Source organism: Nilaparvata lugens, chromosome X, assembly GCF_014356525.2.
Source record: "Nilaparvata lugens isolate BPH chromosome X, ASM1435652v1, whole genome shotgun sequence".
Lineage (NCBI taxonomy): Eukaryota > Metazoa > Arthropoda > Insecta > Hemiptera > Delphacidae > Nilaparvata > Nilaparvata lugens.
The window spans coordinates 34,213,615-34,357,793 of NC_052518.1; the positions used below are offsets into that span (position 1 = coordinate 34,213,615).

Here is a 144,179-nt window from a genome sequence, read left to right on the forward strand (position 1 = left end):
ATTCCAACAATATTTCAAGTGTCAATCACAAGCCACTTATGTGGCTTCACTTAATTATGCTTAATATTATGTCAATTATCCTAAAAACACGGAATCTATGAATTCTCCAATATTCAAATATCGCGCAAAATTGTATTCAAGCATGCGCAATGAAACTGCTCAACTCAAAGAAAATACCAAGTTACCAACGACCAACGGTAGCCTCGCATTTTTAAAGCTGTGAGTGACATCGTGGATGTGATGTGATCATCTATTTTTGTTATCTCTATCCATTGAATGATTGAAAGGTAAGTTAAACATTTACAAATTATTTATTATATTATGTATCCATGTACATGATACATGAAATTCAGATTGTTACCCTTTATAGTTTTCTTTGATTGTGTTAGGCAAGCATAAAATTAACCTATGCTGAAAACGTTACCTTGTGGTATAGTCTCTATTATTTATTTAAAAAGTTGAAAAAATAAGTCGTATTATATTACCATCTTTTATAATATATCATCTCATTTGATATATTGAAAACATGAAGAACCTAATATTATAACCTATAAACTTGAGTGTTGATAGGAAATGACAATGGGTAATACCAATACGGCAAGGCAGAACATCCAAAAGGATCTCTCTGCCAATGAAAGCCATCTATGAATAAATAAATAAATTTAATAGGCCTATATTTCATTCTCAAAAATAGACTATGCTTTGATTAGTAGTCATCATCTACAAACTTTCAAGCTAAACTTTACTAAACCAGCCTAACTTGGGCTAAGTTACCATACCAAAAACCTGCCTAGTTGGTTGTTGGTTGTTTTCAAAGTGGGCACATATGTTACTGAATTCTTATTCAATTTCTGACAAGAAATTTCTAAAATTATAATGCAGTACACACTTTTATTGCTAATTAGAAAAGAATAACTAAAATCCATCTTGAGTTACTCACATCACTGAGTTTAGTACCCATACCTAATTCAAAGATCTGTGAATTCTTGATTTATAGACTAGGTTAGGTAGGCAGTTCAAAATGATACTCTAAAAACAGAAATTTATTTTAAACTAAAAAAAAGGTTTGAACTTTAGCTTAAACTTATACTGTGTAAACGGGCCTTAGTAATAGGCTATATCAGTGTTATTCTATGTTATTTGAAATTGATTTATTTTTCTTCACTAGAATCTTCAATGAGTTGACTTGTTCCCACAATCTTCCCCAACTTTTCTACACAGATCAAGTTCTTAGCATGAGTAGGTATATTTATTATACAGAGTGAGTCATATGTATGGGAGCCCTTCAATAAGTTGGAGAATGTTGTAGTTTTAGATATAAAAAGGGTGTTTACTGGAACCACATGGTTTTAAAAAAGCCACAAATTCTAAATTTTGATCAAAAACTTTATTTTTTACACAATGTGTTCTACAAACTTTGAGAAAATTACAAGTTTCATGTTTGTAGAACACATTGTGTGAAAAAATAAAGTTTTTGTTCAAAATTTGAAAATTTGTGGCTTTTTAAAACCATGCGGTTCCCAGTGAACACCCTTTTTTGTAAATTTCAGGATTTACAATGTTATTCTACCTTTTGACATATTTATAACTGAATCCCAACCCCTCGTAAGGGGATGACTTAGGGATTGTATACAATGCGCTAGCACGTGCATCCGTCACTTGCGCCGCCACTTCTCTGCGCAGAACAACATTGTCTTCTGTTTGATATGATGAGAACAAGCTGTGAGGCGGCTGATCTTTTAACGGTGCAAGTGGAAAGTCATTATGTAAATCATGTAAATTAACAGGATACAACAGGTCTGCTTCGATTATATAGCCAATGTCTGCTTCATCATCAATACTTGTAAAATCGCCTAAAACTGTAATTTCATCTTGTGATAAAAATCTAAAATTTGATTGTGGTAGTTTGTATGCAATCATTGAATGAGCGTATTAGCTTGTACAATCAAGATACAACAGAAAAGTAGATTCAATAGCTGGATTATAATTACAACCCATAAATTTATTGTTAGCGACTGCGTGATGGTGGGGGATGACTGACAAGCCGCCACATAAACCAGTTTCTATAAGCATAAAAATCAGCATTGCTGATTAATTCCAAGTGTACTTTTGACAAAAATAACATTCCATTCAACAAAAAATGTGGTAACAAAACAAAGTAAGAAATGTCAAGCTTGTAAATCGAAAAAATACATTCCTAAAATTTTGAAAAATATCTGCCAGCAAAAACAATTGGTGAGAAGGTAGAGATCAAGATAATCGCCTAACGTTTCAATGTCAAAATCGTGCCATATTTTTTGTGCATAGTTGTAATCGCTTACTTGTAATGCTGTATTATTAAGACTACTGTAAAATGCCTCAATTGGTGGTAGTTGCTGTTCATCAAATTTGTCTGCATCTGTTATATATTCATAGGGGTGGACACCCTTGCGTAATAACAATTGTTGTTGTTTTTTTTTCATTGAATATGCTACACATTACTTTTAAATTTGTTTCAATGTTTTCTCTACCACTTGCAAGATTGGCAACAAGTGTCTGTAGACTTGAGCACAAAAATTGATAGCTATCAAGAAATCTTACTTGATCTACTGTAATTGTGAGGAATTATTCCAATGAGTTTGCAATACAATGAATTTTTTCCTTTGGTCCTGCTAAAGCCTTTACAATGAAATGACTGTCATATCTGCGAAAATTATGAAAAAAAACAGTTTAAGAATGACGGTGCTTTTGCATGCAATATGATGAATAGTCATATGCGAATGATGTCTGCATCGAATATTGTTGTCTTCAAATTTATTGTTGCACAAAAAACAGTTTTTACTAGTGTTAAAATCTAATAATTGTTGTTCATTTAGTTCAATCATTGGCACTTCGTGTTGCATATCAAAAGAACAGTTTTGTACTATGGCTATGATTTCATCTAGAAATTTTTCAACAATTTTCTCACCAACACTTGTAGCTCTATAGACGCATGGACCGTAAAATATTTCACTGAATTCATCTAAAATAATAAATGAGTAACTGCAAGCAACATGTTTTTGTGTTTTCCTTGTAAAGCTATTTCTTATTTCAGTTCCAAGCAAATCACCATCATCCACATCATCCACATCATCATCATTATTTGTTGGTACAATAAAACTTTCAAAATCAGCAAATGCAATGTATTTATTTTTCAAAGTGTACAAATAATTGCTAAACTTCAAAATTTCACCCTGTTTAGGCAGTATTGTTTTTTGTATAGCAAATGTTGAGCACAAATCCATGTGCTTGTCTAAATTTGCTTTTCTGTCACAATTTGCTTGTCTATTAGTTGTGAATTTATTGAAACAAAATGGGCAAATAAACACTTGTCCATTATGTCATGACAAGTGATGGCTCAGTAGTCTCAGTAGTCATGACAAACCATTATACCTTTGACGCATGTTTATCAGAACATAGTGCCATTTTTTCGGTGTTGTATCATTTGACAAGAGTAAAAGATTTATTTTGTCTCCGTGTTGTCTATAAATTGAACAATGGTACAGGAAAAACTTATTCTTACTTGAATCATGGGCAATCATTGTGATTGATATGTTCACATTTTGTAATTCAAATTTTTTAATGTCATGCACTGTGGTAGGAAACTTTATACCGGTCAAATTTAGTCTGTTTTCAAATTGTTTAAGATAATTAACAGTCATACTGCTACATCTAAAATGAAAATAGCTAAGTATGCTCCATAGAAAACATTTGCTATTGTTTCTGTTTTGTACATTTATAATGGCTTTTTTTGCTTTTATAAGAGCAGGTGTTTCAATATATGTGCTATTTCCGCCAGTTAAAGGATTATAACAAATAATATTTAAATCAAGGGAAATAATTCTAACAACATTCCATCCACTACCGTATCTTATAAATTTGTCAAATGTCAATTCTATTTTTTCCACACCTCCAATAAACTGATCTTGCAACTCATCTAAATGTTCATCAACATTAACTAACGCAGACATAAAACTATAGAATGATGCATTTGTTGTAGTTTCAATAATTTCCTGTTGTTGTTGATTGTTATCAATGTTTTTTGTAATAATTTTACAATATACAAACTTTTCATGCATTTAATATTCACTTTCTTTATTTCACACTACAGAGAGACTGTATAATAACATTGTGGCCATTTGTTCTCTCAGCATTTTGATTGCTGGCTAGCTTTTTCAAATCCACCAAACTTTTACCATAATTTAGCCTTCTCAAACAAATGGCCAAATTGTGATTATAGTCTCTTTATTCTATACTAAATAAGCCTCTCTGTTACATTTAGTTCATGTTCTATGCAGCTAGTGCTTCTACTAAAACAAAACCAATTTTTACTTTCCTTGCCCTATTACCATAGGTAAGGGAAGTATTGCTATCCAAAAAAAATTAAGGTACCCCAATTTATGAATTTCTCTATACGTTTCAAGGTTCCCTGAGTCCAAAAAAGTGGTTTTGGGTATTGGTATTTGTGTATGAGTGTCTGTGTACACGATATCTCATCTCCCAATAATTAATGGAATCGACTAGGTTAGGTAGGCAGTTCAAAATGATACTCTAAAAACAGAAATTTATTTTAAACTAAAAAAAAGGTTTGAACTTTAGCTTAAACTTATACTGTGTAAACGGGCCTTAGTAATAGGCTATATCAGTGTTATTCTATGTTATTTGAAATTGATTTATTTTTCTTCACTAGAATCTTCAATGAGTTGACTTGTTCCCACAATCTTCCCCAACTTTTCTACACAGATCAAGTTCTTAGCATGAGTAGGTATATTTATTATACAGAGTGAGTCATATGTATGGGAGCCCATCAATAAGTTGGAGAATGTTGTAGTTTTAGATATAAAAAGGGTGTTTACTGGAACCGCATGGTTTTAAAAAAGCCACAAATTCTAAATTTTGATCAAAAACTTTATTTTTTACACAATGTGTTCTACAAACTTTAAGAAAATTACAAGTTTCATGTTTGTAGAACACATTGTGTGAAAAAATAAAGTTTTTGTTCAAAATTTGAAAATTTGTGGCTTTTTAAAACCATGCGGTTCCCAGTGAACACCCTTTTTTGTAAATTTCAGGATTTACAATGTTATTCTACCTTTTGACATATTTATAACTGAATCCCAACCCCTCGTAAGGGGATGACTTAGGGATTGTATCTCGAATATTTTAAATGTAAACACCCATTGTGTGATACATCATTTTAAAGACCTCTTTAAAACAAGAAAGATGACATCAATAAAAATGCTCTATGATACTTTCATACAAAATGAATAGAGTATAGAGTATAACTACTAAATGAGTACTACTAAATGATACTAAATGAGTATAGAGTATCCTGAAAGTTACAGTAATATCCACAATAGTCTCCAAGTTATTCAAGGGTTCCCAATACATATGACTCAAACTGTATATATATTCATATATAATATCCCATCTCAAACTCATCTTAATCACATCTCTACTAACTTCAATCCCACTGAATTCTTCTTCTGGAAAAATATATATAAATTACATGGCAGTTTTCAATTTAAATATTATTGTTTTTCACAGTGTGTTATAAATTTTTGTTTTCAGGTGCAGTGTGGAACATCAAGTCTACTTCCAGTGCCCCAAATGAAGAAATCCATATAATAATCCAAAATTGGTTTTGATTCTCCAAAGACCATGATGGAGGTCGAGAAAAACGGAGAAATGATCCAGCAACCAATCACATGTAACTAGGCCAAGTGCCAATAAGTAAATTTTTAGAGAATCTCAAACATCCATAATCTTTTTTGTAATAATTTTACAATATACAAACTTTTCATGCATTTAATATTCACTTTCTTTATTTCACACTACAGAGAGACTGTATAATAACATTGTGGCCATTTGTTCTCTCAGCATTTTGATTGCTGGCTAGCTTTTTCAAATCCACCAAACTTTTACCATAATTTAGCCTTCTCAAACAAATGGCCAAATTGTGATTATAGTCTCTTTATTCTATACTAAATAAGCCTCTCTGTTACATTTAGTTCATGTTCTATGCAGCTAGTGCTTCTACTAAAACAAAACCAATTTTTACTTTCCTTGCCCTATTACCATAGGTAAGGGAAGTATTGCTATCCAAAAAAATTAAGGTACCCCAATTTATGAATTTCTCTATACGTTTCAAGGTTCCCTGAGTCCAAAAAAGTGGTTTTGGGTATTGGTATGTGTGTATGAGTGTCTGTGTACACGATATCTCATCTCCCAATAATTAACGGAATGACTTGAAATTTGGAACTTAAGATCTTTACAATATAAGGATCCGACACAAACTATTTCTATCAAATTTAATTCAAGATGATGACTAAAATGGCAAAAATGTTGTCAAAAACAGGGTTTTAGCGATTTTCTCGTGAACGTCTCTAACGATTCTGATCAAACTTATACCTAAAATAGACATTGTTAAGCTCTATCAACAGCCACAAGACCCATATCTGTGAAAATTTCAGGAGTTCCGCCTCATCTATGCAAAGTTTGATTTCAGATTCTCAATTATCAGGCTTCAGATACAATTATTTAAACAAAAATTTTCAAGTGGAAAAGATTGAGCATAAAAATCTACAATTAATGTTCAGTAACATTTTCTCATAACATTGAAAATAAGCTCGAAATTCGAAAAAATTTGATTATTCACTTGCAAACTGTTGGCAACTGTTGATTCTATATCTATCATTCACTATGAAGAGATAGCAGACATCATGTGTCTCCAGCGTTATTGTCCTGTCACCAGCTGGCTCAGATCTTTGAATAGTAGACTTGAGATGCGCGTGAACACTACCGTCTGGTTATCATTTTTCATAACGGCAAGGAAAGTTGTGTGAGTGCGCCACACCAGATTTTTTGAAATGTCAATACTGTATCTATTGCAATTTTTATTGGTATTCCAATTACAGTCAACATTTTTGTTTGAATGTATACATAACTTTTGTATATTCAGTTTTTAAAATTAAAAAGTGGTTGGATGTAGTGTGATAAGCAGTTTATAAAAGTGTTTTAGTGTAACATGGTAATGAAAAAATATTTATTTCGTATTTCATCATTCAATATAATATATAATAGTTTTAAGTTCTGTTTCTTACAGACATAAAATATTTTTGAGATTTTAGCTATACAATGGCAGAGTATATTAAATTACGATGGTAATTTGGTTGTAACCATCTCAGTTTTTTAAACAACTTTCATCATAATAACTTTTGTGGATCAAAATTGAAGTAATATGGTTTTTATTGTGTTTTTATTTCACCTTACCAATGTACCGCATTGCACGGTAATATTTCTGTTACATGAAATCATATGTAAATAAATGGAAATATGATTTCGTATTTTCATCTCTTTCCAAATGATTTTAGAAATATCATGTAATTAATAAGGTACCGGTTAAAAAGTATGACTAATTCAACGTCTGTTGATAGTTGAAAATAATGGTTACCACGATGTTTTTTCAACTATTATTCAACGTTGAAAATAATGTGGAAACGACGGACATTTTTTTGTGTGTTTCAACGTTAAGGTATTATGTGTTTCTAACTTTATTTCAACGTTTCTGTGCTACCTGGGAAAGAATCAAATGCTTAACTAATGGTTGATTATAATGTTCATCAAAACGTTTATTGAAATGTTGACTGTAATGTTTATCAAAACGTTGATATAATGTTTATCAAAACGTTGATATAATGTTTATCAAAACGTTGATATAATGTTTATCGAAACGTTGATATAATGTTTATCAAAACGTTGATATAACGTTTATTGAAAGTTGACTATAATGTTTATCAAAATGTTGATATAACGTTTATTGAAATGTTGAATACAACATTTAAATAAATGTTTATTAAACGTAAAGGTCAGTACCAAACTAAAGGTTGAATAAACGTTTAGAAAACGTTATGGCCAACAACATACAACGTTGTCTAAACGTTTCAAATGTTTAAGAGATAACGTTTATTAAACGTTTTATAAACATCAGTGTGCTGTGTGGGCCTATGTAAGGGTATTTCTCATTGCTGTCATATTCTGTATTTTGTACAATACAACAAATTGTTACTATTTTCACTATAGTCTTTATTATGCTATGCTTATGAATTTTATGTTATGTTGTAGTAGTACTGTATTTAATGTTGTGCTGTGCAATATACATAAATTTTGTAAAGTGTTGAAGAGAATAAATTTGATTTGATTTGATTTTGATTTGAATTGATTCTAATGATTTTTGTCCAATTGTATCATTCTCCCTAATCATACTAGTTAACAATCTATGCTTATGAATAATTGATTCACCCAAACCTTTTATCCTGTCAATCACTTTACTAGACTGACGATGATGACGACGTTGTTGGTGTGCATGTTGTCGTCCTCGTCTATTTTGTTTGTATTTTTTTCTCTTCGATTTAATCCTACGCATATTGCTAGTAGAGTATAGCTCTTTCATCTACACTGACTCAACAACAAATGATGAGAATTGACACATGTTAGTTGGTACTGCTGCTGCTGCTATACAAGCTTGGATCAATATACTTACCAAGACAATTACAATATTTACCAGCATCAGTTTTACACTCAGTAGAAATTTGAATAGAACTATGATTTCCGCTTTGCCATACATCTGAACATAGATTTCTAAATGCAACGAATGTCATATCAGATCCAACAAAATCTCTAAACACTAATTTCAAATTATGCATATCCATTTTAAATATAATAAGCATATTTGCATTGTCTCTAATATGATGTTTTGAAATTGCACCATAGCTTTGAATCAAATACACACAATCTATGTTTTTGTGTCTGCCCATTGTGAAAAAGTTATGTATTTGTGACACATGTGTAACATTCAAATCATCAAATATTATCAGTGAATGATTGTCAACATCATTTGGTTGTGGTATACTTTCAATGTTGTCAGATTTATAATATTTCAGACACTTGAGTTTTGAAAAAACAATATCCAATAACTCATACTTTTCCTGATACAATGACTTACTGAACAAGTATAAGTTTTTGAATTTCAATCCATTCTTATCTAATATCAAATTCAGCAGTACATTTGTCTTTCCACAATTTAATGCACCGCAAATTAGAATTCTAGCTGAACTTGGTAAAAATTCTCCATGCTTTTTTCTATCTAGACAAGCTTTGCCTGCTTGTTTTGAATCCACAATAAGATTATCAAAGTTAACTATTGCTATTGATGCTGCTGCTTCTGCTGGCAGCACCACCGCCAACATAATAACTACTATTTTTATCAACTCTTGCTGCTGCGCTTGCTGCATACACATGCACATCTGCACAACAACTTTACTGGTTAGGTTACTGCTATGTACTACAACTGGTTTGTGAATGAAGAAAACATAGACACAATGATCAGATGTACACACAGCTTTTATTAACACAAGATAAAAATAATAATAATTGACAAGACAATATCTGTCACGCACCAGCTAATAATTATTACAACGAATTCCATCTACTTGCAAAAGAATACAAATATTGACAGTGTTTCAGCTAATAATTATTACAACGAATTTCATCTACTTGCAAAAGAATACAAATATTGACAGTATTTCAGATAATAATTATTACAACGAATTTCACACACATACACTAATCGAGATTTGCCTTTGACATACAATTGTCTAAAATATAAATGAATATGCTTTCTTTATCATCATCATCAGCTAAATTAAACTTTGTTGATTTAATCTGTGAGTAAAGTATGTTCAGTGACATAGAAAATTGAGCACAAATACAAGTATCAACCACATCATATCCGTTTTGATTTGCTTCTTTCAAGAATACATTGTTATGGGAGCATATACTTGAATGAAACTTATCATCATCATCATCATCATCAACACATTCACTTGCTTGTGTGTTTTTTTTTCAAATAAGTTCACTAAAAAGCATTTTTCGATATCAGCACGTGTTACACACATTGCTTCTAGTGTACACAATAGATCTATAATTCTTGTAATAACACAAGACGAATCGTTACCATTCAGAAAAAACACAACAGTGGCGCTGCCTCTGTCATTATGTTTCTATCATATCTGAAACAATATAATTGATGATTACTGCTAGTGTTTGCTATTCTTTTGCACGTAGTTTCTGTACAGATGGAGTAATAATATCTGTCTTATCTACCCAGCTTGGCTTATCAAAACCTAACCATTTAACAAAACATTTATTCTTAGATTTTCGTATTATTTGTTCAACCAAATATGTATTTTGTTCAGACAGTGATAATTTCGTTTTCATCAATTGTTCACTATAGAATCGTCCTTGTATGATTTCATTCTTAAGATCACATATTACATAGGTTGGCAGTTGTGTAGGATAAACAGTTGTGGTGACCAATTTAATCTAAAACTTCTATCAAGAACCTGATGAAACTTACTTATTCGCACTATGTCACCTAATGCAAACTTTGCAGATAAACTGTACATAATTGCTTTTTATTCTTCTTCTTCTTCAATTGTAACATGATCAACTGTTTTTCATGACATTGTCTAACACTGGCATTTTGTGTAACATGACATTGTGTGACATTGAAGTACAATGTCTGGCAGAATGTTCAACCATTTTTGTGTGCCACTAGCAGTTAGTCGTTTATACAAAATTGTTTTCAATGTTCTATTCAATCTTTCTACAAAAGCTGCCTTATGTTCACAAAATACACTATAATGATTAATGTGTAATCTATCAAATAGTTGTTTAACATCTTTATTGTAAGATTCACAACCTAAATCGCTTTGTACATTTTTTATACCTTTATTTAACTGTAATATTTGCGCTAATTTTTGTACAACTTCTTTTCCTGTTTTGGTTTTTAATGGTTTAGCAAAAGCATAACGTGAAAAACAATTAATAGCAATTGAAACATAACGATAACCATTGTTTGCTTCAGCAAATTCTGGCATCTCTATTGAATCAATTTGAATGAGGTCTTTTATTCCTTTTAGTATATAATTATGTCTGTTAAATCTCCTTCTTGCTGGCCGATGTAATTCTTGTGCAATTTTCTGTTGCAAATCTGTCATCATAAATTGGTTTCGTTTCTTCTCCTTCTTCTTCTACTACTGCACATCGCATGCATGCGTTTTTCTAGAGTTCAGTCTCAGCTCAACACCACCACCACCTGCCAACAGCAATCCTTTTTCTTCTTCTTCTTCTTATTCTTTGTCACACAACACTGACCACTTGTTGCTTGTGATAACCTCTTTCTCTACACACAACAGCAGCTGCTGCTTGTTCTCCCATGATTCTATACTCTCTCACTGCTTTAACTCTAGCCGCCGCCACCACCATCTTCTTCTTCTTCTCTTCTTCTTCTTCTTCTCTTCTTCTCTCTTCTATTGAATAATGACCCCACGCTTTTGTTTCAATTCCATTTGATTCAATATATCTCTTTGTATCAAATGGTGATAATGCAATTTTTGCACATCTTATCTGATAAATATCATGGGAATAACTACGTAATTGTGAAAAGCATTTGTGTTGTATTGATCTATCTGTCAGACATTCCATATACATATCATACCTCAGTTTATTATCTATAACCGTTATTGCTACACCCTTAGCTGTATGTTTACTCATTATTTTAGAAGAACTACTTGCTGAATCCTAACTACAACAACTACTACTACTATTTATGCTGCTGATGCTGCTGCTGCTGCTGCTCAGAATATATTCAAAACTGTAAAGTTTCGCGCGTAAACCCGAAAAAGCAGTTATTTGAAAATAAGGAACTTCATCTTTAAATGGACCAGGTAGACCACGATTCAATTGGCTATAACAACAATGAGTGGTGGGGTAAGCATTCATATCAAAATGTTGGAGATTTTGTTTGATAACTGCATAGATATCATCTGATTTGATATGATATAGCAACGAGTCTGTATCGCTCATGCATAATTCAACACAGCTTGGATCAAACATTTTCAAGAAAATGTTGTAGTGGAAATTGAACATTGTAAATTTACTCAAATCAAGAATAGAAAAACCAGCATAAATTGGACGATCTAATTTTATTTCTGTTTTACACATTTGTACACCAACAATGTCTTTGTCAAACACAATCTATTGTTTACAACTTGGTTTTGCAATCAATCTTTCTAATGTTTTCTGACAAGTAATTAGCTTAAAATCTATTCGTTTCCTAGAACTTTCAAGCATCTTGCCATACAGTGAATTACTTAAAAATTTAAAGAGCTGACGTTCAAATGAATTTTTAGCCTCCTTCCTAAGTTGTGCATTCAAATCAATAAACGGTTTAAGCCAGTATGACTGTTGAAAAGCGATTACTCTATGTACAGCAGTCAATTTCATGCCTAAGCTTAAATAAAGTTTCAAATTTCTATAGTCAAGAATATAACGATTATGATTATGAAGGGTTGCTAACAATCTCATTGATGCGCTAGCGCGTGCATCCGTCACTTGCGCCGCCACTTCTCTGCTCAGAACAACATTGTCTTCTGTTTGATATGATGAGAACAAGCTGTGAGGCGGCTGATCTTTTAACAGTGCAAGTGGAAAGTCATTATGTAAATCATGTAAATTAACAGGATACAACAGGTCTGCTTCGATTATATAGCCAATGTCTGCTTCATCATCAATACTTGTAAAATCGCCTAAAACTGTAATTTCATCTTGTGATAAAAATCTAAAATTTGATTGTGGTAGTTTGTATGCAATCATTGAATGAGCGTATTAGCTTGTACAATCAAGATACAACAGAAAAGTAGATTCAATAGCTGGATTATAATTACAACCCATAAATTTATTGTTAGCGACTGCGTGATGGTGGGGGATGACTGACAAGCCGCCACATAAACCAGTTTCTATAAGCATAAAAATCAGCATTGCTGATTAATTCCAAGTGTACTTTTGACAAAAATAACATTGCATTCAACAAAAAATGCGGTAACAAAACAAAGTAAGAAATGTCAAGCTTGTAAATCGAAAAAATACATTCCTAAAATTTTGAAAAATATCTGCCAGCAAAAACAATTGGTGAGAAGGTAGAGATCAAGATAATCGCCTAACGTTTCAATGTCAAGATCGTGCCATATTTTTTGTGCATGGTTGTAATCGCTTACTTGTAATGCTGTATTATTAAGACTACTGTAAAATGCCTCAATTGGTGGTAGTTGCTGTTCATCAAATTTGTCTGCATCTGTTATATATATTCATAGGGGTGGACACCCTTGCGTAATAACAATTGTTGTTGTTTTTTTTTCATTGAATATGCTACACATTACTTTTAAATTTGTTTCAATGTTTTCTCTACCACTTGCAAGATTGGCAACAAGTGTCTGTAGACTTGAGCACAAAAATTGATAGCTATCAAGAAATCTTACTTGATCTACTGTAATTGTGAGGAATTATTCCAATGAGTTTGCAATACAATGAATTTTTTCCTTTGGTCCTGCTAAAGCCTTTACAATGAAATGACTGTCATATCCGTGAAAATTATGAAAAAAAAAACAGTTTAAGAATGACGGTGCTTTTGCATGCGATATGATGCGAATAGTCGTATGCGAATGATGTCTGCATCGAATATTGTTGTCTTCAAATTCATTGTTGCACAAAAAACAGTTTTTACTTATGTTAAAATCTAATAATTGTTGTTCATTTAGTTCAATCATTGGCACTTCGTGTTGCATATCAAAAGAACAGTTTTGTACTATGGCTATGATTTCATCTAGAAATTTTTCAAAAATTTTCTCACCAACACTTGTAGCTCTATAGACGCATGGACCGTAAAATATTTCACTGAATTCATCTAAAATAATAAATGAGTAACTGCAAGCAACGTGTTTTTGTGTTTTCCTTGTAAAGCTATTTCTTATTTCAGTTCCAAGCAAATCACCATCATCCACATCATCCACATCATCATCATTATTTGTTGGTACAATAAAACTTTCAAAATCAGCAAATGCAATGTATTTATTTTTCAAAGTGTACAAATAATTGCTAAACTTCAAAATTTCACCCTGTTTAGGCAGTATTGTTTTTTGTATAGCAAATGTTGAGCACAAATCCATGTGCTTGTCTAAATTTGCTTTTCTGTCACAATTTGCTTGTCTATTAGTTGTGAATTTATCGAAACAAAATGGGCAAATAAACACTTGTCCATTATGTCATGACAAGTGATGGCTCAGTAGTCTCAGTAGTCATGACAAACCATTATACCTTTGACGCATGTTTATCAGAACATAGTGCCATTTTTTCGGTGTTGTATCATTTGACAAGAGTAAAAGATTTATTTTGTCTCCGTGTTGTCTATAAATTGAACAACGGTACGGGAAAAACTTATTCTTACTTGAATCATGGGCAATCATTGTGGTTGATATGTTCACATTTTGTAATTCAAATTTTTTAATGTCATGCACTGTGGTAGGAAACTTTATACCGATCAAATTTAGTCTGTTTTCAAATTGTTTAAGATAATTAACAGTCATACTGCTACGTCTGAAATGAAAATAGCTAAGTATGCTCCATAGAAAACATTTGCTATTGTTTCTGTTTTGTACATTTATAATGGCTTTTTTTGCTTTTATAAGAGCAGGTGTTTCAATATATGTGCTATTTCCGCCAGTTAAAGGATTATAACAAATAATATTTAAATCAAGGGAAATAATTCTAACAACATTCCATCCACTACCGTATCTTATAAATTTGTCAAGTGTCAATTCTATTTTTTCTACACCTCCAATAAACTGATCTTGCAACTCATCTAAATGTTCATCAACATTAACTAACGCAGACATAAAACTATAGAATGATGCATTTGTTGTAGTTTCAATAATTTCCTGTTGTTGTTGATTGTTATCAACATTTACTTTTTTCAATAAAACAGTTGTAACAAAATATCATTTAATATTTCCGTCAAAATGTTCACTTTCTTCAACAATTGGTTCAATTAGTTTGGGTTTCAAAATTTGCAGTAATGTTTGAACAGCATTGATAAATATTTTTCTAAATAAAAGACTATATCATATTGCGCTCGAATTTATGCTGGTTATTCTTTAATTGTATAATCCATTAATTACTTGAAGTAGTTGTTGTAGTAGTAGTAGTAGTGGTAATATTAAGAAATTTCTCACCGCTTGAAAGTGGTTTGTGGATTGATGTTTCCTTTATCATTGTCGCTGGCTTTGTCCTTTGCAGCAGTCACACTAGCACACGTGTTGTTGCACAAAATTGCAGGTGCATCTAGTCCCTGCTCACTAATACAACTGGTCAATGTTTTCTGCAACCACTCCCGCTCCTCAGATGGCATGAAGATTGATTGTCGACCTCTTCCGACAGCACAGTGTTTTTGGAACCAATGCCTCTGGTCTAGTACAAATCAACCATGAATCGGTTTTGGTGTAGGGCAAAAAAGTTTTGCTGATGGTGAAGTGCTGTCGGCTTCATAGTCCATTATCTCCTCCTCCTCCTCCACCACCACCTCCTCCTCCACCTCCTCCTTCTCCAGTCTGGAAACAACAAACATATAGAATGAATGTGTGTATGTGTGTGTGTGTGTGTGTGTGTGTGTGTTGTGTGTGTGTGTGTGTGTGTGTGTGTGTGGTGTGTGTGGTGTGTGTGTGTGTGTGTGTGTGTGTGTGTGTGTGTGTGTGTGTGTGTGTGTGTGTGTGTGTGTGTGTTGTGTGTGTGTGTGTGTGTGTGTGTGTGTGTGGTGTGTGTGTGTGTGTGTGTGTTGTGCCTGCACTTTTTTAAAGGATGATAAAGAAAACAATTTTGAATAAAATTTAGAATTTAGAAATAGGCAGACACATCTAGAAAAAAACCTGAGTCTACACCTAATTCATGCAGGTGAACGGGCTAGAGTCAAGAAAACTTCAATTAATCTTGCCATGCCTGATTTAATAGGTTTATACTATAGAATAACACTACAATTTGAAATAATTGAAAAATACAAACAGCTTCAATAAACATTGGCAACTAAAATCAAACAACAGAAACAACAATTCATGTTACTTTGGTGACATTCTTCATCTGATTCGGGGGCGCATTACTATCCCCGATTAGATAGCAATACGTCACAAAACCAAACAATATCAGTCATCAAATAACAAGTTCATTTCAACATGGAATTACTCAAGAAAGAAAAGCCCGTTGAACCCAAGTTTCGTCGATAGTAACCCATATAACCCATTTCATAATAATATTGAATCCCCACTTTTGATTGACATTCTCGAATGAACCTTTGTTTCACTACACTGCACTTTCGTTGGTCTGTACGTTGCTTTATCGTCGGGGTTACAGTACCTTGTTTTTGGCGGTGAGCTTTTACCGGTTGAATTTGGCTTGACGGCGACGTCCTCTTACATCCCTAGACCTGTCGTCTGAACGGGTGTCTTGAAGCGGTGTTACATAAAGTTGCGGAACCAAAGGGGTGGTAGTACAAGAAGTTGGTTTGGGGACACACATGAACCGCTTAGCGGTTATTTGAAGAAACAATTATTCGTACATGAAGAAGAAACACAATTAAACCTTTCAGGACATGGCACTACTAGAAAATTTAAACTTTAATAAAAATAAAACTAGCTCCTACATTAACTAAAAATGATATAAACTCATAAACTTGCCCAAAAAGGGCAAAACATAATGACTACATCTTTACTCTCGTAGTGCTCCTAGCAAAGTGTCCTCCGGAACGTAATCTGGTCTGTCGGCTGGGGAATCGCCCCACTACTGTATTTAGAAACAGGTCTCCTATTGGGCGAATGGAATCAATTTGACCAATCGTCGCGTGGCTTCTACAGCCTTTGGACCAAATAGTAACTGCAAAATCGGTAGTTTGTTATACTTTCAATGCTTGCTGTTTTCCAACTTATCGCATTTTATGTCGCGACAAGAAGGCTAAGTTTTAGAGATAATTCCATAATCTACATTCCTCGACGACTCGGAGCCACAATTTTTAAATATCTATCATGGGAAACTCGAAGTCATGGCCATTCATAATAGAGAGAGAAAATAATTTATTTCGCTAACTCACTTACAATAATGGCTCTAGTCTATTGCGTATTAAATTTACTATTATAACTTGGGAAAAGGCCTGAATTAAAAGGAGTGCTCGGCACAGTGTGTGTGTGTGTGTGTGTGTGTGTGTGTGTGTGTGTGTGTGTGTGTGTGTTGTGTGTGTGTGTGTGTGTGTGTGTGTGTGTGTGTGTGTGGTGGTGTGTGTGTGTGTGGTGTGTGTGTGTGTGTGTGGTGTGTGTGTGTGTGTGGTGTGTGTGTGTTGTGTGTGTGTGTGGTGTGTGTGTGTGTGTGTGTGTGTGTGTGGTGTGTGTGTGTGTGTGTGTGTGTGTGTGTGTGTGTGTTGTGTGTGTGTGTGTGTGTGTGGTGTGGTGTGTGTGTGTGTGCGTGTGTGTGTGTGTGTGTGTGTGTGTGTGTGTTGTGTGTGTGTGTGTGTGGTGTGTGTGTGTGGTGGTGTGTGTGTGTGGTGTGTGTGTGGTGTGTGTTGTGTGTGTGGTGTGGTGTGTGTGTGTGTGTGTGTGTGTGTGTGTAAATGTATACATTTGCAAATGTACTGAATAAACATTAAAACAGATAAAATTTAGTTTTACTCGCACAAATATTTACAGTTTAGAGCAAGGCATTATAATCGTTCTGCTCTTCACAATAGAACTCTATTTAAGCATGGCAATGTAATTGCTTGCTGCTGCTTTTTCACAAATATTTTCAGTTCGTAAATTGATTCCACAATCAATAATTAGATAAAATATTTCTCCATTATACTTACTTTAAGGTTGATGCTGCTGCTGCAGCTGCTGCTGCTGCTGCTGCTGTTTCTGGCAATTGCTGTGAATCCATTAGCACACACACAATGATTTTTGCAACATAAGCTGTTTTGCGGATTTGAAGTGTCAATATTAGAGACTCATTGATTCAATGGGAGATCCGTTTACAGGATGATACCTTAACCCATCATTTACCAAATAATTTTTTTTCGTTCAATTCAATTCATTTCAACAAAAACATATACTCAGGATCCATATTTACAGTATTTGTAGTAATTTTGATGAAAAAAAATGTCCACGTTGAGAAAAACGCCTGTCCTCAAATGAGGACAGTGGTAAGATGCATGGTGATATTCTATAGAATAAAATTCTATGATATTTTATGAATAGTTACCAGAATTCCACTAATAAATAAATAGTATACAATGAGGAGAATATTGGATAGAAGCAAATTATTACAATAATGTTCATAATATAATATATTTATTGGAATAAAACAGGTATGAAAAACAAACAGTGGAAATAATTATTTATCTGAAGTTGAGTTACAGTTAGTATATACTATACTTATACCTTTCTGTGGTATGGGTCAAAACATTCTACACATAATGTCACATTACATTTCCCACAGTAGGTCCTTGGTTCAGAAATGCAATTTGCCATCTGACATCGCCATTGATTTTGTCGCTTTTTATGGTATGTTCTTTTGAATCAAACCTTATTACTTCCAAAGGCTTTGCTACCTGGATTCTGGGTCGTCCAACATCTCCCAAAAGCTTGACTGCTTCAGAAAAGCAAGTGTGATGGCTCTCTTGAAGTCTAGGAGTGGCATTGGTATTTTCCCTTTCTTTTGACTGATAAGCTTACTGATCACCCAGCTATTGACAACCATCATGTCAAGAATATGTGTTCTATGGGCCAATACAATTTTTCCCCCTTATTTTTATTCTGCGCTCAGCAACAAGCCCCTCATGGAGGTCAACACCCCCCATTGACTTGTTATATAATTTTACCACATTGGGCTGAGGGACTTGTGCTCGTTTTTCAATTTCCTCATATAGCGATTTGTATTTCTGACTGGTTCATGTGAGTCATGATTGGTAGCTAAAGTGACAATACTATTTTCATTCCATCTTACAATGAAAATCTCGTTTCTCTTGTTGAAATAATAATCATAAGTTCCTCTTCCAGTCTTCTTTATCTTTTTTGGGGGAATTATAGGACAATTTTTCAGAATGATTTCTCACTTCAGAAAAAATCTCCATATTACCTGATACTTCAGAAACAGTAACTGGTCCTGTGAAATCATAATTTATATCTTCTTCATCTGTTACTGGTTCAACTGACTCTGGAGGTAACAGAAGCATCTTCGATTTCAACATCCTTGTTATCAAGAATCTCATGCTGAGCTGACTCTATTTCAGAAAGTTGTAGTCCCTTGAAGAAGTAAGCCATTATCACCGCCTGTAAGAAACAAATCAACAATACCTGTGAGTTTATGTTCTGTATATTAGTATGTCATATTCATTTATAAAAAATCAAACACAATAGAATGTGTGAATACTCATACCTCACTAAATGAGCCATAACATTGAACTTTTATAATAGAAATACCTTCCATTTACAACAACATTGAATGTTTGTTCTGAGTCTAGAAATCTTTTGATTTACAAGAGATAGTGGAAATATTCTGATGAAATGAAGCAAAAATGAATAAATAAGTTATTATTTTTATTATACAATGTGAATTTGTACTTACCAAATAGAAATGGAGTTCATTTGTATCAAAATACTGCAGATCAATATCAAAAATTTATTGCGTTGTAGAGTCTTCATAACCTATGAAGCAGGTTTATAGGTTAGAAATCTCAGGGATCAGGTTCACTGCCGTTCTTACCACTGTCCTCATTTGAGGACACCACATTTCACTCAGCTGTATATCAGCTGTATTTTATATTTCATCTGTGCAATGATATTTATAGTGGACTAACAAACATGGAGAATGAGTACATCGAAAATTTACATCAAAATAATCAAGAATAAGGAAAAAGGATGATAAATAGTGAAGCTATGTTCACATCAATAAATGAACAAATATTGCAAATAAGATAACAACAACATAACTCAATATTTAGTTGTAAAAAAAATTGGTAGTGAAGCTTATAGTATTATGCAACATGTAGCATAATTAGATAAGATGAATTTCTACTTGTCTTCCAACAAAAAAATAAGAAAGACACTGTCCTCAAATGAGGACAGTGGTAAATGATGGGTTAAAACAATTTTTCCTTGATTTTATTTGCTATTATCCATTTATCTATGTCCGATCTAAGCCTCTGGTTTATGTTTGTTTTTTCAAGAATATTTAAGGGATGTGGTTTATTAATTTATTGGAAATATAAGAAAACTGTCTCCTACACACATTCAAGTCCATTCTGACAAATTGGAAAATGTCTCACGTGGGGGGCAAGCCCAAAAGAGATTCTCGAGGTTCAAATAAATTTTTATTTTTTATAATATATAGTACCAAATTTTTTATGAAAAGTTGTCGAACTGTTAAAACCTTGAACTCCCTGAATAAATCTTTCGTTGGAAAATGTCTGGGTTTGCCTAGAATAGTTTTTAAAAGATGTTTTTGAATAATGAAAAGTTTTGTGAAATGCGCATTCAAAGCTCCCCCCCAAGCCCGTATGCCATATTGAAAAGCGGATTGAGCATACAAATAATAGATTAGTTTAGCTATTTTTATATTGCTCAGTTGTCTAATTTGGTGAAATTTGTAGATAAGGAATTTTAGTTTGGAACACATGTTATTAATTTGATTATCCCACCTTAAATGTGGATCCAACAAGATACCCAGGTACTTAACTTTTTTTTCTTTTTGAATTTTTTGACAAGAACAGCAGCTAAGAAGTCTATGGTCGTGACAGTTTAATCGATGGATTTTTATACTGTCTATTGTTCGTGGATGAGTAAGGGAATTGGGTGAAAATAACATGAAGACGCTTTTAGTTGTGTTGAGGGTTAATATGTGTTGATTAAGCCAAGAGAACGCCAATCTGAGTCCACTTTCCGCTACAATTTTTACATCATCCCATGAGTTTTCAGTGAAAGTTAGAGCAGTGTCATCTGCAAATGATATTATATCACAATTTCTTATATTTAATTTAAGGAGATCATTGATATAGATTAAGAACAAAATGGGAGATAGGACAGTACCTTGCGGCAGACCAAAATCAGTGAGTATTCCAATATTTATACAAACAATTTAATTTTCAAGATGTTCAATGTTTTTGAACGGGTGGTATTATAGTAAACTGTCTATCAAGGTACCTAGAATAGATAAGATACTGGCCACGCGTAGTTCTGTGAACAGTAGACCTCACGCAGTATTCTCATCCACAAGTACCTGATTGAAACTATAGACCTTATGGAAATATAGCAATTGTCTGGCTTCTCCACACATCTGTGTGGTGAAGTCACTTGTCAGCTGATTTATGATGAATAATTCTATAGTCCGATTTTCACTCTAATATTAGCGTATGAAGTAGGCTCCAATTCCTTTTTATATTATCCTCGAAATGCATAATTTCCAAAAACCTTGTATATACGTCGACGTGCAATTGAAAAAGGAACATACCTGTCAAATTTCATGAAAATCTATTACCGCGTTTCGCCGTAAATGCGTAACATATAAACATTTGAACATTTGAAAATTAAGAGAAATTGCTAACCGTCGACTTGAAACTTAGACCTCACTTCGCTCGGTCAATTAGTTAGATTTGGTCAAACTTCCGTTTGATCAAACTTCACTGATTCTTGAACAGATCGTAAGCTACTTAATTTTCCATACTATCCACCTCTCTCAATAATGATTAAGGTCAAGGATCCAGCGCTCTCGACGATAGAAAATCTTCATGAAAATTATAGGCGAGAAAGAAGGAGAGAGTTCCATGATGAGGAATATGAAAACGTAATTATGAGTATGATAAGTTCAATTGAATAACGGAATGACTATTGCTTAGGCAAAAATTGAGCAAATTCAAGTCAACATGAATCTATGTTACCGAATAACGCCAGTTCAATTGGATTTGAGTTTGATTATTATTATGTGAAAATGATTTATGTGTGATCACTTTTCAGTGCCAATATTGTGATTTGATTATTTCCCACTACATTGCAAGCTTCACGATTTTCATGGCCGTATATTACATGAGAAAATACAAAAGTAATCTCCTATTCCAATAACCAGCTGACTTTTAACATTATTAGTTTGTATTTTGACATTCAATAGACCCTTAGTTGTCTGTTGAATCATCTAATGGATCATCTTTTAGGTCTCTACATTAAAGCAATGTATTTATTATCACCTTGCAATTTACCCATTAGTGTGGCTTCATGGGGATGGATTGTACCATACAGTGACTGAAAGAAAGTTGGCTCCTGAATTAGGTAGAGCAAGTGGCTGTTGTCGAAATTCTTGTTCAATGGTTTCAGTCTTGCATGACATTGTTGATAAAGTTGTCGGTGGTTTTCAAAGCCCATCCAAGGAAACAAGATGATGTGATATGACGCTTCTGCCAAGTTGGAGTGTGGAGTAACTTGTTGCTTTGGTTCGGGAAACAATGTGCGTGAGTTCATCGAATACCTGTTGGAAAGATTCATGCTGCGAAGCGAGTTTGCTTTGAACAATGACACAACTCATACAAGTTTTTGTTGAGTTTCCTTTGCATTTCGATAGTTCATTATTATAGAAGTCATATTTACATTGTTCAATCATATTATTCAAGATGTTTCTATAATTTATATACTGCGATTTTAGAATGGAGTTGAAGGCTGTTTTTTAAGAGTTTGGTACATGAGATCACGTCTCCTTATTGAAATAATTAGTCCAGTTGTATCCAAGGCTTGAGAGTTTCAGTTTGTGGGGTACTAGTTTCACATAAGTTTCCTTTTTTATCTCTGTATTTAATCTGTTCATGAAGTAATCGATCGCGTCATCAATACTCGAGTCAACCAATGCATCCAAATCCGACCAATTACAATTTTTTAAATTCGTTATAAGATTATTATAGTGTAAAAATTCCTTGTTATCTGTTGTTTGTTGTGTCATTTTTACATTTTCATACAAGCCCAAATTCATGCAAGTTAAATAGTGATCAGTTACACTTGTTTTTATTACCGAGCCAATTGTTGCATCACTGGAAAAAGAACTATTTTTAAAGAAAAAGTGGTCTATACATGATTGGGAACTGTTTGACTCACGCGTGGGCTTGTTTATAAAAGATTTGAAACCATTTGAAGAAAGTAAATTAAAATTTTCGTTTCTTACGTTGGTGTTTCAGTTTAAATCAATGTTGATATCGCCAGTTATTATTATGTTCAGACTGTTTGTTTTGTTTAGGTAATCAATGCACTCATTCAAACTATTCAGAGAAATAGTTAGATTAGAAGAATGTGACCGATATATAGCGACAATAGTTAATCTGATATTTGATTTCTGTATGACATCAAGTATTAGAGAATTTGATTCCAATATATCATAGTTTATACATCAATTTTCAAGATATTTTTACTAAACACGCAAATTCCATCACATTTATTTAGTACCCGGAACGCTTTGAACCGAATAATCATTTAATTATAATTGAAAAGGTTATTATCAACAACCCAGGTTTCGCTCAGGACAATTATATCAAATTTTGTTTCACAGTTTTGTATTGTATATTGCCACTACTTGTCTTGAAACATAACATATTGATCGCAATTATAATATGCATATGCACAATAACTTTCTCACAGCTGTTACTTTGACAGATGTTGATTCCGTTACAGTTCTTTGCAACGAAATTTGCAAGGTGCAAACAACTTAGCTGTTATTTTTCCCCAAGCTGATAAAGCATCTGTACTGAATTATGCATACAACATATGCATCAAACAGATATACTTTTTTGTTATTCTTGCCTTCTATATTCATCAAGTGGATAATATATAATCGTGAAAATCTGCTACCCTTCTGTCAGTATCAGTTCAGCAGCAGCAGCACTTACAGCTATGAATTGCGAAACTTCAACCAACACTCCTGCACTGATCAACACCACCACTGAAATCAATGTAAGTTCCATACAATTACTTTCAAAAGTTTTGTTTGATAATGTTATTCTCATAAATCAAGCAAACTAATCAGTCTTCTTCTTCTTCTTCTTCTTCTTTTTTCTTCTTCTTCTTCTTCTTTCTTCTCTTCTTCTTTCTTCTTCTTCTTCTTTTCTCTTCTTCTTCTTTCTTCTTCTTCTTCTTCTTCTTCTTCTTCTTCTTCTTCTTCTTCTCTTCTTCTTCTTCTTCTTCTTCTTCTTTCTTCTTCTTCTTCGTCTTCTTCTTCTTCTTCTCTTCTTCTCTTCTTCTTCTTCTTCTTCTTCTTCTTCTTCTTTTCTTCTTCTTCTTCTTCTTCTTCTTCTTCTTCTTTCTTCTCTTCTTCTTTCTTCTTCTCTTCTTCTCTTCTTCTTCTTCTTCTTCTTCTTCTTCTTCTTCTTCTCTTCTTCTTTCTTCTTCTTTCTTCTTCTTCTTCTTCTCTTCTTCTTCTTCTTCTCTTCTTCTTCTCTTCTCTTCTTCTTCTTCTTCTTCTTCTTCTTCTCTTCTTCTTCTTCTTCTTCTTCTTCTTCTTCTCTTCTTCTTCTTCTTCTTCTTCTTCTTCTTTCTTCTCTTCTTCTTCTTCTTCTTCTCTTCTTCTTCTTCTTCTTCTTCTCTTCTTCTTCTTCTCTTCTTCTTCTTCTTCTTCTTCTTTCTTCTCTTCTTCTTCTTTCTTCTTCTTCTTCTTCTTCTTCTTCTCTTCTCTTCTTCTTCTTCTTTTCTTCTTCTTCTTCTTCTTCTTTCTTCTTCTTCTTCTTCGTCTTCTTCTTCTTCTCTTCTTCTTCTTCGTCTTCTTCTTCTTCTTCTTCTTCTTCTTCTTCTTCTTCTTCTTTCTTCTTCTTCTTCTCTTCTTCTTCTTCTTCTTCTTCTCTTACTCATTGTTCTTTTTTTACAAATTCACAATTTGGTGATGATTGTATATGTAGATCAAACAATTGGTATTGATTGATCAATATGTCTGCCCACATACGACATGCACTGTAAATAAGACCAAATCCATTCGAATTTGAAAAATCAATTCCATAGTAAAAACCGTCAGTTGCAAGCTGTTTGAAATTTTCTGGCAAACAATCTATTTTCATAAATGTATTTTTCACGTTCATATTGCACATCATAATCTGGTTTTTCTGAAAAGTTGATGTTGTTCTAATATTGACAACAAGAAAATTATTTATGAATCTGCATTTGGGCGACCATTTTTTGTGTTCAAAAATAGCATAATCAGTGTCTTCCCAATTTTCCAAAACTACATTGCAAAAAACACATTTTGTTTTATCGTGCACTTTTAAAAAATAGAAACCTGCTTCTGCTAGATGATTTGGTTTTGGATACTGGTGTGGCCATATCGTTTTATTACCATCAATAAATGAGTCAAGCCTATCTATTTCTTTAAAGTAATTTACCGCTTTTTTCTCGTCTGTATCATAATCATTGTATGAACAATGAATACAACACTTTCTTGCTTGCGGCAACATTTTTAGTCAGCAACTGAAAAAGAAAAATAATAAAATAATATTATTATCATGTGATTAATAACAGTTTTGTTTGTTTTCCAGTCTGATCTGGCACAAGGAGAATGGACCAAGTGCTGGAGCAAGTGCTGCACTCAATCACTTCGACAGCTTTGCCTGACCTATTTGATGATGATGATTCAATTTTACTGTATATCAGTGAGGATGCATTCAATCATCATCAACTAGGTCAGCCCATCCCATCATCATCATCATCATCAGACTTACTGGCAGCCACATCGTTCATCCCGCCCTCACCATGATTAGTGATGCTGCCAGTCTCCCCCCAGCCAGCATTCCCCACTGCCCGAGCATTGACAGCCCCAGCACGCCCAGGCCCAGTCCACCCAGCCCCACCCCATCCCCAATTGCCAGCATACCAACCAGCCCGAGTAGTGCTGCCTTCCCCCCGCTGCCACACCATCAACCAGCAGACACAGCTATCAACCATATGCACGTAGTTGCTGAATTTGCACAGCAGGAAGAGTTCAATTTCGCAACTTTAGATAGGTTGTGTAACCAACCCTATGTGTTCTCACACAATTGCGCTCAAAAATGTTTCAGAAACGCTAGAATATGCTGTTATAGTTGTGGGAATTGTGCGCTCCTATAATCAGGATTGCGTAATTATTAGAGTTGTAAATGTGGGTCAACGGGGGAATGAGGATGACAAAATTGAAACCTTCCTGTGGAACCTACATTTATAATATACACAATTAGTATGATATTACTTTTTACACTGTGTAGTAGTAGTAGTAGTAGTAGTAGTACATTGCACAGAGTTGAAAATGTGTTTTCAAACCAAACAGTAAAAGACAGCAGCAGCAGCAGCAGCAGCAGCAGTACTGGCAATTTAACCGCTTATAGAGCACATATATTATCTTATATAAGACTATGTGTTCAATCTAAAATGAATTATAAAACAACGAAATCATTTGATGATGGACTAGACAGGAGGTATGCTTATATGAATGATCAACGAAAGGTAATATTTGTTTTTTTAACAATTATACATCATTGAACAGTTGTATTAACATAAACCCATCGTCAGGTGATAGTATATCAAATTTTCTGCTAATAACAACATTACAACTTTGTAATATATTTGAGGTGGGTGGTGGTTAACTGAATTTCCTATTTAGTATTGATTCAACATTGCTATTGAAAGGATGGTAGCAAGAAAAAAATCAATGCATCGACATCGAGCATGACGGTGTTGTTTTATCAAAACTTGGTGGATTCGCCTCAACTGCCCTTAATAAAATAGTCAAAACTTACCAATTGAATTGCATATCCCCCCCCAACTATCGCTTTTGTGGGCCGGGCACAAAGTTAGATAAAAGATTAAAGAGGGGGGATAAAGGAATTAATTCATTGGATGAAGCATGTGAAGTGTATGATATAGGGTATGCACAGCATAGTGATAACAAGTCACGAGCAGAGGCCGATCGCCATTTAGCTGACACTGCATGGGCTGTTTTCAAAAATCCAAACACTGCTTCATTTGAAAAGGCAGCTGGATATCTAGTTACAAATTTGATTAAAGCAAAAGCTGCATTTGGTGGTGGTGGCCGCAGTGTCAAAGGACAATGGAAGAGAAAAACATTAGGTTAGAAAAATAATTCATCACTACAAGGGCAAAGAAGTGCACAAAAAGCAATCAAACAATTAAGTAAACACATATCTGGTCAAGGTTTTTATTTAAGACCATATTCACCCTTGAGTGGTGGTGGTGGTAGAATCATCCCAAGTCCAAGCAGACAAAAGATTGCAGGTGAGAGGAGGAGGAGGAGAAAAACTGCAACAAAGAAGAGGACAACAAAGCAGAAAACATGAAGATACAAGGACTGCTGTCAAATTATGATCTACAAGATTGGGCTGATATATTAGATATTGAATTATGTGGAATTTATATGATTGATACACTACCAAAAAGAATTAATTTCAGTGAAAAAGCAATTATAAACTTGGACTCGATTATGAACAGTGGAACACATTGGGTGGCTTATAAAAAACATGCACATAGAGTTAATTATTGTGATCCAATTGGTAATTTACAGCCACCTGTTCAAATAATAGACTATTTCAAACAACAGCCAAATGTGGAAATTTATTTCAATTATGATCAATTACAAAAGCTAAATAGTAATGTATGTGGTCATTTTTGTCTTTTATTTCTTGCAGATGTGTTATAAGTTTAGTCAGTTGTAGAAGTGTGTTGGAGAAGGTGGTGGTAGTAACACACACAATGGTTGTAATAACATTATCAAACAGTAGTAGCTGTTTAATTGAAGTACTACCCACTGTATTGGAGCTTGATACACACTATGAATATGAAATTGGTTTGATTAATTTATGGACATACAATAGTGTAGGCTACCAAATATAATCGAAAATGTCAACTCATCTTTTAAGTATGGTGATAAATTGGTTGATTTGGATACAGGCTCCTATGAAATTGATAGTATAATAAGTGAAATAAAGAGAAAATCAAATGTTGATAGTTCAAATCTCATTCTACAGGGGAATAATACGACAATGCTATGTGAATTAAAAGCGGATAAAGATGTTGATTTAACAATGAGCACTTCACTAGCTGATATACTTGGTTTTGATAGAGAAATTCTAGTAGCAAATAAATGGCATTATTCTAAACGTTTATTTTCCATTACAAATATAACATCATTCCAGGTTACTTGTAATATTGCATGCGGTAGTTATCGAAATGGAGAAGAGGTTCATAGAATTTTTGAATTTCTTCCAAAGGTTGCAACTGGTTTTCTAATAAATGAATCGCCAAATCCAATTATTCATTTCCTATTGAACACACATAGAATTCAATCTATTGTAATTCAAGTAGTTGATCAGAATGGTGAACAAGTTGATTTCCTCGGCGATAGTATAACAATAAGAGTTCACATTAGACGGAAGGAGTGAGAGAGAGGAAAGATGAATGCTAGGTGTGTTAGAACGATGTGTGTGTGTGTGTGTGTGTGTGTGTGTGTGTGTGTGTGTGTGTGTGTGTGTGTGTGTGTGTGTGTGTGTGTGTGTGTGTGTGTGTGTGTGTGTGTGTGTGTGTGCATTAGTTGTGTGTGAACAACACAAGCGAGAGAGAGAGAGGAGTGCTGTGAAAGAATGGGTTTTGTTATTTATAACCTGGCACCAGGTGCAAGTAGGTCTGCTAGTCATCAGCCGCTTAGTACTTATCAGTCTGTGAAACTGATAACACATAATCGAGAAAGGTTTTTGAAAAGCTTGGTTTTAAAGTAAATTGGAAATATGTCATCAACACATGCAGCCACAATTAGCGACATACTAAATGTTGAACAAGATATACACTATTATAAATTTGATTATCACACTCATGCTCCATATGGTAATTTGAAATTTCATAATAATGATGAGATTTGCTTATCAAAATCATCACATGATCATATTTCTTTAGTTGCAAAATCTTTTCTTATTGTTGAAGGAAACATTACATATGAAAAGCCAGGTAAAGAAAAAAAAAGACCCACTCGTTGATGCACAATATATGCTCAACTCAAATGCAGTAGCACATATGTTTGATGAGATACGTTTTGAATTGGCAGGTACAGTTGTTGCAAAGAGTCGGCTAGTGGGTATCACTTCATCTATAAAAGTATATTTAGTGAAAAAACAAATCGATAAAAATACATATGAGCTAGCAGGTTTCAATAAGGAAGGATTAACACTTAGTAATAATAGCTTTGCATTTTGTGTGCCATTAAAATTACTTCTACCATTTTTTGAGGATTTTCAACACGTGATTTTGAATATGAGACAAGAGCTTATACTATTGAGATTGGCAACAGATGTTAATTGTATTAAATCTTCTAATGCTACAACAATGTCATTGGAAATAACAAAACTGCTTTGGAAAGTACCTTATATTCATGTAGATGATCATTTAAGATTGAAATTTCTAAAAATTGTCGATCAGGATAGACCGTTGAAAATTGCGTTCAGAAAATGGGATATTCATGAATACCCGCAATTACCCAGATCAACTTCTACTGTTTGGACGATAAAGACGGCATCAAAGGATGACACACCACGATTTGTAATAATAGCATTTCAGACCCACAGGAAAAATGTAATGTCAAAGACAATGTCAAATTTTGATTTGTGCAAATTGCATGATGTTAAACTTTTCTTAAATAGTGGATATTTACCATATGATTGTGTAAATGGAAACAAACAAATTTTGTACAAAATGTTTTTAGATTTTGCTCCTAGCTATTATAATTTGGGAATTCATACCGAGCATGGTACAGATGTAGATTATAAAACTTTTACTGATAACTGTGCAATAGTTGTACTCAATTGTTCACATCAAGCTGATCATTTAACATTGTCAACAGACATTCGATTGGAAATGTACCAAATTTAACATCTGCATATTGTATTTTAATAAGTGACACATTAGTGGAATATAAACCATTAAGCACATTAGTTCGCTAAGATCAGTAATTTTGACGCAAGAGTGTGTTTTAAGAACAGATGAGGAGGATGAGGAGGAGGAGAAGGGGGGTATATATAAGTGCGTGTTTGAACAGTAATTACATCAGTTGCAATGAGTAGCTTAGATATTCCTCAACCGCCATCGTTGTCATCATTATTGTCAAAAGCAAAATTTGATGCATTTTGTACAAAGAATGTGTACTGGCGATGGGCAACAGAAGATGGATGAAGAAGGGAGCAGCAGCAGCAGCAGCAGCAGCAGCAATTCGACAGAATTTCGAGAAATTGGTATACAATGCGAAATGGATAAAGAAGAAGAAGAAGAAGTGGCGGCAGTGGCAGCGGAAAGAATGGAGAAGAATTGGCTCAAAGAGAAAACTGATTCTTCTTTTGCTGTAGTCGAGTTACATTTTTTCAAAAGTGATGATAACTTTATCATTATTAAAGAGGTAGCCATAATTGATCGCAATCTATGCCATATTGTTCTACACTTTAAATCACCATTTGCAAAAAAATTACTGAGTAGAAAAATGTATCGTGATGTCTGTTGGCTGGAACATAACTATCATAAAATTAGATGGGATCAAGGTGATTTGACTTATTCTGATGAACTGTTAGCATCATACTTGCAGAATTATTTCACAATCTATACAAAGGGAAGAGAGAAATCACAGTTTTTGATAAGGTTACACAACAATGTACAAACTATGCCAGAGAACTTTGAAAAACCAGACTATTCAATGTTCACAGATTCTTGGTATTTTAGTGTATGCAAAATTCATAACAAAACGAACAATGCTCGTTGTGCACTTTTTAGTGCATATCATTATTTTACAATCTTGTTGAGTAACAAGCAAACAGAGAGAAAGGAGAATAGTGCAGCAGCAGCAGCAGAAGCAAACAATTTGAGTTTGCAAAATTCCAATTATACATGTGAAAATAATAGAATGGAAAGTAAGAAGCATTGTAGTCTATACACAAAACAGCAAAGATGCAACTATGCACAACAAGGATTCTATTTTGATGGAAAAAACATTTTATATGTTTATTGTGGATTTGATTTGAATTCGCATAGAGCAAGAGTATGCAGTCTAGCCTGTAGTGAAGGTGGAGGGGGACAGCAGAAACAAATAAATTTCACTGGTCTTGTACCACTCATTTAGATGTGAAGCAGCAGCAGCTGCAGAGTATAATGAATCCTCAAACTTGGTCTCATGCACCAGAATGCTTGGAAATAAAACTACAAGAGTATATTGAATGGTATGAAATGTGTGAAAAAGCAATACATTCTGCGTAAGAAGGAAATAGTGGAAGTATTGCTAGACAATTGAAATCAATATTTTCAAATTTGGTGAATGTTAGTGATATCAGTGATTATTCAGCTTATTATAGACCATTTAGATTGAGTAACAATTTATAGACAAACTGTTAGAAATTGAAGAAGAAATAATGTTATTGTTACGTGAAACTGCAAGTGTGGAAGAAGAAGAAGAAGAAGAAGAAGAAGAAGAAGAAGAAGAAGAAGGGGAGCTAGTAGAAAGTGAGAGCGTAGAGGAAGGAATGTGTAAATGAATAGCAGGTGGAGCGGTGAACGTGGAAGGGGTGAGCAGCAGAGGGGAGGCAGGCAAAGCGGCAGCTGTTGGCTGAACACTCAGTCTTCAACCAACAACAGCTTAGTTCAGTCACACATGCGCGCACACAACGAGAATCATGGATTATCAACAGCGGAGTAACAGTGAAAATGATCGACATTTCAGTATGAAATCTTTCAAAAACGGAATATCCGACGGTCTCACTCAAAGATCTTGTGCATGATTCATGATACCATGTTGTACACGCTAGATTGGTGAGAACACAACAAGGACAACGTATCATCATGGGGTTATACAATCTTGACAGCAATGGTGACTATTATTGTGGAGTTTACTTACCTGAGAAGTTTCTAAGTGTTTTGAATGTGCAAACACTTGATGATTTCAACAAACAAAAACTCTATCTGAAGTGTATACAGTGAGAAGGTAAATCGCCTCTTGTTCTTTTAGAAGAAGAAAGGAATATATTAAAAAAAAATAAATAAAAAGAAACCCATTCCAATTTGTGCAATAGGCCTAATATTGATTAACACTTTGTAAAGAATAACTATAGTAGTATGTAGAATAGATTATCACTATATATGAGTAGCCCAGTTTCAAAACTCGTTATCTCCATTTTTTTCAATTTCGAGTTAAGACCGCCATTTTATTCTCTGGGTTCATATACAACTATTACCACTTTTTAAATGCTACAGAACACATCAAAAAGGTATCGAAATGGCCGTCAAAGTTTTGATACTGCTGCAAAACTCGTCATGTATACCCCACATACTGCTGAAAAGCCATCATAGTTACTAAACAAATACTGCAACAGAACTCGTTATGTCTCTATGGAGTAGAATGTATTGAATTCCTTACTGCTGCAAACCACATTATGTTTTTCAATATATTCAGTTGTAATAATCTTCTAATACAAATGCATATTTTGTATAGTTTCTATTATAATTTGACCACTATTGAATTTTCACACTTGAAGAGATTTAAGTTGACTTTAGACTTTATTTGGTGACTCATGAAATTTATCTGACAATCAATATTTTCATTTGCATCTCAATACAGACCTCTTATGTGCTTAGTCATGCAGCATTTATTATTCTGAAAACATATTCTTCTCGATCAATTGGTAGTGATATCTATCAGTAAAGTGTTGAATTAGAAAAAAAGATAGGTCAAATCAGTGTTTCAAAGATGAATTTATTTTTTGATAGTTTTTGATTGTCAATAGATGATCCAGGAAATATGTGATGTACATGAATTACGCAGATATCCATATTCTTTCCATCTTCCATTTTAGGATGAATATAAGCTAAGCTAAATTCAAAGGGTGAATGATAATTAAAAGCTAATAGAAAGGTGAAAGTAAATTCATGAGTTGAATAATTTTTTCCAGCATTTTCCAGTTTCTCAATGATAGGGGAGTGAAACTTATTTGTATAGCTCTTCTAAGGGTGGACACACACCAGTTAGTCAAGACAAGACTAGTCACGATTAGTCACAATACTTCACAAAGTTGTTTATGAAGCAACACACACCGATTAGTCATTGCAATTAGACATGTCTTCATAAGCAACTATGTGAAGTATTGTGACTTAACATATCTTGTCTTTTCTTGATCAACTGGTGTGTATCTAGCCTAAGGAATGATTATCTACAGCTGGTACCAATCAACTATGGTACACTAACTTCAACTCCAAACTACCGTTATAATTCCAGTACACAATAATTTACCACAGGGTGACGTGTTTATTATTCAGCTGGTAACTTTAGATGCCAAATCATATGATCTTGAATCATGATCATGTTTCCGTTCTTTGGTAGCCGCTTGGCCGAAAATTTCGAAAAAAAAGGTCTGTAAAATGGATTAATAAAAAAATTATTGGCCCCCCTATTAAAATTTTTGGTCAGAAACCATCCCCAATATTCACACAACATATACCCAACGTTTCATGCCGTTCTGTCAAGTAGTTTTCGAGTCTATAGGGAACAAACAAACAAAAAAACACACAAACAAACATTCATTTTATTTATAGATTGGTTTGATTCATTTTTATTATGCAACATTCTGGCTATGTGTGCTTGGTTACCGGTATGTTTTTTGTTAGTTGATAAACTTCTTTTTTATAGCTGAATATGCCTTTTTATCATCCCAGACAATAAAAAGGTCAGAACAAAATATAAAATTTGCAATTTCAGTTAAATTCATAGTGAAATAATAAGTGTTTCTCAATTTCAGAATTACTGGAACAAAACTCGTTATCTTTCATAAAGGTGCAAAACCCATCATAATGCTAATACTGCTGCAAAACCTGTTATGTGCACATGTTTTTCTTTAAATTACTGAGAAATTCCAAATCAATGATTTATGACCTGATACATCAATAAAAGTAATTTTTTGTACATTTTTTTAAAAATATTACCAAAGTGATGTTGCCTTGTATAATCTAACCACAGTTTTTTGCCCTTTGTCAAAAAAATGCTTGGTTGGAGTTAACGAGTTTTGAAACTGGACAACTTGTAATTTACAACCTATTATAGAAATTCAATTGAAGTTTTTCAATATGGGGATAGCACATTAAAAAAAGTGCCACCATTCCTTTTACAGCATAGTGTGAGGAAAATAACATCTTATATTCCGCCAAAAATATGAAATGTAATTTTTTCATTCTTCCTGTGGTGGAGGAAAAAAAGGAGACTGTGCCTAATGTTGTAGAATCGTCTAACTGTAGAAATTCGTACAAAGTTATCATTCAATATGGGAAAGAGCTAGTAGTAGTTGCGAGTTTTGGCACCAGTAGTTGAAATTGTGTGTTTTGCCACCAGTAGTTGAAATTGCAAGTTTTGCGGTTTAAAAATTTCTGAGATATCTGAGATTTAATATATCTGAGATATCTGAGATTTGAAATATCTGAGATTAAAAATATCTGAGATTTAAAATATCTGAGATATCTGGGATTTGAAATATATGAATGTTGGGAATTTTTTATACTAGCTGTTGGCAAGCCTGGCCCAAGCAGGTGTTAAAGGTGTGACAGGTGCACCTGCTGGTCGACAAAGAAGGGGGACAAAATAGCTGTGTGCCTTCTTATTGGTGGGGGGGCCTCTGCCTATTGGTGACAGGTGCACCTGCTGCTGGTCAACAAAGAGGGGGAACAAAATTGCCGTGCCTTCCTATTGGTGGGGCCTATTAGTGGGGGCAAAATGGCCGTGCCATCCTATTGGTGGGGCCTATTGGTGGGGACAAAATGGCCGGGGGTGCCTTCCTTTTGGTGGGAGGCAAAATGACTGACTTATGGGCAGGGGGGCCACCATTTTGCACCTCTCATTGATTGGGGGCTTTGGTGGGGGACAAAATGGCCGACACTAGGGCTGGAGGGGGGTGTGGTAGGGGAAATCTGTCATTTTGGACATGCCCACTGGCTTCCTATTGGTTGGGGGAGTGGCATTGATGGGGAGCAAAATCGCCGACACTATGGCTGGGTGGGTGAAGGGGGGTGTGGTGGGGGGAAATCTGCCATTTTGGACACACCCCCAACCAATAGGAAGCCAGGGGGCGTGGTCAAAATGGCCAACACCAGGGCTGGGGCGTGGAGGGGGGAAGGCACCTGAAACCCATGGCCTGAAACCCCGCTCATCGTCTCCTATTGGACTTGTGCAGAACTCTCAAATCTACAATACTTACAAATAAGGATATAATTATACCTTTCTGTAACAAGAGATGCTCATGTTCAGGTTTGAGATCATCAAATACTGAAAACAGATGTTTCAATCTCAATTCCATATCTGTACTAGCTATCAAGTTATGCACTGATACTTCCAAAAATTGATTCATAAATTTATATGAATATAGAAACTTAATTTTCCCACTGTCAACATCAAACATTTTTTGATCAGTTTCGACCTGAAAACTCTGACACCAGACCTGAGCCAGCCAGGTCACACATTATCATTATTATTATTATCTTTCAGAAGTGGTGGCAATGCAGGAAATTTCTTTTTTACATTTTCCGAGAGCTTTTAGAATAAAAATGCTGTCAAATCCACTGAAATTATGGAAGTAACAGCTAATCATATCGTCAGTTCAAGTATTTAAATTACACAAGACATGAGCAGCACACAAAAACTTTCCATTTTCATGTGCATGATGGCATACCTTTGTGTCTGTTTCAGTAAAAACATCATCACAAAGGCCACACTTAAAAGAGTTTTGAAATTTGCATTGCTGACAATCACTTAAATGTTCCATTGGAATTTCGAATTTTATATCCACACTCAATATATCCCCCAGTTCTGTTATTTCCTTGAGAAATTTATCCATGATCCTTTCATCTATATTACTCTATCTATAGAGGACTGGGCCATGTGCAATATCTCCATTCACATCAATAACTACAAAACAATACCCACACAGAATTCTACATGCCATTTTCTTAGTGTGACTGGTGAATATAGGTACTTCCCCGGATTTAGTACTATCTATATTCACCACAAATGTTTCCAAATCTGCGTAGATGGTATACTTTTTCTTCAAAGTCATGCCCAGTTCTTTAAATTTGGTTGACTTACCCTGTTTCGCATATGAAGTTCTCTGACACTTGAACTTTGAACAAAGCTCTTGATGTTTCATCAAATTTGCTTTTACATATCTGTTTATTGTCTTGTCTTATGTAAATCTGTGAAAATAGGAATTACAAACATGTACTTGTGCTTTAGTTTTTGAAAGATGAGAAAGAAGTCACGATGAACCATTCTTCCCATTCATGGTGTTGATTGAACAAAAATGTGTTTTTCCTGCATCACCTTCCAACATTAAAAGATTAATTTGGTATTTAGGCAGGCAAAATATGCTTGTATGATAGGGGAAAAACTTTTTGTTGTCGTATGCAATGACATGAATGGCAGTAGTAGGTTATTGCAGATACAGTCCTCCAATCACAGAGCAGTATTTTAATTAGGGGGCGGAGCCTAATCCCCCAAGGAGGCTCAAAACCCCGCCCAAATCCCCCCACGCTCCGTGTGGGAAAACTCCATTTTATAACCCCTCGCCAGGACCAGTTCTCCCACCGATATGAAAACCGCCATTTTAGTTCAAGTATTCATTTGAAAAAACAAATTTATGGGTGTACCAATTGTAGAATACCCCTCCAATCAATTCCCCATGCTTCGCGCGAGAAGACCCCTTGCCTAAACCTCCCACTAGAAGACCTCCATTTTTGTTCAAGTACTTATTTTAAAAAAATATGAAGACATATCACTTGCAAGATCCTCCTTCCAAACAAGCCCCCCTACCACCCCCTATACTGCCGACCCCCGCTGCCCTGCTACTTCTAGCAAGCAGAATACCAGTTATGTAATGTAAGCAGATTGATGGTTTTATTTCTTGCATTAGAAAAAGTGTATAGCAAAAAGTATGTAGTCTTACTCCTTATCTATAGAAGGAGCATGTATGGAATGTTGTTTTAACAATAAATGGAACTCTACGCTGATGTACTCTGGAATGTTGTTTTGGCATATATGTTGTTGATTATTGTTGATTCTCAATAGTCAGTCTTACTGTGAATATGAATATGAAAATAGTTGAAATTACTGAAGCTATAGTTGAATAAGAAATAGTGTAAGTATCAATGTATGATGTGAGACTTGTCAATAAATTCGAAGCTGAAAGCTATACAATATTCTAAACAGTTGTTTATACTATCAAGTCTAATGAATAAATGTGAAATCGGGTTACATACGATTGATTTTATTTTTATGTTATTGTAAATTTTTCCCATTTCTCTCATTTCTGGTTAGCTGATGAATAATGTAAATTTTCTTCCCAGCTCTATCCTTTTCTTTGTATTAGATGCAAAGCGAGGTGAGCACATTTGTGTCAATGATTTCAACTTCACGTTGAAAAGAGAAAAACAATATTGACTTCTTTGTTAGATGTACTGTACTTGAATGCAGTCTAATCATGTATATCATAAAAGACAGGAAATTTGGTACATGGGCTTAACTGCACTTACAAGTAATATCAACATATACACCTTCTAATTTAAGTACAAGGATGTGTTAGCCTTGCTATTTTCACCAAGGTAATGAAATACACCCCTTCCGATTCAGAATCATGGAAGACAATATCCCACCATCAGATTTCAGAGTGTAGAAGGAGAAAATTTTTGAAAATAAAGAAATAAGCATATTCCTCCCACGAAGATATTCAAGCTGGCTAAATAAAAAAAACTTAGATTTGTTCAATAAATCTAAATTAAAACTAAAAGCAAAACATCGACTAGTAAACAGATTAATAAAAGGGAAGGAGATATCAGTAATGGTTACTGACCTTACCTTAATAGACTTCTCCTGAACTCTTGAAAGGATATGTTAACAAAATTTCTTGATTCGGCTTAATATTTGTTTTGATATGACACATTATTTGTTTTCATATGAATGAGTACAGTTGAATTAAATAATACAAAAGGTAGTCACATCCAAATAAACAATATTGTATCAAAATTTCTTGATTCGGCTTAATGTTTGTGTTGATATGTCGCATTATTTTTGTTTTCATATGTTTGAGTACAATTGAATTCATTAACAGAAAAAAGGTAGTCATATATAAACAATTCTATAAAAATTTCTCGATTTGGCTTAATGTCTGTGTTGATATGACGTATCTGTTTTTATACAAAAATAATGTATCAAAATTTCTTAATTTGAAATAAAATGAGTTAAAATTCAATTTTATAGATTATTCACTTATCTTCAAATTAATGATAGAGTTGATTACTGCTACAGTCCTGCTAAAGATGTTATAGTGAAGATGATGATTATGATGATGATGATGATGATGTAACACTATTATATAGTAGTTGCTTCCTTCTTGAAGAATCACTAAGGAGTGAAGATTTTCCTGATCTGAACTTATATTTATACTTTTTTGTATTGAACAGTAAAAAGTCTGTTAGCAACATTTCACATACATGTTTGAACATGTATAAGAAGATGGTGACTGGTTATGCAACAATGCATATACTGAATAATGAATCAACACTTCACTTACATGTTCAAACATGTGTGTGAGATCAATAGTTAGTTCTTACTCTACTATATAGTAAAGACTGTATATTTATATTTATCAAACTCGCATTTATGCTCGTCTTAGTTGGAGCTTTGAGAAGTTCAGACATAAAATGTTATTACAAAATGGATCTGATTAGTGTGAAAATAATAGCATGACTAAAACCAAAATTTCGTATTCAATCAATTTATCAAAATTAATTTGTATTTTCACTGTAATGTTATATTGGTTTGCAATAATTATCCTATTATATGCAAATTATAATAAAGTCTGTAGATGTGGTGACTTGGCTTCATCAAGTTTCACAAATATACTCCAGTTCAATATATCGCTTCAAACAAATAATAGCAATGGAATGTTAGAGAGTGATAATATTGATTCAGATGAATTTTCTAAACACTTGTCAGATTATGGAAAAGACAAAGACTAGTCAAATCAAATCAAATCAAATCAAATAAGCTTTATTCCTCAAAAATATACATTACAGGAAATTAAACACACTTTACATAGATACAGGAATACCCCTACAAGACTATTCATCTGTGTGTAGGGGTGAGTTCTGGGTAGCCTGAAATATATCAGGCTGCTAAGTTAAATTAAGTAATAAATTAAATTGTGAGGAGAAAAAATAAATATTCGGTTTATAAATAATGAATGAGTTAGATAACTAACTACAAAGAAATTATATTTACTTAAAATATAAATAGAAGTAATTTGAAAAGTTAATGGAAACATTTAAAAGGAATGCTAGTAAAAAAAAAAAAAATAAATAAAGATAGATAAGGAAAAAAAAATAAAAAAATGATAGAACATGATAGAGCAGGGACAAGCGGAGCCTCAGGTAAGATTTTGGAATTGAAAAAAATATATATGAAGGGATTTGAATAAGAGAAATGGAAATATCTGGGTGAATTCCAAGCATCTTAGAGGATAATAGATTAATGCCAGTACATAGACCGAAGCAGGCTTTCAGACATTTCTGTGTCAAGGCGGTATAGCCACCCCTCCACCATACGCTTGAATGAGGGTACACTGCATACCTCCATACTGATTCTAATCTCAGCTGGCAGATTCCTGTACAGAAGTTGAGAAAGATAGAAAGGGGTTCTCAACTCCAGTCCATGAGCCACCCGTGGCATCGCGAATCCATGGTTGACTCTAAATCATGTGGGGTAGGTGTGAGGAATTTCGGGTAGAATGTTATATCTATTTTTCTTAGAAAGAGCAGTAGAGATTTTATGTAAAGTTGTCTAATATTAAAAACAGGAAATTCAGTAAATAATTCAATTGTTGGGTAGTGCTTTTCCTTTTTCAAAACTGTTTTAATTATTTGTCTTTGCGACACCGCAAGCGGCTCCAAGAGAGTAGCATGCAGACCCCCCAGACAAGAATGCCATACTGGATGATTGACTGGATGTAAGCGAAGTATACAGTCTTACAGTGCGCCTCACTCAAAACATGGCCTAGCTGGGAGAATGCATACAATAACCTTCTAAGTCTCTGCTTCACAAACTGGATATGCGGACCCCAACTCAAACCACTATCTACTATAATACCCAAGTACTTGTACTTAATCACTCTTTCTAGTTTTGAGCAATTACAGACAGTTGATGTTGGATCTCTGCACGAATGAAGTATTAAGTCTCTTGGCTCTGGATCTTGCTGGTTACGGGTTGTGATGGGCATGTATTTGGTCTTATCTATATTAACGGTTAAGGAGTTATGGTTGAACCAGCTCTTTATTCTGGCCAAATAAGAAGTAGCATTTTTGAATACATTGTCCCACTGTTTTCCTGATGATACTACAGCTGTATCATCAGCAAATAGAAAGATTTTACTATTAATGTCAAGCAATGGGAGATTGTTAATATAGATTAGGAAGAGAATTGGCCCAAGGGTACTTCCCTGCACAACGCCATAATCAACCTTTTCCAAACCACTTCCACTGTCATTGATCTGGACATATTGTGTCCTGTTCTGTAGGAAGCTCTTAAACCATTGTAGAGCAGTCTGATTGATCCCAACCATTTCAAGTTTGAACAATAGCTTCTCCCTATCAACAGAATCAAAGGCTTTAGCAAGATCAAGATAAGTTATCATTAATTTGCTTCTTATTTTTACTTTATCAGCTATATATTTTGATAGGTCGAATAAAGCATCAGAAGAGTTCTTAGATTTTTGGAAACCATACTGTGATGTGGATAGAATATTATTTTGGTCCAAGTACTGCATTAACTGGGTCTTTACACATTTTTCAAGAATCTTAGAAATAATAGGCAGAAGAGAAATGGGATGGTAGTTGGTGTAATCATTTTTTGAACCTGACTTATAGATGGGTATCACCTTTGAGATTTTGAGCATGTCCGGAAATTTACCTGTCTGAATACTTGAGTTAATTAGGTGAAGAATAGGATCAATTAGGGTATGAATATTGTCCTTGATTACTCTTGCTGGAATATGATCATGGCCTGGGGCGCTATTACCTCTCATGCTACCGATCACCTGCATGAGATCTTCTCATGTGACAAGTTGAAACTCGAACACAGAACCAACAGCATGATCGGAATCGTTTATTTCTGGCTTGCCAAGGGGAGTTAAAGTATCAGCCAAGCGCTTTCCCACAGAGGCAAAGAAGTCATTGAAATTATTGCTAACCTCGGTTGCAGTGATCTGAGCAGGAGCCCGACCATCCCGTGCGAACACATTGACAGGAAATGCATGCACCCTGGCAGGCCTCCCCGAGACCTCATTCACAGTTGACCAGAATTTCTTAGGATTATTTGAGACTTCAATTATTTTATTCTCATAGTAATTATATTTTGTTTGCTTAATAAGAGAGTGTAGCCTATTTCTGTATTGAATAAATTCATTTTTTAGAGTTGCATTAAAAGGTTGTCTATTTAATCTTTTTTTCAAGTTATCCCGGTGCCTGATTGATTGAACTAAACCCAAGCTAATCCAGGGCTTCAATTTACTATTTTTTGCTGTCACTTTAATTAGTTTTGTGTTCACTTCTATTGTTTTCTGGAGTGTATCTGTGAAGAGACGATTTGCCACACTCACGTCCCTTTCATCAAGGATAGAGCTCCAATTTTGTGAAGAAATATCATTATTAATACCATGCCAGTCAATCTTGGAAAAATATTCGTTGTTATTTTGTGAAGATATTTTTGTAGAATTTTTTGCTAGATTCATGCATATAGCATAGTGGTCAGTCACAGAGGTTTGGAATACAGTGGTTGAAACATCAAATGAGTGAGGAAGTTTAACAATGGTTGATGCAAGTTCCACTAACTGGCCTGTTAATTTTATCTATACAGGCCGTTAATCCTGCATCGTTCAGTACATCAATGTATTGCTCCTCTACAGATCCTGTAGCAACATTAAGAATGTCACAGTTAATATCCCCTGCTAGAATTTGAATTTTCCTATTGCTCCCTGATGTGGTTCTGAAATGGGTGTCAATAGCATTTAAAAATTGAAATATATTGGAGTTTGGACTTCTATAAACTGCAAGAAGTTCACAGGGAGACCCCTCCCAGTCGAATTCAATTGATAGACAGGTGGCCACACCACCCAGCTGAAGCTCCCTGCAAGACACTGAAAGCTCATTATTTATGTACACCACAACACCATCACATTGATTTAGACTTTTGTAGGATCTGAGGAGCCTATACCCCTCAATATCCAGCAGGTCACTATCGTCATTCAGCCATGCCTCGGTCAAAATAATACAGCCAAAACGATGCTTTAGACTCTCTAAAACTATTAAAAATTCATCTATGTTTTTTTTGTAACTTCTTATGTTCATGTGAATTACTGAGAAATCCGTCTTGTCCCTATTTCCGGGAGAAGTTAAAAAAGGAAATTATAAAGAAAAATCATTAATATCCGTGCACTCAGTGCACTCAATTGGTGAAGCATCAATTGGCTCCATCAGATCACTCATTGTTCTATACTGTAAATACAATGAGACAAGCCATGCCACCTGCCGGGCACAAAAGAATACAAGTACCATAAATAAATAAATGAATAATAAACAAAACTAAAACAAAAATTGGAAAAATACGTTTAGCGGGAAACAAATTCGTGCTTAATTCTAATTGATAAATATACCTAGTCACGATCATCTCAATGACTAGCCAAACTAGAAAATGAATTAGAAGCATGAATAATTGTATATAATATCATTTCCCTAATTATATTTAATTTTGCGATTGTGTGGACCATTTTCATCTTTGTGAAATAAGAAATTAGATTTTAATTATATCTATTAGTGGCCCATAAATGTTCACATTACTCTTACTATAAATCAAGAGAACAATGTTTTTTATGTGTTAGTTTATTCAATAAGTAAATTCTGTTTCATAATCATCCTGTCAATCATTAGTTGGTCTAAAAACGATGTTTGTGCATACAGTGGGAACTGAATATTCTGTTAAGAAAGAAGATACCGATAAGAAAAGACAATCTAGACTATTCAGTAATGTATAGACATGACACAGCCAATGATGTGTAATCTAATATTTGAATTATAGCCTATCTTTATGTAATCTAATTATATCTAAATAATCTATTTATATCTTAAGTACTAGCCTATCTTTATAATTATATAGTTTTGATTAGTGTAACAGTGACTGTCTAAGTGATAGTATGGTTAAAGTTGGATGTAAAGGAAAGGTTAGTTCACATAGTACAAGTCATATAAAGTCTAAAAAATTCAAAAAAAGTGGTATTGTTGGTAGCGGATTATTATCAAAACTCGGTAGTATAGCATCTAGTATAATTAATAAGGGGATCGATATTTTACCAATTGAAATTCATCGATTTTCATACCAGTATTGCGGCCCTGGCACAAAGTTGGAAAAGCCATTGAAAAGAGGTGATAAGGGTATAAATTCATTAGATAAAGCGTGTAAGGTACATGACATAGCCTACAGTCAGTTCAGCGATAACGAAACACGTGCAAAAGCTGATGCTATATTAGCTGATAGAGCTTGGGAAATTTTTAAAGATTCAAATACACCACTTCCTGAGAAAGCATTAAGTTATTTGGTAAATCTTGCAATGAAGACTAAGAAAGCTATTGATTCTGGTATTCATCATATACGTAGGAGAGGTAGAAAAAGAAAAGGTGAGAGTTATTCATTGAGAAAGCCATCTACCATGGAAAGCGATTTAATTCGTAAAGAGACTATTAAGCAACTCAAAACACATGTAAAAGGGAGAGGATATTATTCAAAGCCATATCCACAGTATTATGGAAGAGGTAGGTTATTAAACACAGCAAGAACACATATTCGATTTGGCACAATCGCACTAGTGGGAAAGAAAAATAAAAGGGGAAAAGTTAAAAGAATTAGTATTGGGAAAACACAAAAATGAATTATTTAAAGTTAGATAAAGCATTATCAAACTTTGATTTGCTAATTTCAGCTATTAAAATACCATTACGCGGTGTTTATATGTTGAACAAGCTACCAAATAGAATACTTACTAATGAAATGATAATAGTAAATTTGGATAGAGATAGCGGAGTTGGATCACATTGGGTAGCCTGTCATAAAATAGCAGATAATGTTCACTATTTTGATCCTATAGGGAATTTACAGCCTCCGAAAATGTTAGTAGATTACTGGTGTAAACAAAAGAATATTAATATCTATTATAATATTGATCAGGTACAATCATATACTTCAAATATATGTGGACATCTATGTCTCTTGTTTCTTTGTAATCAGTTATAAGTGTTGAATGCTGAGAGAAGGATCTATAAAATGGTTGTTATAACATTATCATCAAATACAAGTGAGCTTTATGAAACTTTACCAGAAGTACTTGAACTTTCAAGCGAGACTGAATGGGAGATAGGCTTAATAAATTTGTGGACCTTCAACTCAATACCTAATGTAGAGAAAGGAAAGAATTCTAGTTTCAAATTCGGTGATAATCTAGTGAAACTGGAAACAGGATCATATGAAAGTGATACAATTATAGAAGCATTAAAAGAAAAATTAAACATAAGTGATGAATCTAATGATTTAGAAATTATAGGTAATAATAATACATTAAAAACAGAAATATATTCGAGTAAAGCAATTGATTAAGGTCAGCAAGATTCTATTGCACCGATATTAGGTTTTGATAGAGAAATTTTAGTGCCAAATGTTTGGCATTACTCAAAAAATCAAGAATCAATATCAAATATTTCCTCAATTATAGTTTCATGTAATCTAGTTTATAGTACATATGCTAATGGAAAAGAAACACATAGTTTATATGAATTTCTACCAAAGGTACCACCAGGTTATCTGATCAATGAAACACCAAATCCAATAATTCATGTGAGCTTATGTACACATAAATTTCAAACCATTAGTGTAAAGATCACTGACCAGAACGATAGTTTATTAGATTTCAGAGGTGATAGAATAACAGTGAGATTACATATACGTAAAAAACAGTATTAACATGGGCTTTATTGTTCACAATTTGCAAGCATATTCTAAATATAGAAATGTAAATCAGACTGGATGGAAAGGACAAAGTATAAAACTAATTAAATGAGGTGTGCCTAAAAAGAGAAAGAAGTTAATGCATAGATACAATGGTGGAGATTTGATTAGTAAGAGTTCATACTCTGTGCCATTAACATAAAAAAACGCACACATTTTAGAGAGATTAGGATTCTGTGTTAATTATAATTTTGTCAATGGCGGCAATAAGTGAGATACTAGATGTAGAAAGCGATATACACTACTACAATGATATTACACATTTTGAGTATCATACACATGGACCATATGCAAATCAAAAACTTGAACGCTCAGATGAAGTGAGAATTCCTATAAATTCTATGGATCTTTATTGTCTTCCATGTTGTTTGTTTCTATTGATTGAAGGTCGAGTTGATTGTAGAAAGGATGTGAATGATGATAAGTCGGATGCTGTGACTGAGGTGTCAGCAACATATAAATTAATAAGTAACACAATTGGCTATTTGTTTGATGAAATCAGATATGAGCTTGCAGGTACATCTATAGCTAAATCAAGATTGGTTGGTATAACTTCTTCAATAAAAGCATTATTGTTGAAAAATTTATTTGATAAGAATATTTCTCATTTAGCAGGATTTGATCATGAAGGATATACATTAACTGATAATAAATTCAGCTTTTGTGTACCACTAAAACTAATTCTTCCTTTTTTCGAGGATTTCAAACATGTAATATTGAGTTTAAAACAAGAGCTTGTACTACTTAGATTATCATCAGATATAAATTGTATTGAATCAGCAGATGGTAAGAGAGTTTCAATAACTTTGACTAAGCTAGTATGGAAGATGCCGTATATTGAGCTAGAAAATCATAGAAGACTAAAATTCCTGAAAATACTTGATGCAGACAGACCATTAAAATTAGCTTTCAGGAAATGGGAGATTCATGAATACCCAGTTCTTCCTTTAACAAAGGAGCATAGTTGGACAATCAGAACAACCTCCTCAGCAGACATTCCAAAATACGTGATTTTAGCATTTCAAACAAATAGGAAATTAACAATGAAAGCTAATATGGCGAAATTTTATTTTTGTCATCTTTATAATTTTAAACTTTATTTGAACTCGCAGTATTATCCCTATGATCATTTCCTAGGTAGTAAGGTTTTGTTGTACAAATCATTTCTTGATTTTGCATTATTGTACTATAATTTACCGATAAATGCTGAATATGGAAATGCAGTTAATTTTGCTAAGTTTAAGGATGAAACACCGATTTTTGTAATAGATTGTTCACATCAATCAGATCACTTGAAGGTATCGGCTGATGTTAGAGTAGAAATTGAATTTGAAAAGCCAGTAACAAATTCGACAACAGCATATTGTATTCTTGTAAGTGATACATTAATGGAATATAAACCACTAACATTGCTCGTAAGAGAAGTGCAATAGGTTTCTAATAGTATGTGTAGGTTTGTCAACTTCACAACAGAGTGCGCATAAATCAGTAAATAAGTTTAAGTATGAAGGTTAGTAAGTAGTTGCTCATGAGACGTGGTGATACACACACCATTGATTCATCATCAACAGCATTATTCTTGAGGCTACTGCAGAAGATGGAAGAACTAGTTAAGATCAAGGAGGGAGAAGAGGGTGATATTTATGATAGACTTTCAGCTTACTATACCGGTACTAATAGTTCATTTAATGAGATGCATCATTCTAAACCAGTTTCTAAACAAGGACGACAAACATATTCTCGTGCTGTTCAGTGTAATTTAGATAGTGAAGACACTTCGCAAACGAAGACGGAAAGCAAATTGATTGAAGAAGATGAGGTGCTTAATAATGAAGCTGAGAAGGAGAATGCAGTATTGAAAGAAACAGGTGAGTCAGATATTTCAACTTTCTGTGTGGTTGAATTTCATGGATTTAAAAATTATTCGGATAATTCATTTATTCTAAAAGAATTTGCACTTATTGATACACGTCAAACATATGTTTTATATCATTTCAAACCACCATTTCCTAAATCAGAACTTCCATGGAAATCATATTGTGATGTATCTTGGCTGGAATTTTATCATCATAAGATAAAATGGGAAATGGGAGATACTGAATACTTGGATAATATTATCAAAAGTTGTCTACAAAACTATCAAAAAGTTTATACTAAGGGTAGAGGAAAGATGGAATTTTTAAAGAAATTTCATGCTAATGTAGAGATGATATCAGATAATTTTGAAAGACCAGATTACAAAAAATTTGAAAGTAGTTGGTGTAATGAGATTTGCAAAATACATAGATCGGTTGGGAATGGACGTTGTGCACTTTTCAGCGCAAATCATTTTCTTTCAGAGTTACTAATAAAGTCAGAAGTAATGTGTAAACAACATGTGGATTATATGTGTGAGAGTGAGAGGATGAGGTCTATGAAAAGTTGCCCTTTTTATAATAGTGAGAAAAAAGAAAGTATGCAAGACAGGGTTTTTTCTACAATGGTAGTAAAGTAATTTGTGTTTATTGTGGATACGAACTGTTTATGCATAGAGCTAGAATATGTAATCTTAATAGCGGTATAAATACAGTAAATTTTTCAGTCTTGGTTCCACTGGTATAAATAGAGCTGAAAATGGTAGGATGATTCAGTGTGCTATTAAACATCGGTCAGGATGAATCCGGCAAATTGATTAACAGCTGAAGATAATTTAGAAAGTAAACTTCGCAAACATTTCGATTGGTTTGATGTATGTGAAAATTCAATCAGTAAAGCTAAAAAAGGAAATCGAGATACAACGTTATTAGTGGAATTACTATCAGTTTTTATCAACAGTGAATATTAATGACATTAACGAGTATTTATGTTATTATAGACCGTTTAAATTAAATGTGAATAAACTATTTAAATTAGAAAATGCTGTATTAAATAATATTACATCATCTATAAACAATGATAAAGTTCATTGACTGCTTGCAAACATGTTTGTGCAGGTCTTCGTAGTGGAAGTAGTGGGGAAGAGTATTGTGGGAATGAAGTCAGTAACTTGAAATTGATATTCATTCTACATTCAACATCGTGCGTGTGTGAATGTGTTTTCAATCATGCAAGACACTCTATCTTTCGATTTGGCAAAGTTCAACCAATCATCATATGAAGATATTCCAATTGTTCAAATATATGATTTGAAATATCCTTTACAAAAAGCAAGATTAGCACGAATAAAGTGTGGAGTTAGGATTGTGATGAGACTATATGAAATTAATAAGAAGAGCGGTGCGTATTCGTTTTATGATGTTTATCTACCTGAGAAGTATTTATCAACATTGAATGCAGCAACTTTGGATGATTTTAACAGTAGAAAGTATGTAATGAGATGTCAACATAGAGAGGATAAACCATCTTTAATTCACTTGGGAATGCAATAGTAAGAACTCAAAACTAACTAAAACTGGATTGTTTTGATTTACTTGGAATTAATGAAACTCAGTGATGTAGGTCTGTCTCATAGTTGAATGTTAACAATTGATATTTCTATATTGGTCTAGATATTTAGTAAATATTTAGTTCACTATAGATAATCTATCAACATTTAGCTAGAGATGGAGATGAAGCACTTTAAAACTTCAATGCCTGCGCTTTTTACTGCATGGATAAAGTGAATATTTGAATTAATTATATACTATCGAATTATATTCATATTCATTTTCATCCTACAGTCAGGTGGAAAGAAAAGCATATATAAAAGAAAGTAAGCTGTATTTTACTCAGTCTTTACTCAAAAAAAATAGCTGATCTAACAACTACATCAATGATAGTAAAACGATTGTATGTAGTAAAAGAAGCAACACTAAGAAATTATAATAAGTAGAGCTATTGCTGCTGCTGCTGCACAATTTCTGATCTAACTCAGTGATGTAGGTCTGTCTCATAGTTAAATGTTGACAATTGATATTTCTATATTGGTCTAGATATTAAGTAAATATTTAGTTCACTATAGATAATCTATCAATATTTAGCTAGAGATGGAGATGAAGCACTTTAAAACTTCAATGCCTGCGCTTTTTACTGCATGGATAAAGTGAATATTTGAATTAATTATATACTATCGAATTATATTCATATTCATTTTCATCCTACAGTCAGGTGGAAAGAAAAGCATATATAAAAGAAAGTAAGCCATATTTTACTCAGTCTTTGCTGATTTCAGCCAGAGTTAACTACAAAAGGTGTTAGTACATACATAACCTATAAATTATGAATCAATGCTTTAGTTATTCAAAGTTCAAAAAGCTATCAAGGCTTCTAATGGGTATAACATTTGATGAATTTAATGAACTGGTAAATAGTGTAAGATATTCAAAGTACTGTTTAGATAATGACACTGACAGTAAGGAGGTTAAGCATATCAATCAAAATTCAAACAATGTAGATACAAACAATTCAAGATTCTCTATATTATCTGAAATATATGATCTACTAGATATTGTGGTTGATGGTTATGGTTATTTCCATTATGGTTGTAGCTGTGAATCTTCAGTTATGACAATAACTGATGTTAATGAGCTCTGGGAAGCATTATTTGATCTAGCCGAGTGTAAGTGTATGAAAAAGTAATAAACATCAAGCTTCAAAGCTATAAGATATTCTGCTTGCTAAAAGTAACAGGGCGGCGGGGGGTGGTGGCATAGGGGGTGGTAGGGGGGCTTGTTTGGAAGAAGGATCTTGCAAGTGATAAGTCTACATATTTTTTTAAAATAAGTACTTGAACAAAAATGGAGGTCTTCTAGTGGGAGGTTTAGGCAAGGGGTCTTCTCGCTCGAAGTGTGGGGGATTGATCGGATTGTTATGCTTGCATACTGAAGCATCTACTGAGAGATAATGCTAATATTCTGATGATTTCCAAAATGGATCCTTTAAATCTAAAACTAGTTTATCGTGATTTTGTTAATGCTGATATGGATTATAATAAATTTAAAAACATGTGTACAGAGGTATGGACTAAGGGAAGTCATTATTTTGTTTCTATATTTACAGACTGTAAGAAACATAATGGAGAATATAGAGAGAATTTAAATGTTTTTATAACAAATTTTTAACAAATAGAAATTATTCTAATTAAGTTAACACTATCATTGATAGTCTTCAGTTAATAACAAACCTTCATAAGGTAATGTTTGAAATGGGTAATAGAAAACATATACATGTGAAACCAAATAGAAAAACTAAGAGTCAAGGAAGGAGAAATAGAGATAGGTTGAGTCAATTAGCTAATAATAATATAATCAGGAGTAATTTGAATGCTGATAATCGATTGGAAAATCAGTTACAAAGTTTGAGAAATTCAATAATCAAAAAATAATAATCTGAAAGGATTACAATCAGAGACTGCAGTTAACTTGAAGAAAAAATACGAGCCAATAATATCACCGTTAGAACAGATTAAACAATCTAATTTGGAAATACAGAGACAATTTGAAGAGGATAAAAATCGAGAATATGGAATCAGCGATGATGAGAATGTATATGAAATCTCATCAGATGAGGGAGGAGAAGAGGAAGAGGAAGATGAAGAGGAGGATGAAGAAGAAGAAGGTGAGAGACATAGTTCATTTCGTATGAAACAAGAGAGGTTTGAGCAAGATGAGGGAGAGGAATCGAATAATGGGGCGGAAGATAGTAGAATAGTGTACGATGAGACTAGCTTCACTCATAAATTAACACCATTAAGCACCATGTTAGATAAGTATATTAGTGAGTTTCATAATTTGAAACGTAAATCAGTAATGTATGGAATACAATTTGATAAGTATACAAGTTCTTACTATATGGGTAGAAAGATACCATTAATATTCAATAATGATTATTTAGTTATTGGAGAATCAGTACAGCTTAAAATTAAATTGAGTCAAGGTTTGCTAGAATTACTATTTAAAAGTAAACCAGATATTAACCTTATCAAAACTAATGATTTCAAGAAATATAAAAGACTATTATTGTTTACAGACGCACATCTTACCTCTAGCGGGAATTTTAAACGTGTAAATGGTATGAAATCAAAATTAATTCAAAGACTACTGTTTCCTACACTGCAACTACAAAGTTTGCGATTAAAGAAAGGTGAAGGTTTAACTTTTATTAAGAACATGAATCCAAACCGTACTTATATTTATTGGGATAATGTAAATGAGCTTATTTCAAGGTTAGACTTGTTGATGAGATCGCAACAGACAGGTCATGATTGTCATCAAGTTGAGATCGCTAGTATTGTTGAGGAACTACGTGAGTTCGGATATATAATATAAGGAAGATTATAATAATGAGTATTGATAAGTTTGGACGAATGCTTAATAACAGGAATTCTGTTAATCAGTATAGAACTAATATAATAAATACAAGTAATTCTAAAATAGATCTGCTAGAAAAGGAAATTAAAAATATTCAGTTAAACTTTAAAGCAGCTGTAAGAGATTTGTTTGATAATGAGAAATCAAATTTAATATCAAGGAAAGAGTTTAACATTGAAAAAGCAACATTTGTCAGCTTGGCAAATTTAAATACAACAGTAGAAACAATCAAAAGTATTTTTCCAGAACTAGTATATGAAAACAGAGATTTTCAGGATAGATTGAATTCAGCATTTATCAGTAATAGCGAGAAATCGAATTTTATATCAAGGAAAGAGTATAACATTGAAAAAGCAACATTGGTAAGCTTGGAAAATTTAAATACAACAGTAGAAACAATCAAAAGTATTTTTCCAGAACTAGTATATGAAAACAGAGATTTTCAGGATAGATTGAATTCAGCATTTATCAGTAATAGTGAGAAATCGAATTTTATATCAAGGAAAGAGTTTAACATTGAAAAAGCAACATTTGTAAGCTTGGAAAATTTAAATACAACAGTAGAAACAATCAAAAGTATTTTTCCAGAACTAGTATATGAAAACAGAGATTTTCAGGATAGATTGAATTCAGCATTTATCAGTAATAGTGAGAAATCGAATTTTATATCAAGGAAAGAGTTTAACATTGAAAAAGCAGCATTGGTAAGCTTGGTAAATTTAAATACAACAGTAGAAACAATCAAAAGTATTTTTCCAGAACTAGTATATGAAAACAAAGATTTTCAGGATAGATTGAATTCAGCATTTATCAGTAATAGTGAGAAATCGAATTTTATATCTAGGGAAGAGTTTTATATTGAGAGAGCACAACTTGTTAGTATTGGAGATTTAAATACAATGCTACAAGTTGTGAAAGATAGCATGGGTGATATTATTTTTGATAACAATATTTTCATAGAAAAACTGAACACGGAAATAATTAAGTTCACTTATTATTTAATTAGTAAGTGTCTTACCGCATCAAAAACATTTGATTGGAAGAGTCTACAAGCAAAGGGGCTACCAGATTACCATATAATAAATGAGTTTTTTAAAATGATTAACATTTCAGAACCTGAGGTGGAATATGATGAATCACTTTTGAATAGACCGCTCCAAACTAGACTCTTGAAAAGATACGATGATTATAACAAGCAGTCGACTCTAAACAATAAAAAAGACTAGACCTTGATGCAAGCAAAAAACTGAGAACGTGTTTGACTTGACAGAGAAGAAGAAGAAGAGAGTAGGGTAGGTCAGTATTGATGTGAACAAACTTGCAGTCTGTCTCAGCATCAAAACAACATTCCTCCAGAACAGGTTAGCGTAAACAGAGTTTCATTCATTGTAAAAACAAAATTTAATACATGCTCCTTCTATAGATAAGAAGTAATACTACAAACTTTTTGTTATACACTCTTTCTGAAGCAAGGAACAAAACCAATAATCTACTTACATTACATAGTCGATATTCGAGCGGCGGGCGGCGGCGGGTGGCGGCTTAGGGGGTGATGGGGGGGACTTGTTTGGAAGGAGGATCTTGCAAGTGTCTACTTATTTTTTTTAAATAAGTACTTGAACAAAAATGGTGGTCTTCAGTAGGAGGAGGAGATTTGGTTCAGGCTGGGGGGGTCCGCGAAGTGTGGGGGATTGCTTGGAGGGGGATTCTGCAATTGGTACGCCCATAAATTTGTTTTTTTCAAATAAATACTTGAAATAGAATGGCGGTTTTAGTATCGGTGGGAGAACTGGTCCAGGCGAGGGGTTAGAAAATGGAGTTTTCCTGCGCGGAGCGTGGGGGGATTTGGGCGGGGTTTAGAGCCCCCCTGGGGGATTAGGCTCCGCCCCCTAATTAAAATACTGCTCTGTGATTGGTGCGTTCAAACAGCAATAGTATACTACTTTATTGCCTTTACGCTTACTTCCCAGACGGTGGCATGCATCGACCATGTCATCGGTTATATCCACTCCTAAGGCATGGCCTACTTTCTTGACTTCATCCTGAACGTCTTCATTAGGCTTATCAGGAACTCCATTTATTTCGATGCAATTAATTCTAGAGTATTGTTCTGACTCGTCTAGCGAATTTTCCATTTCTCTTACTAGCTTCATTAAGTTTAGCATTTTCTCCTAGTAGCTCGTCAATTATCTTCTCGTATCTAGTAATTACTTCAGTTTGTTTTTCAATAATAATCTTTAGTTCAGCAATATTCTGATGACAGTTTTTGACTGACTTACCCAATTCTACTTCCAGGTCTCTATTTTGTTTCTTGTTTTCAGCTCTTATAACATTCAACATTTCCATCACATCACTTAAGTTGGGACTGTTCCTATCAAGTTGAGATTCAACTAACATACTGCTTCGTCTGGTTTTTGCACAATTTACACATCTCCAAATTTGAATGTCCTCTTGGAAGAGGTCAATTTCATCCTTGGAAAGTTTAACACATGATCCATGAAAAGGCGAATCACAATCGTTGCACCTTATTTTTAAACTCTTCGTATCTATATTTTTAAGACACAACTTGCACTTATCGGCCATTATTTCAACTGTACTCAATGTCACTGGATACAAACTTGATGTCACTGGATATTTGGATCTGAATAAGTTAATTAAAGTTCGAGAACAAAATAAATGCACTATTTAATAACAGGAATACTAACTTCATAGCAGGAAGCCAACACGCATATTGAAACAAGAACAGCGCTACTATAATAGTAATCTTATCTTTACGGATAAGGCCGGCTGCCGAACGTCTGTTCTCATCGAGCTCTGAGTCATAACTGACATAGTTATGAGATGTTAATTGAAAATCAATGAGAAGATTTGATATTATATTGCTCTCACATTCAGAATGTACGTTCAAAGTCTGTAAAATCAAAGAGCTTAATGAAGAAATTTAATATCTGAACATAGTTATGAGATGCTAATTGAAAATCAATGAGAAGATTTGATATTACTTTGCTCTCACATTCGAAATATTGTTATTCAAAAATATTACATCTCTGCTCAGGTGAGACTAATTGAGAAATTTTATATTGCTGCAATGACAGAAAACAACAACGTTTTTTTTTAAATTCAATACTTACAAGCAGAATCTAACAGAGGACGTGTTTTGGTGACGTGTGAGAGATTTGTTATTTTGTTATCTCTGAATGCACTTTGCTGTATGTGTCAGAACAAAGTTTACAATTGTAACAATATACAAATAAAATACTACATCAATTTGAAATGTTCATCACAAAACTCCAACTTTTCATCTTTTTATAAACAGTTTGTTGCCAAAACAAACACCTTGTCAACCGTGCTCACATGATAAGTATCCATGTAGGGTTAGCCTACATCAATATTATAAATACAACATATCCTTAATACAACAATAACAGACCATTTACTACAATAACTTCACAGAATAACCTAACACTACGATAACTGTATCACAGCCATCTACTACAGAAAGCAGTGTAAAGGAAAATTGGCAGCAGTGCTTCTGACTCTATAAGTACTGTTTGTTTAACATTTTGAACTGGGGAGATGTCAGTATACACCACCTTCAAAGTCAGACACATCCATCCTAGCACTGAAAATCAGTCTTGTTTTGGCAGTGGCTGCTTTTGTCATTCTTGTGCTGAAAAGAAGTGTCTTGTTTTGGCGGGGGCGTGTCTGTGACTAATTTCTCTACCTGGAGAACAGTCTCTGGTTGTCCCTATCAGCTCTTGTAGTTTTTGCTGGAAGAATCGCTAGGAAGTAAACTGGTTTGAATTTTGGCACAGACTGTACTTTCTTGGAAATATTCTATTCATAACTTAGTGTGACTGGAGCATTATTCTGTGTGACCATTCATGAAACACAACTCCTGCGTGACATTGTCTCTTATCTAAACCTAATTTAGTTCTATTGCTTCCTCTCTCACTCACTCTCTCCCCTTCCTCTATCTAAACATCACTCTATCACTCCTGCGCCACTTACTCTCACACACACACACACACACACCACACACACACACACACACACACACACACACACACACTCTCATTCTCTCCCTCTCTTACTTTTTGTAGAGAGTTAGTGGGAAGGATACTTCAAATATTCTTCCTGAAGAAAGGACATTGATATGTCCAAAGCTCCGCCAATTTATGTAGATGCATAGCAATATTATCTATTTTATCTATAGTTATTACAAATTGCTTTTTTTCATATCATATACAGCTCAATAATTATTTTCTTCATTTATATTTTGCGAATTCATCCATAATTTTGCTGTATTGTGAGCTGTATACGTGTATAAACCAGTATATATTGTAATCCACATAAATAAATTACTCAATCAATCATTCAATTACCCGGTTGTGTGCTAATGGGAGCTATACGAATTTATATCCTTTTCACAGAATCGACAATTTAATCTTTATTCTCATTATTGAATTTTTCATACAAGGAAAATCATCGTTTATATAATACTGTCATTTAATAAGCATTACTGTCATTTGATGTAAATCAGTGTATAAGGTACAGTTTATAGTTCACAATATTATCATTGTAGGATACTATTCTATAAATCAATATCCCGTTATTAATCAAAAACTTGTATTAATTTCACACAGTGTGAAAGTACATTCAAATTGCATTCTACATTCATTGTAATTAGTAATATTTTTCATACTTTTCTCCTTTCTTTCCCCTCAGGGTTTTGTTATTATTTCATACAATGCTTCAGACATCTTCCACCTTGAATTTGCCTTTTCCATGCCTACATTCCTAGATTTGTTGTGTCAATTATATTCATTACTATCAACTCTTGCTTGTAATATTGTGAATTCCCCCATTCCACTGAGTAGGATTGTATAATTATAGTTGATGTAGCATCCTACTGGAGGGTTGATGGTTGAATGTGAGAGAGGGCCGGTTGTGCAAAAAAAAAAATAAAGCAGCAATTCAATTGAATCCTCTCTTCTTCACTTTCTCACTATAGGTCTATATCCCTCAGAAACACACTCTTGTAAATTATACAATCCCTTCCACTGAAATAATTTGACTCCTTCAATTTATGTGCTCCCCACTTGATAATACCGCCCATTGTTCTCACAATAATATTTATTGAACGAGCGTTAGCAAGTTCTTACTTTTTACTAAAGTTCAAAGTTGTTGCCAGTATGTGGGTTTGTTTGTTTGAATGTACTACAATAACTTTAGAAAGAGTTGATTGATCAGCTTCAAATTTTGAACACGCACTCTCCAAACCTTTTTACAGGTCAAGTTCATTGAACAACAAAATATTTTACTCACTTCTTCGTCCTTTTTCAGGATATAAAAGTAACATTGAAAGTACTGCATGAGACAAAATAACTTGCTCCTGTTTGTCTGCCTTACAATTATCCTTCAGTAGCATACACGTAATATTGATGATACAAATTGTGATGGCAGTTGCTATGTCGTTGGTATTATTGATTTAACAAAATTTGAATTCTGATTCTGAATCATTTACCCATACGGAGAAACCTATGAAGTCCTATGGATTCATGTAGGCCTACAGCGTAATATTAATAGGAAAACAGCTTAATGTTCCTTTTCCAAAGATAATATAACAGTGGGCTCCACTGGGATTCTTATTCAAATTGAAAAAAAATTCTGTAGGTAGCTTCAAAATCTTGGTCTGCCATATTGGTTCTGTCACATTGAATCAACATTTTTTATGGGAATATTTTAATATGAGACTCAAGAATAGAATTTCAAGAGATAATGAATGGTGGAAATTGCTTATCAATTTATATCAAACCGTTGCCTGGACTATTGCCTAGAGCAGTATAGATTTATTCATCACATATTCTAATAATTATCGTTCCCTAAAAACCTATGTTAAGTGTTTATACAGTCTGCTGAGAGAGATATCTGTGATAGATATATAACCGAATAATGCTATATGAATACTATATAATTGTACTATCCCATACTATTAAACGATCATTTTCTGTTTATATGTTTAAATTAATGTTTATATGTTCAAATGTTTTTATGTTTATACGGAGTCTGTACAATAAATAACCGGACTGACCTCAGGAAATTTTTTATTGGCAAAATATGTACAAATTTTCTTTATAAATCTTTAAAATAGTCCCCATTGGAGTCAATAACATGCTGATACCGGATTTTCCAATCCCTGAACGCTCCCTGGAAGTCGGCAAACTCTATGCTGTTTGGAGCCCTTGTCATAGAACATTGAACATTTTCCAGAGTCTCGAACTGCGTCCCCTTAAGTTGTCTCTTGAGTTTGTGCCACAAACTGTTAAACGGCCACACTGTAAACAGCCAGTACAGCCAAAGGTGCTCCGTGGACTAACCGCCCGGTGTTGCATGCTAGAATCGTACACTATGCTAGAGAAGTACACTAATGATGTCACACCCAAGTACGTTACTGGTGATGACATGCTTGCATTTTCTACTGTGACGTCACTGCGTCACAGTATACACTCTGAGCATAGGTCGGTTTCACGCATACTACACCGGTGTTATATGCCAGAATGCCCTGAAATATCTTGGTAGGGTAGTCAAACCAGTTTTTTTCACTACTACGTCACAGAGTCCACGGCACAAAATCTCTATGTCACTGAGATATTTTGGCCCCACCACTACATTCACATTTCATTGTTCAATGGCCACCCACACACGCACAAGCCCTCAAACCAGTTATATGGTTTCAAGGCATTCACAGACAGACGTGATACAGAGCTTGGGACGATTCGGTACGATATGTTATTACATAGTGGTAAATGAGAACGTGCACACAGCAGCAATATACCGAGGAAAGCGATATTATCACAAGCGGTAGATCGCGTCAGTAATTTGGTCTACCGAATCTGTTCGGTAGACCGCTCGGAAATCAAGGCGGGAATCAGTAGTGCACACCTTTCTTATCGCACATGAATGCAGTGTAGTTAGTAGCTAATAATTTAGTTCAATTTTTTTAAATATGGATCAGTGTTTACAAGAAGAAGCATTGCTTTTGTCGCTCGCTATGGACGAGGACGAACATGATGAACCATTGTAAGTAACTTTTCATGTTTTATAATTGAAATTCACGAACTTGAACCAAGAAATTACACATTATCAGAATTTTTTTGAAAAAATAACCTTGACATCGGTTTAAAGAAGCATCAAGGAATATGCATGCCAAAAGAAAATCAATTCCATTTAGTAGTTATTGAACAGCAAAGTAGTAAATAAAAAATTACGGGATTTCAATGAAAATACAAATTTTAATTTGATATTTTTTAATCGATTGGAAATATTTCTTATTTCATGACCAATGTTCTTAGCAAAGAATGAAATAGCTAGTCCAGCTGATTATTGCTCCGGTCCGCCAGAGGGACTTTCTTTCGCTGGTCAAATAGTACAGTTTTGAGATTCGGTTTGGAAATGGTAGTCATTTCGATTTTGATTGTAAAACTGGAATAGGAACTTCTCGATATACCCGTAGATAAATCAAATTGTATACTTCAGGCCTTTGGCTAACAAGATTAGTTTCATCAGACAACACACAAGGTTTTCCACATAATCATTGGAAAAACTTATTTTCAAAAATAGAATTTCAATCAACCTGGAACAATGCACTGCACTGATTAGAAACATCTAATTTGGAATAATTACTAATAGCCATATATTGCTAAAACACTTACTTGAAAATAATGTATAGGTAACATTTTAATACTCTCTACACAGAATCAATCAATCACTATGTGGCTTGGCAACAATAAAAATTATTATAAAATAATGTTGTATAGTTTCTAATGAATTGATAATGTTATTTAAGTCATGTATTCAATAATATTTATCGAATTCCGAGCGACTGCGTGCAGCACGTGTGTGAATGTTCAGTTCGGTAAACTAGCGATATTTTCCCGAGCTCAATATCGCTCGGTTTGTCCCGAGCCTGTGTCGCGTCTGTCTGTGGAAGCCTTTACTCCAGTTCTGGAGTAAGAAAAACTGGTTTGACTGGTTGAGGCGAATCTGTAATGGGAACCTACCCTTATATCACGCCTACCAGAATCTACACCGGGGCCCATCAAATCCGTCCAGGGATTGCCGATTCGTGGATCCTCCATCACAACTATGCTCCGTCGCACACCTGCCTGCTCATCACCTAGCAGTTGGCCAAACAGTCAAGAGTAACGTTGCCACATCTCCCTTACAGCCCGGATATGGCACCACCGGACTTCTTTTGGTTCCCCAAGATCAAGAAAAAACTTAAGGGGATGCAGTTCGGGACTCTGGAAAACGTTCAACGTGCTATGACAAGGGCTCTAGACAGCATAGAGGTTGCCGACTTCCAGGGAGCGTTCAGGGATTGGAAAATCCGGTATCAGTGTGTTATCGACTCCAATGGGGACTACTTTGAAGATTTCTAGTGAAAAATTGTACATACTTTGCCAATAAAGAAATTCCTGAGGTCAGTCCAGTTACTTATTATACAGACCCTGTATATGTAGGCTATATCTGTATGTGACCGGATCTCAAAAATGGCTCTAACGATTCTTACGAAATTTGGAACAAGGTATGTTCATGATTCAATTGCACTTGGTCTCAACCCTGGGATAACTCGCTTAAGGTCATTAAAAGGATAAATACATCCTTGAAAAAACAGCTGGAAATTTTGTCGTCTGTCGATACGGTAATGGAAGTGAATGAACGAGTGCATGTGTGGGATCATTCAGCTGATCTCACGAAAAGAAAAATTCAACAAGAAAAACTTATCCTCATTTATTTCTCTTTTCAGAAAGTCCAAAATAGTAACTAGATTCTGTTAGTGTAGTACAATATGTAATTAGTGTATGTACAATAGTACATAGCCTATCAAATTTGTAGCAAACATAGTATATCATTCTAAATCGAATTCATAGTATATCCATTTGTAATTGATGATGTGTTTGTTTTTTGAAGTGTGAATAAATTATTATTTTGATGAGTGATAGTAGCGTGACCTAAATTTTGATTTGGACTGTAGTATAAATTTGAAAAAGGTCAGTTTTGGGCATAAGCCTGTTGTGCCTCCTCATATAACTGTAAGAATAATTGTTCAACTGAGAAAGTGAATAGCTGAATTAAAACTATAAATTCAATCTTTCGTTAAAAAATTTTCTATGCTTTTACACTGCAGATCAAAGCTCGATCCCCCAATATTATTCGACTAAACGAGTGACCCAAATGAAGGGATTCAAAATATAAAAAAATGAAAAATGAGAATGCGAAAAAAATTATAATAATTGAAACTACAAAAATTATCATTTAATCAAGAGACATTTATGGTATTAATAATTTTCTGAAAAACATTAATAATTGGCAATAATAATTTTCCAATATTGCACTGATAGTTTTAATTTTAGATGACTCTCTCCTGGATTATTGGGATCTGTGTTTGAGATTCCTGAGTGATTGCTGCATCATCTGAGAAAACACCGTGAAAGTGAGCTCTGTTCAAAATTAACAGAATGATCAAGTAAAGAGATTTAGAAAGTGGGTTTTCTCTTGATGATTGTAATGGACGGCTTAATTGCTTTTAAATAATTATAAAAATATCACAGATTATTGACCGAATGTAGTGAGGTCTATGTTTTGAATGGGGTTTTCTTCTGTCTGTCTGTATGTAATGCAATTATGCCAAATGTGTTGATAGAATTTAATGAGATTTGGCAGGAATATTCCTTTTTCAACTGTGCATCGATGTATACACAAGGTTCTTTGAGATTTTTCATTTCAAGGATAATAAGAAAAGGAATTCCTCCATACTCTGAATTATTCATAAACAATCAGCCGACAAGTGGATTACATAGATGTCTGGAAAAGCTGTGTCAATTTCTATAAGGTCTACAGTTGCAATCAAAGACCTTGAAGAGATATGCATCTTTAAGGTCTTTGGTTTCAATATTTTGTTTGTCAGTCATTCAATTATAAAATTAAGCAAGCAATTTCTGTATATCTTTTTATATTTTTATATCTGGTTACCTGGTTATTTATGTTGAACAGATCTCGAAAACGGCTCTAACGATCACGAAATTTGGAACATAGTAGGTTTATGATATAAAAATTCGATTGCACTGGGTCTCATCCCTGGGAAAACTCGCTGAAGGACATGAAAAGGATGACAATTATGCATCCATGGGAAAACAGATGATAATTTCATCGTCTGTCAAAACAGAAGATGCATGTGTGGGAGAGAGACAGAATTATTTCCAGCTGTGTAAGCAATCAGTAAGAAATATTATCTTGGAATTTTAATCGACTTGATCAAAATAATCTGATTTGTATTCTAAACTAGAGAATATCATAATTTTCAAAGCTATTCATTATTTGACAATTTTAAGTGATGAGTGAGTGTTATTTTGTTATTCAATTTGGTTTGTAAATAATCTAAATTAGAACATTTTTGTTTCTAAATGTTTGGACTGAAAATTGAGCCTGAATTCAAGTGTATGGAGCATAGCCTACTTTCTTGACTTTTCATAGTGTATAAATCTAAATTCGGGGAAGAAACAGTTTTTGGCTGTGCCTGTTAGTCCTTCCCCAATCATTTTAAAGAATTTTGTTCTGTATATCGATAGTTTATAAATAAATAACGAGCAAAGCTCGCAATAATTCAATAGTTGATTAAAAATAATCAAATAAATAAGTAAATAATGCTGAAGAAAAAAATATTTTTTATTGTAAAAAATTAATTCTCATCATATTGGCAGATTATCACAGAACTGGATGAATTATATCATATTTTTATGGAATACAAACTCAAACGTGAACAGAGTTTGTTAACTTTTCTAACAGGTGACATGAGATACTTGTGGATGAGAAAACTGCGTGAGGTCTATTGTTCACAGAACTACTAGTTACATTCCAGTACAATTATCATGTTTCACAATCCAATATTGGGGCACCGAGCTTCGCTTGTTTTTTTATTTATTGATAAACAGAACAAAATGATTGGGGAAGGACTAACAGGCACAGCCCAAAACTGTTTCTTCCCTGAATTTTGATTTTGAGGTCATGTATTGTTTATATTTCACAGCTGGCTATACGTCAGTTTATGAATTTCGGGGATGAAATATTTTTATTTTCCACAGATGCACTCGCTCACTCACTTTATTATCCACAGACGACGAAAGTCTCAGCTATTTTTCCAAGGATGAATTATCCTTGTAATGTCCTTCAGTGAGTTTTACCAGGGATGAGACCTAGTGCAATCGAATTTTCATATCATGAACCTACTATGTTCCAAATTTCGTGAAAATCGTTAGAGCGGTTTCGAGATCTGTTGGATTTAAATAACCAGATATAAAAATAACCAGATAAACATAAAAATATATATAGAAATTGCTTGCTCAATATAATAGGATTTCTAAGTAGAGCTCATAAGTATCGTAATCTTGCCGTACAATAATTGAAGTTGATCCCATTCAACTTTATTATACTTTTCAAAGTTTTCGTATTCTACTCATTTCCATTGACAACATGCTCACATATCCAATCTTCCAGGAATTCTATCTTATATAAATAAGCCTCTACATCCCTATATTCCTAGAGAAGGGTATTTCTATGTTGTGGAAGCACATACTTACATTAGCTTATAACAATCAGGTAGTTTCTAGGGAATATGAAAAGATAGACCAATTGTCTCAAAGGTCTATTGCTGGTTTTCAAATAAAAGGAAATTCAAAATGAAAAATAATAGCAAATTCAATTATCTTCAAAATACTCAATGTTCGAGTAAATTCACCCTCCAGTAGACTATATTCAACACAGTAGAACCTCTATAATTTGTGGCTTATGGGACCAAGCGTTTAATGAAAATTTTTGAGGGTTACAAATATATATCAAGCTCTGCAATATCGAGGCTGATAGAACCAAATTCTAAAAATTGTATCATGCATACTGATCCTATCATTACCCATAATTAATTCATAATATAGCCTCCATGAATGGATATAAGAAAATATCGTTGAATATTAATTTGACATACTTGTAAAAGATTTCAGAGATCAAAACAACTGTTCATGAGCGAGTTCTTTAACCCAGGGTGTCTCTAGTTATAAGTAGTGGTGTTTTGAGAGAGCTGCTTATCCAATAGAAATCGAGGGGCGTGGCCTCCCCCTCCACCAACCCTGCCATAGTCCGCCATTTTGGCCACGCCCCCAGCCAATAGGAAGCGAGGGGCGCGGCCACACCCCTTTTTCCTCCCCATCCACCCCCCCTGCCATAGTCTGCCATTTTGGCCACGCCCCCAGCCAATAGGAAGCGAGGGGGCGTGGCCAAAATGGCGGCCCCCTCCCCCCTCCACCCCCCCCTTCCCTAGTGTCGGCCATTTTGTCCCCCTCCAAAGTCCCCGCCCCAACTAATAGGAAGAGGTTCCCCAGGAAGTGCCCCTGACGGTCATCTTTGTTGTAGCAGGTGTTCTGTCAAAAACATCTGCCCCAGTCATCCCCCACCAAAGTCCCCACCCCCAACCAATAGGAAGAGGTTCCCCAGGAAGTGCCCCTGACGGCCATCTTTGTTGTAGCAGGTGTTCTGTCAAAAACATCTGCCCCAGTCATCCTAACACCTGCTTCAGCAATTAAGTGGTGCCAATTAGCATATTAAAAATATCCCCACATTTAAAATCTTTAAAATCTTTAAAATCACAGATATCACTACTAGCACTAAACTCTCAAAGTACACTACTAATCTATTTCCCAGTCATATTTTTTTCTTTTTTTTCCTGCATCACTTGGTTGCCTATCACTGAACATTCTTTTCAAAAACAACTCTTGCACCTGATCAGAATTCAAATTATGTTGTACAGCTTCACTCATGTCAAAGATGTACCTCTTTTTGACATATTGTGCAATCAAATAGTATGAAAAGTTGAACAACTGTTCATTTAAATATTTCTGAAAATCTTCACCTTTCATAATCATCTGCATAATGTCATCTTTTAGCTTCTCACCAAAAGCTAAATTTTTTTCATCAAGTTTCTTTTGCACCTCAGCAAACATAATATTGAATGTTGTTTCTAGATCAACTACTTTCAAATTATAATCTTGCCTGTTAATAAAGTTAAGTTTAGTTTGTGCAAGTAGATTGTCTTTTAATTCTTTCAATTTAGTTTCTAGCAAATCTGTATCAACATGTTTTAAACTATTGTTTTTACTTTGTTGTTCACATAATGTCTTCAATTCGTCTGATTTCTGATCAAACAACGACCTACTAACATACTTTACCTCAATATCATCACTAATTGATTTAGACAATGTTTTCAATTGTGAATCGAAATACTGTTTTTGTTGTGCTATCTCCTTCAATATATCAGACATTGAATGCAATTTACTTTCAAACACTTTTTTAGTAATTAAATCAGACTGTAGTTTTTGGAATATACTAGTTGATATTGCAAGTAATTTGCTGTCTAAATATTTCCTATCTACTAAATCAGATGATTCAGTTTGCAATTTAGTGAATATATTTGTTGATATTTCAAGCAATTTACTGTCCAAGTATTCTTTGTTAACTAGCGGTGATGATTGATCAGACTGTAGTTTTTGGATTATACTAGTTGAAACTTCCTTTAATTTACTATCCAAGTATTCTCTGTTAACTAGCGGCGACAATGGATCAGACTGCAGTTAAGTGAATATATTTGATGATATTTCAAGCAATTTACTGTCCAAGTATTCTCTGTTAACTAGCGGTGATGACGAATCAGACTGTAGTTTAGTGAATATATTTGATGATATTTCAAGCAATTTACTGTCCAAGTATTCTCTGTTAACTAGCGGTGATGACGAATCAGACTGTAGTTTAGTGAATATATTTGATGATATTTCAAGCAATTTACTGTCCAAGTATTCTCTGTTAACTAGCAGTGACAATGGATCAGACTGAAGTTTATTGAATATATTTGATGATAATTCAAGTAGTTTACTGTCTAAATATTCTCTACTTGCTGCCACTAATGACGATGTTGCTTCTGCTGCTGATGATGATTCACAACCACTGTTTAAAACTAATGGTGGCGGTGCTGTTGTATTAAACACATGATGTGTCCTACCAAATCGATCTATTGTACTACTCACAGCAGCGGCGCTACTGCCCGACATCTCTGTCCTTGTCAAGTGTTAAACACATACTAACGACTAAAAACAGCATTGCCTCCTAATATAATACCACTTTCTTTCAGTTCTTCAATAATAGAAGCTATTTCAACTGAATGTGATCTATTTCCCGCCTGCTGTGATGAAAGCAGAATATTTAATCTGTCTATCAGTTCATTTGGATTATCCCAGTAGACATACTGTCGACTAGTAGATTCATTTCTTATAAAACCCATACCACTAACAGCTGCATCATCAATCCTAGATCTTTTTGTTTTCCTACTACTCCTACTCGATGGGAATAAAGATTGAATAATTTGTGATTTATAGCCTGTATTTCTCTTTACATAACCGCGTCTATCTAAATGAGCAGCGGTAAGCTGCAATATATTACGATATTTTCTTAAATCACGTTCTGTGTACAGTTTCTGGTCAGGCTGTTTTTTAAATAGAAGTTCACACAAACCAACTGTTAAACGATACTCATTATTGTTGATAATTAAATAACCATTGGCAATACTAATATCCTTTACACCCATATAGTATTCATTTAGTTTACTATCATAACATATACCATAAGATATACAATTATTTAGTTTTTCTTTATAAAATTCACATATATACTCATCAATAAAATCCACTGTTGTTTTATTCAAAATATCACTTACATTAGATCTATTCAAACCCTCATCCACATCCATTTCCTTGTCCGCGTCTTTCTCCTCCCTCTCTTCCTCCTCCTCCTCCTCCTCCTCCTCCTCATCGTCCTCTGATTCTTCTTTAAGTCTGCTACTAGTGTGTGCATGTTGTACAAGTGTATCTTTCAATTGTTTTAGTGGATTGATAATTGGTTCTAATGATTTTTGTCTAATTGAATCATTTTCCCTAATCATACTAGTTAATGATCTATGTTTATTAATAATTGACTTACGCAAACCTTTTATCCTGTCAATTACTTTACTAGTATGACGATGATGATGATCACATTGCACTAGTCCTCGTCTTCGTGCACGTCCTCGTCCTCCTCTTTGTCTACTTTGTTTTTTTCTTTTTAATTTAATTTTACGCATATTGCTAGTAGTAGAACGATAATTAGTTCTTTCACCTACACTGGCTCAACAACAAATGATGAGAATTGACACATGTCAATTGCTGCTGCTGCTATACACACTTGGATCAATATACTTACCAAGACAATTACGATATTTACCAGCATCTGGTTTACACTCAGTGAAAATTGAAATAAAACTATGATTTCCGCCGCCGCTTTGCCATACATCTGAACATAGATTTCTGAATGCAACAAATGTCATATCAGTTCCAACAAAATCTCTAAATATCAATTTTAAATTGTGCATATCCATTTTAAAAATAATCAGCATATTTGCGTTGTCTCTGATATGATGTTTTGAAATTGCGCCATAGCTTTGAATTAAGTACACACAATCTATGCTTTTGTGTCTGCCCATTGTGAAAAAATTACGTATTTGCGGCACACGTGTAACATTCAAATCGTCAAATATTATCAGTGAATGAGTGTCAATATCATTCGGTTGCGGTATACTTTCAATGTTGTCAGATTTATAGTAGTTTACACACTTGAGTTTTGAAAAAACAACATCCAATAATTTATACTTTTCCTGATACAAAGACTTACTGAACAAGTATAGGTTTTTGAATTTTAATCCATTTTTATCGAATATTGAATTCAGCAGTACATTTGTCTTTCCACAATTTGATGCACCACAAATTAGAATTCTAGCTGAACTTGGCAAAAACTCACCATGCTTTTTTCTATCTAGACAATTTTTGCCCACTTGTTTTGTATCTACAATTAGATTATCAAAGTTAACTATTGCTATTGACTCTTTTGCTGCCGTCATAATAATAACTAATCATTAACTCTTGCTGCGCGCGCTTGCTGTTTACACATGCGTGTCTACAGTTCAACTATGCTGTTAACATCGCTACATCCGATGTGTATGTGTGTGTGTGTGTGTGTGTATACTACAAGCGGTTTATGAATGAAGAAAACACGCACATACAATGTTCACAGTTTATTAAAAATACTAGATACATACAAATTTAGCAGCAGCTAAAATAAGTGTGTTGACAATATCTTACAAAATACAAAGTTGACAATACATAAAAAGTTGAAAATACATACAAAGTTGACAGCTGCATACATAAAAGGTGAAAATACATACAAAGTTGACAGCTGCAGTAAGGTAAGTGGCGGCGAATCTGAGACAGTGATAATACATACAAAGTTGACAGTGTTTTTTGCTAATATTATAAAAAAATTGTAAATTATTACAAAGCGTGTGTTTTTCCCTTTCACATAATACAGTATAGCTGTTAGCAGCATCACCGCTTCACACGCATTAATTAAGATTAGCCTTTGACATGCAATAATCTAAAATATAAATTAATATCTTTTCTTTCTTCTTATCATCATCATCATCTTCATCAACATCAGCTACATTAAAGTCTATTGATTTAATTTGCGAGTAAAGTATGTTTAGTTGCATAGAAAATTGAGCACAGATACAAGTATCTACTACATCAAATACGCTGCTTGCATTTTGAATTGCATCTTTTAAAAATACATTGTTATATGAGCATATACTTAAATGATACCTACTATCATCATCATCATCAACATTAACAACAACATCATTGTAAAATGTTTTTTTACATAAGCTAACTAGAAAGCATTTTTCAATATCAACACGTTTTACACACATCGCTTTAAGCGTACACAAAAGATCAATTATTCTTTTAATAACACTACACGCATCGTTACCATTCAGCAAATAGAACAACAGTGGCGCATCCATTGCCATTGACATTATGTTTATATCATATCTGAAACAATATGCAAATAAATTTAATGATTTTTGCGTGTTGCACGCAGTTTCTTCTGTTTCACAGACGGAGTAATAATATCACTCTTATCTATCCAGCTAGTTTAATCAAAGCCTAACCATTTAACGAGATATTTATTGTTTGATTTTCGTATTATTCGTTCAACTAAATATGTATTTTGTTCGGACGGTGTTAAGTTTGTTTTCATCAATTGTTCACTATAAAATCTACCTTGTATGATTTCATTGTTAAGATCGCGAATTACATAGGTTGGCGGTTGTGTGGGATAAACACCATGAATTATAAACAGTTCTGGCGACTAATTTAATCTAAAACTTTTATCAAAAACCTGACGAAACTTACTTATTTGCACTACGTCACCTAATGCAAACTTTGGACGATAAACTGTACACGATTGCTTTGTCTTTTTCAACTGTAACATGATCAAATGCTTTTCATGATGTCGTCTAACACTGGCCGGTGTCATGCCAATCGCTGAATGAATAGTGTTATTATATTGATAAACAATGTCCGGCAAAATGTTTAACCATTTTTGCGTACCGCTAGCAGTTAGTCGTTCATACAAAAGTGATTTCAGTGTTCGGTTCAATCTTTCAACAAAAGCTGCCTTAATTTCAGAAAATACACTGTAATGATTAATGTTTAACCTATCGAATAGTTGTTTAACATCCTTATTGTAAAATTCACGACCTAAATCGCTTTGCACATTTTTTATACCTTTATTTAACACTAATATTCGCGCTAATTTTCGTTCAACTTCTTTTCCTGTTTTAGTTTCTAATGGTTCAGCAAAAGCATAACGTGAAAAACAATTTATTGCAATCAAAACATAATGATAGCCGTTGTTTGCTCTAGCAAATTCTGGCAATTCAATTAAATCAATTTGAATGAGGTCTTTTATTCCTTTTAATATATATTTATGTCTGTTGAATTTTCTTCGCGCTGGACGGTATAATTCCTGAGCAATTTTCTGTTGCAAATCTGACATATTTGGGGTTTCGTTCTGTTCTCCCCTACACGAATGTGTGTGCGCACTGCTCTGCTGTCTTCAACAGCGATCTTTCTTCGTCTTCTTCTTCTTCTTTGTCTTCGACGGCTGTTGTTTCTGCCTCCTTCTTCTTCGTGTTCGACACAACACTGAGCTGTGTCGGAGCGGTGCTTGTTGTATCTAATATTAACTGGTTTCACTAATAGCTTCTTGCTTTACTTTCCTCACACATTTTTCCACTCGCTCTCTCTCTCTCTCACTGCTGCGATACGATCAGTCTGGCGTAACACCAGAGCCACTAGCCGTCCTGCTGCTCCTATCAATATCTTCTCTTCTTCTCTCTTCTATTAAATAATGACCCCACGCTTTCGTATATATACCGTTTGATTCAATGTATCTTTTTGTGTCAAATGGTGATAATGCAACTTTGGCACACGATATTTGATAAATATCATGTGAATAACTGCGTAATTGTGAAAAGCATTCACGTTGAACTAATCTATCTGTCAGACATTTCATGTACATATCATATCTTAGTTTATTGTTTATAATTGTTCTCGCTACACCTTTAGCTGCGTGCTTACTAAATTTTTCATAAGAACTATCCTTAATACTACTACTACTACTACTACTACTACTACTACTACTACTATTACTACTACTACTGCTACTAGCACTACTGCTTAGTACATATTCAAAACTGTAAAGTTTTGCACGAAGACCACAAAAAGCGGTAATAATGGCAGAATTTAATTCATCTTTAAATGTGCCAGGCACACCACGGTTCAATTGACTATAACAACAATGTGTGACAGGATAAGCACTTGTGTCAAAATGTTGAAGATTTTGTTTGATAACTGCATAGATATCGTCCGATTTGATATGATATAGCAACGAGTCTGTATCGGTCATGCATAATTTAACACAGCTTGGATCGAACATTTTCAAGAAAATGTTGTAGTGGAAATTGAACATTGTAAATTTACTCAAATCAAGAATTGAAAAACCAGCATAAATTGGTCGATCTAATTTTATTTCTGTTTTACACATTTGTACAGCGACAATGTCTTGGTCAAACACAATCCATCGTTTACAGCTTGGTTTTGCAATCAAACTTTCCAATTTTTTCTGACAAGTAATTAGCTTAAAATCTATTCTTTTCCTATTATTCTCCATCAATTTTCCGAACAGACTATTTGAAAGAAATTTAAAGAGGGTACGTTCAAATGAATTTTTTGCTTCCTTTCTCAGTTGTGCATTCAAATCAATAAACGGTTTAAGCCGATGAAAAGCGATTACTCTATGTACAGCAGTCAATTTCATGCCCAAGCTTAAATAACGTTTCAAATTTCTATAGTGGAGTACATATTGTTTACGATTATAAAGGGTGGCTAAAAGACGTGATGACGTGGCGCCGCTAGCGTTCGTGTCAGGAGACGGGTGGCACGCGGCCGCTTCTCTGCGCAGAGCAACAGTGTTGTCTGTTTGATATGAAGAGAACAGGTTGTAAGGCGGCTGATCTTTTAATGGTGCCAGGGGAAAGCTGTTATGTAAATCATGTAAATTAACTGGATAGGACAGGTCTGCTTCAACTATATAGCCAGTGTCGGCTTCATCGTGAATGCTTGTAAAATCGCCTAAAGCTGTAATTTCATCTTGTGATAAAAATCTGAAATTTGATTCAGGTAGTTTGTAGGCAATCATTGTATGTGCGTATAAGCTTGTACAATCAAGATAGAGCAAAAAACTATTTTCAATAGCTGGGTTATAATTTGCGCCCATATATTTATTGTTTGCGACTGCATGACGGTGGGGAATGACTGACAATCCACCGCGTAAACCAGATTCTATGAGCAAGTTCATATCAGCATTGCTAATTAATTCTAAACGTACTTTAGTCAAATATAACATTGCATTCAACGAAAAATGTGGTAATGATACAAAGTGTGATACATCCAGTTTGTAAATTGCAAAAAATACAGACCTAAAATTTTGAAAAATATCTGCCAGCAGTAAGCAATCTGACAAAAGGTAAAGATCATGACATTCACCCAATGAGTTTATGTTAAATTCGCGCCAAACTTCCTGCGCATGCTCGTAATCTTCTACTTGCAATGCAGTGTTACTAAGTGTACTGTAAAATGAGTCAATTGCTGGCAATTGCTGTTCTTCAAATTTTGTCAGCATCTGTTATGTACTGATACGGGTACACACCTTTACGTAGTAAAAGTTTTTGATGATTTTTATCGTTGAATATTTTACACATTACTTCGAAATTAGTATCAATGTTTTCTGTATCACTTGCAAGATTGGCAACAAGTGACTGCAGACTTGAGCTTAAGAATTGATAGCTGTCAAGGAAACGTACCCAATCTACTGTAATTGTGAGGAGTTTTTCCGATGAGTTTGCAATACAATCAATTTTCTCCTTTCGTCCTGCTAATGCCTTAACAATGAAATGACTATCATATCCGCGAAAATTATGAAAAAAACAGTTTAATAGTTTTGGTGCTTTTGCATTTTAATTACAAGTCTTGTGCGTTGCACCAAGAAAATTTCCTGTTGTATGAGAATGGTGCCTAAAACGAATTTCGTTGGCTTTAAATTCACCGTTGCACAAAAAACATACTGTACTATTGTTAAAAGCTAATAATTGTTCTTCATTTAATTCAATCATGGGCACTTCTTGTTGCATATCAAAGGAACAGTTTCGACCTATGGCAATGATCTCATCAAGAAATTGTTCAATAATTTTCTCGCCAACACTTGTAGCTCTATAAACGCGTGGGCTGTAGAATATTTCACCTGATTCGTCTAAAATAATAAATGCATAGCCGCAAGCAACATGTTTTTGTGTTTTCCTTGTAAAGCTATTTCCTATATCAGTTCCGAGCAAATCATCATCATTTTCATCGTCGTCCTCGCCGCCGTTATTTGTTCGTACAATAAAACCTTCAAAATCGGCAAATGCAATGTACTTATTTTTTAGTGTGTACGAAAAATTTTTAAACTTTAACATTTCACCCTGTTTAGGTAGTACTGTTCTTTGTATTGCAAATGTCGAACACAAATCCATGTGTTTTTCTAGATTTGTTTTTCCATCACAATTTGCTTGTCTGTTAGTTGTAAATTTGTTAAAACAATATGGACAAATGAACACTTGTCCATTATGCAAAGACAAGTGATGACTCAGTAGCCGTGACAATCCGTTATACCCTTGACGCGTGTTTATCAGAACATAATGCCATTTTTTCGGTGTTGTATCATTTGACAATAGTAGAAGATTGATTTTATGTTCGCGTTGTCTGTAAATTGAACAACGGTACGGGAAAAACTTTTTTTTAGCAGCATCATAAGCAATCACTGTTATAGAAATGTTTAAATTTTGCACTTCAAATTTTTTAATGTCATGCACTGTAGTAGGAAACTTAATACCGGTCAAATTTAGATTATTTTCAAATTGCTTCAGATAGTCAACATTCATATTACAACGTCTGTAATGAAAATAGCTAAGTACACTCCATACAAAACATTTACTATCATTTGTGTTTTTTACATTTATAACGGCTCTTTTTGCTTTTATAAAATCAGGTGTTTCAATGTATGTACTATTTCCGCCAGCTAAAGGATTGTAACGAGTAATATTCAAATCAAATGAAATGATTCTAACTACAGACCAACCACTACCGTATCTAATAAACTTATCAAGCGTTGATTCAATTTTCTCTACACCACTAATAAATTGGTCTTGCAAAATATCTAATTGTTCATCAAGATTAATTAACAATGACGTATAACTATAAAACGATGCGTTTGTCATAGTTTCAACGATTTCTTCTTGTTGCGATTGATTGCTGCTGCTATCAACATTTACTTTTTTCAATTGAACAGTTGTAACAAAATACCATTTAATATTTTTGTCAAAATTATCACTTTCTTCAACAATTAATTCAATTACTTTCGGCTTTAAAATTTGCAATAATGTTTGAACAACATCAATGAATATTTTTCTAAAAACAAATCTGTAGCGAACTGCACTCGAATTTATGCTAGTACTTCGTTCAATAGTATAATCCATAGTTTTTCGATTTTGCTAGTAGATGTAGTAGTAATAATAATAATAGGTAATAGGTTTTGTCGTCTTACCGCTTTGAAGAGGTTTGCGGATCAATGTTTTCGGCTTCGTTGTCGTTGTTAGCAGTAGCGTTCACGACTCTCGGTTGAGTTGAGTTTGTCACGTCTAGCAGAATCAATGATGCTTCAGCTTGGTGTCCACTATTACGACTGGTCTGCTGCAGTGACGACTCCGCGCTCACTCCACCCGCAACAATTTGCCGGCCTCTTCCTCTGCCCTGAGCGATGACGCGTTGATCGGGAAAATAAATGCTGTGGCCCCGACCTTTTCCACCACGTTTTGGCGTTTCACACGCTGAAGAAAAGTGGACGCGTTTTGCCGGCGGCGAATCGCTGCTGTCAACCACACACCATTCCTCATCCGCCATTTCCTCCTCCACCTCCTCGTCTACCGCTATCGTCTCAACCAGACTGAAAAAACAAACATATAGAATGAAATAATTGTATAGAATAAAATGACTGTGTGTGTGTGTGTGTGTGTGTGTGTGTGTGTGTGTGTGTGTGTGTGTGTGTGTGTGTGTGTGTGTGTGTGTGTGTGTGTGTGTGTGTGTGTGTGTGTGTGTATGTATACATTTATTTGCAAACGCACATTATTGAATGATCATAAATCTGTTTACAGATAGAATATTTTCCAGTTTACTTCAAGCACAATTATTGCCTCCTCAGCCGCCATTATACATATTTGTTTGCAGCTGCAGTTGTTAGAGCAAGACAATATAATTGTTTTCAAAATAGAAATTAAAGTAGTCAAATTGTTTACTGCCGCCGCCGCTTTTTCAGTTTGATTGATAGAGTATAACATTTTAATCATATTTGTTTTCCAATCATTATTGTCATTGTTGCTGCCAATCATTATTGTCAATGAAAACGTGACAATGTTTTCACCACCAATCATTATTGACAATGAAAACACTCACAAAACTTGACAATGTTGCTACTTTTTTACAGTTTGTAAATTAATTTCAAAAAACATTAATAAAATATTTCATTATACTTACGTGTTGATGGTTGGCGTTGCTGCTTCTTCGCTTGTTGCTGCTGCTGCAGCTGAAGCTGCTGCTGCTGCTTTATCGGTTACTGTTTGTTGCTTGTCCATTTGCACTGTGCATGAAACGTATCGTCACACTATAATCGAATGCAAGCAATATCATGTCGCTCGATGCTTTTATAATTTTGAGCCGGTCGGTGCCATCAACTGTCAGTTTGTTATCACGCAGAACATGTGGGGATATTTGTCGCAATAATTATATAAGTATGCATGTGCACTGCACAATGAATAAATTAATATCTTTCACTCAGCTAACATTGGCAGATGTTAAGTCCGTTACAGATTCGCAAGGTGCACACATTTTGTCCGTTAATTTTCCTTAAGAAATTTGCAAACGATATTTTTCCTTATCAGTGTTCCGGTTAAGACGAATGAAACATCTGTACTAAATTTCGCATACAACATATGCACAAAACAGATATACTTTCTTTGAACTTCTTACCATCTATATTCATCAAGTTGATAATATATAATGATGAAAAACTGCGTCCTTCTGTTAGTATCAGTTTGAAACTCCTACAACACGCAACACTACGACGATGTATCAGCACCAATCAGCAGATCAAACCTCACCTATGGCAGCGCCAATCATCCAGGACAACAGCGAAACCAATGTAAGTTTATTATTTTTTTTCCATTTACTCATCTAGCAAACTGACTTGAAATACATTCTTCTAATCAAAACCCAACAGTAGTTTTCTGTTTGTTGACATTGTTAGTTTTCTTCTCATACAAATTTAGCAAACTAAAAATAATGTTATCAGTCTTTTCTTTTTCAACCAAACTAATCTGATTACTTCTGCTGCTATCATACAAATAAAGTTCTTCTAATAAAACAATTTTTATCTAATGTCCTCTTCGCCGCAAACTGATTACTTTAATCCAGATGAAAAACACACTCTACTTATAGGAGGAGGTTATGTCTTTGTTGTTGAATCCTTCTTCACACATTGAAGTAATTGAATGTACAAACTAATCTGAATACTGCTAATTAAAACACTGTCATCCCCTTTGCGCAAACTAAACTGGAATACTTATCACACTGTACTACTACAACTGCTAATAGGTTATGTCTTTATCATCATCTTCTTCTTCTTCTTCTTCTCTTCTTCTTCTTCTGCTTCTGCTTCACACACTTGACTTTTTTTAACAAAATCGCAATTTGCCGATGATTGAATGTGTAAATCCCTCAATTGGTATTTATTGATCGATATGTCTGCCCACATATGACAACCACTGCAAATAAGACCAAATCCATTCGAATTTGAAAAATCAATACCATAATAAAAACCGTCACTTGCTAGCTGTTTGAAATTTTTCGGCAAACATTCCATTTTCATAAATGAATTTTCACGTTCGTATTGTTCATTGTAGTCTGGTTTTTTCTGAAAAGTTGACGTTGTACGAATATTACCAACAAGATAATTGTTTATGAAGCCGCACTTCGGTGACCATTTTTTATGTTCAAAAATAGCATAATCACTCACTTCCCAATTTTCCAAAACTACATTGCAAAAAACACATTTTGTTCTATCGAAAACTTTTAAAAAGTAGAACCCGGCCTCTGCTAAATGATTCGGTTTTGGATATTGATGCGGCCAAATACTTTTATTACCTTCAAAAAATGAGTCAAGCCTATCGATTTCTTTAAAGTAATTTACCGCTTTCTTCTCATCACTATCGTTGTTGTTGTCACTGTTGATGATGTCACTGTTGTTGGAACAATGAATGCAACGCTTTCTTGCTCGCGGCAACATTTTCAAACAGCAACTGAAAAATGAAAAATAATATATTTTTGCTGCTAAACTATTTAAATTTTTTCTACAGGAAATTTACACTAACGAGATGTGGACCGAGGACGGGGCAATGGCTATGCTGGAGGCCGAACTCCTGCGAACCGTCGCTGCACCTGACACCGCCATTGTGGACGCTGGCGTCGATTTATTCGATGAAGACGATTCATTAATGGATTTACTGACCAGAGCTGAGAACCAACTAAAGGAACAAAAGCTCTGGCAGTACAGCCATCCTCTTCATCAAACAGATCAGCGCCAGCAACAGGTTTCCAGCATAGCCATCGATCGCCCTCCCCCTTCATCGCCACAATCATCACATTGCCAGCAGCTTGTGGTATACACGCCACCACCCCCCGCCACCCGAGCTGCTGCATTCAACCGGATCCCCCCCGCCACAACAACAAGAATCGCCCCCGCCGCCACAACAAGAATCCCCACCGCCTTCACCGCCACATCATCACATCAACAAGGATTTCCCCCCGCCGCCTCTACCTCCGCCTCCACCACTCATCCTTATAGACGTCCACGCGCAATCTTAGGATCTAACTCTATGCGGCATGAACAGCACTTTGATTTCGATGGACTGATAAGGTTTTCAGATCCATCCCGGCGTCGTACAATTGCGTTAAAACATTTATCCGATGCATTTCAGTATCCTGTTTTAGGTGCGCGTGTTGTGCGCTCCTACAACAAGGATGCTGTTATCATTAGGGTAGCAAATGTAGGACGTCGGGGCAACGAAGATGCCGAAATTGAAACTTTCATGCCGCATAGATTTACTACTAAGATTACGCGTGCGAATGTGCAGTCGTTTAATTCAGGTTGCCACAATTTAATAATGCAAGTTGTTCATAGTGAAGGTCGTTCCTCTGATATAAGGCTGAATCGACGGTCGCGGCAGCAGCCGTAGATTCAGCTGAATATATCAGAGGAACAATTTTAAATTTTAAATTAATAATATTTCAAATTTTAATTTTTTTTTTTTTTTTCAAATTGTGGCAATTTGAATTAAAGGATTAGGTTTCTTTTTCTTCAATCTGTTCAATTATAATAAATTATATATGTTGATTATTGCACTTATTATTCATTTAACTTACCTTGTGTGTGTGTGTGATCAACAACTGTGCACAACTGATGTACAATCATTGTTCTACATGACTATTTATAGTCAAAGGTTAATGACTTCACACAGACATGTTCAGACATGTCTGGTCATGCATAGCTGCACACACACAATTGCGTCATACATGAATGCATTCAGTTGCATGTCTAAACACTGCAAACTTAGTTTGCCAGCAGACACGATGGGAGTCAAGTCAATAGGTCAAGAAAATAAAATGAAAATAATTATAGTATTTGTTACATTCATAATATACGCAATTAGTATGATATTACTCTTATACTATACTCTGAGTACTTGTACATTGCACAATATTAGAGTTGAAAATGTGTTAAATTTTTCATCATTAAACCAATCTGTAAAAGACAGCAGCAGCAGTACTGCCAATTTAAGCGTAAAAGCTTATAATAAAGCACATATATTATCTTATATAAGACTATGTGTTCAATCTCAAATGAATTATAAAACATCAAAATTATTTGATGATGGACTAGACAAATGGTATGCTTATATGAATGATCAATGTAAGGTTATTTGTAATTTTTTCAACAATTATACAGCATTGAACAGTTGTATAAACATAAACCCATCGTCTGGTGATAGTATTTCGAATTTTCTACTAATAACAACATTACAACTTTGTAATATTTTTGATAGTGAGCCGGAGCCGTCGGCGGCAACGGTTAGGTCTTAAGGGGGTTAACTAATTTTACAATTTCTATTTAGTCAGGTTTCAACATTGCTATTGAAAGGATGGTAGCAAAAAAGTCTTGCCTTCGTCGTCGATGAGTGCGACGTAAAATTGGCACTGGTATTTTATCGAAACTTAGCGGATTTGCATCAACCGCCCTTAATAAAATTGTCGATACATTACCCCTGGAGTTGCATATCCCCTCCTACCGCTTTTGCGGACCCGGCACCAAATTAGATAAAAGATTAAGGAGGGGGGACAAAGGGATAAATAGTCTGGATGAAGCATGTAAAGCGCATGATATAGCGTATGCGCAGCATAGTGATAATTCGTCGCGAAATGTGGCTGATCGTCGTTTGGCTGATAAAGCATGGTCTGTTTTTAAAAATCCAAACACAGGTTTAACTGAAAAAGCAGCCGCATACTTAGTTACAAATTTGATCAAAGCTAAAGCTGCCTTTGGAGGGGGCAGAGTACAACGGAGGATAAGAAAACGGCGGCGGAATAATAGAAGAGAAGGTTGGAAAAATAATTCATCACTACAAGAACAAAGAAGTGCACATTTACGACAAAAAGCAATTAAACATTTAAGTAAGCACATAGCTGGTCAAGGTTTTTATTTAAGACCATATCCGCCCTTGTATAATAGAGAAGGCGGTAGAATCATTGAATCACCAAGTCCTTCACAAAGAAGAAGGAGAAACACAACAAAGAAGAGGACGAGGAGGAGGAGGAGAAGAGCACCAAAGAAAGTGAGAAAATGAAGAGAATTATTAATATACAAGGACCACTGTCAAATTATGATCTACTAGATTGGGCTGATATTTTAGATATTAAATTGCGTGGAATTTATATGATTGATACACTGCCAAAAAGAATTAATTTAAATGAAAAATCGATCATAAATTTAGACTCGATCATGAACAGTGGAACACACTGGGTGGCTTACAAAAAACATGCACAAAAAGTATATTATTTTGATCCAATTGGTAATTTACAGCCGCCCATACAATTGATAAACTATTTCAAACAACAACCAAATGTTGAAATTTATTTCAATTATGATCAATTACAAACACTAAATAGTAATGTATGTGGTCATTTTTGTCTTTTATTTCTTGCAGATGCGTTATAGCAGTCTGTGATTAAGTTGTCAGTTCACTTGTAGATGTGTATGAAAGAAGGTGGTGGTGGTAAAACAGTAGTAGTACACAATGGTTGTAATAACATTATCATCTAAAGACAAAGACAGTAGCAGCAGTTGTTTAATTGAAGTACTTCCCACTGTACTAGAGCTAGACACACGCTATCAATATGAAATTGGATTGATTAATTTATGGACATACAATAGTGTACCGAATATAATTAAAAATGTCAACTCATCTTTTAAGTATGGTGATAGCTTGATTGATTTGGATACAGGCTCCTACGAAATTGATCGTATAATAAATGAAATAAAGAGAAAATTGAATGTTGATAGTTCAAATCTAATTATACAAGGAAATAATACGACAATGCTATGTGAATTGAAAGCGGATAAAGATGTTGATTTAACAATGAACACATCACTAGCCGATATACTCGGTTTTGATAGAGAAATTCTTGTAGCAAATAAATGGCATTATTCTAAACGTTTAGTATCCATTACAAATATAACATCGTTCCAGGTTACTTGTAATATTGCATGCGGTAGTTATCGAAATGGGCAAGAGGTTCATACAATTTTTGAATTTCTACCAAAGGTTGCACCTGGTTTTCTAATAAATGAATCACCATCGCCAATTATTTACTTTCCATTAAACACGCACAGAATTCAATCTATTGTAATTCAAGTAGTTGATCAGAATGGTAAACTAGTTGATTTCCGCGGCGATAGTATAACAATAAGAGTACACATTAGAAAGAAGGAATAGAGAGCGAGAGAACGAGTGAGGAAGAATGTGGTGGTGGATCAAGCGTGTGTTAGAATGATGTGAGCATTAGTCACGCAAACAACACAAGCGAGAGAGCGCGAGCAAGAAGGAATCGCGCTACTGTGAAAGAATGGGTTTTGTTGTGTATAACAACCTGAAGTCAGGTGCGGCAAGTAGGAGGGAGTGGAGTGGCGGTGCTAGTAGGGCTGCTTTTAGCATGCAGCAACAATTGCCGACACCGGTTAGTACTTATCAGTCCGTGAAACTGATAACACATAATCGAGCAAGGTTTTTAGAAAAGCTTGGTTTTAAAGTGAATTGGAAATATGTCATCAAAACACGCGGCGGCGGCCGCAATTAGTGACATACTAAATGTTGAACAAGACATACACTATTATTCAGATATAACAAAATTTGATTATCATACGCATGCGCCGTATGGTAATTTGAAATTTAATAACAATGATGAAATACGTTTGTCGAAATCGTCTCATGACCTTATTTCATTAGTTGCAAAATCTTTTCTTATTGTTGAGGGGAAAATTACATGTACAAAACCGCCAGCAAAAGACAAACCTGATGATCCGCCGGTCGAGGCTGTATATACGCTCAGTTCAAATGCAGTAGCACATATGTTTGATGAGATACGATTTGAGTTGGCAGGTACAGTCGTTGCAAAGAGTCGACTAGTAGGTATTACTTCTACTATTAAATCATATTTAGTGAAACAACTAAACGATAAAAATACATATAATTTAGCAGGTTTCACTGATAGTGCATCAACACTAACTAATAATACTTTTGCTTATTGCGTACCGTTAAAATTACTTCTGCCATTTTTCGAAGATTTTCAACATGTAATTTTGAATATGAGACAAGAGCTTGTGCTTTTGAGATCCGCAACAGATATTAATTGTATTCAGTCGTCTCAAGCAACATCAATGTCATTGGAAATAACAAAATTGCTTTGGAAAGTGCCCTATATTCATGTAGATGATCATTTAAGATTGAAATTTCTGAAAATTGTTGATCAGGATAGGCCATTGAAAATTGCATTCAGAAAATGGGATATCCACGAATATCCTCAGCTGCCGAGCAGTGTTAGCACGATTTGGACTATAAAGACGGCTTCAAAAGCTGATACACCGCGATTTGTAATATTAGCATTTCAGACAAACAGGAAAAATGTAATGGGAAAGTCAATGTCGAAATTTGATATGTGCAAATTGCATGATGTTAAACTTTTCCTGAATAGTGAATATCTGCCGTATGATCGTATAAATGGAAACAAACAACTTTTGTACAAAATGTTTATAGAATTTGCACCTAGCTATTATAATTTAGGACTTCATACTGATTATGGTACAGTTGTAGATTATAAAACTTTTACTGATTGCTGTCCAATAATTGTACTAGATTGTTCACATCAAGCTGATCATTTAACATCGTCAACAGACATTCGATTGGAAATGGAGTTTACAGAAAATGTGCCAAATTTAACGACTGCATATTGTATTTTGATAAGTGACACATTAGTAGAATACAAACCATTGAGCGCATTAGTTCGTGAAGTGCAGTAATTTGTTGCAAGAGCGAGCTTTAATTATGCATGACGGTAGTAGTGTGAAGGAGGAGGGGGGTATATAAAAGTGCGTGTATGAACAGTAATTACATCAGTGTTCAGTTGTAATGTGTTCTAATAGCTTGAATAATAACATAGATATTCCTCAGTCGTCTTTGTTGTCGTCGTTATCATCATCATCATCATCATTGTCATCATTGACAAAAGCAAAATTTGATGCATTTGTACATAGAATGTGTGCATGCACCGACGGACAACAGAAAATGGACGATGATGAGCAAGTATCAACAAAATTTCGAGACTTTGGCATACAATGCGACTTGGATAAAGAAGAAGAAGAATTGGAGAAGGAGGCAGCAAGAATTGAGGAGGAGAAGAATGTACGAGGGATGAAGAATAATGTTCGTGAAGAAGAATGGGACAGGTTTTCTATTGAAAAGAAAAATGATGACAATGATTTTCCTTTTGCTGTAGTAGAGTTTCATTTTTTCAAAAGTGATGATAATTTTATCATTATTAAAGAGGTAGCCATAATCGATTACAAACTACGACATATTGTGCTACACTTTAAATCACCATTTCCGAAAACATTACTGAGTAGAAAAATGTACCGTGATGTCAGCTGGCTTGAACATAACTATCATAAAATTAGATGGGACCAAGGCGACTTAATTTACACTGACGCGCTGCTTGCTTCATATTTGCAAAATTATACCACAATCTATACAAAGGGAAGAGAAAAAGCACAGTTTTTGAAAAGGTTACACGACAATGTGCTTACTATGCCGGAGGATATTCAAAAACCAGACTATACAATGTTTGAAAATTCTTGGTGTTTTAGTGTATGCAAAATTCATAACAAATCGTCCAATGCTCGTTGTGCACTTTTCAGTGCTTATCATTATTTGACAATCTTGATGTGTAACAAGCAAACAAAGGGAAAAGAAATGGAGAATAGTGCTGCTGCTTCAATGACGATGCCTACAAACAATATGAGTTCATTGAATCGTAATGCTGCTGATATCGATTATACATGCGAAAATAATAGAATGGAAAGTATGAAACATTGTAAACTGTTAACTAAACAACGAAGACGCAACTATGCCCGACAAGGTTTTTATTTTGATGGGGAAAGCATTCTGTGTGTTTATTGTGGATTTGATTTGATTTCGCATAAAGTGAGAGTATGCAGTCTGACCTGTAGCGAAAATGTAGGTAGTGGTGGTGGAAGGGAGAAGCGAAAAGCAATAAATTTCACTGTTCTAGTACCACTCATTTAGAGTACCTTCGGTAGCAGCAGATTGAAGAGCTATAATGAATCCACAAACTTGGACTTATGCGCCAGAATGTTTAGAAATTAAATTACAAAACTACATTGAATGGTATGATTTGTGTCAAAAAGCAATAGAGAAAAAAAACAGTAGTATTGCTAGACAATTGAAAGCAATATTTCTAAATACAGTTAATATTAACGATATCAGTGATTACTTAGGTTATTACAGACCCTTTAGTTTGAATGTAAACAAGCTAATAAGAATTGAAGAAGAAATTTTAAGATCGCTCGTATCTGAGGTGAACATAGGAGAAGAAGATGCGGCTAGCTGTAAAGAAGAAGAAGAAGAAGAAGTTAGGGTGAACAGCATTTGTGGAGAAGAAAGGAATGCGGCTACCTGTAAAGAAGAAGTTAGGGTGAACAGCAAGAAGAAGAAGGTAGAAAGCGAGAGTGCGTGTAAAGGTGGCGGAGGGGAGACGGAGTCAACATCATGATGCGGCGGAGGGGAGACGAAGTCAACAGAAGGAATGTGTAAAGGTGAGAGGAGGCGCGGCGGAGGGGAGAACGAGTCAACAGAAGGAATGTGTAAAAGTGACAGTGGAAGGAGTCGACAGGAAACGGAATGTGTAAAGGAGGCGGTTGAGTAGCGGTGGGGGACTGTCGGCTTAACAGGTTTGTGTGCGGTCAGTCTTTAACCGACAACACACATTGAAGCAAGCATAGCTTTGTTACTCTTGCACTCGAACGCGCGCGGTAAGCTTTTATTATGGATCATCATCATCAGAGAAGCAACACCAGCACTGGAAATGATAGACTTTTTAGTATGAAGTCATTCAATTATATTTCGAAAACTGAATATCCAACGGTCTCACTCAAAGATCTTGACCATGATTCGTGGTACCGTGTTGTACACGCTAGATTGGTGAGAACACAGCAGGGACAGCGAATCATAATGAGGTTATACGATCATGACAGCAATGGTGACTATTATTGCGAAGTTTACTTACCTGAGAAATTTCTGAGTGTATTGAATCTTCAAACACTTGAGGATTTCAACAAACAAAAACTCTATCTGAAGTGTGTACAGCGAGAAGGTAAATCGCCTCTTGTTCTTCTAGAAGAAGAAAGGAATATATGAAATAGAAAAAAAAAAAAAAAAAAAAAAAAAACAACCCATTCCCATCATTGATTGTGCAATAGGCCTAATGTTGATTAATACTTTGTAATGAATAACTATAGTAGTATGTAGAATAGATTAGCCTATCTATATACATCCTATTATAGTGACATTCAATTAGAGTTTTCTCAATATGGGGATAGCACATTAAAAAAAGCGCCACCATTCCTTTTACAGCATAGTGTGGGGAAAATGACATCTCATACTTTGACAAATGAAATGTAATTTTTTTCATTCTTCCTGTGGTGGAGGAAAAAAGGAACATATTATGCACTATATTGTTGTGCAATAGGCCTAATGTTGATTAACACTTTGTAATGAATAACTATAGTAGTATGTAGAATAGATTAGCCTATCTATATACATCCTATTATAGTGACATTCAATTAGAGTTTTCTCAATATGGGGAAAGCACATTAAAAAAAGTGCCACCATTCCTTTTACAGCATAGTGTGGGGAAAATGACATCTCATACTTTGACGAATGAAATGTAATTTTTTTCATTCTTCCTGTGGTGGAGGAAAACAAGGAACATATTATGCATTATATATTGTAGTTTAATTTGCACCAAACTTTGAGTGCTAGTAGTGTAGTTTGAGAGTTTAGCGCTAGTAGTGTAGTTTGAGAGTTTAGTGCTAATAGTGATATCTGTGATTTTAAAGATTTTAAAGATTTTAAATGTGGGGATATTTTTAATATGCTAATTGGCACCACTTAATTGCTGAAGCAGGTGTGACTGGGGCAGATGTTTTTGACAGTTGCAAACACCTGCTACAACAAAGATGGCCGTCGGGGGCACTTCCTGGGGAACCTCTTCCTATTGGTTGGGGGTGGGGACTTTGGTGGGGGATGACTGGGGCAGATGTTTTTGACAAAACACCTGCTACAACAAAGATGACCGTCTGGGGCACTTCCTGGGGAACCTCTTCCTATTGGTTGGGGCGGGGACTTTGGTGGGGGACAAAATGGCCGACACTAGGGAAGGGGGGGGGTCGAGGGGGAAGGGGGCCGCCATTTTGTCTACACCCCCTCGCTTCCTATTGGCTGGGGGCGTGGCCAAAATGGCGGACTAGGGCAGGGGGGTGGAGGGGGAGGAAAAAGGGGCGTGGCCACGCCCCTCGCTTCCTATTGGCTGGGGGCGTGGCCAAAATGGTGGACTAGGGCAGGGGGGGTGGAGGGGGAGGCCACACCCCTCGATTTCTATTGGATAAGCAGCTCTCTCAAAACACCACTACTGTTATATTATTATATGTGAATCCATAGAGCTTTCAATGAACTCATAACTGGAGTTATCAGTTACAATTGCATATTAGTGTATTCATTTTTATGGGAATACTAGTTACAGTGTTTTTGATGGCAAAACTATGAATTATAGAGTTATTGAGAGGTTTCAGTGTACTCACTAATCTTGACAATTGAACTATTAAGTGAAGTTATTTTTGTTTTGTATCAAGAAATTCACTAACAGCTCCATTATTTATGCTCCAAATAAATGCAGAAAAGAGAGACAACTGCACAAAATAGGAATGATATAATAACGAATAATGCAGTTACAAGGTAAGTCATTGCCCGATATTACTACGAAGAGAGATAGAAAAGAGTGATAGGTATCAGAAATAAATAATTGTCAATGGTCTTTTTAAGAATAGCCTACACATGAGGATTCATCAAACAATTACCATTGTTCCAAAACAAGACAGCTCTGCATAGTACAGTCCGTCCAAGAAGTGTAACTTAACCATCTTGTTTTGGAAGTGTCAGAGATTCGATGTGTCTGACTTTGTCGTTTCTGTACAAATGTAAAAGTGTCCGGTTTTGGCGCCCAACGCACACGCCAATTCAAGACTCTTTCAAAACAGTCTTCCCCTGTCGCTGGCTTACGGTGTTGATGGATCAGATAGTCACTGTCCACTCCTGTCAGGTTCTGGGTGTGTCGGAGGACTAAGGTCCTGTCAGGTTCTGGGTGTGTTGGAGGACTAAGGTGACACATACTTTGAACTACTGTAATTTTTCCTTGAAAATAATCAACAGAAAAATCACATCCGATGTCTGCTTCATAAATGCATATTTTGTCTAATATCTGAGAATCTACTTTAATTAGCTTCACTGGATTTCTTAGTAAGTTCTACTTGTTCAACTTAAAGCTGAATGAAGTCACCACAGCTGCAATAATAGACATTTTCTATTTCAGGGTCAGAAAATTGTAAGACCAGTTTTTCAGGAACTATGTGACAAAGTATTGGGCTATTTTTTCGTTCTGATCCACAAGAAAATATTTTGGATTAGCTTTAGAACCCTTTCCTCGCCATAGGAAATGGTGGAATGGCAATGTGATCACTTGTGAAGTACCGACCACATCCACTAGAGATGGCATAAAACCGAATTTAGTTTAAATGTTGTGGATAAGTGGGTGAGAATAGTTATTTGTGCAACTAGTGCGCAAAGTGCCACTTTGCTGCACCGAAAGAAACGTTTATGCACGAGCCATAGGCGAGTGTGGAATGATGGTTTCTTGAGTGCAGCAAAGAAATTTTGCGCTTGTATTGCACATTAAATTTTTCCTAGAGAATTTTTCCTAGAAAGTAATAGACTGTGAACATGTTCTATACCAAATAAAATGTTTGTTTGGGCAAATCTTTAGTATTTTTGATGCTGATAATAAATATTGCAACCATCCCACAACAGGATTATTTCAAATTCAGTCTAAATGACAATAGAATGAATCTTATAAGGTTATATGAGATTCAATTATAATAATACTTCATCTACAAGGAGTCATCAGCAAGTGTAGAAATGGCCATATCACTTGTCTGGATATGTAGCCTATTTTGAGCCATCAATGAACCTCACAAATGTTATACTTCACCCGTGACAAACAATTTAATATTCTCCTATCTGAAAACACAAAAGTTATGCAGCAGAACTTTGCTTATACTAACACAGTGTCCATTAATTTTTTTATTGATTAATTTGTCTATGCAATGAAAGCTGTAAGCTCATGTTTTAATTTTTCTATTAATATAAATTAATATATAATTTAATAGGCCCAGGACTGATCAAGGATTAGGCTAGTGATCAGCCCTCAGGACAGACTTAAGTCTAACCTGACCATTCTATGAAATTTCCACGTGTACTTTTTATTCCAGTTCCAAATATCCCCAAGTTTGAGTCTGAATGATATATTATACACAATTAGTGTAAAATATAGTTTCAGCTTGTTTTCTCTTGTAAATACATTAGTGAAAGTTAGGGATGGGTATCGAAAGACAAATCATCAATGTTTTGAACATCAATGTTTTTTCACCTTAACATTGATAAGTGAAAAACATCGAACAGTAAACATCGATGTTTTTAAACATCGATGTTTTAAACATCAACGCATCACCGTACATTTACGGATGATACTACGAAGACTATTATAAAGAGTATTTCAGAAGTAAACTCAGCGGTTATCCTTATAGCTACCTTTTTCTTTTTTTCACATAGGAATTTTAATCTCAAAATTAAATAATTTTGAATAAATAAATACTCAAAAGCATCAGAAACGATGAATGAATAGATTTTTATTAGTATTAATAAAGTGAAAATGATACAATGTACAGTATATGATACTAACACTTATTCTTGATAAAAAATGATAAAACAGGGTGAAATCAATTTAAATTGAACCCACAACACTTCTGTTAATAAGCTTACAGAGTATTAGTTTATCATTTTGTATAGATATAACTCAATTATTTTGGAAGTTGATTGATTCATTGGTATATTTTTTTCATAATCTCGAAATACTTGAAAGTACAAAAAACTTCTAAAGTGACTACAATTTTATCTGGAGCTATTGTTCCAATATTTTAACAGTTACTAACTGGAATAATTACAGCAATTTTTGACTTGTGGAATTCAAGTAACAGTCTTTCGAATAATTGTAGTCAGGTTGTGACTAGAAAGATACATTAACTCTATTATAGGTAGTTTACAAGATTTGTCAACTTCATAGTTAAGTCAGAAACCTCTCGGGATATCCTCGAAGATTCTGTCTGGAATTTCATCCTAAGCTAATTTTAGCAATCATTGTTACTCATATCGTATTCATTCAATACCTGATAGTTTTATTTAGGAAATGGAAATGATTTAAGTTTTTTATATGGATATCTACACTCCTAACAATACGAGGACCTCTATTCCAGAGCTAGATTAATTGGTGTTAAACGTATGTTGAGGAAAGCACTTGTAATAAGAAAAATCTGGTGTGGCACACTCACAGAACTTTCCTTGCCGTTATGAAAATTGATCACCTGACGCTAGTGTTCACGCGCATCACAGTCTACTATTATTCAAAGAAATACGCCAGCTGGTGACAGGACAATAACGCAGAAGACACACAAAGTCTGTTATCTCTTCATAGTGAATAATTATTCAATAGAATCAACAGTTGCCAACAGTTTGCAATTGAAATAATAACATTTTCTCGAATTTCAAGCTTATTTTCAATTCTAGGTGAAAATGTTACTGAACATTTTTTGTAGAGATTTTCATGCTCAATCTTTCCCACTTAATTTTTTTTGTTGAAATTGTATTTGAAGCCTGATAAAATTGGGAACCTAGGATCGAACTTTGCATAGATGGGGCAGAGCTCCTGGAATTTTTTCAGATATGAGACTTGTGGCGTTGATAGAGCATATCAATGGCTATTTTAGGTATGAATTTGATCAAAATCGTTGGAGCCGTTTTTGTGAAAATCGCGAAAAACCCTGTTTTTGACAACATTTCCACCATTTTAGCCGACATCTTGAATTTCATTTGATTGAAATTGTTCGTGTCGGATCCTTATATTGTAAGGACCTTAAGTTCCAAATTTCAAGTCATTCCATTAATTGGGAGATGAGATATCGTGTACACAGACGCACATACACTCATACACACACACACACACACACACACACACACACACATACACACACACACACACATACAGACCAATACCCAAAAACCACTTTTTTGGACTCAGGGGATCTAGAAACGTATAGAAATTTAGAAATTGGGGTACCTTTTTTTTTCGGAAAGCAATACTTTCCTTAATTATGGTAATAGGGCAAGGAAAGTAAAAAACTGTTTCTTCCTAAGAAACGAAGAGTCCGACCTCTTATCTAATTCTAAATAAGTATCTAACCTTGACAAGAGCTACAGAAGTTATGCAAATCTTCAAGAGTATCCAACAGTCTCAAAAACACACACACACACACACACATACACACACACACACACATACAGACCAATACCCAAAAACCACTTTTTTGGACTCAGGGGATCTAGAAACGTATAGAAATTTAGAAATTGGGGTACCTTTTTTTTTCGGAAAGCAATACTTTCCTTAATTATGGTAATAGGGCAAGGAAAGTAAAAAACTGTTTCTTCCTAAGAAACGAAGAGTCCGACCTCTTATCTAATTCTAAATAAGTATCTAACCTTGACAAGAGCTACAGAAGTTATGCAAATCTTCAAGAGTATCCAACAGTCTCAAAAATACAGAGAGCCTAAATGAAAAATTCATGTTTGATGTTGAAACATCGATGTTTTTAAACATCGATGTATCAATACCCATCCCTAGTGAAAGTGTCAATTTGGCCTTTCTGCTTTTCTGGCCAAGTGCCCAGTAGCCGCATGAAACGTATAATTAAGGTTATACTGCATTATTTAAAACGTGATTGAATTATATTATATAGACATTACATTTACTTGAAATGCTGATCTTCAAACATCCAAGTCACTGTTGAGTAAACAGGATATTGTAAATCCAGTGTTTTTGATTACGGTATCTAATTATGTATTTGGTATATAATATGTATAATATGTATAATATGTATAATATGTATAATTAGGTATCTTTATGTTTCTAATTCATCAATAGCATTCATTAAAGTTGTTCTACGAAAATGTGAGTAGAGATGTTTCGGGGAGTTGAAAAACCTAATAACTCTTTTTGAAGTGTAAATATTTATGTTTCAAACCTAATGGATACATTATTGTTTTTAAAATATAACAATCACAACCTTAGTATCAGTAACAAGAGTAACCTAACCACAAAAGTAAATTAAGATATAAAAATAATCATAAAATCATAAAAATGGTCAATAAATGTTTCCAATGTCTTCCAGTTAAAAATATAGGCATCTCACACATAAAAAATCGTTCATGATAACTTGAATAGAAATAAAATACTGATATTGAATACTATCAGAACTTTTTGTTTATTTACTGTTTGTTATTCAATATCTCGCGGTAATAATCAGCTGTTTTATAAAAATTTCCAGCCAGCAACATATTCAGGTTTACCAACATTTCTTTTACTTTGCCGCAATCTACCTTCATAAAGCGTGTTAACTATTTTGTGTTGTTATGTTGCAAATTTGGAGTGTGACAAAGTCTTTGCTGCACTCAAATCTATATTCCCGCACTGGGTGTGGGAATAAGGTATTTTTCGCCACACTGCACAGAAAGCAGCTGTTTTCCAGTCCCTACGTAGATCTGAAAGACCTTGTTTGCAGACGACGTCAGAAAAGGGTTTCTTTTCCGGTCTAGGCCAGAAAGTTGTCTCTTTCCAGCCGCTCATGGAAGTAGTTAATAAGTCATCCGCTAGATCGGGCGAGTGTCCACTTTCATCATCGGCGGAAGTCGCCATGATTTCAGTTCAAGTTTTGAATCAAACTAATTCGCTTCGCAACCAGTTTTATTCAATTATTTATTGTTGATTAGTGCATTCCGAAATTTCAAAAATGCTTGAAGATGGCTGTGGTATTCCAAGTGAAATTTTAAAAGAATCTGAAATCCTGACTACAAATCTTCTACCACTAAAATCAAGAGATAGATACGATAGCTTAACGAATATTCTTTATTTTGTATTCTTTATTTATTTTGTCAGCAATACCTGTAGTATGGCAAAAAATATCGTTTGCACCACGGACAAAAATGTTTTTCCAGCTCTCAATCTTTTCTAGTCCTCGGCCTACGGCCTCGGACTTGAAAACCGATTTCGAGCTGGAAAAATCTCATTTTCTGCTCTAGGTGCGAAATATACTATTGCGTACTATAATTGATGCGAGAAACAGCACTTTTTTGGGTAACTGTAGGAAAACTAATTTTCATATTTACAATCTCCAAACTACGAAATCTCACACATTGTGGTAAAATCAAGTTATGTAATAAACATTCATACAGAAATAATCAGCTTCATCAATACCACAATAGATAATACATCACGTGACATCCAAATGAACTTTCATTCACTTGAATTTCACAAGAGATTATATTTTATTCAAACTGCTTTAGGATTGAGACTCGCGTGGTGGCCCGCTGGTAGGCCGGTCCTAAAGCAGTTCAAATCGAATTGTGGAATAGTTTCCAAATTTTCTGCTATAAATAAGTGGTTGAGACAATTGTAATTCGTCCTTTCCAAAGCACTGTCCTAATTTACCTGGTAACAAGTAGAGTCAAATGAGACAGTTACTGAGGATTGGCTTAGAGTTATCACCAAAAGGTTACCATAGGTTTATAATGGTTTAATATTGGAAAAAACCAAGTGGCTAATATTATCTTAGGCTTCATTGTGTGAATTTGCCCCCAAGGGCGAGGGGACTACAGGGACTACTTTACATAGCTACAACACACGGATAAAATGCTGAGATTCCATCCTCATCGAACAAGATTTTTGAAGCTAAGCTGAGCATATGAGTCGAAGGATCTTGAACGCACTACCAGTGGAAATTTAAAAAAAAATAGGATAGAATAGAATGACTTTATTTGTTGACGTGGCGAAGTTTGGACAGTAATGTCCTCTCTACTACTTAACCACGAATAGCAGAGACTACTGAGAGACTACTTACTACTCAATTCAAGAGACTACTGAGGAATTGGCTGCAAGAGAGATGTTTTTACAGTTTGATGGACTTTTTTTCACATACAGTGTCAGAGAACTTTGAGGTGAACTAAGTGAAATTTGAATTAAGATGATGCCATCTTTTTTTCTGGCTTCCAATATTCACGGACATATTTGATGACTTTCAACTGATTCTAACTGACAAATGTGAAAGCATTGAATGTAATGTACATGCATGAATAAATATTATTATTATGGAATAAATCCGGCACAAATTCTCAATTGGGATAATTTTAGTTCTTTCCAAATTGCACGTACTATTTTAATAGATAACAAGGATGAGGATTGGCATAGGGATTTCCATTGAGAGGTTGGAGGCATGGGGTCGATGTGCTTGTTATATTGATTGGCAAACAGAGAGGAGGGAGTTGTCGTGAGGTAAGTGGCGGGGCAAAAGGGAGATCTAGGGAGGCAGATCCTGGAAGGCTGCTGGCTTTTGAAAAACGACAAATTTTGGCGGCAGTCGGATGCAGGGGATGGCGCCATGGGATATTGGCGCCACCAAGCCACGACGCCAAACTGCTCCCAGGGCAAGGGCCAGGCTCCCCTGTTCACTGCTCAGGCTCTGCTGCCTTGCAATCACCAACGCCAACTCCCAATATTAGACTGTATATTTGATATTAATATTTGCAAACTCTGTTTCAATTTATTATGCTGCAGATGATGTCAATTTACCAGAGATCATGCTTATCCTTTTCACAGTTATTACTTTGTGTCGTATAGGTTTATTTATTTTACTAGCAGATAACCCGTGCTCCGCAAGGGTCCAATTAAAATCTCGATAAACTGAAAACGTGACCTACTGGAATCTTGAAGAATTTAAAATAGGCGTATAACCATCCTTGGTGAATTGAGAATCAATATGCAAAATTTAAAGTTAATCAGTCCAGTACTCCAGTAGCAGCACAGACGTGTTCCTATTCCGTACGTGTATCAGCCTATTTATCCCCTTATTATATTATAGATAGATAATTTATATACATTAGACTCAGATTACAACACACTTGAAGGGACAAACAGGAGTAGCGCTCTAACCAGAGTTGGCATTTATCAGCAGTGTAAATGGTTTTTAAGCTATGTAAATCACTATGCCATTTCAATATGAATATTAAATAGAATTCAACTTGAATATTAAAAAGAATTGACAGTATCAAACAAAATATTACTCTCATTCTCCCTCTCACTTTCATAGAAGGAAAATTATATTGTTTGATCCGATTTAAAGCCCAGGGGTGCCCACAAGGGGGGGGGCATGGCGAAATTTGCGCCATCAACATTTTTGGGGGGGCATGATTTTTTTTTATATTTTATGTCAACATTTTGAATCATGGCTAAAAAATCAAGGTATTAAATAGAGATATCCTAGTGTAGATGTTAATTAATTAATGTAAATGTAGTTAATTTTAATACTTTTTCCCACCTTTACAATGTTATATTATTTTGCAAAGTGTAACTCAATAAAGAGCATGATGAATACAATTGATAATAATTTGTATGCATGAATTTTAATAATTTCAAGCCTATGGGTTTGAAGGTAAATCTTTGACAAAAATAAATTATAACTTCATTTTATTATAACTTCATTTTATATAAAGAAGTTTTATAACCTCTATTATTCTGATTTCCTTTGCTTAATTTTAATTTTTAATGGTCCTGTGTTTGAGTTTCCTTGCTGTTGCAACCTAATTTTCTTGAAAGCACAATGATAAGTTAAATTGTAATGTACATTTTTTTTTACAATAATTATTTTAATTTTGAAGGCGTTTCATGATGATATTAATGTCTCTGAAATGGGAATGCAATTATAAACAACATCGCAAACTCTAGTGAATTTGACAGAAGAAAAAAATTGTGAGAAATATCAAATGAAGCCAATTTCAAGCTTTGAAATTTACACCCCATTTACCACACATTAATCAAGTAACTATTGTAATGCTTCATTACTTTTTTCTGTTTTGTATAATAGTCCAGTCAAATTGTCGTTTTTCAGGAAACAGCCCGAAAGAATTTTTCGCGACTGTTCTATAATTATGTATTTTGGGGCGCTGAATTCTAATCTGGAATTTGCTGACACGCCAGAGGGCGGCATCACCCCCAAAACTTCCAAAAAACCCAAAATTTCGGACTTTTTTCAAGTTTTCCATTTAATCTTCAGAACCTTTAACTTTTCGAGAAAAAGCATTCTCTAAAATATTAAAGATAATAAAATCTCCAATAAATTGAGTGGTCGCGCGGAACTCTACGATTCTTGATTCTGGAGCTAAGAGTTTTCAAAAAAAAGGATATTTTTTAAAGGATTTTCAAAATTGTGCAAACCTACCACTTCTACCCTATACAACTAGGATCATTTTCTAGTAATGATAGAAAGCCACACACATCACGTGAATTAACAATATTAATAATTCTGAACAGAATTCCTTAGGTACCTATTTTTGAATTTAGTAGTGGTGGGAGGGGGATTACACCCAAGAATAGAAAATCATGTCCTACAGCCAAATTTAAATTTTCATTATAATACCTTTTCATGGCCTTCCTAACAAAAAAGTAAGATATTTCGACTGAAATAACCTTACGAGGGTTATGTTCTATGATAATCACTCGTTAGATTTCAGTATTTCCTAGTGGGGGGCACACATAAGGATACGTCCAGGATCAAAACTTTAAACACTTATAACTTTTGACTGAATGATCACATCTCCTCGTACTACAGCTCGTTCATATCAGCTCGTCAAGGCAAAATTATTGGTAATAATTTATCATCTCACCAAAAATTGTTAAAAATATGGGAAATTCCTCCTTTAGTGTATTTTAGCCCATATTTCAATGCATAGAAAAATGACCGATTTATATATAGAAAACTGTGTGTCTCGGTAACACAAAATGATACTTGGTCTTGATTTGAAGAAAAGTTCTCCTCTTTTATGTGAGGTTAATGATTTTTGTGAAAATATAATTGTGAAGTAAGATACGTTTGTTTCAAAAAATTAAGAAATTTGAGATATTTTTCTCATTTTCACAGTCTTGACAGTTTTTCGATATAAACAGTAATGGAAGATCAATTTAAGGCAACTCAGCTTATAGAGCATGAAATTTTCTCTCATTTAAGACCAATCGCAAACTTCTATCGTGTATTGTACTCATTTTAGAGACTCTTCGATAACAGTAAAATTGCAAAAGAAATGAGAAAATAAATTCAACATTTAATTGGCTGTAACTTTTGAACTGTATTGAAAACAGAAGTATAATTCATGGGAGTGAAAAGAGCAGAAAATTCATCACAACCACGAATACTTTTTGGATTTCTTATCTGAAGTGTTCCACAAGATACGCAACGTTGCATATGCGAGACTGTGAAATGGGGGAAATATAACAAATTTCTCGCACATTTAAAGTTGTGTATCTTGTGGAACACTTCAGATAAAAAATCCAAAAAGTAGTCCTGCGCGACCACTCAATTCATTGGAAATTTTATTATCTTTAATATTATATAAAGAATGCTCTTTCTCGAAAAAATTCAAGGTTCTCGAGATAAAATGGAAAACTTAAAAAAAGCCCAAAATTTTGGGGGTGAAGTCGCCCTCTGGCGTGTCAGCAAATTTCAGATTAGAATTCAGCGCCCCAAAATACATATAGAACCATCGAAAAAAATTGGAAAACTTTCGAAAAAAAATTTTTATAAGTAACCTTAACATTTAAAAAGCAAAGCCTCCCTTACTTATCTTTTAATATCCTATTAAAATATTAATTGTCATGTAGTTTTTCCTGATGTAATGTAGTACTTTTTAGTCCTCCTGAAGTAGAACGGGTGCACTGCTAGTCTCAAAAATAATATCAAAAAGATACTTCATTTCTATTTTTAAAAGAGATAAAAAACGATGTTATATATTTTTACAATATTATGAGAACAGAAAGAATTCCTCACAAGACCAAAGGTAAATAATGTCTTTGGAAGATTAGAATGTAAGATGTGAATTTTATTGTCATACACTGACTAATGTTAAAAACTAAAGGGTTGGGAATTGGAGTACTTTGGTGGGGTGGCATTACACTTTGATTGGGGGGGGGGGCATGCGCCATTGCCCTTAGGGGGCTGGGCACCCCTGTCAAAGCCTGAGAATGGTTAGGAGGCTCCGAAAACTTGTGTATCTCTCCACCATTTGCTTCAAAGTCAAGTGCATTATTAGAGTTACTTATTCCTCCCAAACCCTAGCCGATTATTTCTTAATGTGTTTCAAACCCATTAGTTATAGCACTTTCGTTAGAAAAATAAAATTTAGCTTCTCACTAATGTTGTACTGTTGAATCAATTTATGCATTGGCTCAATGATATGTTGCCTTCGTCATCATAGCTATTTGTGAGCTCTGTAGATGGTGTATAATATGATAATCCTGCATGATTGAAGTTGTGCGCTATTTTAAATTGGGTAACTTCATTCCAAGCCTTGTGAAGGAATCGACATGCATCAAGTAGAGTTATTTTTCTAAAGTTCAAAGTGTCTTCATCTTTGAGAACACAGAACACTTATTGCTAATTTTTTACGATAATGAGCTTTCAAGCTGTTCTTGGTCCTTCTTGGTCCATTGGCTTGGTCCATCACACTCGTGCAATATTTTATTGGCTAACCAATTACATTCTCTACCTCGAATTTTATCAAACTTATCTCTTAATTCATGCATTTTACACCCACTTCAATTACTAGAACAATAAAGTATTACTAGAAACTTATTTTGCATGTAAAAAGTAAATAACAAAGCAGAAACCGAGGCATTCCGACACAAATGTTCATTTATAGTGACTACAACTCCAGAGTATATCAGAGTGACTGCACTCCAGAGTTCAAGTGGATTCCAAGATAACAGTAAGGCGAGTATGAGTAACTTTATTATTAGTGGCATAAATTCCCTTCTTCTTAGTACTGATTCAAACATTTGTAATGTGGAGACTACGCATGTCTCGTGTCCGTTTACTTGATTACAATGGAAAACATTGTTCAATTAAACGTTCCATTGATCAGAATACTTTAAATCGTCCAAACAAATCAAATGTACACAAATACAATCATGTGAAGAACCAATACAAACGAGTTTTTCACTCAGATGTTCCAATACTCCGAGTCTGCGTTTGACTCTTTTAACCAGATAACTGAAGTGTTCCATTGCATGCGGCTTTTTGAATTGAAGTTCTTTGATTCGAGTTGTTATAAATGCTTCTTCATACAAAACTCCAACGAATTCACAAAATCCAGATTTCATAGAGTTTTCCACATGACCAATTTCAACGAGAACAGATATATTTTGTCATGAAGTGGAAGAGAATCTTATTTCATCGGACAAATATGAAAATTTCTTATACATACTTGAGACTCCTGAAAACACTTGGACAATTTTCTCTCCGTCTGTTACATTCAGAAGCCTATTTTGGTTTATTTGAACGATTGAATATGTGTAAGTTGAAGTTATTTTATTTTCCGTAATATTTCATTACAACATATGATACACACAGTAATACACAGAATGGAGTTAATAATATAAAGGTGCGTAGACTTTCACTCTGCTCCGCAACCGAACGTCACTCGAGCAGAGCGACTGATGATTGACCGGGGAGCAAGAGTGGAACGCGAGAAGAGCTAACATCTGCCGTAACGTTCATGATGGGTGCGACTGCGGAGCGATGGTTGAACAAGGGCGGAGTGATGGTGGAACGAGAGCGGAGCTTGTGCGGAGCGGGTTGGAGGCGCGTATATCTGTACGCACCTTAAGAAAAATAATACATAACTACTTTACAGTACATTACGAAAAATAATAATTAGGTTGCCCTAGGGCTAGAAACCTGCTTTGGGTCATCCATCAAAATCAATAACCATTTAAAATAAAAACAGAGATGGCTTTATAGTCTCTGTACTCCGCAGTAACAAAGAAATTACAAAGATTTTATTATATAAACATGATAAACAAACAATTTCATCCATCCACTAATTGAAACCATAATCACTATTATCCTGAGCATAGAAGAAAACAGTTATTGAATTATACTAAAGTTTTAAATAATGCCTCAACATTGTCATAATGAAATTAAATAAGATTCCCTCAAACTTTTCAAAAAACAAAACATTATTCTAATCTTTCTTATCTCAGCTGGCAATGAATTAAATAATTTAGGGCCCAAAAATGAAAAGTTTTCGAATTCTGCTTTCCTTGGTCTAGGAATGAAATTATCAAATCTACTTCTCACAGATCGTCTGTAATCATCATCAACGTCATCATTGTCATTTTGCACCACCACTGCGAATGAAAAATATCTTCAAGACTTTGTATGGATACAAATTTCTTAGGCTTAGGGGTAATATTTCCAATTCTGTAAAAACGTAAAAGAGGGTTCTCTCTGTTCATTGAATGTTATCAAATGAACAACACATTTTTGAGAAATTGACAATGATTGTGAGAAATGAGTGTTCCTGTAGCCTATTTTCTATTCTTGCAACTTGCAATAGCATAATAATACGCCACTATAAAATATATAAAATTAACAAAAGCCCCTTATTTTTTGGTATGTTTAGAAAAAAAGTCAGATTTCTAAAAAATCAGAAAACTCTTAATAATATTATTATTCAATAATCGATGAGGACTATTGGGAATTTGCTTGAATTCTGAAGCTATTTTAAATAATTTCCAATAGCTCATTTAGTTGAAGATATAGTTGATATAGTTGAAGATTAATATAATATATAAAACATTAATTAAACTTGTGAAAGGTAGAATTGTCTACATTTTAAGTCAGATTGGAAGCTTTCAATTGAAAATAGTTCTCTATTTACATGGTATTGTCAGAATTTAGTAGAATTATCTGAGCTTAGAATAGTTATCTCGAATTAGGAGAAGTAACCCTCCACAAAAGCAATTGAAGAAATCTCTGTGAAATTGCATTTTATTTATAATACATGCATAGACCAAAAAATTGTGAAGCTTAGAATATTCTTGAACTTGTGGTTACGTGGGAGAAATTAAAATTTGTGACCTTCATCTAGCGATCTGGGAGTAGGAAAATGGAAAATATGGAATGTGAGAGAGTTAAAACTCATTCAAATTGCGCTACAGTTCTGCCCTCTCTTCGAACTATAATAAGCGTCCTCAATAATTATTGACTAGCTATTAGAGAGTATTTATGAACTTTTGAAGACCTTACTCATTTGTCCCTGTCAAAAGATCACAAAAAAATAATATTAAGCTTATGTTTCAGATTTTCAATATCATTCAGGATAGCTCTGTGTATTGATCATGATATCAATGCATTGCATAATCACCCTTTGTACAATGATTGTGTCAAGTCACTCATTTCTTGAAAAAAATTATATTGGGTTCAATTAGGTTCAAAATCAATCGAGAACAATCAACATAACTAACATCAAGCTGAAGAATTCAATGATATAATGATGACGATGTCTAGCCTATGTTTCTTGCAATTTCTGTAGACATATCGTGGTATTATTATCAAAGAGAGTCCATCTCGGAAAAAGGAAAAGAGGTTGGCTTGAGAGCGAAAATGCAGATCTTCAAGGCAGTATACAAGCCCACCTTACTGTATGCAGTTGAGAGTTGGCCGGTCACAACCACATTTTAATCTAGAATCACAGCCACTGAGATGAAATGTTCAAGGAAATTAGTTGGTAAAACATGATGGGATAGGGTGAGAAATGATTCGATTAGAGAGATGACCCAGCTGATTCATTTGATGAACATAGTGGAGGAGAGGCAACTAAAATGGTATGGGCATCTTACCAGAATGTCAGAAGATAGGAAAGCTAAGCAAATATCAATAATGGAAGCCATCCCTGAAGGGAAAATAGGTAGAGCTCGTCTAAGAAAAAGCTATATTGACAGCGTTATGGAAGCAGGTTTAAAGAGCGGCAAAAATTTGAGTGAGATAAGAAGATTGGCTGGCGACAGGAGAGAATGGAGAAGATGGTCCGAGCTACACTCGACACTGTGAGGCACTAAGGGTTAGGGAAAGAAGAAGAAGTACTTTTCAGAAATAGATTGTAATGAATATTGAATAAATGTTATCACTACCAGAAATTTCATAAACACTTTTTTGGAAATTAACTGACCACTACATCAAGTATGAGTACACAAAAAAGTATGAGTCTAGTCCGCATAACTGTGCATAACATTGATACTGCCTGCAGCGCAGCACAATGAATCAATGAAATAAAAACAATAAAACAGAAACACATATGCAATACCACTATTCTATCTTAAAATATTTCTTAAAAGCCAAGTGTCGTTTATTTCAAACATCCATTCCTTAGTTCCTTTGCAGAGAAGAGTGGGAGAAGAAAATGTCCTTAGGTCATATGCTATGAAGGTCGTATAGGTCAAATGGTATTTTGTTGAAGATATAAGGTCTTAAATACAAGAATGAGTTTCTTACTGACTTTGAATCGATTTTGAATAGGCATAATCTTCAACTGGCAATATAGGGGAAAAGGACTCTTTCTACGATCCTTGCTAAAAATTATTCTTGAAAAGTAATTTTGTATAACTCGTAGTCTGTTTATTAGAGTCGCTTGAAGGTTATACCAACATAATAACCCATATTGTAATATTGAATGTATTAAAGCATATTTTTATTTATTATATTTCTCTCACCAGTCGGATCATCAGATTTTTATCGGAGAGTTGGGTGGAGATCCTATTTCGGAAAATTATCGCTATTTAGCATGGTATTGTTCAAAGAATGTTCAACTCGAGGAAATATACATTAGATTAGAAAGCTCTTGCGAAATTATTCACCTTCCTTCAACTTAATTGTTTCATAATATTGGTCTTTAATAACTTTTTCTAATTGAGAAATCGCTCGAAGCATTATAACATGAAAAAATCTGTCAATTCATTAATTGATTTAAGCAGACAAATGTAAGCTCAATATATTCATTATTATTATTCAAATGAGGAATAAAATTTTGCTAACCCTTGAAAATATCTCCCATTCTAGGATATCAAAGAAGGTATGCTCACATGTCTCATGCATGAACCGTTCATTCACAAGCTAAACCTCTACTCATTCTCTCCATCAGTTCTCGAAAACTCTCATATCACAGATAATCCATGACATTTCTTATTGAATTTTCGAAACCATGACATATATTGAAATCAATTGACAATCATTATAGATTCAATTAAAGTAGAATAATTGTCTTCTGAATTACTTTCTCAAAAGGTTTCTCTATGATGCATATATTATACAATTACTGAAAAATTGAAAGAGAGCTGATGTGAAGGTAAAATTGAGACTAATCAACCGGTCACCCATTGACCAATCGCACGTCTCCTTGATTTTTGAGTCGTGGACTACTAATTAAGCTACTCCTACGTCAATTTCATGTTATTGCAATGAGAAGTGTATTCAACGATGAGAATATGCAATAAAAGGTTTATTTATTCATTCCAAGAACGACTGAACTATTAAGTTTCAATTCGATTCACAGGTTCAGCTGGAAAGCGGGGCTGAGAATTTAGACAGTTTTTCACTAATTTTCTTTGCGATTCTAAATCTGAGTTTCCAAATCCAAATATAATAAATGTTGGGTTTGTGAAAATTTTACGCAAAATTTCTTTGACGATTAATAACACGATTCAAATACAGTAGACCTAGTTCTCATAGTATCCTCTTGTTTTTATACAGTAATCATAATAAAACCATGTGAGTAGGACATTTTTCTTTTTCATCTAGACAGAGATTTTCGCAACCGTAAAAGCTACTATTTAGATTGAGCATTTCAAGTAGGTAAGCAGTTTAAAACTTGAAATCAGTTTAAAATATAATATCAAGTAGATTGAATATAGTTTGAGAATCTTTATTGATGGATATTACTGCAAAGAAAGTATGTTAAGATAGAATGAAGCTGAACGAGCCTATTTTTTTCAGCCGGTGATACATAAGACGGAGTACCCTGGCCAAATTAATAAGATGAGCGGGCCGGGCCTATAATAGAATGATTCCTATTACTCCAGTACTGAATCATAGTTGGTACCTATAAAAAAGTTTTTTATCTCAGAAGCATAGCTATTACAATAATGAAGAATTTGATATTTAATGGAAACGACTTGATACTTTACTGTCAAAACCACTCATTTTTTAAAGGAAAAAAAAGAAGAGATACTAGTTTCGGTTGTTACACCATTATCAATTTCTAGTAAACTGAAAGCTACTAGAGTTGTTGGAAAATTTCAGACAATAATACCCTGAATAAAGCAATTTGAGACTTGAACAAAATATCCACGTTACCAAATTATGCAACCTTTTCATCAAGTCCATATGACTTGTTATAATATATTAAAGGGACAAGCCTCCTCGCTTCATAGAATGAGTTGTCAAATTGAGTACTCAAAAACATATGCACTTGCACGAGAGTTCTCGGAATTTAGCACAATTTGACAAAGCAGATATCTTATCCAAATCTAAACTAGTTCTATTCCCGTTATAGTTATACTCATTACTGAATAGACAAGAGCACGGATATAAAAATGTAAATGATTTATTGAATTTGAACAAAGTGGATGATAGACTTTTCATTTATAATATTTTGAAGCTATGTAAATCCAAGTAGTTGTTTAGTGTTCTTCAAGATACTTTCCACTGTAGGCTTTGTCTTTCGAGAATCCATAAGGATTGAAATCAGTCTTAAAATTATACTGTTTTAGACAATTAGGCCTACATTGGTAACGATCATTCTGGGATCCTTCTCTTTTCCCTCTTCTCCAATCTAAAATATCTCTGTAATTACTGCAACAATAATTGAGATGGAAGTTAGGATAAGATAAGAGCCGCGAAAGTGCTCAGTCATGATCACAGAATTAATAATAGCAGAGTAATAATTATAAGAGTTTTCTCTGGTCATGATGTAGAAGTCGCAGTCGCAAACGCAGTCTTCAGACAAAAGCACCATCAATCGTTATCTATATTTTTTGATCTCGGAAGAAGGGAGTTCCGCGTCATTGGGAAGGGTTGATTCGATGAGGAGGTGAGAGGGAGAGGGAGAGCCCTCGTCGTTTGTCAAGCACTGATGACATTTATGTATCTCCGAGGGTGAATCGCGATTTATTGCAGCTTTCTCTAAACAAGTCAGCATGCCGCTCACTTGTATCTCCCAAAGAACTATTCTGTTGCACTCTGTTTATTGCAAAGCCAATCTAGGGGTGCAAGTAGAGTGACTAGCTCTACTAGTATATATATATATACTATGCTCAATAGCATCAGAAGCTTAACAAGACGGAGCGTGATTGAGGAAATTGGAAACCAAATCGTAGATGCATTTACAGGAAAATTGATAAGCACAGTAGATCCTACTCCGACTAATGACCAGGGGTCAGTCTTCTAACTAGGTGCTCTCAACTTTTTAGCTCCAGATAAACGCGATTGAGCTTATGGGGCACACTAATACTATAATAATACGATACAATACAATAATACACAGTTGGACAATGAAGTATGGGGAGTTTGGAATAACAGTTACACACTTGTTTCTGAACGAAACTCAACAAATTGTTTTTCTAGTGTGTAAATTTTTATAATTGGAGAAGAGAATATATTGTAATTCTTGATCACTTACGAAGAGTAGCATCTCTTACTCCTGCAGACGTTGTCTTTATCCACTAACGTTTCTTATACGTCAGATAAAGCAAGATTACATCATAGAGAAAATATAGCATAAGAAGATATCCCATGGAATGGGGTGTTTATGTTCCAAATTTCACTGTTAACTAAAGCTGATAGTACAATTAGTTCTTTTTCGTGTAGCTATGCGACGCTAGTAGTCTTTCATACTTTATCGTTAATACACTCTCACCCGGCCAAAACAGTAATAATCGACAGTAGTCAAAAGTTATTAGCGTGAGGCTTGGATTGTGGGGAGTCCCATAGGATAGTCAACAGTAATCGCCTTGAGATAACAAGAAATCGGATCGAAATTTCGGACATAAACGACCTATATACCATGTGATATCTTCTCATGCTATCTTTTCTCTATGGTTATATCTTGTTTGACACTCCGCCATCAATATCTCCTTTGAGATTTCTGTTCGTAGTGGCTGTATTTGTAGCGATGGCGAATAATTGACTGTTTCGTGAGACATTAGCCTACTCGAGACCTCATTATTAGATCTCACGTTTTGTGAGAAAACACCACTCTGAATTCAGATATTTATTTAGTGTTGCGTTAATAATTAACGTGATTAATTTTCTACCACAATTGGGAAGATGACATATTAGGAGGAAGACGTCATACATCAAGAAATGCTATGGCATTTCCAAGGTAGACCTTCCCTGGACTTCGTTTAGAGTCCCTGCATACTTTTGCGTGGAGATGTGGAGTGGCCTCTTCGGCTACTGGACGTGTTACCTTGACTATCACTTTCCTTGTCCTAGTACCGCAGCTAAGCATTTCTGCCTTAGGTAAGGTAAGTATTACCTTTCTACCTTAGGTAAGGAGAGTATTGCTTTCACAAAACACATCATTTTGTAGATAAGAAAGAGTTTTTTTATGAAAAGAGCTTCCATTTCTGAGCGGAACAAAGAGAGGTGATAAGCAAAAACGACACTCAAAGTTTTCTGAATATTTGCCTATTATAAATTTTGACATTATAATATTGGTAACAACATTGATAGAATGAATGTATTCTTGGAAGCTGAATTATGGCACGTGGTTGTTTTCACAGAACATGGTCTTAAAGAAAATGAAATATATCAATTAGAATTTGAAGGATACAACATGAATTCATGTGTATGTAGAATTTCACACAAGAGTAGTGGTGTTTGTATCCTGTCGAAAAATACGATTGAAGCATTCAAGCTCTCTTATTTGGAAATATATTCAATTGAAATGGATATCAAGATTACTGGAGTGGTAATTGGGGAAGGAAGAGAAGCTTGTGATTGTTGGAGTATAAAGATCACTAAACGAATTGTGGAGTAATTCCTGTGGTCAAATGGAAAATGTTTTGTATGATTCAATATAATTTTTGATGAAAATAATATAATTTCGGGTGATTTCAATTTGGATCTTTATATGAAGAGTCACAAGAGTGATATGTTTAGAAACTTTTGCACAGCAAATAATCTAGACATAAGATAAATGAGTTCATTAGGATTACAGAATACTACAAAACCATAATTGACAACATTATAACGAATATAAAATACATTGAAGTTGCAGTGAAGAGCTCGGAACTATCTGCACACACTCCAGTACATAAAGGTGATGAGTGATGATCAATATGAGAGAAGAAATAAACAATATGTATGAGAAATAAGAGATATTACAAATAGCAATCTGAATTGTCTCAATAATAAAATTGTATGATAAAATTGAGCCTAAAGATAAGTATTCAGAATTCGCTGAAACTCTTGACTGTTATTAAAATGTTTGATGTGCAGTAAAGAGAGTTGAAGAAAATGGTGTACAAAATAAAGATAAATGGATCACAGAGGGTATTTTGAAATTGCGGAATGATGTGATATATGCTTTCAAACTATTATCACAAAATAGAGATGAAAAAAGTGAGACAGAATACGGTACATTAGTTTGAAAATGTAAATGATATAAATGTGGTAATCAATCATATAAAGGTAGGGTTTATTATGAAAATGAGGTAAAAAGAGCCAAAAGCAATTTTGATGTACATTCTTTGAATGCGTCAAAAAACCTGAATAAGTCAGTATGGAAGATCATTAATGAGGAGAAATGTGGTTCAGAGGAAAATAGTGATAACAAATACATTGAAGAAACGATAACAAAGGAAGGCATAATGTTGAAAGGTAGGAGCGAAGTCGCAATTACTTGATCAAGTTTTTTTCAGGAAGTTGGATTGAGAATTGGGAATTAAAATTTGATAATTCGATTGACTCAAGTCCTGTTGAAAAAATGTTTGCTGCTCTTCTCACTGAGGTTAAAGTTGGCAATATCATAGATTTAGCTTAAAAAGTAAAAGGTCAACTGGTCCTGATGGAATTTCTACTGCAGTGATCAATAATATTGTAATATCTTAATAACTTCACTACATAGGAAATTATATTTATATTCAAAATGACAGACATTTTCTCAACCCTACATAGTTGATATCAACTTTTTCGAGGACCAATGGATAGGAAACGTACATATATGTACGGAAACGTACACAGATTCAGCTAGGATCTAAATATTTTTTGTAGAGTGTTTAAAAATTTTGCCAGTGATGCGACCAGAATCGGCTTTATCCAGCGTTTTTCTGAAGATTGAATCGAGTCTGACAGTCTGCATTTTACTATTTGACGGGAGGAAGCAAGCTCGAAATGGAGAATGCAGGCATGCGAAGTGAGTCTGCTGATTTCAATTCTGGATAATTCATCTGGCGGTCAGTCGGGGGGCCTGCCGGCTAGTAATTTATAGAATCTTTTTGTACAAAATACAATATTAATTGAAATAAATAATGTGTATAAGCTGTGTTGGATTTTGTGTCACCCACTTCAGTGTGGGAACGGTTGTGGTAGTAGACCAACCAAACACACCTCCATTGCAGTGGCCACTGGGTGTCATTAAGCAAGTGTTTCCGGGAAGTGACGGCGAGGTTCGAGTGACGAGAGTGTTCGCCTAAAAACTGGTATTTATAAAAGACCAGTAACAAAATTGCATCCACTCCCAACTCAATAGTTGTTGTGCTTGTTGCATTTTTTTCTTTGTGTTGTTTTTTGGTGTTGGTGTTTTTTGTTCTTTTTGGCATGACTGGATTTTTTCCTTTCTGTGTTTTCTTTCAGTTTTTGTAACTTGGCTGAGAAATAGTTTTTTAATGGCGGGGGTATGGTCTGGCCAGAGCATTCGAATTGTAGCGCCAAATCCCTGACCGCAGTTCTGCCAATAGCAGTCTTGTTTGCACCAGTGCCGACCATCCAGCTGTTTTGGCTTGTCGAGAAAAAAAAAAGCCCCAGTCATTCTTGTTTCGTCCATTTTCTCTTGTCTTGTCTCGTCCCCGTTGTTGTGAAGACCGAGTTTGTATTTTTTGTCATGTAATTTCGATCGGAAATTTCTTTTAGATAATTGTTTGAGTGTAGTGTGTGTGAATTATGAGTATAACAGCGTAAATAGTTTCAAATTGAATTAATTTGAATCGGATTTGAATGTATAAAGAATCAGTTTGAGCTTTGTTCGAACATAGCCTGAAAGTTGAACACAGAATCAACGAAAGACAGCCCAGAAGCCAGACCTGTCTTATTCCCAGATTTTCATCCCACCCTGAACCTGACCAAAACACCTAATAAAGGCTTAAAAGGGCAAGTAGACAAGATTGGATTAAATCTGGTGAGTTTTTGCTCTTTTCATTGTTCATTAATGCAGAGTTTAACTGTACAAATAACCTGGCTCAAATTGAAGATTAAATTTTGCCCCTTGTTTGTATTTGATTATTTAAATAGTAAATTACAGTCCTCTAGTAGCTCTAGCCTGAGCTTTGTTCAGAACAATCACACTACCGGTTGGGTCCATCCCAGGACCCACAAAATTAAACTACTATTGAGTATTAACAAAGTTTCAACAACAACAAAACAAAATATTAAGATAAATAATTTAGATTATTTAAGATTTAAGTTGGTATAGGACAATAAATACAAAATAGGATGGAAACCAATAAGGACCAGAACTGACACTATTATTCTACTGTGACCTTCAATAAATTTCCCAAGACTTTTGCTGGATATATTTGAATTTAATATATTTTCCAAGAAGGAATAGCTGAGTTGTTCCTCTTTTACACTGTGGAAATAATTAACTGCTTCCACAATAAATCCACTTCGGGAGTTCAAATTTAACTTCTCAACTTTAACAAAATAGTTACGATACTAAAACAGTTGAAATACATCTAATCATGAGATAGCACAGCAATTAAAACTGATACATTTGATCTAAAACGGTATAACATAAATTGGCATTTCAATAAAACATTAGCAAAATAGTTAAAATAATTACAATACTATAACAGTTGAAATAGAACAGCAATTATAACCGATACTATTGATCTAAAATGGGATAACAAATATCAGCATATCAATAAAACTTCAACAAAATAGTTAAAATAATTACAATACTGTAACAGTTGAAATGCATCTATTCATGAAATAGCACGGCAATCATAACTGATGCTATCGATCCAAAACGGGATAACATATATCAGCATTTCAATAAAACTTTAAAAAAATAGTTAATATAATTACAATACTATAATAGTTGAAATGCATCTAATTATGGAATAGCATGGCAATTATAACTGATTCTATCAATCTAAAACGGGATAACATATATTAGCATTTCAATAAAACTTTAACAGCCAAACTTTCAGAAAATTACAAGAAAACAAAAACTTAATTGTGTGAAATAAATATCTTGTCTAATACTACTAGAGTAAAATTAGTGAGATCACTCAATCAAATCAATTGTTTGTTCTACAAATCATATTAGCAAATGTTGCCTTATTTCACCCTAACTTAATTCCTTATTAACTATAATTAATACCTCTAATCTTATAACTAACTTAAAACTAAATTGTCTTTCACACTCTTACATAGCTCCCTCCTCCAGAGAAGAGCTGGTCCTCCAGCTCTGGTAAGTCTGTACCTGATGTGGTCACTCAGACGTGGTCATCCTGCAGCTGAGATTCCCTCAGCTGCCTCACAATTGCCTCCACTGAGGTGTTAGGTGCACCACCAGGCGGCGTGGCCGCAGCAATGTCGTCCTTGGCAGACCCCTCAGTCCCAGTCTGGCTTCGACCTCCAAGGCCTCGGTTTAGAAGTCGTTTCATAAGGATGGTGGCCAGGAAGGTTGCCACCAGTATGCCTCCTCCAAGGATCAGCCCCCATGCTGTTCTGGAACCATTGTTCTGTTCCTGGTCCCACCTCTCCAGTTGTTGGTGGAATTCCTCAAATGGCACCTCAGTCAGTCCGGCTGGCCCTTGCCAGTATGAACCTCTCAGCATCACTTGTTGCAGCAGGTGTTGCACCTCCTTGGTGCTTGGCTGGCCTTGAGTTGTCAGGATCAAAGCAGTAGGGGCAGTCAAGATGTTTATCCACTTGTCCAGGTGCACCTCGCCCACCTGCCGGGTTGCTGGCAGCAGTTGGTAATGATTGGTGGACATCATGCAACCAGCATATGCCTTTGCCTCCCCAAGCCCATGGATTATGGTTTGTGTGACTTCTGATTTGCTGCCATGGTGACAATGTGAGTTGAGCCGTCTCTCTCCTTGGATGCTGTAGACCCAGGTCTGTCGTGGGATGTCTCATACCCAGGAATCAGGTGGAGTGCCCAGGATAGCAGTTCTGGGGCAGAGATGCAAGATGTCATCAGCCTCTCCTGGGTACAGGGCACTCGAACAGGATAGATGATGTCTCTTGAAGATGGTCAGTTCAGCTGGGCAGATGGTCGGTTCTCCTGAAGAACACCTGGCCAGGTATTCAGTGTCTGGTTCGGCATACCGCTGCTGGTCCTCACTCAGCAGTAACAATTCTCCATCCAGATGGAACCGGGTTGCCAAATTGGTCACAGGATCATGAACTGGTAGAGCATGCACGCGAAACAAGGTAAAGCGTTTACCCACTGCTGTTAAAGGAAGATCTACAAACACTTTGATTGAACCCAAGATGGACATGGTTCAAGTCTGTGCAGCCTGGTAGTATGGGTAAGCCTCCTCTGCACCCGCGATTAGCCCCAGTTCCTGTTGTAAACTTGAGCAAACCCTCACAAGCAAAGCTCTCATCTCTGATGGAGATATCAAGCCAACACTTAATTTACCCTGTGACACCTTTTGAAGAGTGACTAACAAATTATTCAAGTCACTTAAATTTAACATAATGGCTAACTCCAAGTCCTGTAGTTTGGCTGTTACATTCACAAAAGTCTTAAGTATTACTTCACTATCACTAACCTTATGATCTATATTATCAATCCATTTTGCAAAGATTTCTGTACTCTCTTCTAGTTTCTCTGTCATTTGTTTGATGTTGGCAGAGTTCATCTCTGCTCGCCTTGTCAACTTCCTTGTCACTGTCAGCATTTCCTTCTGCAGGTGAATCACCTCCATTGTCCTCTGGTTGGTGTGTTCCAAGCTTAATCGAAGGTGGTCAACATCATCCTCTTCAGCTGTCCCAAATATTACACGTAATAATTTCCCTCCGATGTTGAAGAGTCCCCTCCTTTCTTGACTGGTTGGTAGAAGCTCCATCAAGGCCTGCCCGGCCTCCTCCAGCTGCTGCCCAGGTTGAAGCAGCCTCCTCAGGAACCCTTCATGCACCCCGAGATCGGGAATACATTTGGTTGCCTTCCACCAAGTCTGTTGGGTGTCTTTGATATGCAGGCATAGATTTGTGATTCCCTGACAAATCTCCATGATGTTGAGCGATACAATGATCCTCCAATGATCTCCCGTCAGCAGGATCTCCCCCTGCTGCACAAAATGGATGCCTAACTCCTTAGACTCAGCTCCCATAATGTGCACCAAGCCTGCAATGGAGTGCTGCATTGTTAATCTTTTACATTCTCCTCAATATTCCTCCATTCCCAGATTCCACCACTATCCAATTTATTCCTCCATAACATTGCCACCCAGGCTAACCTTTTTACCTCTTTCTTACCTCCTACAGCTGTTCTCTCTTGTTGATCATTACTTCCACTTCTCCAATTCTTTTCATTGCCTGCATTTATTTATTCTCAATTTCTTCCTTTTCTTTGACTCTCACGGTCCTGTTTACTTCATCTGCAAGCACCCCCTACTCAGTTCAGAAGTAACTTACAGAATCTATAAACAGTTAGGTGAGGGTCCGGGCCCTATTCCTTGAGGGCTAGGGTGAGTGGTGTGGCTCTTCAGCCTCTCTCTCATCCTTGGCTGGTGGGTTAAATCTAGAGGGTCATCAAAGACCTCATCTCCTTCTTCCAGACCTGCTACTTCCTCCACATCTTCTTGTAATCTTTCATCATCTTCCACCTTCTCTCCCTCCTCGAGCTTTCCCTCTTCTCCCTCTCCATCACTGCTTCATCAGTGTTGGTTGCTGTGATGACAGGGTCGTAGTTACCTCCTCCTGCTCCTCTGGTTCCTCTTCCTATTTATTTTTGACAACTACACAGGGTTTCAACTGGTTGATATGGATGATTACCTGCCATCCATCAGGTAAGAGCAACATGTAGTTCACATCTGATAATCTCTTCTTCACTTCAAATGGTCCTGTTCAAGGATGGTGGAATTTCTTGGCATTCCCGAGGGGTACCACTGGATTGTGAAAATATACATGCTGCCCTTCCTTGAAGCTTCATGGTGTGCGATTCTGGTTGGCAATCTGGATCCGCTTCTCTGCTGAGTTGATGGAATTTTGCAGGGCAATCCCATATGCTTTCTGGAGCCTTTGCTGTAGTTGTCGCAGATGACCTTCCAGGCCATTCCCTTGCAGATCCTTTGGGATGCAAAAGTCTCCAGGTAGAACCATATCCTGACCATGTTCAAGATAAAACGGAGAGTACCTCATTGCTGAGTGCACCACCAACCGATATGCCATCAGGGCATAGGGTATCCACTGGTCCCAGTCAGACCCATCCCTTTGGACAAACTGGGAGATACTATTGGTCAAGGTGCGATGAACTCTCTCCAACCTTCCATTGCTTTGGGGGTGGTATGCTGTAGTACGAAGCTTACTGATGCCTAGGAGCCTGCACGTGTGGCTCATGAGTTCTGAGTCGAGATTTCAGCCTTGGTCGGTCAGCAAGTGTTCTGGGGCCCCATGCCTGGTGATGATTGACTGAACAAAAACCCTTGCAACGGTATCTGCTGTTTGATCAGTTATTGGAATCCCTTCCGCATACCTAGTTAAATGATCTATGAAGCTTAGGAAGTACTTATTGCCATTGTTGCCATTATTGCCATTGTTTGGGTAAGGGACCCAAAATGTCCAAACTTATCTCCATAGGTCATGAGGGCTCATATGCCTTGGCTAGCGGTGCAGCTAGACAGTTGGGTGTTTTCCTTAGAGCGCAGGAATGGCACTCAGCCACATATTTCTTCATATCTCCAGTCAACCCCTTCCAGTGATAGCGTTGGTTAATATGGGCAATGGTTCTTTCGGTTCCCGGGTGTCCAGCCCAGGGGGTATCATGACACAACTCCATGACCTGTCGCTGTAGCTTCTCAGGAACAGCCAACTTCCAAGTTGCTTTATCCTGATTGTCCTGGGTATACCATACGATGTTGTCCTCATTGTATCCTTGGCCAGTGGTAAGGAGCCCTTGACACCACTTGTCTTCCTTCTGTGCAGGTTGAATTACTTCCTCACTCAATTCTTCAACTGTTGTTACCTCCATAACTTGTCTACTGAGGGCATCAGCATTGGTATGGCATTTGCCTGGCTTGTGAATCACTGTGTAGTCATATTCTGCAAGTCGCAAGGCCCACCTAGACAGCTGGGATGATGGATCCTTCAAAATGAGCATCCATCTCAAAGTGGCATGGTCAGTTATCAGGGTAAAAGTATGTCCCAGTAGGTAGGTTGGTCGCCCACACTATCTCCACTCACAATATGACCCAAGTATTTGACTTCCTTCTGGGCAAAGTGACACCTCTTCATGTTTACTTTTCAATTTGCCTGTTGCAATATTTGAAAGACATGGTCTAAGCAAACGGCATGTTCTTCAATATTTGCACTGAAGATGACCACGTCATCTAAGTATACCAGACACTCTGTTCCCTTGATGTGGGCTAACAGCTGGTCTATCATCCTGTGGGAGGTGGCAGGTGCACCCATCAGTCCAAAGGCCGTCCGCTCATACTGGAAGTGTCCATCAATGGTGGTAAACCCAGTTTTCTCCCTATCCTCTTTGGCAATGGGAATTTGGTGGTAGCAACTATGAAGATCAATAGTAGTGAAGTAGCGGCTCCTACCAAGGTTTTCCAGAGTTTTGTGGATCAAATGCAATAGATAGGCATTGGCTTTGGTGATTTCATTCAAAGCTTGGAAGTCTGTGCAGAATTGCCATTTTGGAGTTCCATCTGTGGTCCTCTTCCTGACCAGTACTACTGGTGTAGACCATGGGCTGGAGGAAGGAGTGATTATCCCCTTGTTGAGCATGTCTGCTAGATGCTCCTCCACTACCGGACGCAGATGGAAAGGCACCTGGTAGGGGTGCCTTTGATGTTCCACCCCTCCTTACCTGGTTCCTCAAACAGTTCCAGGTGACTTCTCTTAGGGACTTCTACAAGGCCTACCTGTACCACTTCTTGCTCCACATCTTCCTTATTATCTACTAAACAGGCCATTCCCAGAAGCTGACATCTGTCCACTGTCACAGGAGCTGCTGTGAGATTAATTACTTTCACTGGTATCATCCCTCCATTGATGATGTTCAGGCTTCGTGCCACTTGCAGTCCAGCTTGTGGTTGGCTAGTTGGTTCCACCAAAACTACTGACCCTTGTCTACCTTCAACAGAGGCCTTCAACACCGGCTCACAATAGGGTGGGACAACCCTATTCTCTAATGCCACCACATCAGGGGTTGGATCATGCTTGTCCTCATCTCCAGGTTCTGTCCAAATAGTCAATGTTTGTTGGTTTTTCAGGTTGGCTGATGATTTGTTCGTGTTGACTGATTTCATAAGTGGAATGACCACCCCCCCCCCCACAGGTTCCATTTTGACCATCCAGGACTGGTCCCAGCTTCTGATAAAGGTCCCAGCCTATGAGTCCATCCCTCCAAGTATCAATTGTTGCAATAATGAAGGTATGCCTCCCTTTCACATGTGCAATTTCCACATCTAGAGTCTGAGCACCTTGTACACCAAGCAGGGCTCCTGTTACTCCTTTTGCCACCACCCGGGCTGGCTGAAGGGGTACATGTGGAATAGGTTCCCAGAGAATGGAGATTTTAGCCCCAGAATCCACAAGCAGAAACTTAGTGATGCCATCACCAAATTGGAACTGAATTGTTGGATTCTGACCACTCTGGTTCACACTAGGTATCCAAATCTCTTGTGATCCTTCTCTCACTGGCTTGACGTTGGACCACTGGTCAAGCCTCTCCCATTTGGGGATGACTCCTTCTGTTTACGGGTTGTGGTTGGTTGACTTCCCACATTGACTTGATCGGATGGTGCCAATCTCTGCTGAGAGCAGTTGAAGGCTAGGTGGTTCCGATCTCCACACACAAAGCAAAATCGTCCTGAGTGTTGGACATCTCCACTGAGCTGCTGTTGACCACCTCGCTGCCTCGCATCTTGATTCCTGAATTGGCTGTTGTTGGAGCTTCAGCATTCACGGACGAAGTGACCAGGCTTCCCACATGCATAACAAGTTGGTCTTCTCTCAAACTGCTGGGCTGCTCCAACCTGCCCTACTGTCTTCTCATATGTATCCGCCCCTAGTCCATCATGATTGACTTGAAAGATCTTGGATAGGGGATTGCTAGATCCACTGATGTTCTCCATCCTTTCCACAATTTTAACAGCATCCTCAAAATCAGAGCAACTTCAACTTCAGCATGGTGGCCACCTGGGCACGAAGTCCGCGGACAAATGAGGTGAGTACAGTCTGATCCATCTGTGAGCCGGACAACTCCATTTGTTCCCGACTGGCAGCTGTTGGTTGTGCCTTTTGTCCCAATGTCCAGCATTGGTCTGCGAAGGCACGTGCAGTCTCCCCAGGCTGTAGAGTGGTTCTCATGAGTTCCAGCATATGATGCTGTGGGTCTTGGGATTGGCCAAACCGCTGATGCAACACCTTCTCGAAGTCTCCAAATCTAGCTGTGGTCTCGAAGAGTTAAGGGTGCGAGTGCAAACAGGCTGCTGCCGGGCCAGTCACCTTCAGCCTGCAGATAAATTTCTGGGCAGCCTCATCCCAGTTGCCAGTTTCTGCCACTAGGTTGATGTTTTTTAGAGACTCCTCTACTGATGGGCCAGTGCCATCTCCGGTGAATGTTTTGATCAGCGACTGCAGCCCCAGATTCTTCTTCACCCTTGGTTGGCTGGTTTATTGACTCGTACTCTGGGCCTGTTGTTCTCTGAGAGCAGCTAATTCTATGGCGGCTTGTTTCTGTTGTTCTGCTAAGATATTCCTCTCTGTCACCAACTGGGCCACCCTCTCATGGAGCTCTTCCATGGCTTGTTCCCTTCTCAGTGGCCATTGTTGCAGCCACCCCACACCTGACACCAAATTATGTAACCGAATACTGGTGGGGTGGACAGCAGAGAAACACCAAAAATTAAGTCACATTTATTATAATCTACACCCTTCCTGCGGGGCAATACTTCCTTAAATCTAAAACTCACTAACTAAACCACAAAGTAATGATTCACTTGAAATTAGATCAAGTAAACAAATCAATTGAAGATAAATGAAAAAATTTTAAGTTCTCCAACAAAAAAAAAAAAAAAATTATGTTAGTTCAATATAAGGTCAAAGAACTGCCAAGGTACAAGGAGACCTCTTCCCCTTTAGAAGGGGACAGAATGGGCAGAATTACACTACCGGTTGGGTCCATCCCAGGACCCACAAAATTAAACTACTATTGAGTATTAAAAAAGTTTCAACAACAACAAAACAAAATATTAAGAAAAATAATTTAAATTATTTCAGATTTAAGTTGGTATAGGACAATAAATACAAAATAGGATGGAAACCAATAAGGACCAGAACTGACACTATAATTCTACTGTGACCTTCAATAAATTCCCAAGACTTTTGCTGGATATATTTGAATTTAATATATTTTCCAAGAAGGAATAGCTGAATTGTTCCTCTTTTACACTGTGGAACTAATTAACTGCTTCCACAATAAATCCACTTCGGGAGTTCAAATTTAACTTCTCAACTTTAACAAAATAGTTAAAATAGTTACGATACTGAAACAGTTGAAATACATCCAATCATGAAATAGCACAGCAATTAAAACCGATACATTCGATCTAAAACGGTATAACATAAATTATCATTTCAATAAAACTTTAGCAAAATAGTTAAAATAATTACAATACTATAACAGTTGAAATGCATCTAATCATGAAATAGAACAGCAATTATAACCGATACTATTGATCTAAAATGGGATAACATATATTTGCATATCAATAAAACTTTAACAAAATAGTTAAAATAATTACAATACTGTAACAGTTGAAATGCATCTAATCATGAAATAGCACGGCGATTATATCTGATACTATTGATCTAAAACGGGATAACATATATTAGCATTTCAATAAAACTTTAACAAAATAGTTAAAATAATTACAATACTATAACAGTTGAAATGCATCTAATCATGAAATAGCACAGCAATCATAACTGATACTATCAATCTAAAACGGGATAACATATATTAGCATTTCAATAAAACTTTAACAGCCAAACTTTCAGAAAATTACAAGAAAACAAAAACTTAATTGTGTGAAATAAATATCTTGTCTCCTACTACTAGAGCAAAATTAGTTAGATCGCTCAATCAAATCAATCGTTTGTTCTACAAATCATATTAGCAGATGTTGCCTTATTTCACCCTAACTTAATTCCTTATTAACTATAATCTAACCTCAAATTTAGTTCTCGAATATAATTGAATACATTCTTTTGCTAAAATAACCTAACAAATTTATACGGGAGAAGAACGTGCCGGCTGTAACTCTGAGTGTCACAGGTTACAAAGTTTAAGTTTAAAATTTAAAATAAAAATAGGTTGCTCAAGTTTTGAATAATGTTCCTCCGAAAACAGAAGAGAAAAATAGTTTTGAATTTCAGTCACTCACCCCACACCAACACAATCGCAACATCCATCTCCACTAAGGAACCCATCCTTCAATCTCGAGAGCTGCCCACTGACTAACCAAGAGCTTACCGAAATTTTCCACAGGTTGTGGAAAACTCTTGGCAACCTGGTCCGTAAGCTGGCACCCTCAAACGATTCATCAGGGAATTATCAGTCGAAAAGAAAATGAATAAGAACATTAATTTTCCTTCCGAGTGACAATTACACAGTGGGAATTTCGTCGGAATGCAACCAGGAAGACGACATTGACCGCTGAGGCAGCAGTTCTGCTGCCTACATCGGCTGATGCCGTTCAAAGTACAGCCAGCTATTGTTCTTCTTTACAATAATTAATACCTCTAATCTTATAACTAACTTAAAACTAAATTGTCTTCCGCACTCTCACATAACCATAAAAAAGTTCTCCACTCACAAAACATACAAAGATGTAATTTTTACTTGATAGCTAAAACTGTGTTACAAAGATCAACATGAATTCTCATGAGCAATTACATTTTTCAAAACGAAGTCTCAAATCTTTCTGATTGTAACTCTTGTAACTGTCCTAGTTTAAAGAGGGTTTCAGATACAAAATACTTAGGTAACAATCGTAACATAATAGATGAACTCCTTAAATTAGAAGATCATACTAAATTCTTGTGCGAGAAATTGAACTAATAAAAGTGTGTTATCATAATTAAAAACTTGGAAAAAAATTTCCGGGGGACATAGCCTATACCATAGAATATTATGTGTCCCCCGTGACCCCCCAGGATCTACGCACATGGTGATGAATACTACTATAAATCCTGAAACCTACATGAAACTCTACTAGAAACATGAAAAATATATAAGGTCATATAAAGTTTACTTTTAGGAGAGGTTTAGTTCCTCTAAGATCACTTGAAGTTCATAGGTTTCACTATCATCCGACTCAGGGTCAGTATAATTATTGTTAACTATGAATTTATTCTCATCATCACTAATGTCCTTGAAATAGATATCTAGAGGTCAATTTGTTATTTCTTGAAGTCTCTGTGCAAATTGTACATGTTGACTGCTTGAATCCAATCACTATTGCATGAAAATGTGCATTTGAAAAAAATGAAAAAAAGTTACGTTAGTCGTGACCCTTGAGTCCCAGGGACCCAAAGGCATCATTTCACGAAAACAACAAGTCACAGAGCACTAACGCTCTACATCAAGTTTAAGTGTCTACTAACATGAATTTACATGGGTCACAATATACAGTAAAGTGAACGGAAGCAAAATTATAACTAAAAAAAGGATTGCTGGGTCCCTCGGACCCAGGGTCACGACTAGAAGGTTAATATCTCAATGTGACTTATGAAAAATCAGCTGTCGTGTTGACTATTCATTGCATGCAATGACGCATGCGATTAATAACGGAAAGTAAACATAGTATTTTCTCTCGACCTTTCTCTGCTTTCAACTTGGGCTGACCTGTTGCCAGTGTGTTAAAAGAGATTAGCTTTTGATGTTAGCATATTTTTGATACACTAACCCCAACAAACATTAGCCTTTTCCACACCGACATCTTGCCGACACAGCATACAGACAGGATTTACTCTCATGGACAGTATGAGACGAGGCTGTGTTTTATAACTGAGCGAGGTCTACTGTTTAAAATGTTGTTTTACCAAAATCATCAAATATATTATAATTCAATACAATGATACATGTACAAATGTGCTGACTAGCACCGAGGTAGAATCAATTTAATGTTAAATAATTAGAACAATATATTTCAAGTTGTTAGGCTTCATTTATTCATTCAACACCTATTTTGTCATTATGGATTATCAGAACCTATTAGAATTATGTAGATACCCTTTAATGAATAAATTGAGTTCCATGTAAATGTATCTCTACCAAACTCCAAAATTACTATTTCAATGTGACTTTTAATTGTTCAGGTTAAGGACAAATTAATTCTGATACGGTACTGCAGTAAAACTTATACATAATTGATATCAATGTAAGAAAAAACGGATTATGTACTTCAAGATGAATGAAACAATATTGGAAAGACGTTATCCAACGGTATTTGGATAGAACCCTGACTGTTACTGTATGAGAGTACCACCAGTAATTTATAAGTTTTCAATTCGTCAAAAGAGTGGTCATAGATACAATAGTGTAATTAACGGTTATAATCTTCTCCTATCTATATCTTTTCTTCTTATTATTTTTCACCTTCTTCCTCTTCTTCTTCTTCTATTATCTTCTTCGACTTCTCACTTGTTCTTCTTCACCACCTGTTGTCAGTTAGATTATAACTTTCTATATACTCAGTTCAATGATTAATCAACATATAAAGCTAAATTGGTCTAATCAGTTGTTATTGTTTATTGTGTAATGTCTAATCTAGTTTTCCCTAATATTATTATTCTATGTACTTACTCCAATCCATTACTGATATCTTATTTGCAATCCATTACTAAATCGGTCAAATCAGTTGTTATTGTTTATTGTGTAATGTCTAATCTAGCTTTCCCTAATATTATCTTTCTATGTACTTAGTCCATTCCATTACTGATATCTTATTAGTAGGTGAGATCTGGGACTTTGAAGCCACTTTTTTGCTCGAAATCCCCCTCCCACCTCTCAACCCCTCTCCCAGCGCCAGCAGGTCTGTGTGTTCTTTGTCACTCTCCGGGATCCCAAAAATACGTATGGAATGCGCCCATATTGCTCGAGGTCGTCGACCTTCAGGTGACAAGACACCTCCAGCTCACGAATTCTATCGTGCAGCTGTTTGTTTTCCTCCTTCAATGCCTGAAGTTCCTCGAAAATAGACTTCATAGTCATTGATACAGCACAATGGACAGACTCTTCAATTTGCTGTCGAATAATTTGGAGGGTCTCTTCAGACAGTGATCCAGAAATAGCTGGCCCTGGCTTCGGAGCATTGACCTCATTCTCCGGCGTGCCTCTGTTCGGTCGAACCATCGTGTACCGTTAGGTGGATTTACACTTTTATAGGCTAGGCGAGAAGGTGAACTGAAAAATTAGGAATGTTTTTTCAAAATAAATGAAAAGAGTGTGAGTTAATCAAAAAATAATTACACTATTGAATTTAGCTCGAGAAACTGAATAACTTGATGTATAATATCTAGTGAATTGAACTGTATAACCCTACAAAATATCTGTTAGAAGACGGAGCCGAGCTGACACAGGTTTACTCATTCAACATAGCCAAGAGTCATAGCCATTCGACATAGCCAATTTATGTAGATGCATAACAATATGATTATTATCTATAGTTATTATATTACAAATTGCTTTTTCATATCATATACAGTTCAATAGTTATTTTCTTAGTCTATATTATATAAATTCATCTATAATTTTGCTGTATTGTAAGCAATTGTATATAAGTGTATAAGCCAGTTTATATTGTAATCTACATAAATAAAGTACTCAATCAATCAATCTATCTGATCACTTTCCACTAATATCCATATTTGATATTCAGTTCTTTCTCACATTAAATCATACTATTCCTCTTCCATTTTATGCAAATATTATTCATTATCAGTTGTATTATGTATCTTTTCTCAATTGATAACTTTCTTCAAAGATCTTTCGTTTTTCTGCTGGCTTTTTCTTCTCTTTTGCAGTTTTTAATGGATCCCTTTTCGCTCTATCTCTACCTTGAACACGATCTTCCACTACTGGATTCCATCTCTCTCTATCTCAAATTGGATTCAATTTTCCACCACTGGATTTCATCTCTCTCTGTCACCACTTGGACTCGATCTTTCCACTACTGGATTCCTACTCGCACAATCTTCACTTCAACTCGATCTTCCACTACTGGATACCTTCTCGCTCTACCTCCACTCGGAATCGATTCTTCCACTACTGGATACCTACTCTCTCTATCTCAACTTGGACTAGATCTCCCACTACCAGCTCTTCCTCAATCTTCATCGTATCCACCATTAGGTGAATTATTCATCACTGTAACTTCGCAGATCACAACATCCACATCTTATTGATGTGTTTAGTGAATTTTTTGAACTAGTATTTTTTAATAGTGAAGGGAGCCGAACTGTCAAGGCATACAGGATGCACTCAAATCAAGAGACTTCTTCATTTAGGTTAAGTTTCATCAGTTTCATCCCCATTTTCCTCGTCATGTGTCGTTCTGAGGTCGGTTCACGATTGGTCTGCTGCTTCCATGATGCCTCTCACTGACACGTCAGCTCGCTCGCCCTGAAGTAGGTATGATTATTTCAATAATAGTAATAATGACGCAGGTATGTTTCTAGCAAATAAGCTCCGCTCTTCCAAAAAACTTTTCAAGGCTGCTCACCTCAACGTCCAATCCCTCAGCTGCCACATTGATGAACTCAGAGCAATCTTCCGTTTTCAGGACTCAATATAATTGGAATTTCCGAATCATTTTTGAAGCCTAGTATTTCATCAAATTTTGTTGCATTACCTGGATATAATCTTTTCTGGAATGATAGATTAAATAAAGCTTGTGGGGGTGTAGCAATTTATGTGAAAGATGGTATCAAAACAAAAGTTTTAATCACAACTAAACAAGAGTATTGTTCCAGACCAGAGTTTATGCTACTTGAATTATCCTTATCTAGTACTGATAAATTACTCATTGGTATCTGTTATCGCTCACCAAAAATAGATCATTTTACAGATTTTGAAAGTACCTTGCTTTCTCTTATACCTTGTTATAGCCATATACTAGTTATGGGGGATATGAACACCGACTTGAACATGACAAATCGTAACTTTGACTACTTTCAACTGACTACTATTTTCCAATGCCTAAACATGACTATTTTACCTCTCAATCCAACTCATCATACTAATGTATCTGACACACTCATTGACCTTCTCATTGTTAGTGATCCTAACGAGGTTGTTCAAGCAGGCCAAATCCCAGTCCCAGCTATTTCTGGACATGATTTGACATACTGTGTACTTTCCCATAAGATACCTAAGCCAGAACAGAGAATTATCACTTATAGAGACTTCAAAATCTTTGATGAAGCCGCCTTCCTGACTGATGTGGCTCAGACTCCATGGCATCAAATTGAAGCATTACCCTCAGTTGATGACATGGTCAAGACTTTCAAGAATTGGACTTTGACTTTGTATGACAAACATGCACCTTATGTGACAAGGAGGATTAATAGAAAACGACGAGTACCGTGGATGACTGAAGACATACTTAAGATGATGGGACATAGAGACAAAGCACATAGAAAATTTAAAAGGCATTTGACTTGGACAGTTTGATAGAGTATAGTAGCCTTAGAAATAGAGTTAAACAGGAATTACGGAACTCAAAGATTAGGTACTTGAATTCGTTTATGACAAACAATAGACAAGACTCTAAATCACTTTGGCAGGGAATAAAAGAATTCTGGCTTGGCAAACAGAAACCGAATCCACAAATAGACTTACCATTGAACAATATAAATGACCATTTCGTTTCACACTCTAACCAACGTGACGAAGTTGTCATTGCTAATCATATAGATGATCTTGAAGAGCAGGTTACAAACTTAGATTTACCAATTACTGATCAATTTCATTTCAATCCAATCTCAGAAGAAGACACTCAGAGCAATTCAATGTATTCATAGTAATGCTACGGGTGTAGACAAAATTCCTATTAAATTTATCAAGGAGATGTTATTTGCTGTTTTACCAACCATTACATACATTTTCAACAAGTCACTTGAAGAAGGCATTTTCCCTGAAAACAGGAAGTTTGCTCTGGTTCGCCCTCTAAATAAAGTTCCATCACCCAATAAAGTTGAGGATTTTAGACCAATCAGTATTTTACCTGAATTGTCCAAAGTGCTAGAAAGACTCATTCATGCTCAAGTTGTAAAATTTCTAGACAACAATAGCAAGCTTCATAACTTTCAATTGGGCTTGAGGAAATTCCATTCAACTGGAACAGCTCTGCTCCGTGTCACTGATGATATAAGGTTAGCTATGGACCAAAGAAAATGCACCATCCTCACCCTATTTGATTTTTCTAAAGCATTTGATACTGTTGATCATACAGTCCTTCTGAATAACTTGACTATTCTTGGTTTCAGTCACAACTTGTTAGTTTGGTTTAAATCCTATCTATTAGGTAGGAAACAATGTGTATCTGTCGGTGACAAAAAGTCTACTTGGAAAAACATTATGCATGGAGTACCACAAGGTTCAATTTTAGGCCCTCTCCTCTTCACTTTGTATGCTAATGACCTTTCTTCCATTATCAAATTCTCCAGTTTCCATACTTATGCAGATGACCTTCAAATCTATTTAAGCTGTCCCATAAAAAAAATTAATGAAACCGTTGGAATAATGAATCAGGTTATCAATTCGATAGTGGAATGGACAAGGAAAAATGGCCTTAAGCTTAATCCCATCAAAACACAACCCATTATAATTGGATATTCTCGTCTTATAAACAATATTGACCTTGAATCGATTCACAAAATAAGTGTAGATGTTAATGACATTCCTTACTGTAGCTCAGTTGAAAATTTAGGCATTATTATGAATTATACTCTTGACTGGTCAGAACAAGTGAACAAAACTTGTAAAAAGGTATTCTCAGCCATGCATGCATTGAAGAAAATTTACGATATTCTCCCTAGAAACATTAAATTATTATTGGTTCAATCTCTCATCTTCCCACATTTAATGTATTGTAATTATGTTCTTAACGATATGCAAGTCACTCTGAATGATAAACTACAGCGTTGCCAAAATTATTGTCTACGTTTCGTCTACTCTCTCCAACGCCATGATCATATCACCCCAGCCCACATTGCTAGTTCAACATTGAAGCTTCCCAATCAAAGGCTTCTTTGAATAGTCAAGCTTGTAAGAGATATCTTGAAATACGGTAATCCGAACTATTTTAAAGATGATTTCAAATTTGTCTCTGAAGGTAGGAGATGCTTCACATACTAGAACAGGAGAAAGTACTTTAAGGATACCCAATCATCGAACTACTATTTTCACAAAATCCTTCTTAGTCAGTGCCTGTCGTGCATGGAATGCACTTCCTGTTTCTATCAGGTCCATCGAGAGCCGAGCGAGCTTCATCCTGACTTTAAAAAAACATCTTTTGGAACAAATGACTGAAACTGTCCGGCCCTAGAATGATCACATGACAACCATCCCCCACCCATCCCACAAATACAAGCTTTTAAACCTGTTATAGAACGAATTGTATATATATATATATTATATAAACTCATGTTATTTCAATTATCCACTGCATACTGCTGTATATTACTGAAAGTTGATTACCCTGATCTACTTTCAGCCTACTTCATTTTATTAATCAATTATTTGATCTTATCTACCTATATTATTATTTTACTTTATAAATTTTCTGTTTTTTTTTCTCTTAAATATTCATATTGATTAAAACTTTTACAATATTTCCATTAACAAATAAATCCTTAGTTTGAATAATGAAATTAACGTTTTGGTAGAGACTTAGTGGGGAGGATATTTTTAATATTCTTTCCGAAGAATGGAAATTGATATGTCCAAACCTCTGCCAATTTATGTAGATGCATAACAATATAATTATTATCTATAGTTATTATATTACAAATTGCTTTTTCATATCATATACAGTTCAACAATTATTTTCTTAGTCTATATCATGTAAATTCATCTATAATTTTGCTGTATTGTAAGCTATTGTATATAAGTGTTGTATAAGACAGTATATATTGTAATCTACATAAATAAAGTACTCAATCAATCAATCAATCAATCAATCAATCTCTACATCTAATCATCTAATGCTATACTGACAGATTAAAGTGAATTGAGAAATTCCCCATCTCTCTCTCTCTCTCTCACTCTCTCTCTCTCTCTCTCTCTCTCTCTCTCTCTCTCTCTTTTTCTCTCTCTCTGAGGCATCTTGGTTATGTCGAGTGAGTAAACGTGTGTTTGGTTTGGCTCCGTCTTCTAATAGATATTTCGTAGGGTTATACAGTTCAATTCACTAGAAATAATACATCAAGTTATTCAGTTTCTCGAGCTAAATTCAATAGTGAAATTATATTTTTGATTAACTCACACTCTTTTTATTCATCTTGAAAAAACATTCCCAATTCTTCAGTTCACCTTCTCGCCTATTAAAAGTGTAAATCCACCTAACGGTACACAATGGTTCGACCGAACAGAGGCATGCCGAAGAATGAGGTCAATGCTCTAAAGCCAGCTATTTCTGGAGCAGTGTCCGAAGAGACCCTCCTCATTATTCGACAGCAAATAGAAGAGTCTGTCCACAGTGCTGTTTCAATGGCTGTGAAGTCTATTTTCGAGGAACTTCAGGCATTGAAGGAGGAGAACAAACAGCTGCACGATAGAATTCATGAGCTGGAGGTGTCTTGTCACCTGAAGGTCGATGACCTCGAGCAATATGGGCGCCGACATTCAATACGTATTTTTGGGATCCCGGAGGGAGACAAAGAAGACATAGACCTGCTGGCACTCGATGTCTTCAACAAGAAGCTGAACGTGCCCGTGACTCTGGCGGATATCAACCGCTTGCATCGCGTTGGAAGGCGTCAACCACCTCAACAAGGGCAAGCTAAACCCAAGGACCGACCGATCATAGTTCGACTCTGCAGCTACCAGACCAGGAAGATGATCTTCGATGCTAAGAGGAAGCTGAAGGGTTCCGGCATCACCATTCACAAGGATCTGACTGCGGAACGTCTCAAGATCCTCAAGGCTGCCGCCGCCGTCATGGGCACAGGAATGTCTGGTCATCTGACGGGAGGATTAAGATCTCTATCGGCGTGGGAGGATCCAAGAGGGTCCACACAGTCGAGAGGATGATCGACCTTCAAAAAATAAAGGTAAATTAAATCATTCCAGGATTCGATGACTGAGGTGCCCTTCACTACAATAATAGGAAATTCGTATTAATAGATTTCACAGTAGATATACCTTAGCATTTTTCATGAGCTGTCTTTCTGTTCTATAAATGAATCTTTCCACTACAATTTATGATTGTATACAAGGCAATTATTTCAAACGGAAGAGATCCACATTTGTTGATACTGATTAATAATTTATCTTGATATTAATTCCCAAAACTACGTTCAATGCATCAACTACTTTACTCCAGAGGGTACTAAGAAAATCATTATCTCTGTTCTTACTGAAAATTACATCTCTTACCAAAATTATTTCCATAATTAATAATTTTCGAAATGCTGAATTCAAAATAAATTGGATTATTAACATAAGTTATAGATATAGATGTAATCTATACATATAGATAGTAATCTCTTCTATATTAGGTGTACATAATCATATCTTCTACTATTGCCACAGCTCGAACAATAGAAGCTAATGTGTGAAGAGTTATTGATAGAACCGAGGGGTGGGTAGTCTGTTCATATGCTTATAAAGGGGCTGTGTTCCATTTAACATTATCTTAGACATTCATCACTAAAATATTACAGTACTCAATTTACTACTTTTATCGTTATTGCAACTCCCAATAGTTGATTACACTTCTAATACTATATAATACTATTTAAATTTCACCATTCAATCCTATTTAAAACTCATCTTATATAATCTAGCTCTTTCTCAAGCGTCTCCTCTACTTCTTTTTTTTCTTTCTCATTTCTCTTCTTAATCTTATAGTTATTATGATTACCAGAATATTGTTGTAATTTTGCAATGTGATTTTTGTGATTTTTGTGACTTGTAACTTTTGCAATGATGATTATTATTCTTTTCTATTCTTCTTCGTCTTCTTCCTCTCCTTCTTCTCCTTCTCTTTCTTTTTCTTTTCTTCTTCTTCTTTTTTCCTTGATTAATTCAAGATCACAATACGATGTTCTGTTTCTTATTCTATAGTTCAGTTTCATAAGTTCTTCTCAATTGTGCACATTCCTTCTTTCTCTTCTCTTCTTCTCTATTATTATCATTATTTTCCCTGTGATTTTCCCACTAGCTATCCAGCATGTTCAAATGTTCATTTTCTATTTCTCTTTCTACCCATTCTCTTTCTATCTGATTACTTTCCACTAATATCCATATTTATACTCGGTTCTTTCTCACATTAAATCTGTTTAATTCGACAGAGGCTGGCTCAAACAGCACTCTGGTTTGTGGACTGTATCAATAATTACATCGAGAACTTTTGGGTTGTCTGGCATCAGGTAGCAAGTTGAACAATTAAAATGGCTAAGTGCACAATAACATAGGCCTACCTTCATGTCCAAATCCTCCTTGCTTCCAGGATCCCGGGTCCAGATCACAATACGAGACGAGATGACACTTGTAATAAATCACAATAAATAATCAATAGATCACTTTGCAAAAATCGACATTACGAGAAGTGAGCTGTTCGATTGACTGTCAATTGGCAACTGGCCACAATTATGCTTTGCGCATCACCGTATAATTGCCCCCTCTACCACACAACGCCAGACAACAGAGCAACATAGATATAACGTCCGAACATTCTGCCCACCTTGGAAGAACTTCCAATAACAAAAAAAAAAAAAAAAAAAAACAGAAACCACCAATAACGAACCCTACTAGGGAAACTAGGAAAAAAAAGAAAAATATCTTCACTCCTCAGGGGCCCTTGAGGAGACTTATACAAAAGGAGTAGGAGGCCCACGTAAGGAGAGGATGGGACGAGAAATAATGACTATGTACAACCAATATAGATAAAAACAAGAAATAAAGCAACTTGGGAACCTTTCCCACATGTAAAACAAGAAACAAAAAAAAACTAACCACTAAACTTATTGAAGTTCCCTTCAATAAGGCCTAATCTTCATCAATAGGGAGGAGACATACCCTATTGAAAGCCCTAGTTAGACTTCCCTTTGCAGTCTATACCTCCACCACTCTCACAAATCCATCCTGTCCAGGGAGTATCTTTGTTATTCGACCAAGCCTCCAGTGAAGAGGGAGTAGGTTACTTTCCTTTAAGAGAGCCATACGTCCAATGTTAACATTACTATGTTTTCTGTACAATTTTGTTCAGGTTTGCAAGCTAGATACATACTCCAATTGTCAACGTTTCCAGAATGAGGATACAATTCTTTCGAGTAAACTCCATAGATTTCTCAAGTTCACCGATTGAATTGATTCCTCTGAGTCTTTACTCTGTGTTGCTAGAGTAATTTTTCTTGCCTCCAATTCAATATGGTTGGAATTTTCATCATCATTACCGTGGGTTTGGTGTGGCCAGCACTCCAGTGGTTTGTCTAACCAATCAGGACCATTCCACCACGGAGAATTACCAATTAATTCATTGGGCAATAGTCCACGACTAGCCCAATCAGCTGGATTACATTCGGTTGACACATATCTGAATTGCTCTGTAGACAGGTGTTCCTGTTCTTGACTTACACGATTTGCCACAAACCTAGCCCAACAATGAGGTGAAGACCGAATCCAACTCACTGCCACAGTTGAATAAGTCCAAGCTGCAATATAATTTATGTTTATAATTTTTGAAAGCACTTCTTGAACATGTAATAATCTAGCTACAAGGACAACCACACAAAGCTCCCATTTCTTCACTACCTCCACGGATGCTATATCATCCCAGTCACATCTCGATTGCCATAGATATTGAATTATACTCTTGAAGGTAAGCATGAAAGGTGTCAAATATCCTAATGGATCAAAAATTTGTGCTAAAGTTGATAAAACATTCCGTTTTGTAGCTAGACTGGATGGTACCTTCACTCTGTAGAAAAGGTAGTAACCAATTAGATTCGATTGGAAGCCACAAATTTTAATGGTTTTATCAGACTCCAAAGTGAAATCTTTTGCATCAATAGCGCAATGCTCTGGAGGGAGATTTGATAGAATGGTAGAATGATTGCTAGCCCACTTTAGCAATTCAAATTTCCCTTTGCTTAACAATTCAGTAAGCTGCAGTTGCTTGGTTGCTTCCATTGATGAGACTGATGCAATCACATCATCCATGTAAGTAGAAAACCGTAAGGCTTCAGAAGCCGCAGGGAACATTTTTTCTTCATCTTCATCAAACTGATGTGTAGTACAAATGGCAAGAAATGGCGATGATGATACACCATATGACATAGTTGTTAGAGTATACTCTTTCATTTCTTCTCCCTTTTCAGATTTTGTCAATTTTATTTCAACGTTATCCTGTCTATCATCATCTAACTCTTCCAAATTTCGTTTCTCCCTTTCAAAAACATCTTCTCCAATTTCCTTTTCCAGTATGGGTCTTCCCATTGGTTTGATTTCATGTGGACTATGAATCACTTTTAACTCTTTCCCTAAATTACTGTTGATCGGTAAATAACTGTTGAAGGCTATACCTTGTTTACCTGGAACTTCTTCTAAATTATCTCCCAATTCTTCTTCTCGAATCATGGAAACATTTTCTCCGACATTAGTTTTACCTTCAAGATATCCTGATATCTCCCTCGTATTTGTTTCCTTGGATGGTAATTCTACAATGTATCTACCAGTATTCAAACAACAAACAGTTGATTTGTATATCTCCTCACAAGCCATTTCACTTTCCAATATTTTTTTTGTCCTAGGTGGCTCTTCTATGACCCAAAATCGCTTTACCAACTCGTCTGAATTAGCATTGGAATACATGCACAGATTATTTGAGATAGTAGAACTCTCCTCTGATACCTTACCCATGAGGCAGTAGCCCCATACAGTTTCTAGGGCAGATGGTGTACCCACTGGACCAATCACCTTTCTTCCAGTCAGAATGAAGGGGAAATATTCAGCACCCAATAAAATATCAACCTCCTCTGAAAGGAAAAATTCAGAATCTGCTAGCTCCAGTCCTTCAATATGTGCGCAGTATGCATTTTTTATCTGATTTGTAGCTGCTATTTTGTTGACTCCCGATGCGGTAATTTTTAATGAAGGGGAGTTCGGTGTTTCAAATTCACAGTTAGCAATTTCATCTGTCACTTCCAGTTTAGTATCAGATAATCCATAGATTGGCAAACTGTGTGTTTTCTGTACCACTAAACCCAGTTTTTTCATGCATCGCCTTGTAATAAATGACTCGGTGCTTGCACTATCTAATAACACTTTGACCTTATGATAATTGCCTTGATTACTTCGAACTCCCAATTTAACAGTTGGTAACAATACTAAGGAACTGTTTACATTCGAAAATACTTTCTTAGCTGAGTCAGTAACAAATGTTTGATGGCTTTGATCAGCGATGTCGTGCCCGTCTACCCTGCTCATTTGTTTATTACCAGCCAATGTGTTGGTGTTTTCAACAGGCGGCTGTCTCGGCTCTAAATGAAGGAGCGAATGATGACGCGAATTACAGTGACTGCACGGCTTCCTTCTTCTACAATCTCTAATAAAGTGCCCTGCCAATAAACAGCCGATACATGGTTTCCAATCTTTTACACGTTTTAATCTATCAGACGGTTTGAGATTCAAGAACACTTCACAATTTTCCAGTTCATGAGAATTATTACATTCAATACATTTCAGCTCGCCCGATTTCGATTTAACAATCATAGCTGAAGCCTTGTAATTTCCCATAGTGGGTTTCGATTTCCCAAACTGCTTACGTGAGGAGGCTTCTGACGATGTAGATGATCCCAATAAATCAGTGGATCTAGTAGCCTCCAAAATAACAGCTTCATCATTCAAAAATATTTGGAAGTTTTTCAAATCGGATACTGTTCCACTTCTTAGCAGTCTCTGCCACTTCTCTCTCAAGTCTTCAGTCAGTTTTTTACATAAGACAAATAATAACGGAATCAACCAGTCATTAACTGCATGACCAATTGGTTTTAGTGCTGCTGAGTATATAGCTAAATGAGTGATGAATTTTAGTAGCGAGTCTGGTTGCTTATTAACTGCTGGCATATCAAAAATTGCTTGCAAGTATGCATCAGTCAGCTTGTAAGAGTCATTGTAGCGATTCAATAATAATTTCCATGCCTCAGCATAATGATCACTTGTCAATGGGGCTACAGAAATGACTGACAGTGCATCGCCTCTCAGTACAGACCAAAGATACATATGTTTTTGTATGTCAGCAATTTGACCATTATTATGAACTGTGGCTTTGAATAAATCTTTAAATTGACTCCAAATTTTCAAATCGCCATCAAAAGTCATTAAAGAAAGCTTAGGTAGGGCAACTGGCGAGATATTTCCAGTTGTAGGTGAAGAAGCTACATTGGAAGAACTAATATTCAAATTTGTTTGAGTGGATGGTAAGGTTTCGAGAATAGCCTTGAGATTGAAGAAAAAACTCATCAAATTGACTCATCAAATTTTCAAGTTCACTTGTTTCCAATCGAGGATTTTGTTTGTTATAGTAACTCTGCATTTTATCTATTATATCATTGAACTCCACCTGGTGGTGATCGATATGCTCACCCATAACTTTCAATAAATTCTTCATTTTTTTATTTTTCGGATCCTTTTCGACAGCTTCGGCAATTTCATCAATCTGTTTTATTTTACGAATTAATGCATCTCTTTGAAATGTCAAATCTTCGATAACACCCATAGTGAGGCAATAACAGTGAGCGCTCGTCGAGAGAGAGAGAGTGAGACAAAGAACCAAACAAGAATAAGAGGGAAAACACGAGAGCAGGTGACACAATGGAATGAACAATGGCTGGCTTATCTAATCATACAAGCCTAGCCAGCATTTCAACTTATGCTCGGTGGAGAATGATCGGTTACAAGGTTAATAATACCATATCGATACTCATTGGAACAAACAATATCTGCTATTAATAATGAAGGAACAACAATAATCAATGCAAATAACTGCAAGTATCCTTTGAAAAAAGTAACAGTTCCAGTTACTGTTACAGCTAGATGACGTATAAGTCTTTCTCTACTAATCGACACGAACTTGCCAGTCCAGACTTGTGGCGCCAATGCAACAATCTTATGCAAAAATACTATGACATAATTATTTACGAAAATATTACTTGTTCCACACAATTTCCAACTGAAATTGAGCCCAAATTTCTTAAGAATACCACAAATAAAGCGTATATTCATCTAAGATGACAAAAACAAGCCATATACACAGAAAAACCAAGAATAAAATAGGCATAAAAAATGACAAACCTATTAGATGATATTTCAAACTTATGTCCTATTCAAATTTGATTAACAAATCAATCCGGCACGGAGGACCAATGTTTAATTCGACAGAGGCTGGCTCAAACAGCACTCTGGTTTGTGGACTGTATCAATAATTACATCGAGAACTTTTGGGTTGTCTGGCATCGGGTAGCAAGTTGAACAATTAAAATGGCTAAGTGCACAATAACATAGGCCTACCTTCATGTCCAAATCCTCCTTGCTTCCAGGATCCCAGGTCCAGATCACGATACGAGATGAGACAACACTTGTAATAAATCACAATAAATAATCAATAGATCACTGTGCAAAAATCAACATTACGAGAAGTGAGCTGTTTGATTGGCTGTCAATTGGCAACTGGCCACAATTATGCTTTGCGCATCACCGTATAATTGCCCCCTCTACCACACAACGCCAGACAACAGAGCAATATAGATATAACGTCCAAACAAAATCATACTATTCCTCTTCCATTTTATGTGAATATTATTCATCATCAGTTGTATTATGTATCTTTTCTCAATTGATAACTTTCTTCAAAGATTTTCCGTTTTTCTGCTGGCTTTTTCTTCTCTTTTGCAGTTTTTAATGGATCCCATTTTGCTCTATCCCCACCTTAAACACGATCTTCCACTACCGGATTCCATCTCTCTCTATCTCTAATTGGACTCGATTTTCCACCACTGGATTTCATCTCTCTCTGTCTCCACTTGGACTCGATCTTTCCACTACTGGACCCCTACTCGCACAATCTTCACTTTGACTCGATCTTCCACTACTGGATACCTTCTCGCTCTACCTCCACTCGGACTCGATTCTTCCACTACTGGATACCTACTCGCTCTATCTCAACTTGGACTAGATCTCCCACTTCCAGTTCTTCACCAATCTTCATCTTATTCACCATTAGGATTATTCATCACCATAACTCCACAGATCACAACATCTACATCTTATTGATGTGTTTCGTGAATTTTTTTAACTAGTGTTTTCAAAATAGTGAAGGGAGCTGAACTGTCAAGGAATACAGGATGCACTCGAATCAAGAGACTTCAACATCTACATCTTATTGATGTGTTTAGTGAATTTTTTGAACTAGTGTTTTTAAAATAGTGAAGGGAGCCGAACTGTCAAGGCATACAGGATGCACTCGAATCAAGAGACTTTTTCATTTAGGTTAAGTTTTATCAGTTTCATCCCCATTTTCCCCATCATGTGTTGTTCTGAGGTCGGTTCATGATTGGTCTGCTGCTTCAATGATGCCTCTCACTGACACATCAGCTCGCTTGCCCTCAAGTAGGTATGATTATTTCAATAATAGTAATAATGATGCAGGTATGATTCTAGTAAATAAGCTCCACTCTTCCAAAAAACTTTTCAAGGCTGCTCACCATAACGTTCCAATCCCTCAGCTGCCACATTGATGAACTCAGAGCAATCTTCCGTTCTCAGGACTTCAATATAATTGGAATTTCTGGATCATTTTTGAAGCCTAGTATTTCATCAAATTTTGTTGCATTACCTGGATATAATCTTTCCCGGAATGATAGATTAAATAAAGCTTGTGGGGGTGTAGGAATTTATGTGAAAGATGGTATCAAAACAAAAGTTTCAATCACATCTAAACAAAAGTATTGTTCCAGACCAGAGTTTATGCTACTTGAATTATCCTTATCTAGTACTGATAAATTACTCATTGGTATGTGTTATCGCCCACCAAAAAAAGGTCATTTTACAGATTTCAAAAGTGCCTTGCTTCCTCTTATGCCTTGTTATAGCTGTATACTGGTTATGGGGGATATGAACACCGACTTGAACATGACAAATTGTAACTTTGACTATTTTCAACTGACTACTATTTTCCAATGCCTAAACATGACTATTTTACCTCTCGATCCAACTCATCATACTAATGATTCTGACACACTCATTGACCTTCTCATTGTTAGTGATCCCAATGAGGTTGTTCAAGCAGGCCAAATCTCAGTCCCAGCTATTTCTGGACATGATTTGATCTACTGTGTTCTTTCCCATAAGATACCTAAGCCAGATCAGAAAATTATCACTTATAGAGACTTCAAAAACTTTGATGAAGCCGCCTTCCTGACTGATGTGGCTCAGACTCCATGGCATCAAATTGAAGCATTACCCTCAGTTGATGACATGGTCAAGACTTTCGAGAATTGGACTTTGACTCTGTATGACAAACATGCACCTTATGTGACAAGGAGGATTAATAGAAAATGACGAGTACCGTGGATGACTAAAGACATACTTAAGATGATGAGACATAGAGACAAAGCACATAGAAAATTTAAAAAGACATTTGACTTGGACAGTTTGATAGAGTATAGGAGCCTTAGAAATAGAGTTAAACAGGAATTACGGAACTCAAAGATTAGGTACTTGAATTCGTTTATGACAAACAATAGACAAGACTCTAAATCACTTTGGCAGGGAATAAAAGAATTCGGGCTTGGCAAACAGAAATCGAATCCACAAATTGACTTACCATTGAACAATATAAATGACCATTTCGTTTCACACTCCAACCAACGCGACGAAGTTGTCATTGCTAATCATATAGATGATCTTGAAGAGCAGGTTACAAACTTAGATTTACCAATTACTGATCAATTTCATTTCCATCCAATCTCAGAAGACACTTTCAGAGCAATTCAACGTATTCATAGTCATACTACGGGTGTAGACAAAATTCCTATTGAATTTATCAAGAAGATGTTATTTGCTGTTTTACCAACATTACATATATTTTCAACAAGTCACTTGAAGAAGGCATTTTCCCTGAAAACTGGAGGTTTGCTCTGGTTCGCCCTCTAAATAAAGTTCCATCACCCAATAAAGTTGAGGATTTTAGACCAATCAGTATTTTACCTGCATTGTCCAAAGTTCTAGAAAGACTCATTCATGCTCAAGTTGTAAAATTTCTAGACAACAATAGTAAGCTTCATAACTTTCAATCACGCTTAAGAAAATTCCATTCAACTGAGACAGCTCTGCTTTGTGTCACTGATGATATAAGGTTAGCTATGGACCAAAGAAAATGCACCATCCTAACCCTATTTGATTTTTCTAAAGCATTCGATACTGTTGATCATTCAGTCCTTCTGAATAAGTTGGCTATTCTTGGTTTCAGTCACAACTCGTTAGTTTGGTTTAAATCCTATTTATTAGGTAGGAAACAATGTGTATCTGTCGGTGACAATAAATCTTCTTGGAAAAACGTTATGCATGGAGTACCACAAGGTTCAATTTTAGGCCCTCTCCTCTTCACTTTGTATGCTAATGACCTTTCTTCCATTATCAAATTCTCCAGTTTCCATACTTATGCAGACAACCTTCAAATCTATTTAAACTGTCCCATAACAGAAATTAATGAAACAGTTGCAATAATGAATCAGGATATCAATTCTATAGTGGAATGGACTAAGAAAAATGGCCTTAAGCTTAATCCCATCAAAACACAACCCATTATAATTGGACATTCTCGTCTTATAAACAATATTGACCTTGAATCGATTCACAAAATTAGTGTAGATGGTAATGACATTCCTTACTGTAGCTCAGTTGAAAATTTAGGCATTATTATGAAAAATACTCTTGACTGGTCAGAACAAGTGAACAAAACTTGTAAAAAGGTATTCTCAGCCATGCATGCATTGAAGAAAATGCACGATATTCTCCCTAGAAACATTAAATTATTATTGGTTCAATCTCTCATCTTCCCACATTTAATGTTTTGTAATTCTGTTCTTAACGATATGCAAGTCACTCAGAATGATAAACTACAGCGTTGCCAAAATTATTGTCTACGTTTTGTCTACTCTCTCCAATGCCATGATCATATCACCCCAGCCCACATTGCTAGTTCAACATTAAAGCTTCCCGATCAAAGGCTTTTTCGAATAGTCAAGCTTGTTAGAGATATCTTGAAATACGGTAATCCGAACTATTTTAAAGATGATTTCAAATTTGTCTCTGAAGGTAGGAGGATAGATGCTTCACATACTAGAACCGGAGAAAGTACTTTAAGGATACCCAATCATCGAACTACTATTTTCACAAAATCCTTATTAGTCAGTGCCTGTCATGCATGGAATGCACTTCCTGTTTCTATCAGGTCCATCGAGAGCCGAGCGAGCTTCATCCTGAGTAGATCCCAAGTGCCATAAGCATCACTTTTTTTACGACTTTTCGTCAAATTGAGAAATTCAATGGCTCTACTGCTGACAGATTAAAGTGAATCGAGTTTGGAAGAAGAATGAGAAAAAGGAGAGAGAGGAGAGCTTCAACTGAAACATCTTTGTACAACTGAGAGATTCAAGTGAAACGAAAATTTAATATTACACTCAGATTTAACCGAGTCATCTTTGTTTAACTCACAGATTTAAGTGAAACAATAATCACATTCAAAAAATTTATCATGCTATCTTAGAGAAGTATAAGAACAGAGAAGAAGTAGTTGCTTTCAAAAAGAGGAAGAAGTAGAGGAAAGGAGAAGTGTGTCTAAGGAAGAAGTATGAGAACAGAGAAGGAGAAGAAGTAGTCACTTTTTTCAACCAAAGTGAATCGAGTTTGGAAGTAGAAGAAGGAGAGGAATGGAGAATGAGAAATTCAATGGCTCTACTGCTGACAGATTAAAGTGAATCGAGTTTGGAAGGAGAATGAGAAAAAGGAGAGAAAGGAGAGCTTCAACTGAAACATCTTTGTCCAACTGAGAGATTTAAGTGAAACGAAAATTTCATCTTACACTCAGATTTAACCGAGTCATCTTTGTTTAACTCACAGATTTAAGTGAAACAATAATCACATTCAAAAAATTTATCATGCTATCATAGAGAAGTATAAGAACAGAGAAGAAGTAGTCACTTTCAAAAAGAGGAAGAAGTAGAGGAAAGGAGAAGTGTGTCTAAGGATAAAGTATGAGAAAAGGGAAGAAGAAGAAGTAGTCGCTTTCTTTCAACCGAAGTGAATCGAGTTTGGAAGTAGAAGAAGGAGAGGAATGGAGAATGAGAAATTCAATGACTCTACTGCTGACAGATTAAGTGAATCGAGTTTGGAAGGAGAATGAGAAAAAGGAGAGCTTCAACTGAAACATCTTTGTCCAACTGACAGATTTAAGTGAACGAAAATTCCATCTTACACTCAGATTTAACCGAGTCATCTTTGTTTAACTCACAGATTCAAGTGAAACAATAATCATATTCAAAAAATTTATCATGCTATCATAGAGAAGTACAAGAACATAGGAGAAATTCAATGGCTCTACTGCTGACAGATTAAAGTGAATCGAGTTTGGAAGTAGAAGAAGGAGAGGAATGGAGAATGAGAAATTCAATGGCTCTACTGCTGACAGATTAAAGTGAATCGAGTTTGGAAGGAGAATGAGAAAAAGGAGAGAAAGGAGAGCTTCAACTGAAACATCTTTGTCCAACTGAGAGATTTAAGTGAAACGAAAATTTCATCTTACACTCAGATTTAACCGAGTCATCTTTGTTTAACTCACAGATTTAAGTGAAACAATAATCACATTCAAAAAATTTATCATGCTATCATAGAGAAGTATAAGAACAGAGAAGAAGTAGTCACTTTCAAAAAGAGGAAGAAGTAGAGGAAAGGAGAAGTGTGTCTAAGGATAAAGTATGAGAAAAGGGAAGAAGAAGAAGTAGTCGCTTTCTTTCAACCGAAGTGAATCGAGTTTGGAAGTAGAAGAAGGAGAGGAATGGAGAATGAGAAATTCAATGACTCTACTGCTGACAGATTAAAGTGAATCGAGTTTGGAAGGAGAATGAGAAAAAGGAGAGCTTCAACTGAAACATCTTTGTCCAACTGACAGATTTAAGTGAAACGAAAATTCCATCTTACACTCAGATTTAACCGAGTCATCTTTGTTTAACTCACAGATTCAAGTGAAACAATAATCATATTCAAAAAATTTATCATGCTATCATAGAGAAGTACAAGAACATAGGAGAAATTCAATGGCTCTACTGCTGACAGATTAAAGTGAATCGAGTTTGGAAGGAGAATGAGAAAAAGGAGAGGAAGGAGAGCTTCAACTGAAACATTTTTGTCCAACTGACAGATTTAAGTGAAACGAAAATTCCATCTTACACTCAGATTTAACCGAGTCATCTTTGTCTAACTCACAGATTTAAGTGAAACAATAATCACATTCAAAAAATTTATCATGCTATCTTAGAGACTTGAGTTCAAAGTGTTAGCAATGCTATTTTCTAAACATCAGTATCTCTTTCCTCATGCATGAATCTTTTCACCCAGCTTGATTCTAATTTTATAAATCTATGTTTGGTTTCTCAAAGTCTTTCTTGTTAGTGTGTGGCTTCCAAACTATGAAATATCACACTTTCCTCCTCCTCCAAAATGATGAAATTATCCAACACTGTGAGTGAGAATATTGTACAACAGCTAAAGCCAATGAAATTATAGTGTTTTTTCACTCTCGACTTTTCACTCTAACTTTGATTCTGGGTTAAGAGTAGTGAGATGAAAAAGCTATTCATACTAATCTGGAGAGTGATCATTTACTGTAATCTAATTCGTGTTGAAAATGTACATCTAACTAGACATAGAAGTCTCCTCCTCATAACTAACCAAATCCCTAGACATATTTATTGTTTAACAAAGGATGCTAACAACAAAAAATTTGTACCAAAAATATTCTATTGCTTGAAGCAGAGTGTTAAGTTTACTCAAGCAAAGAGTATCTTACTTACATCATATTGTAATCTTAATTTTCCAGCATTGCAGTGTTATTACAGTATTCCATAAAAGGTTTTCCATACTTGTGACAGAAACTCAATTGATAGAAAATCTATGTTACTTATAGAATTTGACACAAATTATTCCTCTTGATAGACAAATCTCCTTCGACAGTGTAAGGGATTGTGTTCACAAGTCACTATGATCGAAATACACTCAAGTTTCTCTCTCAAATTTGTATTTCTTTTTCAAATTCTGCTAGTTGCTGTTCCCCGAATGTCTCTGTGGCTTTCAAAAAACTCTACTCATCTAGTTGTAGCTTATACATCTCGCCTGACTACATCTCAGTCAACATGCATATCTACAGAACCACAGATTTTTTGTTACACTTCAATGTAATTATGTACATTCACTTTTATCAATATTGTGCACTTTGCTCAAGTAATATCATTAAAATTTCATCTATATTGCTATCTGCAAATATGGGTATGTTTACATTCTACAATCAAGTAGTATGCTGCTTTCTTTATTTAGCTGCAACTAATATACTGCAAAATCAAATCAAATCAAATCAAATTATTTTCATTGCATGAAAAATTACAAACAATGGTGTACACATCACAAATTTTTAATGATTTTATTATTATACCTACTTAACTAATCTTAGACACTAACAACTAGAGTAGATATTAGACAATATTGACAAAATTAAAATACAGTCATACACAAATTGTGGAGAAAAAAAGAAATATCATGCTTCTCCTCCACGAAGGCTGTAGCCTGTGTGTGGAAAGGAGTCTGTTTTTTATAAGAAAAGTATAATAATTTGTAGCATAAGGAAAGGATAGTTTTTATAGATGAATAAAATATTGTAATTTCTGGTAAGTTACCTGCGGTATTGTACTAGAGTAGTTAAGCTACTCTATTTTTAGAGAAAAATATATAAGTAGATGAATAATTGCTTTAAATAAACAAATAATTCAATTGAATAACAAATTGGTACATACATGCAGTAAATAAACTAGAGTAGTATGAATTTATGTTTAGATACATTTAAAAAATATTACCAAATGAAGAATAGCCTGAAAAAGTTGCCCCAATTATTCTAGATGAAATATGATATTCAAAGAGAATAATATGATAAATAGTTGAAGTAGAAATCAGTTCATATACATATTGAGTCAAAACACTGGAACAACACATTGAAAATTATTGAAAAATTTTGATATCAATATAACTAGGAACATACAGCTGGATCACGAGTTCAATATAATTATTATTGATAGCTGGAATGGATCATGAGCTCTATATTTTCCCTTCCTATCTCCCTCAACCATATTTTAATGTATTTTTTGTACATATAGAGTGTACAGTTATGAACATTACAGAGGATGGTTGGCATGTTTCTGTATAAAATATGTGCAATGTAATGGGTGTTTGTTGTTGAATGAGTTTTTATAAGTCTCGGAATTTCAATGCCTAATGAGTATGCTGAGCGTGTTGTGCGATTATGAGTTATTTTTTTGAACATATTGTTACTGTTTAAGCGAATGTAAAGGAGTAAACACTTGACATACAATTGTCGAATATCTAGAACATTGAACTCATCATATATTTCATTTGATGGCATTCGAATTGGTTTATTCAGAGCTGTTTTAATAATTCGTTTCTGTGTAATGAGTAGAGGATTGAGTATGGATTTGTACGCCCCTCCATATGCTAAAATTCCGGCAGTTATCACAGATTGGACGTAAGCAAAATAAACTTTTCTCAAATCATCTATTGTTAAGAATTGGCGTAGGTTTAGGAATATGTAAATAGATCTCCAGATTTTGTTTTTCAAGTGGTTTATGTGGTCTGACCATTTTAATTTATCGTCAACTATAACGCCCAAATATTTATATGAACTGACTCGCTCAATGGACTCGCAGTGGCAATGAATATTGTTAGGGTTTAAACAAGATGCATCTTTACATCAGTGCAACTTTACTGCATCTAATTTTGCTTCAACTCTGATGCTCCATTTCCTCAATTTTGGTGATGCAGAAAATTGTATAAATTAGTAGGTGTGAAACTTCATGGTTTTTTCTTATGACTGATCCTTTAAAAACTTTACCACGAATAATGTACATATAGTAAGATCAAATTGAATAAGACAAGGTGAATTGAATCTCTTCCATTAGAAGAAGTGAGAAGGAGACTAAGAATGAGAGAGTAAGTACTTGATAAGAATGACTCGAGGTTTCCAAGCTTGGCTGTTTGCATAGAGTGAGATTTCAGAATCATTCTTTTCTGTCAGTGTTACTTGAATTGTTTTGAGATTTTGAATTGTAATGAGTAGAGGATTGAGTATGGATTTGTATGCCCCTCCATATGCTAAAATTCCGGCAGTTATCACAGACCACTTACCATTGCTGCAATGACAAGTCCATAGAGAGGAAGAACGATTCAGTTGAATCTGTCAGTTAGATACATGCCTCAGTTCTGTTATTTCCTTAAGAAAAAACCTGTCACTGGAAGTTTCATTTCTCCATGCAAATAGTGTGTGTGTGATTTAGAGAAGCAATTAGCATTGTCAAGCTTGACTTGTAGAATTTCTTAGTGCGTAGCGGACTGCATTCATAACTTCTTCTTCTTCTTCCTCTCATTCTTCTCTTTGGAAGCTATTGTACATGATGGAATGTGATTATCATTTCACTTAAATCTGTCAGTTAGACATACTTCTTATTTCTACTTCTTCCTATTCTTCTTCTTCTTCTCTGTTCCTCTACTTCTCCCTCTTTTTGAGAGCAACAACTTCTTTCTCTCCTTCTCTGTTCTCATACTTCTTCCTCTCTTTGGAAGCTTGTTATTATATCATTTCACTTAAATCTGACAGTTAGACACACTTCTCCTATCCTCTACTTCTTCCTCTTTTTGAAAGCAACTACTTCTTCTCTGTTCTTATACTTCTCTAAGATAGCATGATGAATTTTTTGAATGTGATTATTGTTTCACTTAAATCTGTGAGTTAGACAAAGATGACTCGGTTAAATCTGAGTGTAAGATGAAATTTTCGTTTCACTTAAATCTGTCAGTTGGACAAAAATTTTTCAGTTGAAGCTCTCCTTTCTCTCCTTTTTCTCATTCTCCTTCCAAACTCGATTCACTTTAATCTGTCAGCAGTAGAGCAATTGAATTTCTCCTATGTTCTCATACTTTTCTATGATAGCATGATAAATTTTTTTGAATATGATTATTGTTTACTGTTCTCATACTTCTTCCTTAGACACACTTCTCCTTTCCTCTACTTCTTCCTCTTTTTGAAAGCAACTACTTCTTCTCTGTTCTTATACTTCTCTATGATAGCATGATAAAGTTTTTGAATGTGATTATTGTTTCACTTAAATCTGTGAGTTAAACAAAGATGACTCGGTTAAATCTGAGTGTAAGATGAAATTTTTGTTCCACTTAAATCTCTCAGTTGGACAAAGATGTTTCAGTTGAAGCTCTCCTTTCTCTCCTTTTTCTAATTCTTCTTCCAAACTCGATTCACTTTAATCTGTCAGCAGTAGAGTCATTGAATTTCTCATTCTCCATTCCTCTCCTTCTTCTACTTCCAAACTCGATTCACTTTGGTTGAAAATCACACAGTTAGAAGTAAGATGTTTCAGTTAAATCTGTCAGTAGGAGAGTCTTAGATTTCTCATTCTTCTTCTCCACAGTAAAAATCTCACAGTTGGAAGTAAGATGTTTCAGTTAAATCTGTCAGTAAGATGAGATTTTCGTTTCACTTGCTGATAGTAACCTTTCTCTCCTTTTTCTCATTCTCCTTCCAAACTCGATTCACTTTAATCTGTCAGCAGGAGAGTCATTGGATTTTTCATTCTTCATTCTTCTACATCCAAAATAGATCCACTTCAATCTGTCAGCACCAGAGTCATTGAATTTCTCATTCTCCATTCCTCTCCATCTTTCACTTCCAAGGTCATTTCACTTAAATCTGTCAGTAATAGACTAATTGAAATAGACCGTGACTATCTATTGATTAAATGGAGCATGACTAGAGAAAGTGAGAGAGAGAGAGAGCATCATCATTATCATCTTCTTCTTCTTCCTCTTCTTCTTCTTCTTCCTCTCCTTCTTCTTCTTCTTCTTCTTCCTCCTCTCCTTCTTCTTCTTCTTCTTCTTCTTCTTCTTCCTCCTCTCCTTCTCCTTCTTCCACCTGGAGAAAGTGAGAGAGAGAGAGAGTGAGAGAGAGAGAGAGTGAGAGAGTATCAACGTTATCATCTTCTTCTTCTTCCTTTTCTTTTTCTTCCACCTCTCCATCTTCTTCCTCTTCTTCCTCTTCTTCCGCCTCTCCTTCTTCTAGAGAGAGAGGGAGAGGTTCTTCTCCATCTAAGGAGCCGCGGAGGGAGCATGGGGGTGCGGCAGGAGCGGTGGTGGTGGGGGGTATGTGGGATGGGTGCGAGTGGAGGGGGGAGGGGTTGAAAAGTCGTAGAAAAAAGCGATCTACTATCGTGACTTTGAAAAAACATCTTTTGGAACAAATGACTGAAACTGTCTGGCCCTAGAATTATCACATGACAACCATCCCCCACCCATCCAACAAATACAAACCTTTAAACCCGTTATTGAATGAATTGTGTATATATATTATATATACTCATGTTTTCTAATTATCCACTGCATACCGCTGTATATTACTGAAAGTTGATTACCCTTACTACTTTCAGCCTACTTCATTTTATTATTCAATAATTTGATCTAATCTTCCTATATAATTATTTTACTCTGTTTTAATTTTTTTGTTTTTTTCTCTTAAATATTTATATCAGTTAAAACTTTTACAAAATTTCAATTAATAAATAAATCCTTAGCTTAATTAATTTAATTAACGTTTTGGTAGATAGTTAGTGGGGAGGATATTTTTAATATTCTTTCTGAAGAATGGACATTGATATGTCCAAAGCTCCGCCAATTTATGTAGATGCATAACAATATAATTATCCATAGTTATTATATTACAAATTACTTTTTCATATCATATACTTTCAATAATTATTTTCTTAGTCTATATTATGTAAATACATCTATAGTTTTGCTGTATTGTAAGCTATTGTATATAAGTGTATAAGCCAGTATAATATATTGTAATCTACATAAATAAAGTACTCAATGAATCAATGAATCAATCAATTTCTCTCTACATCTATTGCCTTATAATCTACTGCTATGCTGTCAGATTAAAGTGAATCCTGATCTCTACAATAATCTAAGTTCTATAATATCCATATGCTTGGTTTCCAACTGACAGTCAAGAGTTCAATCAAACTGTTTATTAATATTATGTATGTGTAAAAAATTGAGCTCTTTTGCTGTACAAGCATCCCAGTCGTTATTGTTAAAGT

General features: G+C 35.2%; 2 protein-coding genes and 1 long non-coding RNA gene across 3 annotated transcripts; 1 reads left to right on the forward strand and 2 right to left on the reverse strand.

Annotated features, from left to right (window-relative positions):
- Nucleotides 1-251: 251 nt before the first annotated feature.
- Nucleotides 252-5,825, forward strand: LOC120354978. Its single transcript, XR_005573350.1, has 2 exons — nt 252-287; nt 5,590-5,825. It is a non-coding gene; the product is annotated as an uncharacterized LOC120354978 (long non-coding RNA).
- A 13,305-nt stretch (nt 5,826-19,130) lies between these two features.
- On the reverse strand, nt 19,131-74,014 carry LOC120354553. Its single transcript, XM_039441896.1, has 5 exons — nt 73,581-74,014; nt 68,198-68,425; nt 25,658-25,893; nt 23,843-23,895; nt 19,131-19,256 (listed from the first exon to the last, which is right to left on the reverse strand). Exons 1-5 carry the CDS (start codon nt 73,934-73,936, stop codon nt 19,131-19,133), a joined length of 999 nt encoding a protein of 332 aa, XP_039297830.1. The 5' UTR covers nt 73,937-74,014.
- A 28,622-nt stretch (nt 74,015-102,636) lies between these two features.
- Nucleotides 102,637-110,635, reverse strand: LOC120354554. Its single transcript, XM_039441897.1, has 3 exons — nt 109,777-110,635; nt 109,661-109,716; nt 102,637-102,666 (listed from the first exon to the last, which is right to left on the reverse strand). Exons 1-3 carry the CDS (start codon nt 110,633-110,635, stop codon nt 102,637-102,639), a joined length of 945 nt encoding a protein of 314 aa, XP_039297831.1.
- Between the last annotated feature and the right edge of the window lie 33,544 nt (nt 110,636-144,179).

Coding starts and splice junctions, on each gene's coding strand:
- LOC120354553 (XM_039441896.1), bottom strand. CDS start 73,936: ATGGCGGATGAGGAATGGTGTGTGGTTGACAGCAGCGATTCGCCGCCG. Junction 68,426..73,580: donor CCGCAAACCTCTTCAAAGCG/GTAAGACGACAA, acceptor ATATTGTTTCAG/ATATGATATAAACATAATGT. Junction 23,896..25,657: donor GATGAACGATGTGGCTGCCA/GTAAGTCTGATG, acceptor CATTGATTTCAG/TGGTGGTGTTGATCAGTGCA.
- LOC120354554 (XM_039441897.1), bottom strand. CDS start 110,635: ATGCAGCACTCCATTGCAGGCTTGGTGCACATTATGGGAGCTGAGTCT. Junction 109,717..109,776: donor CCCATACTACCAGGCTGCAC/AGACTTGAACCA, acceptor TTCCTTTAACAG/CAGTGGGTAAACGCTTTACC. Junction 102,667..109,660: donor CTCTACCAGTTCATGATCCT/GTGACCAATTTG, acceptor ATAAATGAAAAG/TCTATCATCCACTTTGTTCA.